This window comes from Peromyscus eremicus, chromosome 7 (genome assembly GCF_949786415.1).
Source record: "Peromyscus eremicus chromosome 7, PerEre_H2_v1, whole genome shotgun sequence".
Lineage (NCBI taxonomy): Eukaryota > Metazoa > Chordata > Mammalia > Rodentia > Cricetidae > Peromyscus > Peromyscus eremicus.
Genome location: NC_081422.1, coordinates 772,712 through 913,666, shown reverse-complemented (window position 1 = coordinate 913,666; position 140,955 = coordinate 772,712). Strand labels below are relative to the sequence as shown.

The 140,955-nt window shown below is 38.2% G+C and overlaps 1 protein-coding gene across 1 annotated transcript; it reads right to left on the bottom strand.

Moving 5' to 3' along the window:
* Window positions 1-44,881: 44,881 nt before the first annotated feature.
* Window positions 44,882-131,789, bottom strand: Cwf19l2 (CWF19 like cell cycle control factor 2). The gene is made up of 18 exons (XM_059267261.1): window positions 131,677-131,789; window positions 129,012-129,122; window positions 127,501-127,623; window positions 122,786-122,896; window positions 121,994-122,113; window positions 119,763-119,853; window positions 114,175-114,290; window positions 111,791-112,467; window positions 103,723-103,813; window positions 101,781-101,870; window positions 95,522-95,635; window positions 93,547-93,684; window positions 60,706-60,918; window positions 57,941-58,057; window positions 55,979-56,134; window positions 54,911-54,991; window positions 47,337-47,438; window positions 44,882-45,030 (listed from the first exon to the last, which is right to left on the bottom strand). The coding sequence occupies exons 1-18, from the start codon at window positions 131,767-131,769 to the stop codon at window positions 44,887-44,889; spliced, it is 2,688 nt and encodes an 895-aa protein (XP_059123244.1). The 5' UTR covers window positions 131,770-131,789; the 3' UTR covers window positions 44,882-44,886.
* Window positions 131,790-140,955: the final 9,166 nt, after the last annotated feature.

Sequence of the window (140,955 nt, the reverse complement as noted above, 5' to 3'; positions counted from 1 at the left end):
AAATGCTCAGCATATTGAAGAATCAACCAGCCTTTGGAATTCTCCTGTATTTGTTATTAAAAAGAAATCTGGTAAATGGAGTTTGGTAACAGACCTTAGAGCAATTAACAAAGTAATTCAGCCAATGGGCTCTCTACAATCTGGAATTCCTTTGCCTACTCTGGTACCTAAAGAATGGTCTCTTATAGTTATTGATTTAAAAGACTGTTTATTTTCAATATCATTACAAGAAAAAGCCAGAGAAAGATTTGCTTTCATGGTGCCTACTCTATTAATTCTCAACCAGTTAAGAGATATCAATGGAGGGTCCTCCCACAGGGAATGTTGAATAGCTCAACCCTGTGCCAATATTTTGTACAACAGCCATTGGAAGTGATATATAAAATATTTTCTAAATCTATAATTTATCATTATATAGATGATATTTTAGTAGCTGACACAAATGCAGATACTTTAGAAAGAATGTTTGAAGAAGTAAAGGAAATTTTGTCTTGCTGAGGATTACAAATTGCTCCTGAAAAGATACAAAGAGGAGATTCTATTAATTATTTAGGATATAAAATAGGTCTACAAAAAATTAGACCCCAAAAGGTGCAAATTAGGAGAGATCAATTACAGACTCTTAATGACTTTCAAAGATTATTTGGAGACATTTCTCATCTACAAACTATTGTTGGGGTAAAAAATGATGAACTGAATAAATTGTTCAAAACCTTAGAAGGTGACAAGGACTTAAATAGTCTAAGAGAATTATCACCTGAAGCTGAGAAAGAATTGGCCTTGGTAGAAAAGAAAGTGCATGAAGGATACGAGGATCATATCAATCCAAAGCTGGATTGCATTTTGGTTATTTTACCCTCTAAGCATTCTCCTACAGGAATATTAATGCAGAGGGACGATATTATATTGCAATGGATATTTTTACCAAATAAGCCAAATAAAAAATTAAAAACTTATGTGGAAAAAAGTCTCTGACTTGATTTGGAAAGGAAAATTGAGACTTCGTCAATTAGCAGGAATAGACCCAGCAGAAATTGTTGTAACTTTAACTAAAGAGAACACTGAAAAATTATAGACAGAAAGTAAATCTTGGCAAAGAGCTTGCAGTAATTTTTTTGGGAGATAACAGCAAATATCCCAAAATCAATAGAATTGATCTTATAAAGAGAGCTGATTGGATTTTGCCATAAATTTTATGAGAAAAACCCATATCTGGATTTCGTACATTTTATACAGATGCACACAAAGAAGGAAAGGCAGGTTACAAATCAGAAAATTTAAGTAAAGTGGTTGAAAGTCCTTATAATTCAGTTCAAAAATCAGAATTGTATGCTATTCTGTTGGTATTAATGGATTTTTCAGAACCTCTCAACATAGTTACTGACTCTCAGTATGCTGAAAGAGTAGTATTACATATTGAGACTGCAGAATTTATCACCGATGAGTCATAATTAACTTCACGATTTATTCAATTACAAGATACAATCAGGAAAAGGAGTCATCCTTTATATATATAACTCACTTCCAATCCCATATGGGTCTGCCAGGCCCTCTAGCACAAGGTGATGATGAGATTGATAAATTACTGATAGGGAATGTGCTGGAGGCCTCAGAATTTCATAAAAAATATCATGTCAATAGTAAAAGTTTAAAAAAGGATTTTTCCATAGCCTGGCAACAAGCCAAGGAAATTGTAAGGAAATATTCTACTTGTTCCTTTTACAATCAGACACCATTACCAGCAGGATGTAACCCAAAGCGTACACAGAGGAATGAAATTTGGCAGATGGATGTGTTTCACTTTGCAGAATTTGGAAAATTGAAATATGTACACCATATCATTGACTCTTATTCAGGATTTCAATGGGCAACTGCTTTGAGTTCTGAAAAAGCTGATTCTGAAATCACTCATTTGCTAGAAGTTATGGCCATCATGGGTATACCTGCACGTATTAAAACTGACAATGCTCCAGTATATGTCTCTGTGAAAATGAAACAGTTTTTTGCTTATTATAATATAAACCATATAACAGGTATACCACATAATCCTACAGGCCAGGCAGTTATAGAAAGATCAAACAGAAGTCTAAAGAATATGCTAAATAAGCAGAAAGCAGTAACAAAAACCACAGAAATAGATTGCAAAATGCTTTATTAACTTTGAATTTTCTCAATGCTAGTGAGAAAGGAACAACAGCTGCAGAGAGACATTGGATAAGAGAAAAAAAACTACAGAATTAAATCAGCCTATATACTTAAGGATGTGCTGACCTCAGAATGGAAACCAGGATATGTATTATGTTGAGGAGGAGGTTTTGCTTTTGTTTCTACAAGAGAAGATAAGCTGTGGATACCATCAAAATTGATAAAGGTTCGAACTGAACAAGAGAAACCTCTTAATTAGAACATGATCACCCAATTTAAACTAAATTATACCATTAATACATGCCTTTTCATTTAATCAGATATAACTTGCCAAAAAGGAACCTCCCCAAAATTAGTCTTGGGGAAAGGTTTTTGTTTTTGTCTTTTAGGAGAATGAAGACTAAGTAATCTGAAGAATATTGGACACATGAGACACCTGAAGAAAAATGACAAATCATCTAGAAAAAATGTCCCAAGAAAAAGAGTAAAATGGCCTATTCGTATATCATCTATAAAATTTCATGTCTTCCTCAATGTTTGTTTCTGCTCTTCTCTACAGACAGTTAACACTATAGGTCTTCTTGTAGTTCCAGTTCAATTAAAATTTAAAGCTGGCTTTGGAGTTGGAAAATGGCTCTCTCCTTCCTTAAACTCAAGCATGTTGTTAAAAGGAAAATGCAAACTCCCTGTATCATGCCAGAAGAAAGAGCCATCTTCTGATAAGGGACAAGAGAAAAACCAAATCAATTAAGGGACTATTCTATTACTACTAATCTCAATTCTTTGATTGTATTCTGATTCTTTAAACTTTTCTTAAAGTATGAATTTTATATCAAAATTTACAATTTATATATATATTAAACTTTGTTAAGATATTAATGGTCATATAGAGGACTAACTCTAGAAAAAAGGCTTTAATTAGCTGCCTATACATGTCTTTGTGTTCAAGGCTCTTATCAGTTTTCTGCAGGAAATCACAGCCAGGCCTAACATCAACTGAAGTCTTCAGGGAGAAGATGGGGCCCCACAACAACAATAATTCCACGTGGACAATAATAATATCACTAAGCTGACAAACATCATCTACAGATCAGCTTTGGACAACAAACTGCTCAGAGCAATTTTGAGATGGCTAGCTGAGATGATCCAGTTTCAAAGACTACTTGAATAAGGGCCTGAGATAAGCCCTGAACTTTGGCATTATGCTCAGACTGGAACAAAGGATATAGCTACCTTTCCTAGACAATTAACCTAAAATTTTTCCTTTCAGTATAAAGATACCTTCACCCATATCCAGCTGGAAGCAATTTTAAGAATATGACGCCCATATTCCCAAAGAGGTGGTGTGGGTTGGGTGGGATTTATTTATTTATTTATTTATTTATTTATTTATTTATTTATTTATTTATTTATTTATTTATTTAGGTCTTCTAATCGGTTTTGGGTCTAGGATAATTTTCATTGTTTAGGAGGGTTGGTTACAAGTTTTTGTTAAGGGTTAAGAAAAGGGCTAAACAAAGGATATTAGATTTAAGATTCTTGTTTTTTTAAAAAAAAAGATACATAGAAATGATAGAATAGAGGGTAGATTATTGAAACTACTCAGAAAAATAAAGAGAAGATACAGATACGATATAGATAAGAAGATAGAGTATTGAATCTACTTTTAAAAGACAATTACTGGTTTTAAATTACACATTGGATTGGATTTTTGTATATTGTATACAAATTATATATATTGAGATTGATATCATTAGAAAATGCCATACATATATTTCTAATCATGTTCAAGATATTGTACTTATGCCATTCATTTAACAATGTAATGCAATTTGCTGATCCTTGAATGTTATTATTACCAACTATTATGATATAAAGTAATGAAAGTTAGTAGTTAGACATTACAATCAAACTTGTAGTCATATTAGGTGTGTTTTCAAGATTGAGCAGATTTATTTTAGATAGGTCATCTTCAAACCCTTCAGAGATCTACAGAATACGACATTTAAAATGTTTTAATAACTTAGAAAATTTTTCTTTTTTTGTGACTATGAGACATGTCGGCTCCTGGCAGTACCAATCTACTTCAGAGAAAATATGGGCATTGAAGAAACTGCATGTGGAGTTAACTTTCATTGTGGCAAAAGTTAGCTACTGGGCATCAAAATGCCCTTGCATCGACTGCTGACAACAGGACAAAAATAGTCAGACAGGACACGAAATAAAGGACTACCGATTCTTGTCAAGATGAGTGTGGTTGTGGCTTTAGCAACAGGCATCCTCTGAGGCCAGGACAATATGGCACCATCCCTGAAGGGGCCTTTGCAATCCGGGAAAAGGTACTGTGCCTTTTTTCTTCAAAGGCAGCTGAACAGGCACTGGATTGATGGCTTCTGATGTTCAGTGGAACATCAGCTGAAATAGTTACTCTTGGAGAGTAACTAAGCTGACAGGGTATAACCTCTCAATGGTAGACTGGCATTTAATAAAAGAGTTGAAGCCACCCACCAGCTGAGAAGAAAGGGATGTGGAGAAGAATGGGATGCCAAGATGAAGCCACACACACAAGTCAAGAAGAATGGACAGCTGAATTAAAAAAATAAAAAAAAATCAACAATTTCCAGAATTTAAAATCCTGAATCATGACATGACACTAGTGGAATTCAGGTGTTTCTGGTATGTGGACTACTCTCACCAAATGTGAGGTTGAACTGTTGATCTTGTGTACATCCTACTTTACAAATGAGTCTGTCAGATACACTAAGCCTATAGGCTGAAGATGATGCCCCAACACTGCAGAGAAACCTTGGGTGACTGTCCAGGCAGCTGTTTCTGTCAACTCACATTTTTTGGAAGCTGATTGTGTGCACTTCCTGTTTTTATTTTTTATTAGGTAATATTATTTCCTTCTTGGGTCTCTGAGGGAGTTGAAGATTAGATAGTTATAGTTTAATACTAGATAGTTAAATATTAGATAGTTATAATTTTCCTTGTTAAGAATTTCAGAAAAGAAACTCACTAAAGAAGTGTAAGTGTATAAATTTCAAAGCCATTATAAGATAGTTCTGTTAGCAATATAAGTTAGGATAGAAAGTGAATCAGGTATATTTTGGACTTACCAAAATAGGATAGATAATGGAATTATTTTCTCTGAGTTTGTCAAATGCAAATGGACTAGACATTGTTTAGGTATTTATTGCTCGTATATATTGTATATAGTTACTGTACTTTTTGTATATAGTTTTTCTTATATTAGTTAAAACTTTTTATTTTTTTCTTTTTATTAAAATAGAAAGGGGGAATATGGTGATATTTTATTTGTGCTGAAATGTGATTTTATTTGTATGTTGATAAATAAAGTTGCCTGGGGATCAGAGCTAATAGCAAGCCATAGAAGAAGTCGGGCGGTGGTGGTGCACACCTTTAATCCCAGTCACATGACAGACAGATCTCTGTGTGTTCAAGGATACAGCCAGCATGGAGACACATGCCTTTAATCTCAATACCAACCATAGAGACCTAGAGGTCTGTATACACAGGCAGTGACGAGGAGGTCATGTGGTTGGGTTTACAATCAATGAGAAGGCAGAACAGAAAGTCAATAAAAAGACAGATACACAAAAAGTAGTTCTCTTTCTCAGGGGAAGGACAGCAGTGGCAGCAAAGGGTTAGAATGGGTTTTTAGTATCAGCTCTTAGCTACTGCTCTGACCACTTAGGCTTTTAACTCTGCATTTGGTTCTGTGTTTCTCATTTAATAAGACTATTACATCTACACCCAGCTGTCAAATAAAACAGGAATTTAGCTTTTTAACAGTATATTTGTAATAACCATGTAAAACAAACAAAGGAATGGGGGGGAACACACATTTCACCCCTGCTTTCCTATTTAAAGTAACTGAATGTGATCAGAAAATATGTATTCTTCAGAAACAGTATTTGTGTTGACTCTGACAATGACAAATTAGCAATCATACATTCTCACCAAACAATTGCTTTTTTTTTTTTTTTTTTGGTTTTTTCGAGACAGGGTTTCTCTGTGTAGCTTTGCGCCTTTCCTGGAACTCACTTTGGAGACCAGGCTGGCCTCGAACTCACAGAGATCCGCCTGGCTCTGCCTCCCGAGTGCTGGGATTAAAGGCGTGCGCCACCACCGCCCGGCTCCAATTGCTTTTTAATGTGCCTTAAAATCACTGAAGATGCCTATCATTACAACATACCCTCAAGATAGACATATCACTATTTCCAAGAGGACAGGCTACCTTTCATTAGCTAGAATCTAAATTGATGCTTTGCTTTTTGGGAGGGAGTACCACCAACCCCTGACTGGAAGCCAAGAAGCTTCTTAATCCTATCAACAATATTCATCAAACCATTTGTCCCTGAAAAAAATCTCCACACATGGGCAATCTCCTTCATTTATGATTATCTTATTAATTTTAATTTCAAACTTGTCATTTCTTACTTTGTTATCAAGCACTTGGAATTGATATGTTCTGAATGTCTAGGTGAATATAAACTTCTGGAGTCATTTCGAGTGCATATAACTAGAGATAGAGTTTGGGATATAAAAACAAAATAAAGTCTTTGATGTAAATAAATTTATATTCCAGAAATACAGATATTTCCAAAACAATGACAGTAAGGTAAACACTGTCATATATGTAACTGAATGATAAAGAGCTGAACTACTCTGAGAGCTTAGAGAGAAGTCTTTTGAACTTTGTACTCAGGCCCTATAACAGGTTTAATGATGCACCCACGCAAGGACATGGCTATGTCTTACTTTCTAGAACCTCCAAATTTGAGTTTATTTTTGAAAATAAAGTCTGTTCAGAAGTACTTAAGAATCTTGAAATAAGATCATCCTAGGTTCTTAGATTGGCTATAATTTCAGTCAATGACAACCATGCTATTAAGAGACAAAAGAAAAAGACATAGTGAAGACAGAAGTAGATGGAAATTTTATGACACAAGCCAAGGGATGTGTGGAACCATTAAAACCTGTAAAAGGAGGAAAGACAGGTTCTTTCTTGGGGCATTTGGAAGGAGTTCAGCTTTTCTATCACCTTGGTTCCAGACAGACATCTGGTATCTAGGATAATAAAAAATTCTTGTTATGAATCAACAAGTTTGTGGCAATTTGTTATAGTGACTGAGGAAGTTAATAATTAAATAGCATGATAGGTTCTGAATTTCTCTCAATTCCTTGGCTCTCAACTCCAAAGTCATTTTTCTAGAGATTCATCCTCTGATGCCCCATTCTTATCCCACAGTTAAATTTAGGTCTTCTTACACTCTTACAGAGATTCCCATGGCCAGCATCATAAAGCATTTATGCTTGTCTCAGACTATTATGTAACCTCTGTCTTCATACACAAGCTGATGGAAACTCTTCAAACCTGCAAACACTCCTATAAGTCAAAAAAAGTATGTTATTAAGTAAATAATGAGAGATCCACTAGAATCCACATTAATAACCTCTAGAATGACATGCACTCTAGAGTTCTTCATAAGGTTCCTTAAAAAGGAGTATTAAGGAAAAACTATCAAATTACATGTACTGTGGTTTGCTTTCCATAACCAGCATGAACAGTTTTACTAGTTGGGACACAGATATGGTCATGCAATTTTAACTTTCAAATTATTTATTCAAGCATCACCCGGTTATAATCTCTCTTTTCTGAGACTCATCCTCCAAGTAAATATGTAAAAATACAAGGATTCATTCTGCTCAAATGGTCACATGCTCTTCCAGAAGAGCAGTGGAGGTAACTTGTAGTAGAATATTTTAAGGTGTGTTACTTTTGTTTTTGTTGCATTTGTTCAACTCTGTGAAGCTGTATTACTGTGTTTGTCTAACACACCTGATGGTCTAATAAAGAACTAGCCAGTAGCAAGGTGGGAGAAAGGATAGGCAGGGCTGGAAGACAGAGAGAAAATAAAGAAGGAGAAATCTGAAAAGGAAGAAGGAGAAGGAGCCAGACAAGGGGAGGACATCAGGGGCCAGCTCTCCAGCTACACAACCAGCAAGCTATGGATTAAGAGCAAGACTTATGGAAGTAAGAGAATGGGAAAAGCCCAGAGGCAAAAAGACAGACAAGACAATTTAAATTAAGCTTGTTGCCAGCTGCAGAAATATAAATCAAAAATTCAGCTGACTATGGCAAAGCTATTACCTGGAAGAGTCAAGAACTTTTACAAAGGAAGCCAAGACTTAAGGAGTATTGGTGATATTGGCTGACTCCTACTATGAATTTCTTTGCTGTGGGATGTTCTGTATGGCAAATGTGTTGCTAATTAGTCAATAAATAAAACACTGATTGGCCATTGGCTAGGCAGGAAGTGTAGGAGGGACAAGGAGGAGAACAAAGCTGAGAAGTGGAAGGCTGAGTCAGAGACACTGCCAGCCACCACGATGAGAAACAGCATGTGAAGATGCCGGTAATCCACTAGCCATGTGGCAAGGTATAGATTAATGGAAATGGATTAATTTAAGCTGTAAGACAGTTAGCAAGAAGCCTGCCAAGGCCATACAGTTTGTAACCAATATAAGTCTCTGTGTTTACTTGGTCGGGTCTGAGGCTGTGGGACTGGCAGGTGACAAAGATTTTCCCTGACTGTGGGCCAGGCAGGAAAACTCAAGCTACAAATGGCGCCCAACGTGGGGCAAGAGTTTCCATCTAAAAACTGAGAAAAAAGATTCTAAAATGGAGCTAAAAACAGTTCCTAATTGTCTCTCTCAAATGAGCGGCAGCTGCAGGTTTGAGCTACTTGTGGGTTCCTAGCCTGCGTGTTCGACCTGCGGTATGTCGGGAATGAGGCCTCTGCAAGTGGCACATTCAGCTGCATGGTGGATTTAGACTTTGCTAGTACAAATGAAAAAGAGGTTTCTGAGCTACACGCTGCTTGGATAAAAGCATAGACCCATGACAGCTCCCAGAGCTGGTGGTAAACGTACCGCCATGTTGGGAAGCTGAGGTGGGCGGAGCCAGCAGCCACAGCTGCTGTAGTTTAAGGCAATAGATTCACAATAAGACAGATTCAGATGTAATAGTTTACAATGTGTGTAAAAGATACGTAGGCTTGAAAGAGATAAAAAAGGTGATATATACAGTTATAGAAACAAATATAGTTTTAAAAAATAAAGTCTTTAAAGAGACAATAAAAATAATATAAAAAATAAGCCACGTGAAGATGAATATTACACAGAGAACCTGGATTGTGTTGTCTTTGGGATTCTTAACTGCAGAGAGATATTTGATTGTAAAGGAAGCTGAGTTAAACCAATATGTATACTTTAAAGATACTTTGACTTCAAAATTTGGATATAAGGATATGTTACTTTGGAAAGGAGACTCTGCTTTTGTTTTCACAGAAAGCCAGAGGCTAAGGATTTGTTCCAGATTAAGATACATCAGGTTTGACCAGCCAAGACCCCCTGAAAGGTCTCTGATGACAGCATGGCCCAGATGATCCAACATCCAGAATGGTTTGAAGGCAACTGGCTCAGACAATACAGCCTCATGGACTATTCCATAATCCTAAAATTTTCTTTGTGTCCCCATAAGATACAGCGACCACCTCCAGCAGGAAGTAGTAAGAGAAGCTACGTCCAAATTCCCAAATTATATGTAATTTTACTTTAAGGTTAAAACCTTCCTTTTTGAAAAAAAAATTAGGGGAAGTGCTGTGGGATGTTCTGTATGGCAAATGTGTTGTATGCTATTGTAGCTTTCCCATTTGATTGATCATTCATTGGGCACAATTTTCCCCTACTGGGATATTTGGATAACATCCCCAGGCTTTTGTTCTCCTTTTAGCTTCAGACCCAGAAGTCTGCCTTTCTGTAATTATCTCCACCAGCAAGTATCCAGCCAGGTCCATCTCCAGACAAAAGCATTTTATCTGAGATACTTCTCAAGTATTCAAGGACAACTGCAGATAGATAAGCATTGAGACCACATGCTTGCCTCCTAAAATAAGGTAAATATGCATACTGAGACAATCACCAAGGCCAGGTGGATGTTGGGTACAAAGCTCTGTTCTTGTGCAAATTAAGCTTAAACCCTCTTTCTTCCATAGCCCAAGCCGCCCTTTAACAATTAACTCAGAACAAAGGGGCTTTCACATACCTGGTACAGCAAGCTGTGACACAGGCTATGTAGTTACTGAGTTCACTTCCCCTGCCCTGCCAGAAAACCAGCACAGCTGAGATTAGGCTGAGACAGATATAACTCCACAGGAAAAAAAAGGCAGTTTTATTTTATTCATGACTTAAGTGACATAAAACTCCCAACATTTTACCTAACCACTTATAAGAATATAGTTTTGTTGTACCCAGATCGTGACCCCCAGAGAGACCACCAAAGATGAGCATGCCAGAATGTAAAAGCAAGGTTTAATTCTGGGATATCCAAATACAAGCCTAGGCAGGGACTTCGTCCAATACATCCAACACAGTGGAGGCTGGAGGAAGTGCCCACCTGTCTGCAAGCTCAGTTTTTATGCAAGCTCAGTTTTTAAAAGCAAAAGCCACAAGGTTGCATCATTTAGGGGTGTTAGTACAGGTACAATTCTGATTGGCTCGCTTCTAGGGGCTTTCTAGAAATCATTGCTTAATCTTACTTCTAAGGGAGTGGTTACCCGCCACCACTTTTCATTGGCTGCCCTCAGGTGGGGACACTTTTATGGTCAGTTACCCTGGAAACCAGGGTTGGAACATTCTATAGTCCGGCAGTCATTCCCTCGTGACTACCTTGTGACTCTGTACTTCTACACTTCCTGGTTTCTGGAATCTGGACTGACTTGTTTCAGTAACTATTGGCCTATTCCTAGGAGGAGAAATCTTAGTCCTTAGTTTTTTGGGTGAAAGCATTTTGGTCTTATTTCTAAGATGGCTCATTTTGGTCTCACATTTCCCCCTTCTCATGTGCCTAATGGAACCCAATGATGGGTTTTGGGCACTTAGCTCATAAGTATCCCTCTCTAATAATGGCCATGTATAGTTAGCCATCTTGTCTCTATGCCAGGGAGTTTTTTTTTGACCCAGCATTTCAGCCTTTTCTGAACAGGGAACATGAGATGATGTATTCTCTTCTGGAACTGCTTTGAGCTGGCATTGGGGCGCCGTTGTCAGGGCCCCCAAAGCCTAAAAAGCTAGTCAAAGACTGGGCAAGGGGGCATTTGTCAGAAGCATGTAGCTGCCTGACCTCATAGGGACAGGGAAGAATCATGTTAGCTGGGCTGGTCCGCATCAGCTTTTAGCAAGTCCAGAGCTCACAGTCGTCTAGAGCAGTATAGTCAGCAACTGAAGCTTGGAGGTGACTACCAGCCAAGTGGAAATCTGTTGAGACAAATTTAAACTAGGAACAGAAGTTAAAATTTATGAATTTATTTGGAAACCTTAGGTCCATACCCTTAGTAATGGGAAAAGCAGTAGTCCCAAGACCAGGAAAGAGGAAAAATACCATCTTTAGGAATACTTATCTGGGGTTCTTTCAACCTCTGTCAAGTGGGTCTAGGTTTTTATGACTCTTTTGATCCTTTGAGGCCTACTTACAAAATGACATAAAAGTTTTAGATACATTAGTATTACCAATCTGTACTGAAATCCATATTGTAGACAAAGCAGGTAATGGGTATCTGTAAAACAGCAGAAGTGGACTCATACTTTGAGTCCCAACAAGAACTACAGATTTGGGTTAAAAGTGTGTGCATTTTCCTTCTGTCCAGAAAGCGAGGTATAAATTGGACAGAGATTTTTGAGCTGATGAGAAGCACTTTAAGGTTTACATTTAGATATATTTAGATGACATCTAAAATACATCTAAAATGTTGAGCTTGTGGTTGAACAGTAATTAGTCATTGCAGGACTCCTAAATGTTAAGCTCTGAACCATAGAACAGGATAGCAATCTGAAACATATTTTATCTTAAATCATTTTTTTTGAGATCCTCAAAGCTTAGAAGCTTTTCTATCCTCACACCTTTCTTAGACTCATATCTGAACCTTTATGACTTACTTAAACTTTTATATCTTAGAACATTTTTGTAGAAGTGAGCTAACAAGCTAGCTATAGCCTTGCAGAAGGATCTGCTTATGTGATGCTGCCATGCTGACATAGTTAGAGCTAGCCTGGCCATCAGTACTGTCAGAGATCTGAGAAGGATAAACTATATCTGAGTGCACACCAAGAAGCTTCCAATCCTATAAATTACAGGTACCAAACCCTACCCAGGTCTCCATAGCGTTGGAGGCACCAGTCAGAACAGCATCAATCTTCTTTCACCATCCGGCCCATTACGATCCTGTTTCCTGACTTCAGCACAAGCAGCTCCGTCACAAGCTTCCCATCAGCTCCTTCACCAGGCTCTAATGTGACCATCACTTCTCCATCAGGCTGAGGGATGCTTCAGAAGAGACAGTGTTGCTCCCGGATGAACTGTCCAGTCAACTTGATGTCCACATCTACCTGGCCAATACCTGGCCAACCCTGGTGACACCATCTTTGATGTGGTAGAGAAGACATTCAGACATCAAGGGGTCCTCATTCAGACTTACTAGATGGGGAGTCTGTAGGGAAAAGGGGCTGGCTAGAGAAACACACCCTGACCCTGGAGCCCAGAATTAGGGAAGGATGGCTCAGATAAAGCCAGTGAGAGAAACAGTTTAGCTCAGATCAGAGTCATCTCTGCCCCTGTCCAACTGACTTGTGAAATCAACCAACCACAGAGCAGGACAGCAGAATCCTGGCCCTAGGGCCCAGGACCAGGGAAAGAAACACAGCTTGTGTTTGGGACCTGAGCCAGAGAAGTGAACACTTTATCCCCAAATCCAGAACCCAAAAAATATGCCCTGACTCTGAGACCAGTACCAAAATAACACTCTTGGCCCCTAGAATCAGAGTCAGTGAAAGAAATGTGCCCTGGCCTTAGAGGTAGTGTCAAAAAGCCAAGAAAGGCCAGTGAAAGAAACACAGTTTGGCCCTGAAATCAGGGCCATCTCTGCCCCTTGCTCACAAAACTAGCCAATCCCTGGGCAGAAAATAAACTAACCAATCACAGTTGACTCTGCCCCCTAGACATCCTATATAAACCGCCCTGCCCGGTCAGTTGTGAGCTGTTCTCTCCACCTTGATAGAGGCAGTTACTCTCCTGGACTCCTCCTTCCCAAATAAACCTCTTTCTCAAAAGAGTATTGGGTGAAGACCTTCATTGACTGCTGAACAGAAGAGCCTTGCTGGGACGTCCCATAGTGGACTGAGCAAGGGGGAGCTGAACAGAAGAGCCTTGCTGGGATGTCCCATAGTGAGTGGACTGAGGGAGAAAGAGCTGGTAACACTGAGCCAGACATTGTGGCTCTCCAGGAGAGGAGCAGGATTGCTGTGTCCTGTGGGGAAACCATACCCCATCATACCATCATACCAGGTATATCCTGACCTTCCCAAAGAGTCAGGATACCCTTCCTTGCTGAAGCAGTTCCAGGCCTGACTCTCCCGAGAAGTCAGAAAACCTTCCTTTCCAAGGTTGGGCTGTTTCTTTACAGTTTCAGCCATCAGAGCTGTGCTAAACAGCTCCAGGTGTCCGGGACACCTTCAGGGAGGTGTCCGGGATACCTCGCCCTCTAGGGTTGAACTGTCTCCCGTTCAGCCATCACAGCTGTGCTAAACAGCTTCAGGTGTCCGGGACACCTTCAGGTCAGAGCTCTTGTCCTAAGCAGCTCTGAGGTGTCCAGGATACCTCGCCCTCTAGGGCTGAACTATCTCCTCACAGTTTCAGCCATCAATTTACTTACATTTGGTACCGAAACCTGGGACACCAAACCCAGAGCTTTTGCAGTTTACTAACAGAGTCTCTTGTTTTTTTTGGAGAGAAGACACCCACAGTACCACCATCCTCTCAGACAGCCACGCCCATCTCCGCCAGCAATGCTTCTCTCTCCATTCTCAGGGCTTCTGTCTTACATAGCTTCTCCTCCCAAGTCTCATTCAGCTTGGCAATAATCTTCTCCATCTCCTGCAGCCTCTCCATGGCCGCCTCAGGCCCAATTTGGGGCTCAGCACTGGGGGAGGAGGGCTCCAGCTCCCCATTGTGTAGAGGAGGAGATGAGGGTGAAGCTGGGTTGGGAGATGATACAGCTGACAGAGCACCTCCAGGACTGCCCTCTTTTACCTTCAGACCTCCTAGAGCAGAGGCTGAGAATTCCTAAGACATCAGCAGCTCCCGCAAACACACCACCTCCTCCTGCAGCTCCTCCTGTAGCTCTTGGGTAACCCGGGCATTGGGGCATCTTGCCCTGTGGTCAGTGTAGCCATAATCCAGGCAGAGATGTTGTGGTGCCTCGTACATAATCTTCTTTGGAGATCTTGGGTCACTGCTAGGATCTGGAAGCCTGTCTGATATAATAAGCTTTTAGATCAACATTTAAATGTCATATTCTGCAGATCTCTGAAGTATGAGGGCTGTCCAGGTATATCTGAATAGACAAACTTTGTTTCTAATTACTTGTTTCAAGCTCAACCCTGAAAACATATGCAAGGGACTGAGTAAATGAGTAAACTTATCCCTGTAATATTACATCAGTACTTACTTACCCTGACTATAATTAAAAAAACTTGATTACTTATGCCTGACTATGTTCTCTAACAGTCTACAATAAGTAGCCTAAAAACAATTGCTTTTAAGTTGAAGCTCTTCTAGCATCAAATACAGGTTCAGTAAAGAAATCAAAACAAAATATCAATATAAAACATACATGTATCAGTTTATCCAAATAACTAAAGCTTAACAAACTTAGCAAATACAAGGAGGCTAGACAACATTCTTAAGCCTGAATGTACCTTGGGTAAGAAGAAACTTTTTTTTTTTGGTTTTTCGAGACAAGGTTTCTCTGTGTAGCTTCGCGCCATTCCTGGAACTCACTTGGTAGCCCAGGCTGGCCTCGAACTCACAGAGATCCGCCTGGCTCTGCCTCCCAAGTGCTGGGATTAAAGGCGTGCACCACCACCGCCCGGCTAAGAAGAAACATTTTTTAAGTCATTGGTTTTTAACTATAAAAACTGTTCTTAAAAGATTAAGATTTCTCAAATGTCTTCTGTAATATCAACAATAAAGTATCTTCTTTTACTTTAAGGGGGAGAAAACATGGCATCATCATAATCTGTATAAAGTAAAACCAAGCTCCAGAGTACAAACAATCTCCAAGTTCTATATCTGGGATTTATTTATAATCCTTTTGGTTCTTTTACTTAGAGGCTTGGATGATTTCTTTGACCCTACCCTTGGCAGCACATACATAGCCTGCCTGCTCCATTTTATTATGGCTGGTGCTTCTGGTGATCATTACCTGTCACTAGAATTTTTTAAAACTGCTAAGGTCCACCACTGAAACTACACTATTTTGGAACTATAGTCCTGCTATACACTTGCAAACCTCAGCTGTTTCCTATGATTCTTTTATGTTGCAAAGTTTAGCTGCCAGAGCAAGGTATATTCCTGTGTATAAAAGCATTGATGTGCAGCTTTAATATTTATTAAGTATCTTATTTATTAAACATACATTGCCATCTATTTAAATTCTCTAGAAACTTGCTGTTGAATACTTGGTAAAGACATAAGTACTTAGGTGTTAACCCGAGTAGATCTTTATAACCTTAGTAAAAGATGGCTGCCAGCCACATGGCTGCCCATGAGGTCACCAGCCAAGATGGAGGAAGCCATGTGGTTGCTGTTTAAAGCTCGTTTTCCTAAATAATTACTTACACACATACACACAGTTGGATCCAAGTTACACACATACATACGTACAGTTAAAGCTTGCTTACATTTTCAAGTCACATACCTGTATACATACACACATAAGCAGTTTGCAGAATCATTAGCCATTCTTAAGATGAAAACCAACCAGAATTAACTTTTAAATTCAGTATTTGCAGGTATAAGAAAGCATAACAAACAGTTTACATCACATCCCCTCTGACTTTCTACAACCTTCCATGTACCCTCAATCCATTCCTTTGATCCCTCAGACATTTACTCTAGACAAATTCCGCCTTTTCTTTTCTTTTAAAACAGAAACTCTTACCAAAGTCTTGCTGTGAGATGGTCTGTATGTCAAATGTGTTGCTGATTGGTCAATAAATAAATCACTGATTGGCCAGTGGCCAGGCAGGAAGTATAAGCGGGACTAACAGAGAGGAGAATTGAGAGAACAGGAAGCTGAGTCAGAGAGACACTGCCAGCCGCCATCAGGACAAGGAAGATGTAAAGTAAGCCACAAGCCACGTGGCAAGGTATAGATTTATAGAAATGGATTAATTTAAGCTGTAAGAACAGTTAGCAAGAAGCCTGCCACGGCCATACAGTTTGTAACCAATATAAGTCTCTGTGTTTCCTTGGTTGGGTCTGAGTGGCTGTGGGACTGGCGGGTGTCAGAGATTTGTCCTGACTGTGGGCCAGTCAGGAAAACTCTAGCTACAAATGGCGTCCAACGTGGTGGCAAGAGTTTCCACCTAAAAACTGAGAAAAAAAGATTCTAAAACGGAGCTAAAAACAGCTTCCTAATTGTCTCTCTCAAATGAGCAGCAGCTGCTGGTTTGAGCTACTGGCTGGTTCCTAGTGTGCGTGCTTGACCTGCAGTATGGTGGGAATGAGGCCTCTGCAAGTGGCACATTAAGCTGTGTGGTGGATTTAGCCTTTGCTAGTACAAAACAAAACAAAAAAGAGGTTTCTGGGCTACACGCTGCTTTGATACAAGCATAGACCCACTATTTCTGAGAGTTGATGGCTCCCAGAGCTGGCGGAAAATGTATCACCGCCATGTTGGGAAGCTGAAGTGGGCGGAGCCAGCAGCGCCAGCACCCTTTCAGGCTTAGAAGGCTGCAATTTAAAGCAATAGGCTCAAGCTAATATAAAAAAATAAGCCACATAAAGATGGCTACCACATAGAGAATCTGGATTGTGTTCTCTTTGATATTCGTAACTGAAGAAAAACATTTGATTACAAAAGCTGTTGAGTTATGCCAAAATGTATATTTTAAAGGTACCTTGACTTCAAAATCTGGATGTAAGGATATGTTGCTTTGGAAAGGAGGCTCTGCTTTTGTTTCCACAGAAAGCCAGAGGCTATGGATTTGTTCCAGATTAAGATACATCAGGTTTGACCAGCCAAGACCACCTGAAAGGTCTCCGATGACACCATGGCCCAGATGATCCAACATCCAGAACCGTTTCAAGGCAACTGGCTCAGATGATACACCCTCATGGACTACTCTATAATCCTAAAATATTCTTTGTGTCCCCATAAGATACAGCGCCCCCCTCCAGCAGGAAGTAGTAAGAGAAGCTACGCCCAAATTCCCAAATATACCAAACTGACTTTGGAGATGTGTAAAGGTTAAAGCCTTCCTTTTTAAGAAAAGAAAAGGGGAAGTGCTGTGGGATGGTCTGTATGTCAAATGTGTTGCTGATTGGTCAATAAATAAATCACTGATTGGCCAGTGGCCAGGCAGGAAGTATAGGCAGGACTAACAGAGAGGAGAATTGAGAAAACAGGAAGCTGAGTCAGAGAGACACTGCCAGCCGCCATCAGGACAAGGAAGATGTAAAGTACCTGTAAGCCACAAGCCACGTGGCAAGGTATAGATTTATAGAAATGGATTAATTTAAGTTTCCTTGGTTGGGTCTGAGTGGCTGTGGGACTGGCGGGTGTCAGAGATTTGTCCTGACTGTGGACCAGTCAGGAAAACTCTAGCTACAAAGTCTTTCTTGTGATTTCCCTCAGTAATCTAGAATACATTGTAAAGTTACAATATTTTAAACAAGAACAGAAATACATGCATATACCATAACAAGAATAACTCTCAATTTGCATCAGCTCTGTACCACAGACAAAAAACTGTTGGTGACATTCCATTCTTGGAGCCAGACCTTGATCAGGTTTTAGCCCCAGGGCAGGTCTTGAAAGCCCCACCCAAAAGCATGGGAGATGAAGAGGACTGGGAAGGCATGCACCATGGGGACAAAAGACTGCTGTTAACCTCAGACTTTCAAGTACATGAGAATGGCAGACTAAAAGTGACTCCATGTCCTGGCTGGGACCACAGACTTATAGGCCACTTCTCAGCTGTGACCCTGAAGGGGTAGTTAGTTCTCCACCAGCCCCCACACTCTGAACTCCTGGAGACTCCTGCTGGCTCCTGCCAGCTCTGCCCCATGTCTACACGGGAGCCCAGCCAGAACCTGCTGGCCATATCTGGGCCCCACAGTGCTCACAGCCCACCCTAGCACACAGCCATGCCTAGTTCCCATGCAGCCAAGCCTCTACTCCACAGCTTTCTGAGTGAGCTGGGGCCCTGAACATGCTGCATCTAGGCCCTGTGATGCTCACAGGCCGGCTAGCCCTCTCAGCGGTGCCCTGGGTCCCCGAAGTAGCAGCTGTGCAGCTGCTGCCTGCCGGACTTATTGCAGAGCTTTCTGCTGCCTGCTGCCTGCGCTCTGGTCAGAGAGAGAGCAAGGAAGCAATGGGGGAGTTTGGTTAGTTTGTGCCAGTTCAACCACCAAAGGGGCCTCCATCCCTTCCACTGGCAATCCAGCCCACAAGTCCCAACGCATACATAAGCTCAGGCATAAAACACTCACATGTGGTCACAGTTCTGACACATTTATACATTTATATAGGTATAACAAATCACACTGGTGAACAAGATAGGCAGACAAAAAGGAAGAACAAGGGCCCTACAGATGGTCCAGGCAGACGAGAGTCCAGAGAGGGAGCCTCGATTATGCCAAAGACTGTACAGATGGGACAGGGACAATTCAACAGAGTCTCCTGATCCCCAGAGTTCATGAAACAGACAGACCCCTCACAGGCGTCCAAACAGATGGACCCCATAGGCGTCCAAACAGATGGACCCCCTCACAGGTGTCCAAACAGATGGACCCTTCACAGGCATCCACTGACGGGGGACCTGTGAAGACCCACGTCCTGATGAGGGGTTGGGATGTCTCCCAAGTCTTCCAGGGTCACCTTACAGGCACGTCTGCCAAAGTGAGAGCCTGTCAGATTCAATCGCCAGCTTCGGATAAGAAAATGAAAGTAAAAGGAAAGCAAAGACAAGAAAGTGGAGCACTCTTACCGATTGGGTGCAGAGGGACCTCCGGAGCTCTTAGGGGTCCCAGCGGGGGGGTCTCTGGGGATCTCGGTGAGCCCCTAAATGTTGTGCCCAGATTGTGACCCCCAGAGAGACCACCAAAGATGAGCATGCCGGAATGTAAAAGCAAGGTTTAATTCTGGGATATCCAAATACAAGCCTAGGCAGGGACTTCGTCCAATACATCCAACACAGTGGAGTCTGGAGGAAGTGCCCGCCTGTCTGCAAGTTCAGTTTTTATGCAAGCTCAGTTTTTAAAAGCAAAAGCCACAAGGTTACATCATTTAGGAGTGCTAGTATGGGTACAATTCTGATTGGCTTGCTTCTAGGGGCTTTCTAGAAATCATTGCTTAATCTTACTTCTAAGGGAGTGGTTATCCACCACCATGTCTCATTGGCTGCCCTCAGGTGGGGACATTTTTATGGTCAGTTACCCTGGAAACCAGGGTTGGAACATTCTATAGTCCGGCAGTCATTCCCTCGTGACTACCTTGTGACTCTGTACTTCTACACTTCCTGGTTTCTGGAATCTGGACTGACTTGTTTCAGTAACCACTGTCCTATTCCTAGAAGGAGAAATCTTAGGCCTCAGTTTTTGGGTGAAAGCATTTTGGTCTTATTTCTAAGTTGGCTCATTTTGGTCTCACAATTTGAACACATATATTCCCCCTTTTTGATCTATTAACTGATTTTTGCCCTGCATTGACCCCCACCTCCTTTAATCACTCCCCCTTTGGATTACAAACAAAACTGTCAATCACTGCTCTTTTTGTAGATCTTATGACCCAGAAAACCTCACATTGCTTTGTCAAAATATTACTGTTTGTAAGTGTATATATACCAGTACCCCCACAGCACTGGTAGATTTTGACTTAGAAGAATAAAGTGAATAGACTAAAGAGCTCGGGGTGTATTTAGATTCATTCAACATCCCTCAGACTAATTTTTGCCACTGGTAGGATTTCTTCTGGAACCCTGGGAAAAGACTGTAAGGGGCTGGATCCCAATAGTCTGTCATGAGCTGGCAAGAAACTAAGCCAACCTAAGGCCAGACATTCATAACTAAGAATAACCCCCTGTGTGTGATTTATTAGGTAGCTTGGTGGTGCGCACCCCCCAAAAAGAGTCAAAACCCTCAACAACACTTTGGCACCCAAAGTAGGGTGTATTTCCATGTTGAGCTTAAGAAAACTAAAAAAGTAAGGATATGACTCCTTTAAGAGTTTTGGCCACATCCAGGTGGCAGTAGTGCATGTCTTTAATCCCAGCACTCAGGAGGCAAAGCCAGGCGGATCTCTGTGAGTTCGAGGCCAGCCTGGTCTACACAGAGAAACCCTGTCTTGAAAAAACAAAAACAAAACCAAAAAATAATCAAGACAACCTCACACAGGCATGCCCAGAGACCTATCAACTAAGTGATTCTAGATTCCATCAAACTCACAGTTAACTATTACAAGACTGGAACCAAAAGTTATAAGGATTTTTTTAAGAGAAGTTGTTTCTCAAATCCCTAACTTCAGTTCTCTTAAATTTACCAATCTTGAAATTGCTAACACTCTACTGTAGGACAGGAAGCCACTAGTGTTTAGAACTTAACTTTGGTGGCATAGAGCCTTCTCTAAGTGTGCACAATTAAAGTGTCACAGCTGCGCTTGCCATTGCTTCATTACAGCTTTCCTGGGTTCACTAAATAAAAATAGTTCTAAATAAACTTACTTAGAAAAGCACTCACATTACATATCAACTGCTAATGAGCACCTTTTAAAGACTGTTTCCTGAATGTAGAATTTACAACTCATTAGCAATTGTTTCCTTGTGGTTCTACCAGGTTGGGGTGGAGACAGCAAGTGGCTGGCTCTCAGGATCTTCCACTCCCTCTCCCACATCAGAGTAGGAAAAATAAAAAGAAAGAAACAGTGCTGCTTATTCTCACTTGTCTAGTTAAAAAGGCCCACTCCTCCCCAGGAACTCTAGGCTTTAGCTACTGATTGGGAGATGTGAAACTTGGAGGCTCACAATCCCATATTGGGTTTTTTTTTCCCTCACTTCCATGCGGAGGTCAGGCCACACCTGACCTACTTGCTCTCTCTCTATTGACAATACCTCTTCTCTTCTTCCCTTATTGTGGCAACACCAATGCAGGTTAACAGGCCTGGTGTTTGTCCAACCAAGAGACCATTCTTACTTTTTCCACACTCCCTTTGTTCATCTTTACAGTTCATTTAGGACCTGTGTCTTTCACTGAATGCAAGGAGACTCATCATCTTTCATACAGGATATCTTGAGGGTAGAAAATGCAGTCCCATAAGATACACAGCATTACACTTCCCAGCATTACCCTACCTTCTCTTTGGTTTTCCTTTATATTAAGAATAAAGAGGAGGGGAAAGAACTAAGCAATTTCAACAGAAAGGCAATATTAGGTCAATTCTAGGAACTAGGTTCTTAAGACTAAGAACACCAAGAGCGAGACACTGACTTCTCTGGTATCATTTGACAGATTTTTTTTTGTTGTTGTTGTTTTCTAGTAAAGTATGTGGATATAGCTGCTGCCAATTTTGACAGTTTTTTCTGTGTAGACTACTTTGTTGCAAGCTGAATCCTTTTGTTCCTTATTTTGAAATCTGGGGATATATTTTAATATCCTTCAGGATAAGTATTGATGGATCTTTTGAAAAAGGAAGTCACATGTTTACAACCCATGATATCTTTCAAATGTTATATCCTCAAATTTCTTGTCATAATTGTTAGAATTCTGCCCTCACTCCAGCTACATGACTGTACATGCAGTTCAGGAGTTAAGCAACAGGTCTTATGTCTTACATCATCAGTGTGCACTGGTGATCACGTCCGTGCTGTGTGGCCACACAATCTGTGCTTTAAAAAAGCCAGATGCAGACCCCACCCCCTCTCTCTCTGCTCTGCTCCCTCTCCCCCCACCCCACCATCTCTCTTTCCTCCCCAGGCCTGGTCCTTTTATCCCTCTTCCCCTTCCTCCTAATAAAGCTCTCTGCTACTAAGCAACCAGATTCTGTCGTGACCTTTGAAGGGGTAGAGCAGGAGCGCTAGTGGCTGGTGCTAGATATTGTGGTAGCAGAAGAATCACAAGCAATGGTTACCTTTTTGAGCCTTATTAGGAGAAGGAGAGAGAGAGAGAGAGAGAGAGAGAGAGAGAGAGAGAGAGAGAACCAAAGAGATGCAGAGAGAGACAGAGAGACTGCATGGAGGGAAAGTACAGAGAGAGTACAGAGAGAGAGCACGTGGGAGGGCACGTCCGCTTTTTAGGCTGGGACGCCGTTGCAGGCTGATGATGTAATAAGGACGTGGAATCCTTACAACCATGACCTTTTCACCGGTAACCAGCACCACCATCAGAGCTGTTTATCATTCATTTCAATAACGATTTTTTATTTTTACAGATAAATAAATTTGGAGACAACAGAAAAATTCTCCCATGACATCATAGCATAGTTGCTTTCTTATTGTACACAATATATATATACACACACACACACACACACACACACACACACACTAATATATGTTTCAAAATTCCATAATTACCATAAATACTGAGGGATTATACTCTAATATTCTTCTTTTTTTAACTGAGACATTTGGTGTCAGGGAAAGAAATGGTTAGTGAGGCCACAGAGTAAATAAAATGAAGCCAAATAAACACAGGTGTTACATGCATGAATACACACACACACACACACACACACACACACACACACACACATATATATATATATATATATATATATATATATATATATATATATATAAATATGCTTTTGTGTGTACATATCAGATACATCACATGGTGTGAATACTGGGGCCTATATAAAACCTATTTATAAACATTCACAACCATTTCTACTGCCTAACAAAATATAGGAGTCTTTATCTTATTAAAACTTTTAGAGAATACCTTCATTGCTCTCAAATGATATCAGAGAAGTCAGGGTCTCCCTCTTGGGGTTCTTAGTCCTATTAATAAAAGAACTTAAGAAATAAATCAAAACTCAAGTACAAGTTAAGAATTTAAAAGAAAAACCCCAGGGTAGGCAAGTTATAAAACTCAGTAGCTGCCCAGAGGAAAAGACTAGAGAAGGGAGTTGGTGGGGGTGGGGAGACATTCTGATTGAGTTAATCCAGCATGGAGATCAACTAGCCATATGTCAGGCATGCAATCACAAGACAGGAAAGGGGCTTTAGAGAAAGAGTAAGGAAGTCCAAAGTGTTAGGGAAAAGATGCTTAAAGCAGAGGTGGAAAGAAGAAAAAGGAAGTATTATGCTTTTCTGGGTAATTCAAAAAGGCAGCAGACAGGAATCTGGTGGTTATGGGACAGAATTCCTGGAAAGGAAAAGTACATTATCTCATTGATAATTATTCTACGTATCTCTTTAGCATGACTTAAAATGAACCCACCATCCTAGGGGTGGTCATGCCTTCCTAAGCTAGGCAATTGACTCAGCCCAGTTGGAATGTTAGGTCTCCACCTAGGCCAGAAATTTCACCATCTTGAATATAATGAAATAGTTTCCCTCAATGGGCTTTTACTGCTGATCTGTCATTAACAGCATCCCAGTTGTATAGCATCTTTTTCTTTCACTGGAAATCTTTCTCCAGTTTGTATATTTATTTTCTGCTGATATTATTCTCATTCTGTAATTTTACATCATTTTTTCTTCTCTTTGTTTATTCAACATTTATAAAGTGTCAGAATGCCTTTTGACATTTCTATTGTCTTTTACTCAGACTAGGGGTAAATGTTGACTACCTTTCAGCAACTTCTATGCACACCATGCAGAGAAGAGTACAGCATCTCATTTTAGAAAGTACATGTAAATTTCTTTTATCATGCTTGGCATTGTGGCATTGGCTGAAAGTTGAAGGCACTCAGTCGACTGGCTTCATGCTTGCTAAAATCTTTCCAACTCAACTCTGTCTTCAAGCCCTGCAAGGAACAACATCTTATTTCTATTTCTAGAGCTCAGGTGCTCAATGAGGAGGGCAAACACTGCTGATCCAAGTTCATAATGCCTGAGTTAAAAAAGGACCCAGTTTACTTACATTTGGTAGTTAAGCTCATCTTCACAAGAAATCAGGGTATATTTGCATGATTCAATCTTTGTTAGTGAAAATGGATGTTCTGAAGCCAAGAACCTGTGCACTGTCACTTGCATCTCTAAAGAAAACACCAAATAAAATCTGTTTTTTTAATCAAGTGAATGTGGTTTTATGCATGCATGTTGTCCAAGTGATAGAGTATTGCAGCTAAATAATTTGTCACCTGTAGGAATGCAATTTACTTTTTAATCATTCTTGGTCACATCACAAATGAAATCACAGTAGGAGCACACGACCGTCATTGCTCAGAATATTCACATCCAGCCAAAAAAAAAAAAAAAAAAAAAAAAAAAAAACACAGCAAATGAGGCTTAAAATGAAATGTTCCTGTCCACCTTAAGTAGGTTCTGCCCAAGAAGGAAAACCACTCCTCCTTACCTACACTGCCATTTCTGTCATGTACTTTAGCCACTGCATCAACACATAAAGATATATGGTATCTGCTTACAACTATGTCCCCTACACTGGGTGATTCTTTGAATAAATAGCCTTACTTTTGCACTGTTACCTAGCCAATTGCCACCTTCAGGCAGAGGGAGAGTTACCTCTCAGACCTTATTTTATCATTTGTTAATATAGATAATACATGACCTGCTGATCTTCCCCCACTTACTACACCCCCCCCCCCTTTTCTTCACAGTTGAACTCCTAAGTGACCTTCACTGAAACATTCTAAGATCACGGCTGGCAAATAAAACAAGTATTCTTTTTGGCTTTCACTTATTCTTACATAATTCAAATACCACTGTTCTAAACCATTTATAATGGGGCTTGGGCAAGTGGCTCAGCAGTTAAGAAAGCATCCTACTCTTGCAAAAAAACAGAGTACAATTCCCAGGACAGAAGTGGAATGAATAGTCCATAATCCCCTCTGACTATAGCTCCAGAGGATCTGATGCCCTCTTCTGCCCTCTGTGGGTACCTGAACTCAAACACATGTACCCAAAGACCGACACACAGACATCGACAGACAGACAAACACATAGACACACACACAGTAAATCTTTAAAAAGTAAAATATTTACCATGATTGGCATTCATAACAATATAATCTCCCTTTTCTTTCTTGTAGCATTCTTTATGTCTTTGTCCTTCATCCATTTTTTTTTTTTAACATTACCAGAATCTCCTTGGATGATCTCATGCAGGCTCTGACCTCAGTGAGTTTGTACTCAAGGACATGTGCTTCATTGCTGCCTTCCTGATGTCCCATTAGCTATTGGAACCATTTACCTGACTATTTTAGAGATCTTAAAATCCAAAATATCTGAAACTATTTTTTCTACTTATGTTCTTTTCATTCACCCAAAGTTTAGTACTCATTTATGACCATTTTTCATTTTTAATTCTCTATGAACCTACAACACATCTCCAATAAGCAAATCTGGCTCCTTCTCTACCCTGCCTATCAATTCTTAGATCCTCCATCTTTGTCTAGCCTTCTTAAATTAATACTCCAATCAGATGGCCTGCCATGGTTTAATGTGTGTTGACCAAAATCATCATCCTTTGAATTTCTGTCTTCAGTTCCACATTGTGAGTAGGTAACAACGCCTGGTCCCAGGCTCTTAAGACTGCCCACTTGACATGTGGCAATATATCAGAACTTACCTTTGAACCAAGGAGAACAGCAACTCTGCTGACAAGCATGACTGTGCAACTAAAGGGTAAAAGAACCGACATTATGGAGTTGGAGCTTCTATAGAGAAAAAATACCCTCCCCTCAAAAAGAGTAGAAAGTCCATGTGGCAGTGGTGAATGCCTTTAATCTCAGCACTTGGGAGGCAGAGGTAAGCAGATCTCTGAGTTTGAGGTGAGCCTACTCTACAAAACAAGTTCCAGGACAGTCACAGCTGTTACACTGAGAAACTCTGTCTCAAAACTGCAGAGAGAGGAGAGAGAGGCGAGAGAGGAGAGAGGAGAGAGAGGAGAGGGAGAGAGGGAGAGAGAGAGGGAGAGAGAGAGGGAGAGAGGGAGGGAGAGAAGGAGGGAGAGAGAGAGAGGGAGGGAGAGAGGGAGGGAGGGAGGGAGAGAGGGAGAGGGAGAGAGAGAGAGAGAGAGAGAGAGAGAGAGAGAGAGAGAGAGAGAGAGAGAGAGAGAATAGCAAATAGCAAGGGGCAGCCTAAGGTGAGGGACATGAATAAAACTGTTCTCATCCTGCCTTGACTGACATGATACAGTTGAAGTACAGGGATGTCTGAAGTCATATAAAACTCTCATTTATTATTCAGTCTTGCTAGGATGGTATAGAAATACACATGAATGACTAATTAAGCCTTTTATTGTCTACTTTTAGCTTTGAAAGACAATAGATGTTGTTATGGCTTTGTGCAGATGTTTGTTTAATGTGAAAGTTAAAAGGCTAAAAAGGTTGATAACTAACCAAGAAATGTAAAAATAGAATGAATTATAAGAACACACTATTTCTAACTAGATCAAGATTCAACAGTCTCATATCAAATAGCTTGAAGTAGAGTGTATAAACTTAAAATCCTGGCAATTTTGCTTTGTTAAAAATAAACGAAAATGGGAAACTCTCTAAAGTTTGTTCTTAACAATAACATAAAATTAAACATAGCACAGATTTACTGTGGACTCAAAAAGTATTTATTAAAGGAACTCATTACAGTAATTACATCTAGATTACAGTCCTTCTGGATTATAGCTTTGAAGTTTGCTAGAACATGAATACTTACTAACTAGGAACCTATATAAGAATAAAAGGCTGTGATCATTTTTGTGTCCAAATGAGATGATCCTGAACAATATAGTTCTCTTCAGGTTGAGGGTTAAAGGCTGACAGTGTGTGATTCTGGATTCTGTTAAGATCTATGAATGTTCCTCTGAGCTAGGCTCCTATAGCAGGTGTTAAGTATTCATTGTCAACTTGACAGCATCTAGGATCACCTAAGAGATAGGACTTCAGGCACACCTGTGAGGGATTCTTAGACCATGTGAGATTATGCCAATTCCATATTGAAGAATGTCTTAGGGTTTCTATTGCTGTGAAGAGACACCACAATCACAGCAACTCTTATAAAGGACAACATTTAATTGGGGTTTGCTTAAAGTTCAGATGTTTAGTCCATTTGAGAAGCATGATGACATGCAGACAGGCAAGGTGCTGGAAAAGGAGCTGAGAGTTCTACATCTTGATTCACAGGCATAAGTAAAAGAACTTGCTTGAGCTTCTGAGACCTCAAAGCCCACTTCCTCCAACAAAGCCACACCTATTCCAACAAGGCCATACCTCCTAATAGTGCCATTCCCTATTGACCAAGTATTCAAACATATGAGTCACTGGGGGCCATTCCTATTCAAACCGTCATAAGGAGGTAAGACCTATCCTAAAAGTAGGCTGAGACTGGGCATTAAGAAATGGAAAAACTAGCTGAGCACAGGCATTCATGGTTCTCTGCTTCTTCACTGTAGATGCAATGTGACTATCTGCCTCAAACTCCTAATGCTGTGACTTCTCTACCATGATGGACTGAATTGTGAACCAAAATATACTCTTCCTTTCTTAAGTTGTTTTTCTCATAGTTTTTACCACAGCAACAAAAAATTAACTAAGATAGCTTGTTTGTTAAAAGATAGAATTTTGGCTACAAAAGGACAATATTTAAGTATATATGGCAGATAAAATATAAATATGCATTTACATCTTCTAGTATTCTGATAAATAACTCCATTCCTTACCATAATTTTAATGTTCACTCATGAAAGCATGCCTATATTGTGTACTTAATATGTTTGGCTCCTTTTGAGCTCAGACACAGCATAAACCCAAGTGTACTAGGTATGTAAATGACTGTGTGAAAGCTCAAGGATAATGTCTTACTCGTGGAAGTTCTTTGGACTGCAAAGATATTAAGTTATAATAAATGCTTTGTAATTATTTGTCTTTTAATAACACATAATATGCTACCATGAGCATTCAGATTTGTTGGTTATTGACTTGTACAAGGCCTACTTTGATTTCATTTAGATGAAAGTTAACAGATGCCTTGAAAGATTTAAATAAAATCTTAAAAGTAAGCAGGGTATTTCCTACTTACTGGAAGATTAATATTCTGTGAGTACCATGAACACCTCATGTAGTCTCAGTAATCTAATAATTAACACAATGATGCTTTGCTCTTCATTTCTTTGAGCTACACACAAAAGCAAAGCAGATGATAAATGTGATAAATTCAAGAAAGCGGGACATTCTATTAGATGTTTTAAAAACTGGGCCAAGCTCAGTCATAATGCTTGTCTTGAAAGCATGAGTTTGATCCCCAGTTCCACATACAATAGGGCTTGGTGGCATATACCTGTGATCTAAGCACTCAGGAGATAGAGGTATGAGGATCTGAAATTCAAGGTCATCCCCGGTTACGGAATGAGTATGAGGCTAGCCTGGGCTACATGACTGTCTAAAAACCAAACAAATAAATGCTAATATATAAATGCCACTTCTCTATGATAGTGACTCTCAGGATGCAAAGTAAAGGTGATGCATAGAGCAGTTCATCCTCAAATTTTTTTACTTTCATTTTTCTTTATTAAGAATTTTTCTACTCACTCCACATACTATCCACAGATCCCCCTCTTCCTTCCTCCCACCCCCAGCCCTCTTTCCCAAGCCACTCCACATCCCCACATCCCCCAAATCAAGGTCTACCAAGGGGAGTCAGCAGAGCCCAGCACACTGAGCCTAGGCAGGTCCAAGCCCCTTCCCACTGCACCAAAGCTGTGCAAGGTGTCACACCACAGGCACTGGGTTCCAGAAGCCTGCCCATGCACCAGGGACACATCCCGATCCCTCTGCCTGGGTGCCCCCCAAACAGTTTGAGCCAAAAAACCATCTTCCATATCCAGAGGGCCTAGTCCAGTCCCATGGGGGCTCCACAGCTAACAGTCCACAGTTCATGGGCTTCCACTATTGTGGCTGGTCATCTCTGCACATCCTCCCATCATGATCTCGATGTCTCTCACCTGCAATATCTCTCCTCTCTCTCATCAATTGGATTCCCGGAGCTCAGCCTGGTGCCTGGCTGTGGATCTCTGTATCTGCCTCCATCAGTCACTGGACAAAGGCTCTATGATGACAGCTAGGTTATTTGCTAGGCTAGCCACTAGAGTAGACCAGTCCAGGCACCCTCTGGACCACTGCCAGCAGACCAAGGTGGGGTCAACCTTGTGGATTCCTGAGAGCCTCCCCAGCACCCTGCCTCTTCCTATTCTCATGATGTCCTCATCTATCATGGTATCTTCCTCCCTGCCCTCCCTCTCTGTCCCTGTTCCAGCTTGATCCTCCCACTTCTCTATGTTCTCATCCCCCACTCCTCGCCCTCTGCAACACCCCCATGCCCAGTCCACTCATGTAGATCTCATTCACTTCTCCTTCGCAGGGTCATCCATGTGTCCCTCCTAGGGTCTTTCCCTGTTAGCTAGCCTCTCTGGAGTTGTGGGTTGCAGTCTGACCATCCCTTCCCTCACATTTAGTATCCACTTATGAGTGAGTACATACTATGTCCTTCTGAGTCTGGGTTACCTCATTCAAGATGGTATTTTCTAGTTCCACCCATTTGCCTGCAAATTTCATGATATCATTGTTTTTTACTGCTGAGTAGTATTCCATTGTGTATATGTGCCATATTTTCTTTATCCATTCTTCAGTTGAGGGGCATCTAGGTTGTTTCCTGGTTCTTGCTATTATGAATAATGCTGATATGAACATAGTTGAGCATGTGTCCTTGTGGTACGATTGAGCATTCCTTGGGTATATGCCCAAGAGTGGTATAACTGGGTCTTGCATCCTCAAATTCTTGATCTAAGACTTTCTGCTAGGCAAAACTCCACTTACCATGACAGTCTGGAATGTTAGCAAATAATGACCATATGGAAGTAGGTCTCCCAGAACAGAAAGCAAACAGAGAATTTATTAATTACTTGATTGCACACTGAAAAAATTTAACTCACTTGTTCATCTATACACAACATCTAATAACTGGAATCTGACATCAAGCTGCAGTAGTAATCATGATTATAATAAAATATGATTGTTTTGTAAATGATGATCACATTAACACTCAGCACACTGAAGGTGAGTAATATAAAATGGGCATATCTTACCATTTCTCATCAAAACATGTCTTAGTGGAAACTGCCTATTTGAAAAATAAATGATTAAAGGCATTCACTATGTAAAAAACTCCTGGTGCTGCATACTTTATACCAATAAATCTCAGATAATGATTCTATAGTTAGGAAACACCAATGGACAACTGCTGCTCAGGTGCATGCCATACCAACCAGAAGAGGTAAGTGCCCCACCTACAGTGTGAGCCCTCCCACTCCCTTGGTTTGGAGCCAAAGATTCATCCACAGACACCCCTTTCCAAACCTTCACCCCTGTGCCCCTAACCCCAGCTAGGGGTCATATCCCCTGCAATAGGTGCAGGCCAGGACAGCTAGAACAGGTAAGAGCCCCACATGCCATCTGAACCCTTCCAGGCCCTTGGTTTAGAGCCAAAAGACCCAAGATGCTGCCACCACTGCCACCACCACCCACCACAGCTGCTATGCCCCTCCCATATCCTCGGAGGGTACAAATTGTTCAAGTGCAGGCCACACTAACCATAAGAACAGAGATCACCTGCTGGACCAAAGGCCACACTAACTGCCAGAAGTCCAGCCCTCAACTCTGATGGAGATTCCTTGATGGACCAGAGGTCACACTGGCCACCACACATATATACCACAAATATTGAAACCAAGGAACAAAATACCCAGCTAACAAAAACAAACTCAAAAGTAAGTTTCTAGACCTACATTCATTCCAAACCCAGATGCCTAGACACTAGTTCAAGAACACAATCAACAACAGCCAGGTCAATATGGCACCTCCAGAACCCAACTATCTCTCTACAGCAACACTGGAATATTTCAATACAGTGGTAGCCCAAGAAAATGACTATAAAGCCAACTTTATGAAGACTATGGGGTACTTAAAAAGTAAATAAATAAATCCTTTAAAGAATTCTGGGGATACAAACAAACAATTGGAACAATTGGAGGAAATGAATAAATTCCTTAAAGAGGGCCAAGAAGAAGAAGGAAAAAAAAAAAAAAAACAGATGAAGGAAATTAATAAAGCTTTCCAAAACCTGAAAATGGAAATAGAAGAAAACCTAAACTGAGGGAACTCTAGAGATGGTAAACAACAACAACAACAACCATACGTAAGTGGACAGGAACAACAAACACAGCATAACCAATAGAATACAAGACATGGAAGAAAAAGTATAAGGTGTAGAAGATATGATAGAATAAATTGATACATTGGTCAAAGAAAATGTTAAATCTAAAAAGTTCCTGACATAAAACATCCTGGAAATCTGGGATACTATGAAAAGATCAAAACTAAGAATAATAAGAATAGAAGAAGGAGAAGAATCCCAGCTCAAAGGCCCAGAAAATATTTTCAACAAAACTACAGAAAAAAATATTCTTAACCTAAAGAAGGAGATGCCTATAAAAGTACAAGAAGTATACAGAACATCAAATAGACTGGACCAGAAAAAGAAAATCTTCCCTGCCACATAATAATCAATACATTAAACATACAGAACAAAGAAAGAATAATAAAAGATGCAAGGGAAAAAGGCCAACTAACATATAAAGACAGACCTATTAGAATTACACCTGACACCTCTCTCTTTTTTTTCTTTTTCTGCTCTATTTATTGAGCTGCACAGGAAGCATCACACAGGGAAGGAATGGAATACTTTACAGAAATCTTTAACAGAAATTTACAAGGGATAAAGTCACTGGCTTCAAGCTACCCAGATAACAAACAGTATTATGACATCAACCAATATCCAAATGTTGTGTTGAACATTTTAAAAATTATTTTATTTTATTTTATTTTTTTATTATCAGTTGACATCTCAATGAAGATTCTAAAAGACAGAGGGCCTGGACAGATGTCCTGTAGACAGACTCTAAGAGACCACAAAGGCCAGCGCAGACTATTATACCCAACAAAACTTCTAGTCACCCTACATGGAGAAAACAAGACATTCCATGATGAAGTCAAATTTAAACAATATCTATCCACAAATCCAGCCCTACAAAAGGAACTGGAAGAAAAACTCCAATCCAAGGAAATTAACTACACCCACAAAAACACAGGAAATAAACAATCTCAAACCAGTATAACCTAAAGAATGAAAACACACACACACACACACACACACACACACACACACACACGCACACACACACACGTGCACACACAAACACACTACCAATAACAACAAAATAACAGGGATTAACAATCATTGATCATTAATTTCTTTCAATATCAGTGGACTCAGTTCCCCAATGAAAAGACACAGGTAATACAATAGATTCAAACAGGATCCATCCTTCTGCTGCATAAAAGAAACATACCTCAACAATAAAGAGACATGACCTCAGAGTAAAGGGTTAGAAGAAGATTTTATAAACAAATGGGCCCAAGAAGCAAGTGGTGTAGCATTCTAATATCTAGTAAAAGAGACTTAAACCTAAAATTAATCAAGAGAGATGGGAAAGGACACTTCATACTCATCAAAGGAAAAATCCACCAAGATGAGATCTCAATTCTGAACATCTCTGCCCTAAATGCAATGGCACCCACATTTGTAAAAGAAACATTACTAAAACTTAAATCATACATTTTACCCCATACTTTAATACTGAGAGATTTAAATACCTGACTCTCACCAATGGGCAGGTCATTCAGACAAATCTAAACAAAGAAATCCTAGAGCCAAGAGACATTATAACTCAAATGGACATAACCAATAGCTACAGAACATTTCACTCAAACAGAAAAGAATATACCTTCTTCTCCGCAGTCAGGGACCTTTCTCTAAAATTGAACATCTACTCAGTCACAAAGCAAGTTTCAATAGATAGAAGAAAATTGAAATAACCCCTCTATCCTATCAGACAACCACAGATTAAAACTGGATTTCAGCATCAACAGAAACAACAGAAAGCCTACAAACTCATGGAAACTGAACAGCTCTCTACTGAATGACTACTGAGTCAAGGCAGAAATAAAGATAGAAATTAAAGGTTTCCTAGAATTCAATGAAAACGAATGTATAACATACCTAAACTTATGGGACACAATTAAAGTTTCCAAAAGGAAAGTTTATAGCATTAATTACCTTCATAAAGAAATCAGAGAGATCTCATAATACAACTTAACAACACACCTGAAATCTCTAGAATAAAAAGCAGACACACCAAAGAGGAGTAGATAGGCAGGAAATAATCTGAAATCAATAAAAGAGAACAATATAAATAATCAGTGAAGCAAAGTTGGTTCTTTGAGAAAATCAACAAGATAGGAAACCTTATCCCAACTAATTAAAAGACACAGAGAGAATATTCCAATTAACAAAATCAGAAACAAAAAGGGGAATATAACAATAGACACTGAGGAAATACAAAGAATGACAAGGTCATACATCAAAAATCTATTCCACAAAATTGGAAAACCTAAAAGAAATGCCTTTTCTTGATAGATACCACTTACCAAAGTTAAATCAAGATCAGATAAACAATTTAGATAGACCTATCACCCCTTATGAAAAGAAGCAGTCATTAAAAGTCTCCCAACCAAAAGAAAGTCCAGGGCCACAAAATTTTAGTGCAGAATTCTACAATTCTACAACTTTCAAAGAAGAACTAATGTCAATACTACTCAAATTATACTACAAAATAGAAACGTGAAGTAACAATGTCAAATTCTTTTCAGGAGGCCACAGTCACCCTGACACCTAACCACATGAAGATTCAACAAGAAAGATAATTACAGACCAATCTATACCAAATCTCATGAACATTGATGCAAAAGTACTCAATAAAATACTCACAAACCAAATCCAAGAACACATAAAAAAGATCATTCACCATGATGAAGTAGACTCCATCCCAGAGATGCAGAGTTGGTTCATCATATGAGAATCTATCAATGTAATCCACCATATAAACAAACTGAAAGGAAAAAAAAATCACATGACCATCTCAGTAGATGTTAAAAAAGCCTTTGACAAAATCCAATACCATTACATGATAAGAGTCTTCAAAGAGATCAAGGATACAAGGGACATACCTAAGCATAATAAAGGCAATTTACAATAAGCCTATAGCTAACATCAAATTAAATGGAGAGAAACTGAAAACAATTGCACTTACATCAGAAGAAAGACAAGGCTGTCCACTCTCTCCATATTTATTCAACATAGTAATTGAAGTTCTAATTAGAGCAGTAAGACAACAATAGAAAATCCAGGGGATACAAATTAGAAAAAAAGAAATCAAAGTATCATTATTTGCAGTTGATATGGTAGTATACATAAGCAATACCAAAAATTCTACTAGGAAACTCCTATAGTTGATAAACGCCTTCAGCAAAATGTCTGGTTACAAGATTAACTCAAAAGAATCAGTAAGTAGCCTTCCGATATAAAAATGATAAATGGGCGAAGAAAGAAACAAGAGAAACACCTTTCACAATAGTCACAAATAATATAACAGAACATAACAATCATAACATGACATAACTGATCAAAGGGAAGATCTGTATGACAAGAATTATAAGCCTCTGAAGAATGAAATTGAAGAAAATATTAGAAGATGGAAAGATCTCCCATGCTCATGGATTGGTAGGATTAATATAGTAAAAATGGCCATCTTATCAAAAGCTATCTTCAGATTCAATGCAATCTCTATTAAAATCCCAACCCAATTCTTTAGAAACCTTGAAAGAACAGTACTAAAATTCATATGAAAAAACAAAAAACCCAGGATAGCTAAGACAATCCCATATGACAAAAGAACTTCTGGAGGTATCACCTTCCCTGATTTCAAGCTCTACTGCAGAGCTATATTAATAAAATCCACAAGGTATTGGCATAAAAATAGATATGTTGATCATTGGAATTGAATCAAAGAATGAGATGTAAATCCACACACCTATGGACACCTCATTTATGACAAAATAGCCAGAAGTATACAATGGAAAAAAAAAACAAGCATCTTCAACAAATGGTGCTGGTCTATCTGAATGTCTTCATGTAGAAAAATGCAAAAAGATTCATATCTGTCCCCCTGCACAAAGACCAAGTGGATCAAAGACCTTACTATAAAACCAGATACATTGAACCTGATAGAAGAGAAAGTAGGGAATAGCCTTGAACACACTGGCACAACTTTCTAAACAGAACACCAATAGTGCAGCCACTACGATTAACAATTAACAAATGGGACCTCATGAAACTGTAAAGCTTCTGTAAGGACATCATCAATAGAACAAAATGATAGCCTACAGAATGGGAAAAGGCTTTCATCATCTCCACATCTGACAGAGGGCTAATTTCCAAAATATACAAAGAACTCAACTAAATATCAACAAACCAAACAATCCAATTAAAAAATGGGGTAAATATCTAGACAGAGAATTCTCAAGAGAGGAATCTCAAATGGCCAAGAAACATTTAAGGAGATGTTCAACATCTTTAGCCATCAGGGAAATGCAAATTAAAACAACTATGAGATTCTGTCTTTACAACTGTCAGAATGGCTAAGATCAAAAACACAAGTGACAGCTCACGTTGGTGAGGATGTGGAGCAAGAGGAACACTATTCCATTGCTAGTGGGAGTGCAAACTTGCACAACTACTTTGGAAATCAATATGGCAGTTCCTCAGAAAATTGGGAATTGATCTACCTCAAGACCTAGCTATATCATTCCTGAGCATATACGTAAGAGATGCTTCACTCTTCTCAAGGACAGTTGTTCAATTATGTTCATAGCAGCTTTATTTTTAATAGCCAGAAACTGGAAAGAAGCTAGATGTCTCCCAACTGAAGAATGAATAAAGAAAATGTGGTACTTTTACACAAGGGAGTATTACTTGGCTGTTAGAAAAATGGCTGGAAGTAGAAAAAAATAGACAAACATGGTATGTACTCACTTATAAGTGTATATTAGTTGTAAAGTATAGGATAACCATGCTGCAATCCACAGACCCAGATTCTAAGTAACAAGGAGGGCTTAAGGGAGGACTCAAAAATGTCCCTGGGAGGCATAAATAGAATACATATCACAGGTGGACTAGGAGTGGATGGGGACCAGAACAGGAGGGAACAGGTTGGGGGGGGGATATGGAGCAAGGGAGTACTTGGAGGGACAATTGGAATTGGGAGGCATTACAGAAGCAAGGTAGACACCTAGAGCAATGAAACCTCCTAGCAATCTATGAGGGTGGCCCTAGTTAAGACTCCTAGTAAAGGGGGCACTGAGCCTGAACTGGTCATCCCCTGTAAATAGGCAAGACTTCCAGTGGAGGGACTGGGACACCACCCCAGCCTCAAAAACTTCAACCTACAATTTGTCCTGCCTACAAGATATACTGTAGTAAAGGTGGTGTAGACATTAGGGTAGTGGCCAACCAATGATGAGTTCAGCTTGAGACACATGCCATGAGAGGGAACCTACCTCTGACACTGCCTGGAGGACCAGGAACCAGAGACTGAATAGCCCAGGTAACTAGAATAGAATGAAACACAACCAGCAACAACCACCACCACAAAAATGTCAATGAAATGATGCCTAATGATGTTCTGCTATACTCATAGAAAGGAGCCTAGCATAACTGTCATCAGAGATGCTTCATCCAGAAACTGATGGAAACAGATGCAGAGATGCAGAGTCAAACATTAAGTGGAGCTAGCGAAATCCTGTGGAAGACAGGGAGGCATAATTGTAAGAGCCAGAGGGAACAAGTACACCACAAGAAAACCCACAGAATCAACTAACCTGGGCCCATAGGGGTTCAAAGAGACTGAATTGACAATCAGAGAGCCTGCATGGGTCTGACCTAGGCCCTCTGCATATATGTTATGGTTGTATAGCTTGGTCTTGTTGTGGGACTCCTAACAGTGGGAACAAGGTCTATGTCTGACTCTTTTGGCTGCTTTTAGAATCATTTTCCTCTCACTGGGTTGCCTCATCCAGCCTTAATATGAGGGGAGGTGCCTAGTCTTATTGCAACTTAATATGCCATGTTTGATTGATATCTCTAGGAGGCCTGTCCTTTTATGAAGGGAAATGGACAGGAGTGGATACAAGGGGTGAGGGTGAGGAACTAGGAGGAGAGGAGGGAGGGGAAACTGTGTTTGGGATGTAATATATAAATAATAAATGAATAAAAATAAACCAATGAATCATGAATAAAAATAATTTAGTATAGATTATGACATTTGGAAATTACTGAAAGTTTCTAAAGTTTTTAGATTTTTTATCAAGAGGCCCAAAGAGATGGCCCAGTTGGTAACAGCACATTCTAAGTAAGTAGAAAGACTTGAGCTTGAATCATCAGAATCCATGGGCATGCCTCTGTGTACACGTAATACCAGCATTGGAAGGCAGAGAAGGGTGATCACAAAAAGGCCAAGGCAGGCCAGCCAGCCTAGTGGAAGTGGCGGGCTTATAGATTAGTGAGACTTTGTCTGAAAGAAAGAAGACAGGCAGAGACAGAGAAAGACATCTGACTTGTGATCTGGCCTTTACATGCAGATGTACCCACATATTTAAGTATGCATATATACAAGGATATTTAAGAAGCTTAGAGCTTCTGGGACTTCTTAACTCAGGTAGGAAAACATGCATATACAATTCTACAGTTATGATGTGATTAGTTATTCATGGATCTTCCCTCTAGTATTATCTAACCCATTTCAATGATTTAAAAAACCACAAATAATAAAAATAAAGAGGATAAAAATACCATGGGCCATTTCTATGCCAGGCAGGGAGGTGTACACCTGTAGTCACAATACTGAGGAGACTAATGTACAAAGATAGTGTGTTTAAGTCCAGCCTGAACTAGATAGTAAGATCTTGCCTTAAAATAGTTACATATGTATACACATACATACATACATGAGACCACAATTTCTGCTCCAATTCTGCCTTACCCAGACAGAGAAATATGGCAAGTATCACAGAATATACAAAGGAATCTCTGAAAGGTCTTGGCCTGTTTGGTACTTCTAATAGTGTTGTTTTTTCATTTGTTGTTTGATCAATTTGAAACATCTATGCTAGTCCTTATTTTATTAGAGCAAAGACTGCACAAGCTCCCAAGGACTATTGTCTTAGTTCCTTTTCCTGTTGTCATAAAATATCCTGAAAACAAATAAACAAACAAACAAACACACAAAACGAGGTTTATTTTAGCTCACAACTTGAGGGAACAGTCCACCATTTTTAAAAATTATTTTTATTGAAAATATTCTCTTATATGATACATCCTGACTAGTTTCCCCTCCCTCCACTCCTGACAGCCCTTCCCACCTCACCTTTCCTTAGGTTCCCCCCCCCCCCCCCCCCCCCGTTTCCCATCAGAAAGGAGCAAGCCTCTAAAGAGACAATAACCAAACAGGTCAAAACAAGATACAATAAGACAAGGCCGAAGCCCTCATATCAAGGCTGGAAAAGGCAACCCAATAGAAAAAAGAGTCCCAAGAGCATGCAAAAGAGTCAGAGATACATCTTTTCTCACTGTTAGCAGTCCCACAAAAACACCAAGCTAATAGTCATAACATGCACAGAGGACCTACTGTAAACCCATGCATACCTTGAAGTGGCTGCCTCAGTCTCTGTGAGCCCATAAGCCCCGAGTAGTTGATTCAATGGGCCATGTTCTCCCTTCCCTCTGACTCCTACAATCTTTCCTCCCTCTTTTCTGTGGGGTTCCTCCAGGAAGGAACATGGAAACCTCCAATTTAGACTCTCTACATAATGTCTGGCTGTGGGTCTCTGCACCCACTTTTCTCTGCTGTTGGAAGAAGTCTCTCTGATGACAACTGGACAAGGCACTGACCCATGAATATAGCAGAGTATCATTAGGAATCATTTCATTGATATATATACAAGTGTGTGTGTATGTGTGTTTATGTATGTATGTATGTACATATGTATCTATGTACATATGCCAGTTGTCCTTGGTTCTACCCTTGATCCCTGTGCTTTCCAGTCTCCAGTTCCTGGCCATCAAGGCAGTGTAGGACATGGGCGCCCTCTTGTGGTGCATGTATCAAATTAAACCAAATATTGGTTGGCCACTCCCACAAGTTCTGAGCCACCACTGCCCTAGAACTTCTTGCAGGAAGGACAAATTGTAGGTTGAAGGTTTCATGGTTGGGTTGGTATCCAGGTTTCTGTTTCTGTAGCCTTCAGAGTACATTCTTGTGCCAAAGAGATTAGAACATAGGGGTGAAAGCTCCACGCAGGCACCAGCTCAATGTCTCCCCATTCAATGATCTGTATGGATGTTGAACCTCTCCTACTGTCAGTTTTCGAGAGCAACCTTCTGTCCTAGCATCAGCCTGGGTTGTTTGGGATCTCCACTGGACCCTTTCAGCCAACAATGAGACCAAATGCAAACCCAGTGCACTGGCTGGTTTTCTGTGTCAACTTGACCCAAGTTAGTCATGAGGAAGGAGCCTCAGTTGAGGAAATGCCTTCTTGAGATCCAGCTCTAAGGCATTTTTTTTTTTTTTCAACTAGTGATCAATGGGGGAAAGCCCAGCCCATGGTGGGTGGTGGCATTTCTGGGCTGTTGTTCCTGGGTTCTAAAAGGTTGGCTGAGTAAGTCATAGAAAGCAAGACTATAAGCAGCACCCATCCATGGCTTCTGCATCAGTTCCTACCTCCGGGTTCCTGCCCTGTTTGAATTCCTGTGGTGATATATTGTTTTTAATCTAGGAAATAAAGCTAGCCAGAGTTAGCCATAGATGTCAGGCAGTGGTGGCACATACCTTTAATCTCAGCACTTTTGGAGGCAGAGATCCAGCTGGATTTCTGTGAGTTCAAGGCCACACTGGGCTATGAGATTAGTCCAGTCTAAAATGGAAACTGAGCCAGTTGGTGGTGGCATACACCTTTAATGCCAGCACTGGAAGGTTGAGACAGGAAGTGATATGGCTGGACAGAGAAAGGAATATAAGGAGGGAAGAGACAGGAACTGGTTCTGGCAGGCTAAGGAGTGGTGAGATAAGAGGTGGTGGCTGAGGCTTGCTCTGCTTCTCTGATCCTTCAGCTTTCATCCTGATATCTGGCTCTGGGTTTTTATTATAAGACCAATTAGGATTCATGCAAAAAGTTCCTGGCCTGACTTCCTTCAGTGAGGAAAGCAATGCTGAAATGTAAGCCAACTTAACCCTTTCCTCCCAACTTGCTTTATGGTCATGGTGTTTCATCACAGCAATAGAAACCCCAAGAAAGACACAAAGCCTTTGGGTCTTGAGGTTGCACAAATAATGGGGACCAGACCACCAAAGTTTATTAACCAGAAGCAAACTTTATTCCAAACCCCGTGGGGTTCCAAAATTTCTAGCTAGCCAGGGCCACAAAGTTGGGATTCTGACACTGAAAGGAGGCAACCCTCTGATATTGAATTGACTATGAAGAAGTAACTGGCAATGTTGGTAAACATATGTAGTGAAGAACTGTTAATGCCATACATAGAAGATGGCCAACAGCATGGAAAACACATGAAGCTATCCTTCCTGGCTGAAAGGATATGAATGTAGCAAACAACCATGTAGGTGAGAAAGGAGATCTTTAACCAGTACAGCTTCCCGATGAAGAGCCTGTCCTGTCTGGCAATGATCACAACCTTGACTAAGTGTGCCTGATGTCCTGGCGCAGATGCTATGAAAACAGGTAAAAGAATGTTGCTGTAAGTCTTGTGGAAATTTGCTACACAAAAGGAGGAAGTTATTATTGGTGTGTGAAGGGTAAAAAATGTTTCTTTGTCTCACTTGTACTTTGCTTTTCTAGTCTCCTGATATTTTTATCTTCTTTATTGGCTTTTTCAACTATATTTTTCTCTTAATCTTAAGGTCTTCTTTAGAAATTGTATTCATGTCCTTTTAACTTACCAAAGTCTATATTTAAGTTATTAACACTTCAAGAATAGAGCAACAAACTTCTACTCCTTCCCTTTACATATCTTCACTACTATTTGTGATTTTACTTTTAGATGCTATAAATTCCTCATTATTTTTGTTTAAATAGTACTTATCTTCTAAAGAAAAAAACAAAACATACTTATCCAAGCAGTTGCCATTTTGGTGCTTTGTGTGGCTGTTTTTTGTTTGTTTGTTTTGTTTGTTTTTTTTTTTAATTGGACATTGGGTATTTCAACATGTTCTGACTAATGGAATTTTTTTTTTCTTTTTTTACTTTTGAGCTTTGTTCTACACTGCAATTAAGTTGCTTGGAAACAGTTTCATACCTTTGCCTCTTCTAAGATCTGTTTCTCTAAACTAGATCAGCACTCAGAATTGAAGTAATAATTCTAAACTATCACAACTATTATTCCACACTCTGTGCTAACATTCTGCCTCTCTAATCTCAGTCAATCATACATTTTTACATTCTGGTAGATAAACAATGTTACTGCTAACTCTCAAGTAGGTTAATCTTTAACTAAAGAATGCCTCCTCATATATACACTAAATATGGCTCCCTGTAGATCTCTGTTTAGCAAACTCTCCTTTAGTAACTGCCTTGTGGTCTAGATATCTCTGTACTGAAAACTGTTTTTCTTTAAGTTGAATGATGCAAAAGGCTCTTCCTGGATGCCCGTCCCCCCACCTTGTTGACATACTCAAGGTGAATAATGCAACAGGCTCTTCCTGGATCCCCCACTTTACGGACATACTCAAAGTGATAGGACAGGACTTAGACAAGTTGTCTCACTTGTTCCTGTCTCTCAGAGATCACCAAACTTTGTTCTGATTCTGATTCTGCTTACCTGAAAATTATGGTTTGATTTATGTTGTCTGTTGATGATTTGAGGCAGAAAAGCAACATGGTCATTCTATTTAGTCTACAGGTATAATTCCTGAACAATTTCTTATGCAAAAGGAAGGACAACTTAACTGAATTAAGAGCACCAAAAATAGAGAAAAGAGCTAGACACTTCTCAAGAACAGACTGAGGCTCTAATACAGTAACATATGCCCAATTTAATTTCAGACTCACTAAAGAATATGGACTAAACATTTCTCCTGACTGTCTTCTTTCCTTTTCAATGACAATGCCTACAGCATTAACATAGGCTGTAGATTTTTTTTTTTAAACAGGAAAGAAATATAAATTTGTAGGCAGAGCAAATTGCAATGAAATAAAAGTGGCCATACATTATTTCACATTTCTTCTATCAAAGGCAAGATTACAACACCCACCCACCCACTCACTATTTTGTTTGTTTGTTTGTTTGTTTGTTTGTTTGTTTGGCTTGGTTTTGGTTTTTTCAAGACTAGATCTCCCTAAATAGTCTGACCTGTGACTACATAGACCAGGCTGGCCTTGAATTAACAGAGACATGCCTGCCTGCCTCCCAAGTGTTGGGATTAAAGACTTACACTTTCATGCTCAGCCCCATCCCTCTTCTTAAATGTAGGTAGGCTCTAAGCCATGTTTGACAAACATAATACAGAAATATCAAGTTATACTAGTATCTGGGCTCTGCCTTGGGGACTGGCACATCCTACTTGTTGAAGTTTTCCTTTGAAATAGTTGCTCTGGGGGAGTTTTAAGGAAGAGAAAAAAATCTAACTATTCTAAAGATAGCATGTATAGAGAAAATGATACCAAAAGATTCCCTGCTGCTGTTCCCCAGCCCAGACACTAGGTACATAAGTGACAAAGTCACACAGAACATTAGCATTTGCAGTATAAAGAACAAAAGCCTCAAGAAACAACTCCAGTCATCTCCAGATGTTTGAGCCACTTTAGCAGAGGACCCAGACATCATAAAGGCAAATCATCAAAAGCCCCAAAACCATAAGGTACAAGATAATAGTTATTATTACAAGCCACTGAGGTTTTGACAAATTGTGCATCAAGAAGTAACTGGCCGTGTGGTGGTGGCGCAGGCCTTTAATCCCAGCACTCGGGAGGCAGAGGCAGGAGGAATCTCTGTGAGTTCGAGGCCAGCCTGGGCTACAGAGTGAGTTCTGGGAAAGGAGCAAAGACAGAGAAACCCTGTCTCAAAAAACAAAAAAACAACAACAAAACAAAACAAAAAAAGAAGTAACTGGAACCAGGACAAGAGTACATTGGGATATACCTGCTACAGATTCTGTAGAATGTAAAGCAGGAATATTCATATTTTTTGAACTATCAACATGAATTAGCACTTCATAAACAAATGTTTTAACTCAGTGATTATAAAAATGAAAGTTTTAGATTTGTTTAAGATTTGAGACAAAGCTAATAGTTTGAAAACATACAATACTGTCACACCTGTTTACTATATAAACACACATACACACTTAGATGTAATTTATAAGTATTGAAAATTAAAACCATTAAGTGTTATCATTATTTGTGAAATTTTAAAAGAACAAAAACAGTTGCCTTTTTTAACATACAAGGAACATACACGGGAACAGTGACAGCCTGACTTTAAAATAAATGTATCACAAGTTACTCTGGAACATACTTCACAGTGATTCTAGTCACTAACATTTTATAATAAAATACTACAGTTTGAATTTTTAAAAAAGACATACTATAACACACATTTTATAAATACAAGGTTTTCTCAAGATCAAATGTTGAGAACAATAAAAGTTAAGTACCTTTAATCAAGTAGGAACAAGAGAACATTCCCTGAATACTTACATTATTGAACATTTGTGACAACATTAAGACCCCAACACAGTGATTTGGCTACAGATTTTAACTTTATATGAACCCCAAACAACTGAGAATTGTGCTCTTTAGAAAAATTGCTTTGGAAATTACCAAAATTCAGACTACTTAAAGGTCCCAAAATAAAAACAAGTTTGCATTTATGTATATTCTCATTATCATTTAATTTTTTAATCCTTTTCTTTAACAGAGATAATACAGAGTGATACTATATGCTACTAGTAGAAAAAGAAAAAAAAGAACTCTTGCATAAAACCATGAAAATAAATAAATTCACTTAGTACTGAATACACCTAGTTTTATATAAAAAGCAAAATAGAAGCTAGGCGACAGACTCTACATGGAAGCAGACTCACTTTCCCCTGGAGCCTTGCTAGACCCCTGGAGACAAGTCCTTTTCTAGAGTAACCAAATAATTTGAAATAGCCAGAAGTAGATACAGAAAGGAATGTGAACCAATTATCCTGATACACCTGCTCTTATTCTACAATCAACAAACTAAGTCTCCAGGAGCCATGAGGAAGAAAACAACTTGACCTAACATAGGTGTCAGTGAATAGAGTGGCCAGCTGCTGCTCCCTTCCCTAGGGGTCAAGGCAAAGTTGCTTATAAATACAATAAACATAAACTGAGTGGGCTCAGCAGAGGAAATGACACATGCAGGATACACTTAAGAGCTTTTACTTTTGGTGACATCAAATGGTTTCCACCACTGAGCAAACTGCAACACTTTCTTCCTCTGGTCCTCAAAGCTTTCTCCAATGCCCTTCCTCCACAGCCTGGGCTCTAGATCCAGCATACCACCAATGATTTCCTTTCAAAGAGTAAGAAAAATATGAATATATACATGTATAAACAATGTAATCAAGAAGGAAACTACTCATTTATTTTGCTATTAAATATAATATTAAATAACTCTTTGTGACAATGTATACATACTACATATTAGTTTCAAGTAAAATAAACCTTATTTCCAATCTTAATTTCAAATTCTGTGATCCCCAGAGTTCTTGTGGTATCTCCAGTGAAGCAATTTGTCTGCTTGGTTGCTCATTAGTGTATCTATCTAATGGTAACAAAAGGGAGAAAGAAAGTAAAATTTAATTTCCTTGCTCATAAAGATAACTAATATGTCAACAGAGAGCTCATAAGAGAATATGGAGATGTGATGAGAAGCAGAATAATAAAGTTTCAGCTATACAGTGGGAAAAGAGAGCTGGCAAAGACCATAAGACATTTAAAACAAATAAACAAATGTCCTACTTGTTGGATAAATCAGAAAAGGGAACCACCCGCCATTAAGAAAGTACTCTGTATATGATCTCAGGAGAAATTCAGATTTAGTGCAAGAATTTCCTGGCATCAGCCCATCTACAGTACAGTCCGAGAAAGGGTAGTTTATGTGTCTGTCTTAACTGTCTCTAGACCCCTGAATGCATTATGTGACAGTGCAAAATGGGTTCTCATTCTCTTACTGCACTGAGATCATTTTTCCATTGTTCTCTGAGTAATTTCTTGGGCAGCAAGTCAAAGGAGAATCCAAAGTATTTCCTAAAAAGCATACTCTGAGGCATGGGAAAACCGCTCATTCAATCTTAAAAATGTACTATATAAGAACAATGCATGAGTATTATTTGAAGGGAAGGCAATTCTCCCAATGAAAATTTAATAAGTAAATCAATGGGTTAGTGGTATCCTTTTCTCTAGAAACAAATTTTTAAAACTATGAATCTAGAGCTAAAGATTAGTTAAAAATCTCTAGGGAACAACAACTGGATTTTTCAGAGCAGTGAAAACAAAGGTTTTTTTGTTGTTATTGTCGTTGTTGTTGTTTTCGTTACTTGTTGTTTAATTTTATAGAAAAAAAATTCCGCAAACTTCTCAAACAAGGGATGGGATACAACTCTGTTGGCAGAGTAGTAGAGTGCATCTGACATGCATGAAGCTGTGGGTTTGATCCCCAAGGCTATAAAAAAGCAGGCCTGATGGTACACTTTGGAAACCAACATTAGGAGGTGGAGGCAGGATGATCAGGAGTACAAGCACATATTCAGCTATGAGTTCAGACCAGCCTGAGCTATGTGAGAAACTATAAGCAATAATTCAAAATTCATGTGATTTTGGAATTTGGGTACTCATCATGAAGGACAGCAGCATAGTGAGTTCTGGATCCAAACCATTGGAGCTCTGTTTCCTCTTGGCACATCCCAATTCATTGTAGAAGATGTTCTCATGCAGATGAGAGTAGGGTAGAGGGGCAAGCAGGGTGGGCCATTAGGAACCCTTAGCAGAGTTTATCAAACCTCCTCTCTCTCTCGGTATAGGCACATAGAGGTCATACAAAAAGGCCTGAGCTAGGCCCAGATTCATTTTGCCAATTTCAAATGCTACATTAATTTCATTCCAGTTTCTGACAAGAATTTAGATACTTAGTAAATAGACCCCTAATTTAAGGAATATACTCTTAGGAAGGCATTTTTTTTTTTTTCTTCTTCCCCGAAAGAAACTACTGCCAATCAAATGACTGGGCCTTTCCTATGTGCCCAGAATCTAGCTGTGTGCAATGAGTAATTTATTTTTCCTAAATTATACCTTAACTATAAATGAAGAGCTGAAACATTATCTGCATTAACCATGACCTGTGGTATCTGGGTTCTCTCATTTAGCACAAAACCCTAGACAAGTTACATAACCTCTCTGTCTGCAGTTTAGAGTTCTGTACAACAAATGTTAGAACAAAATGTAGACAACAGAGTTACTGTGAGCACTAGATGACTGCTCTGACAGTAGATGGGCACACTGTAAGCCCTTAATAAACATTAGCAAGTGCCACAATTTTTTCAGGACAAAGCTGCCAGACACCAAAGTCAGGACAACATTACAGTTACTGAGACTGAGCACACTGTCAAAAAGTCTGTTGCACAATGAAGTCTCCTACTCAATCATTAATAATCTGGTACATTTTTATTGTTACATCCTAACCCCAACCCTCTCTCAAACTTGTATAGAGAACAACTCATCAAATTCTTGTATACTGTGTCCAAACTTTTAATTTTCTTTCGCACCCTTGTATTAACCAAACCACTAAACTCCAGGGTTTTATCAAATTTCTGAGTTTACCTTTCCAAAGTAATGAGGAAATTTGTGTTGATTTTCAATGACGTGGGCAAATCCTCCCTGAAGGCCAAAGTCTACAGCAAAGTAAGGCAAGCCTCTGGGCACCTAAGTAAACAAACAAATTGCACATGAAATAAGAAAGCTATGCTTTCTCCAATTCTCTGCCACAAGGGAACCAATCATCCTTCAGGAGAATGTACATGACAAACTTCCAATTACCTAAATTTCCAAGGAAAAGATTTCATTCTGACAGACTTTCAGCCAGACACATCTTCGTCAAGTCTAGCAATTCACAATCAAAACAAATACTTTCCTATTCTTGGAGATAGTAGAAAAAAATTATTCAAATATTTTACAGACTCAAGGAATAATTTTTCTATGATTACACAAATAAAAGTATGTTTTGTTCATACTTCCCTTAGGAAGCGGGAGCTTGATCATATATTTGTGGCTTTGTTTACATATGCATAAAATTTTCACTATAATATTTAGCAAATATAAATAAATTTATAATATTTATTTCTCTCAGTAACTAGTGAGATAAATAAAGCAATATTTAGTTTATCAAGTTAATTTCACAATATCTTGGGATCAGCTCTCTATTACTCTTTTTTCCTTTCCTTTCTGTGCGTGCGCACACACACACACACACACACACACACAGGAGAGGGGGAGAAAGGGACGGAGGGACGTAGAGACAAGGAAGAGTTTTAATCTCCATACTGATTGAAAAGAGCTATAATTTCTTGCTTTCTTATTAGGCAGATTTTGTATCTTTGTAAGTTTTTCCTCTAAGTTCCAACTTTTATCATTAGAAATTATCCATGTCCATCAATATACAGTAAGTTTTCCCTCTAATACCACCACACAATCAGCACTGAGTTATCTGGACATTGACCCACATATTCCTACTTAAGAACACACAATTGGTATTGAGTATTTAGGAAGGCACAATTTTAGAGTATACAGTAATATATAGCAGGAACAGAGAAGTCCTCTTTAATCATTATAAATGCAATAAAATTAGGGACAACAAAATGTTGTCATTTAATAGGAAAAGCAGTAATTTAAAAAAAATCAGTCTACAAATATAAACATAAAATGTTGCTTCATATATTTATATTTTTTCTAAAGTTGTATGTTTTTAAGATAATAGTCATGTATTGACATTCGAGAAAAAATAAAAACAGACAGACAGGGCTTTAAGCACATGTCTGATTCTCATGAGTATGTAATGCCATACAATTCTGTAACATTTGAGTCTCAGGAGAAACACGAAGCATTCTGTGGTTTGCTGGGAATATCCAAGAGAATGACATAAACACAAGTCCTCAGCTCTAATCTAACAGTATAGGAGACTGTTACTTTTTTTATTTAAGAATTTTTTTTATTCATTTTACATACTAGCCACAGATCATACCTCTCATCTCTCCTCCTGCTCCCCCTGCCCCAGCCTTCCCCTCCATTCCCTCCTCCAAAAGGGTAAAGTCTCCTGAGTCAGGAAAGCCTGCTACACTCAGTTGAGGCAGGACCAAGCCCTTCCTGGAGACTGTTACTTTCATTTCTATCTCTACAAGAATGCTTTGTGCAAAGTTGTCCAATGACAATAGAAAAGAAGGCTCCATTGGACACTGTGTCACCTAACTAGGTCACCAGGCATGCAGCATGTGATACTTTGAGAAATAACTTGAAGAAATATATGGTACTGGTACTCTTTCTCTTTCTTTGTATTACACTCTGGTTGGCAGAATAATGGGTCCTGAATATGTCAAAGCCCTGAGTATGCTACTTTACATGTCAAAAAGGACATTAAAGTCGTGAACAAGCTAAGAGTCTTGAAATGAAATGGTGATGCTGGGTTATTCACATGAGATAAATGCAAACACGAGGATAATTAAAAGAAACAGGAGGCCTGAGTACCCAACCAACTCTGAACTTTGAAGGCAAAGGAAGGCCACAAGCCATAGATACAGAAAGCTTCTATCAACTGAGATGATAACAATGTCCTCTCTTCTATAGAACTGATGGCAAAAGCCTATAGTCAAAGCCACTCTGGAGGTTGAAGTAGAAAGGCTTCAAATTCAAGGACTTGGCTACAAACAGAGCTCAAAGCTGGCTTGTGAGACCAGTGATCATGTACTTAAAAAGAAAAAACAAAACTAAGGCTGGGGATATGGCTCAGTGGGAATGCACTCGCTTTACATGCACAGAGGCCCAGGTTCAATCCCAGTCCAATTAAAAAAAAACAAAACAACAACAACAACAAAAAAAAAAACACCTCGGGCTGGAGAGATGGCTCAGTGGTTAAGAGCATCGACTGCTCTTCCAAAGGTCCTGAGTTCAATTCCCAGCAACCACATGGTGGCTCAGAACCACTTGTAATGAGATCTGGTGCCCTCTTCTGGCATGCAGGGACACATGCAGGCAGAATACTGTATACATAATAAATAAATCTTTAAAAAAAAAACAACAAAAAAAAAAACTCTTCTCCAGAGTCTTCAGGAGACAACCAACAGAGTGCATTTCATACTTAGGACATTCCAAACTGGAATGTGAGATTACTGTACAGCATTTTAAGCTACTGCCACTGCTGTACAGAAAACTAATATACTCAGTGCCTCTGGGGTACTTGCCAAGATGGAAAATGGAATCATAGCATTTATATAAATGACAGTTGCTGTCATGGCTTCTCCTTTATTCTGTTTTTCAGGCTCCAGCAGGTGGGGCCTGCAGTCCTGTTGTGTGGGTCAGTAGATATGACAAAGGCACTTGCATATTTGTATTCACTAGCACTCTCCTTTTCCTGGAAAACTGTTGGAACTCCAGTTCCACTCTTTAACAGTGTACACAGAAATAGAGTCTGAATTTCAAGTTCCGGAAGGCAACCAAGGGCAATGGCAACAGCCCAGATTGTTTTACGAGGCTCTTGTATTCCTCCAATCACCAACTTGAGGGGAGGTTTCCCAAGCCTGGCACTGTTTTATAAGCCGTGCTCTATCTAACAGTGTGCTGCTACCTTATATCTTTTTCAAACAACCTTAACGTTATGTATCTCTCCTTCTTCTCCATCCCCCTGTATTATGGTTTGCTTCCTTCCTTATCCTCAGCTAAAAGTCCTCCATTTTTGCAATTACCCCTTTCATAGTACCTGCTTCCTGCTATTCTCTTCTCTAGAGCTTTTTCTCACATTGTGCTCCATGGTCCCTTCTACTTTATTGGCTCCTTCAAATACTTCAGGTTATCTATTCAAATCTAAAGCTAGGACCCATACCTAATAGAGAACAGGAAGCATTCAGGACTTGGAGTAACTGAGCTAGACCTGAACTGAAAGCCTCCTCCCAGAGGACTAGTTTTCATAGTATGGGAAAGGACTATGTAAGGTGCCAAAGGAGAGGTACAATCAGTACTCCTACCAAGCTGTAAGGCCTATGAACACTAACAATGATGAGACTGGCAAAATATTCTCAATGGTTTAAGAGTGGCTCTTCTATCTTGAAGGTAGGCAAAGTTGTCTAATTGGATTTAAGGCCAAGTTAATAGTAGGAAATTCATGCCTGGCTCTATAAATCTAGTCAACTATTTATGGCTAGAGAGGTCATAGACATGAAAGGAGAACCTACCAATGCCATTTTTCTAACCCACTGTAATGTCTGTGTTCAAAATATTTATACTCACAGATAAGTATACCTGTCAGCCCTCCTCAAAGAAACTTCTGACTATTACAGAGATCTACAACGGGTCAAAATGCAGAGAAATAAGGAAGGGTCTGTGGTTGCTCAATTCCAACTGATATATCTGCAATGCAACCCCTACACCTAAGGCTCAGCGAAAAATCACTGGAGAGGGAGTACAAAAAAAAACAAAAACAAAAACTGTTTTGAGAGGCAGAGGTCCAGGATGCCTGTTGCTGTGTAGTGTCTACTAGGCATGACTGAGAAAATGCATGCAAATAATCTCAACAATATGGTTACCTGAACAATGTGGTGATATATTGTTTGTAATCTAAGAAATAAAACTTGCCTGAAGATCAAAGGACAGAGCCAGCCAGAGTTAGCCACAGAGGTCAGGGAGTGGTGGCACACACCTTTAATCCTAGCACTTGGGAGGCAGAGGCAGAGATCCATGTGGATTTTTGTGAGTTCAAGTACACACTGGACTACATGAGATTAATCTAGTCTAAAAGAGAAAGAAAGCCAGGCAGTGGTGGCACACACTTTTAATTCCAGCACTTGGGATCATACACTTTTAAACCAAGCACTAGGAAGGTTGAAACAGGCAGCGATATGGTGGGGCAGAGAAAGAAATATAAGGAGGGAACAGGAACTGGCTCTGGCAGGCTGAGGAGCTGGTGAAGTAAGAGGTGATGGCTGTGGATTGCTCTGCTTTTCTAATCCTTCAGCTTTAACCCTGACATCTGGCTCTGGGTTTTTAATTATAAGACCATTTAGGATTCATGCTACAGAACAAGAACAGCATATTGACAAGACTGGCATGCCAACATAGATGGGGAAAATCTTGCCAGGCCCCAATGGGGATAAAGAGTTACAAATGATCAATGGCTGTTAAGAGTGAAACTTAATTTCCTTCAGGAACAAGCTCTCATGGAGCATGTCAAATCCCAAGTGGTCAGCCCTAAACATACTACATAACAATTAAAGACCACATTATGAACGGGACAGGGGAGGGATGCACACAGAGACTTTACAGTGTTGTGTAGATGGACAGCAAAACTGTGAAAACTGCCTAGCTTTTCAGTCTGAATTTCTCCCTCTGATTTCAACAGTAATGCCTAACTTCCTCTAAGTATCTACACTTCTAGTTAACTCAAATTTCCCTTGAAAAACAGTTTTTTTTTAATTAAAAAGCAATTATCCCCAAAGACTGACTGCTACATTTCCCACAAAATTCACCTTAATTTTTTTAATTCATCAAGAACTTTCCTGAAATTTCAATGCAACAGCTTTTCTTTTTTTTTAAGTGCCCATTTTTTTTTAGACAGATTCTTTGTTATTACATGATTCCTCTACACTCAGCACTCAGATCTGTTTATAACATCTATTTTCTTAACCCTAACCCTAGGCTTGATATCACACTCTAAGTAATCTAAAGACCCTAGAAATGGTATACTTATATTCACATGGCAATATATATACACAAAAGAATCAGAACAAAGTACAAATACATGAATCTCTACCGAAACCTAAGAATGTAGGTGGAGGAAAAAAAAAAAAATGACCCCAACTCCAAAGAGGAAGACAAAAACCTTTTGAAATTATTAAGGCCACAAAACATACAGAAGAATGTTTTAAGTCTTTCTGATATACAATGTTAAAGTGACTTAGTATTTATTCACTTCATGTTCTGAAACACATCATTTTAAAAGGCACTGGAAAGTATGTTACCCTAAAAAATGGCTCTTTTGGAATTCTTCTGGTATAAGTTCTCCTCATTATTCCACATACATGGACATTAAGATGCACCAAGAAGTTATCTGCCTTCTTCTCCATCTACTGTAACTCACAAAGAGCCTCAGGTAAAAAAAATTCTACAAAGCCTTACTGCTTCAAGGATTCCTACCTTCAGATTGTTGATGCTGAAGAATGACTCCTGTTCTTATATGCAGCCAGACCTGCTTCTTGTTTTCCGTATCAGTTAAGTTAGCAAGAGCACCTGGCTACTTAGTTCATGTACTAAGCCTAGGTTTTAGAAAAACAAGCTTAAGCACTAGATGACCCACAAGTTGCACTTACAGTAGTAAATGTGGGATAATACATTTCTTTTGAACTTTCTACTTGGCATACACTGGCTGCATTTACAATTTTATGAAAGAATTTGGTGTACGAAATTATGATTTAAGGAACAAAAACTGTATATTAGACATTGTTTCAATAAGCCAATAGAAAGAAGAGTAAACAAGTAAACAAGACACTGAGGATTGTTTCCCCGCCCCCCCCTTAAAATTCTAGGTGAGTTTTCTAGGGAAGCAACAGAAAAGGACTGTAGACAAAACACTCTCCCTCCGAGTTGAAACTGTACCTTCACTAGTTCTATGAAGTATGCATCTTTGGACTGGCTATCAGTGTGATAGGGAATGCTAGCCATCTATGTGTTTTGAATTAGATGTCTGGCTTTCCAATAGCAGAAATGGAGGGAAAATATTCCAGTGGTATCTAGTATCTAGTTGAACAGCAGTGGCCAGACATTTTCTATAAAAAGGCCTCATGCTGAAATGCTTTATTTATGGTTTGCAGGTCATCCAGTCTCTGGTAGACTATTGAACCCTTAGCAGCATGAAAAGCCTCCATGGGCAAGTAACAGCTGTATTTTTAAAAGCCTCTGTATGGAAGACTGGGTTTTAGCATGGGACTGAATTGACATTAAGTAAGCTCTATAAAGGCAATCATCTTCTCTGTTCTGATCTACTACACACAGAGCATGCCCAGAACAGAGCTAACAGCAGGCAAGCAATGAAGACTTACAGAATGAGTTATTTTTAAAGGTAATTCAAAAGCAATCTACATTTATTAAATCTCTATTCAATTTAATTTTTATTTCTATAAAAGAAAAGAATAGTCACTATAGAAGTAGTTACTAGCCGGGCGGTGGTGGCGCACGCCTTTAATCCCAGCACTCGGGAGGCAGAGCCAGGCGGATCTCTGTGAGTTCAAGGCCAGCCTGGGCTACCAAGTGAGTTCCAGGAAAAGGCGCAAAGCTACACAGAGAAACCCTGTCTCGAAAAACCAAAAAAAAAAAAAAAAAAAGAAGTAGTTACTATATTGTATCTAAAAGTTGACCTAGACGTCAAAAATGAACTATACATCCTTCAGCAAGTGCCCAAGAAAGTGGTAAACACGTAATGTAACCCAACTACTATATTCTAGGAATGCAACACAGAACTTCTATATAAAAAATAAACTTAGGGCCAGGGAAATAGCTCAGCAGGTCCTTGCCACACAAGTGGAAGGACCTGAGTTGGGATCCCCAGAACCCAAAAAAGCTTGATGTGGTACCACACATCCATAACCTCAGGATTCTTGTGCCAAGACTGAATGCAGAGACAAGAGAATCCCTGGAGGCTTGTGTTAGCTGGCCTAAGTGTATGTAGCAGTAAACAAGAGACCCTGTCTAAAACATAGTAGAAGGAGAAGACATGGATGCACACATGCACACACATTTTTGTTTTAATGGAGTGGGAAGAGAAGGGGGAACAGAAAAAGAGGGAGGGTGTTCTAAACACAAAATGGAGCCAATACAAATTGTTTCTTTCATTAAAATACTAATGACAAAATGTCCTCGTGAGACGCTGTCACAGCAGAACACAGAGGCCACCACAGCCAATTATGGTGAGTAAAAGGGGAGGAGGCTGAGCACCAGGAAGAAAGATTTGAGCAAACAAAATCTCCCTACAAACAAATGAGCATTTTATAGACCAGACAGGATGAAATACTTTTTTGTTTAAGTGTACTTTTGCTTCACCTTTACTCACTCAGCCAAATGGCCTAATTCTCAAACAAGAGGTAGACATTCACAAAGATTCTCAATACTATAGTAATTTCTTACAAAAACTTAATACTCACAGACTTTCTAATATCTTTTGAAGATAAATCAATCAACTTCTTATTCATGGACCATTCTTCATCAGATTCCATTATGGCTTTCTAAGAAACAACCATTTGAAAAACGAAAGAAATCAAGAGTAGCAAACACAAAGAGACAAGTTTTTGTGTTGTTTTGTTTTCTAGGTGAATGCAGGTTTCAGTGCATAGGATAGACTGTCATTATGAATGGGTGAAAGCCTTAATTAGAAGATTTAAAACTAGAACTACTTAATGTTTTGAAGCCCAACTTTTAGTCAGAGACAAAATTCTTTTTCTCTTAACTCTATAGTGACTAGCTCAACTTCATGGGACAAAAAGCCATCCTTGAGAAGATTAAGTAATTTAAGATAGAACATGATCTGTGAATGTAAAATTTCACAAATTTCCTTTTGCATTAATAGAAGTCTACTCAAATTCATTTAATTTTACTTTTCTTCTTCCAAACACCAAAGGAGTGTATATTATTTGTGGGTACCAAAAACTATTTCGGACTATAAAACTGGGAGTAAACATGTTGAGAAAAATTACTCTCAAAACTAAAGTATACTTTTTTAAAAGTAGGGATAAAAATACATAGAAAAGGAATTTTAAGACTTTCTAAGTTAAATAGTACAGGTACTATTTACAAAATCATCTTTTTTTTTTTCTACCACTGATGAAACAAATTTTAAGGTGAAACTAACATTCAACTACATCCAATTTACATATACCAGGTAGGCTGTTATTCCCTATACAACTGCATGAGGTCACCTTCCTAGAGTTATTATTTGGAAGTGCCTCATGGTAAAACAATGACTTCACTAAAGACATTAAAATATAAACTTTAAGTCATTATTCATAGCTTATTTATACTTCTTAGCAAGCCCCCTTACACAAAAAGTTCAAAATTATTTATACAAAAATGTATTTTGATTATTTTATGCTTTACTTCATTTTTTATACAAAATTTGGTATGGCTATATTAAAAAATACATTACTACAAATATATTCTCCCTAAAATGAATATAGAAAAAAATAAGAATGTACACAAAAACTACTTATAAATACCTTAAAATAGATGGGAGCCATATCACCCACTTCCCTTGGGAGAGGGATACACTCATAAATCATATGATACTGCTTCTTCATGCCCATATTAGTCTCTAAAAAGATACAATCCAATCCTTTATCTTCAAACATCTTTACCAATGATTTCCTAAACATCTAGAGGAGGGGGGAAAAGATGACAGAAATATATTCAGTACTTCTCCACATTCACAAAAGTTTTTAATCTCAAAACCATTGGTTAGAGGAAATAATATGAGATGGTCAATTGAATTAAGAGCAAAATTTTCTTCAAATTCAACATAAAAAGTACTATATAATTTGGATCTTTCTCATTTGCAATTTGTGGTTGTTCAAGTATGCTTTTATGAAATTATCTTATATTTTCTGCCAAACATAAGATCCAAGGTCCATTACAGTGTTATCAGGTACTTAAAAAGAAAATTATTGAAAAAGAACTCCTGCACTTTCAAACAATATTTTGTGTTAAGTCAAATCACTTTTCAAAGTATATCTAATAAACAGAAGCATAAATAGAAGACTAGTCACCAGAGTATAATTGAGTGTCACATATATTTAGAAGCAAAATCAAAACACTGTGTTTCTTCAGTTCCACTGGTGCAGACATCTCAGCATGCCACTCTCTACTCATCTGTAATATCTAATGATGTTTATCCTTTCATAAGAGCTATAATGACATTATTTGCATATAATTTGGCTTTTCCTCCCTCCCTCAGTTTTCCATAATACCTCTGGCTCCCTGAAGTCTACAAACAAGAATGTAGCCTGTAGTAGAAAACAGTGTACCTTTGGGTACAATTAATGATCTTTAGCTCTTCACTTCTCACAGCACCTGAAATGTCATGTTCATGTGCTCACTTCCTCGTGGACTGAAAAATTGTCTTATCCAACTTGAGTTTTTTTTTTTTTTTTACCACTTATCTTAATTCCTCACAGAAATATATAATATACACACAAGATTCTTGAAATTGAATGCTTTTTGCACTGCATTTTATTCTACGTTAAATCAGTTTTTCGTAAATTTTTAAATGCACCTCAGAAAAGTCCTGCAATAATCCTGAAGGTCAAATTTCCATATTTTTCACCTTAAATTACCTAGTGTTACTAGCACTTCCAAAATTTTTTTTCACATCAAAAATAACCTGTCTGTGTTGCTAATTATGCTTGGTCTTTGACACAACAACATAATTGACCCATGAACTCTGGAAGTACCAACCTTAGAAAAAGTAAAGGCATAAGAGACTGTATTTCATAAAATGCAGGCAAATCTGTCTTTTGACATCGTTTTCCACATTCTGCAAAAACTAGTATATACTGTCATCTCTTTTGAAGTCTTATCCACAGTTTCTAACTTGAGTCCTCTGAAACCTCTACTCAGCTGACAGCACTTAAAATGCTTTCTTTCTTGGTCATTAAGAGGTCTTGAAATAATTCAGCAACAATTTAACCCATGCTGTGCCTTTCAGTCTCTCAAGGTATCAGCCATAAAACCATGTAACTGATTCATATAACTGACTTCAAAGCCAGAGTATGCTATCAAGGGAACCAAGAAGAAATAGAAGCTGGTCTGGCAGCACAATCACCACAGCCAGAGGGCAAACAGTGACTGTTTTCTGTAAATCTCTGACTCCACATATTTTCATTCTTAGAAACTTTTTTTGCTATAATTTAATAAGAATGATCACCTCAAGATGCAAAAAGCATCTAATTAGAAATCTAATTAGAAATCTAATTAATTTTTAAAGTAATTACTTTGTCAGTTCACTTAGTAAACAAAAGATTTCAAAACAAGGAGAATGTGAGGAAAATAAAAGTAGTGAGAGATGACAATCTATAGACACCTACAAACTGTCAAGTAAAGGTATCAAACCAGTTTGAATTTATCATAATAATTTGCAAAACCTCTTCATGAGCCTTGCAGACAATGAGCATGACAGTACTGACCTGAATCTCCTCCCAGATATCTTCATCCAACATGGTAGCTGCTTGAAGGTGCTGCAGAGGGACTATGAGGCAGTGGCCCTCAGTAAGAGATTGGAAGTTGGGTAAACATAAATAAACCTAGGGGCAAATTCCAATGGTGATGTGTTACTTAGTCATGGCTATAACAGAGAAGACTACAGTAGTGAAATCACAAGTATTTAAAAAGGCAGACTTGCTTGTAAGAACTAGTCTTATTTTAATATTCTCAAAGATGCTATTTACATTTAAAATATCATGGAAATGGCTTCTAATAAACTGTAAATTTAGAACACAAGTCTCAGTTTTCATTGATAGGCATCAAAAACAGATTCCCAAGAAAGCACAAGAACAAATGTCACTTGATCTTTTATCTGAGGGATATTTTATCTGAAAACAATACAGTTTTTGAAAAATAAAAAGACAAAATATAAATCTTATGAATGGAAGTTCCTGAAAGAACTGCACCTTGTGCTGTTTAGAGCTAATGAACAAACCAGAGTTCCAGCTGCTGTGGAGTCTGAAGTGCTGCAAGTCAAGAACCAAGTTACTCTGAGCTAATCTTCACCACCTCCACAATAGCCATTTACTGCTCTCCTCTATGTATGACCTAACATAACATCTCTGTGGCAAGTAGGTAAATCTTCCAGAGTGTGTAACAGAACACCACCTTCCACTAACCACAAAGCTAAGAAGCCTCAGAGTGCTGAGATTTCCTGGCTGTTTTACTCATCTGTTGTTTTCACTAATATGTACGAAAAGCATCTTGGTGCAATTTTTTGTTTTTTTTTTTTGTTGTTGTTGTTTTTTTTTTTTTTTTGCCTTGTTCTATTATTCTAAAAACATTAAGAAATTGTTACCACACTGCAACATGGAACTTGGGGTGACCTAAATTGGTGTTCCTGGGCTATGGTCATTCATGTTTGGCTCTAGAATAAACCATCTTTGTTCCTTTGTGAGAAAAGCTGTTTTCTTTTGTTGACAGTCTCAATTATGTGTATCAATTTGGCAATTTCTCTCGTTATGGGAAAAAACTGAATTAACCTAGCTAAGGGAAAGAAAATGAGTCCAGGATAGCTTTACCTCTCTGGTTAGACTCTATTTACATATACGAATCACCTATAAACCAGAGCTATTTTTCTATTACATACAAGGAGGTATTCATAAGTATATGAATAATAAGAAAGACAATATGAACGTTTTCCAAACTATGAATTCTTGAAACCAGAACTTTTTCATTTAGCCTCAGCCACCCATTCTCACTTAATCCATTCCAGCCTTTTTATTTTTAAACAGGGATTTTCTGTGTGCTCCTGGCAGTCCTGGAATTCTCTGTAGACCATGCTGGCCTCCAGCTAGGAGATCTGTTTACCTCAGCCTTCAGAGGGCTGGGATTAAAGGAGAGCCACTCCAGATTTGTTTCTTTTTTCTTTTTTTTTTTTTGTTCCCAGTCAAGGCTTTTCATCACTGCTGCCTCAAAGAGGACTTCTAATACACCTTTTCAAAATAACACTTTCCATTATTTTGTCCCTCACTTTATGATAATATCCTTCTGAACCAAAATATGTTTAATTTGCTTATCACCTATCAACAGAACAAAGCTTCAGAAGTGCTAGAGCACTTGCCTAGGTGGAGCCCTAGATTCAAACCTCAATTACCCACCCCCCAAAAAAACCTTTAAATGAATACATACCTACCTGACTCTTTACTTTTCCACAACAATTAGAATTTGGCACCTATCTGTGGTGATATACTGTGTACCCCAATAAAGCTTACCTGGGGATCAGAGGACAGAGCCAGCCACTAAATTAGTATATGTGCTCCCGAAGTGAGCACTAGCCACTAAATTAGACATAGAGGTCAGGCAGTGGTGGCACACACCTTTATTTAATACTATCACTCAGAAGGCAGAGATCCGTCTGGATCTCTGTGAGTTCAAGGCCACACTGGGCTACATGAGAGAAATAGAACCAGGCAGTGGTGACACATGCCTTTAATTCCAGGAAGTAATATGGCAGGACACAGAAAGGTATATAAGGCATGAGGAGACAGGAACTTACTCTCTTTAGGCTGAGGATTTCGCAGAGGTAAGCTAGTAGCTGGCTGTTCTGCTTCTCTGATTTTTCAGCCACCCACCCCCAATATAGGGCTCTGGGTTTTTTATTATAAGACCTTTTAAGATTCGTGCTACACCTATCACATCCACAAACTAATTGCACAATGTAATATAGTCATCAACACATATTTATTGAATAAGTCACCCTGACACACTATGAAGATAAGATGCTTGGAATACAATGGTGAGCAAAGGTTATTTCTGCATTCCTGAAGCTGAAAGACTTAGGGAAAAACCTAATCAACAAGACAAAGTAACTTCACTAGGTTTTCAAACACTGACACAGTCTACGAGAAATCAAATATAGTCTATGAGGAAGTAAGTAAATAAATGAAAGCTGCTTTAGACTAAGACTCTGAGGGGAGATTTTAATGCTGAATTCAATTCAATCATAGATCAGAAGAGCCAGAATTTGATTCTCAATGGAACAGAATCACCCACAACATGGGGTGGAAACAATGAAACACTGATATATGGTCTATCAAAAAACCCTAAGAACTATGGTAACTTAGAGAACAAAAACATTTGAAAAATTAAAGTAAAAACTTTCAAAAATTTTCTAAAAATCTGAGGTGCTAGAAAAATCTGCATATACTAACTGACCTTTACCTTGTATGAATGTTTTATTTCTTACCTTCACACCGATAGCAACAATAAGGTGCTTGGGGAACCGACAGCTGTCAAAACAGTACAGACACTTGTCCATCTGTGCGGCAAGACTCTGGTGCTCTGCAATTGCTTTCCTCCTCTGGCTCTCTTCCTTTTCACCAAGATGCTCTTTTTCAGCTGCTTTGGAGACAAACATGTCATCCAGAGTATAATGGTCTCCATCTGGTTTTCCCATGAACTGAAAAATCAAAATAGTAATAGCAGAAGACAGAGGTGGTAGTTAATATTTCATTGAATAAAATGGCATCCTAAAGTCCTATCAGTACGCAATATGATACAACCTGTAATTTTTTTTAATGATGAGAATTAAGCTTGAGGTTTTAAAAAAAAAAATCAATCCATCTATCATTACTAAGGCCACCAAAAACATTATCACAGCTAAAGTCAATGAATCTTTGCTAATTCACACCATTTAATTACTTTTCTACTGCTACAATATGGAAACCATTATGTTCACTTAAGCTGAAAGGAAACAAAAATGCAGGTTAAGCTACTTGTAAACTCAGCATATACAATATATAAAAACTAATTATTGTTCTGCTTGTTCTCTGCTTCTCTAACCTTTTCCCAACACTTGGACAGACACAAAACACAAATTTTATGTCCATATGTAAAATCCCTAAAGAGCTCTATATTGTGTACAAGGCCAAATACAAACTCTGCTATAGCCTAGAAAATGCTGACACACACACACAATCTGTAGCAATTAGAAGCTGCCAAAATAACCACAGTAAAATTCTATCTCCTAACTATTTAACCTTGACCTAGCTATGAAGTATTTCTGTACTCTCTCAATTCCTTTTTTTTTTTTTTTTTTTACAATGATCACAATATTATCTGTCTTCTTAGGTTATACTTACAACACATGCTGGTACAAGGTAAAGACTCATACTATAAAGCACCAGTTTTCATAACAAAGCATTTCACTAGCATCAATAACCTCTCCTAACACATCTGGCCACACCTATTCACTCTCTATATTCTAGCAATCATTAGCCTTCCAAGGAACTGCTGCCTTTCAACTTGCACATGCTCTCTGACGAATACTCTCCATTCTGTAGCTTTAGATTCAGTTGTCACCCCCAGAAAGAAATTTCTTCCCATATTCAAGCCCCTCAAAAGTATTACCATCAATCTCACAATGACTACAGTGTTAAGTACTCATTGGCTTGTTTTTCCTTTTCCTAAATTATTTTCTACTCAATCTACTAGCCTCCTCCCACCCCCACTCCTAAAAAAATTACTTGAAAAAACACCAAATACAAGTCAATAACAAGATACTTGGATCTTAGCAGAATTTTAGAAACAATTTAAAGACCGAGTAGTAAGTAAAAGGATATTTCTAATTAAAAATTATAAAAGATAAAAATGCTTGTCACTAATGCTTTAATTCTAGCTCATGGAAAGCAGAGGCAGGTGGATCTCTGAGTTCAAGGATAACCTGGCCAACACAGTGAGTTTCAAGTCAGCCTGGGTTACATGGTGAGAACCAGTCACTAAAAGAAAAAAAAAAAAAGCCACTTCAAAACACAAAATTCCTAAAATTCATGTGCCTAGTAACAGAATTTCAAAATACACAATGCGAAAATTCAATGGTACTGCAGGAGAAATATAATACACAACTCAGAGATTTAAACATCACTTTATAATTGCTGGGATAAGTAAAGAATCAAGAGATACAATGGCCGGGCGGTGGTGGCGCACGCCTTTAATACCAGCACTTGGGAGGCAGAGCCAGGCGGATCTCTGTGAGTTCAAGGCCAACCTGGGCTACCAAGTGAGTTCCAGGAAAGGCGCAAAGCTATACAGAGAAACCCTGTCTCGGGAAAAAAAAAAAAAAAAAAAAAGAGATACAATGGAGACTTTAACAGGCTATGAACCAATATAATCTAATTAACACTGACAGAAGTCTCATTTGGCAAGAGTGAATGGTTTTCCAAATGTGCAGAATGTTCACCAAGACAGATGACATTCTGGGCTATTAAGAATTCTCAATCACTTTAAAGACTCTAGAATGTAATCAGAAATGTCTTTGGAATCACTGCCAAGTTCCAAGACAACAAGGTACACATTTTTCTTGTTTTTGTAAGAGTCACACTGTGTAGCTCAAGCTGTTTTTGAACTCCTGATCCTCTTGTCTGAGCCTTCTGATTACTGAGATTACAGGTGTGGACCAAAACATGTAGCCACATTTGTCTGACAACTGAGCTAAAGAGTGCCTGGCATATATATGAGATTCTTCCCCTCAAGAACCCAATCTCTAAAGTATATCATCAACATATTATAAATATATTTTCAAAACAGAAGAGTTAGAAGAAAACGAAATTTCTTCAAGAATAAATAAACCAAACAGTATGAAGTTATTTTACTAAAAGGAGTAGAGACTTAGTGGGGGTATGTTTTATCTACAGTATACTAAGACAATAGACTACATGTTTCCATATATAAAGTCATGTCCCTATTAAATATAGTACACCGTTCATATATTATTAAATAAGATATTTATTTTCTGTATATGAAAGACAGTACTTCCATGCCTTATGAAAGTTACCTACATGCTGCCAATTTTCTCTAATTTATTTCTAGTTTTTGAACTGCTTCTGGTATAGACTAGAAAGTGAGGATTATTCCCCAACAGAACTGAAACATGTTCCACTTATCTGAGAACAGCATTTACGATGCCCTCCTCCTACACATCGAATCTGGACTTCTTCCTATTATCTTTGGGTGTGCTTGAAAATATTCTTTTCAGTCATATATGCTTCTTCTACAACTTTATGCCTATAATACCGCCATATTTGGCATCAATAAACAACATTTTCAGTGAGTATTCTTTTAACAGTTATAAAATATCTTATACTTAAGAAGGAAAAGCCACTTAAGTATTAGAGAAGTGTAGGTAAAGAAGGAAAATGGTAGGAAAATATAGTTTAGACAAAACATTAAAGGAAGACAACTACATTACAATCTAAAACAGTACACCATACATCTTAAAACTTTGCCACACCAACTCCAGTGTTGTTCATGTGACATGAACAATTATGTCTATAATAGCAGACAGGAGATACGTGTCCCACGGGACTGAGGTCCCTGGCAGAGTGCCCACGTTATGCTTCCTTCTCAAAGAAGATGTACTTCACAGATCATGAGCTCCCTGGGCTATGGGTTCTGTATAACTGCTTTTCTGATAACGTTCTAATTAATCTATGAAGCACAGCCAAAATTAATGAATGCTTGGGTTGTGAACTATGGAGGAAAGGGGGAGCTGGACATGGATCTTAATCAAATATAGCAAAAAGAGCTATTTCTTAAAGACCCCAAGCTGCTAGATAAAGAAAGTATAAAGGTCCAGGCACTTCTAGGGAATGAACACCCACCCACTAAAAATCCTTTAGGAATCCCAACTAAAGTGATTTATGGTAGAAAACGTTATCTCATAGGAGGCAGATGGTGGGCCCCTCTGTTGAGGAAGATCAGCATGGGAAACTTAAGGACTATAGCAGAACCCCTTCCCCTTACAGGCAAAAAAGTACAAGAGTCCATATTCCAGCAGGTAAAAATATTTTATATTAGAAGAGATATGTGGTGAACTAAAGAAAGACTTAGAGAGGGTCTGCAGCATCCAAATTGGCTAAGCAGGTCATGAGAACCAGAAAAATAGAAATGTATAAGAAACTAGAAAGCTGCTGAGATAAGATGAAGGACATAGCTGCAACCGCAAGAAGTCTACACAAGTCTAGGGACTGTACTAAGTTTAGAAATCACAGACTGCTCTTTGGGTCATAAAGTTCTTGTGGGTGAAGGGATATGTCTAGTGCCGATTAATAATTGTGTGCTTGCTGTTTTTAAAGACGATGTAATTGAATTATTGTCAAGCTCTTGTTGTTCCTTGTATGACTTGATAATTTTCTTTTCTGTATATACACTACTAATTTGCAGAAGTAAAATTGCAGCAGATTCAAACCACTTCTGAGTGTGTTGTCTGTCTGTTATTCACCAAATCCTTGCCTTCCTGACTACCCAAGCCCTGGTTCTCTTACGGTCGTGGTACCCCCGATGGGCCAGTCCATGGCAAAACTTGTAGAACCTCTATATGGCAAATATCAGAAAAATGTGCAAAAGTGATCACAAAAATTAAAAGAAAGATTTTCACACTACACAAGGTACCATACAAATACAATGAAGTCTTTATTAAAAATTCAATGACATTTAGGTAAAAGCAGAACACATGGAAAATGAAATCTGCCTTGTTCTGATAACAGACAAAAGAACTCACAGCTTAAGGACTCCCAGACTGGGGTATACATTGAGGCTCTGTGTCAACACAAACAAACAAAAAAAACCAACCAACAACAAATTACCATCCTACAAATCCCATGGATTCTCAATGGACACAAATAGCTAAAGTAATCCTGAAACGCAAAAGTGCAGGTATGGAGATCTTACTTTTGTTGATGCTAAAACTTGCTATGAACTACAGGAATTAAAACACACAGTAATGGCACAAACACAGACACACAGCCCAATGGGGCAGAATATGGAGCCCAGAAATTAAAACACACACACATGGTCAAACACACACACACACACACACACACACACACACACACACACAAGTCAAGTAAACACACACATACATGGTCAATCAAATACATGTATACATGGCCAAATGATTTCGGGTAACAGTATCAAAATTATTCAGTGTGAAAATGATAGTTTTAAATAAATGGTTTTATCAATGAAATTTTATACAGCTGTGAAGAAAAATGAAATCATGACATTTACAAGAAAGTAAATACAACTGAAGATCATGTTAAATGCAATAAGCAAGAGTCAGAAAGACACTGATTGTTTTCTCTCATAAAGAGCACTTGGATTTAAAAGTGTGTGTGTGTATGTGTAAGTCATAAGACTAAAAGGAGACCAGAGAGGAGAGAAATGTTTCTTAAGGGAGAGGAACATATGGAACACATGTAATAAAGTAGAAAGTACAGCTATCTGAGGGGAAAAAAAGGAACAAGCAGAGCAGTACAAAGCAGCAGGGACACAGGAGAAGGCAATAGGGGAAGAGAATGAACACAAAGTATAATGACATACCTGTATGAAAAATGCCATAATGAAACCCTGTATGTCAATTGCAAATGTTAACAAAAAGGAGGGGAAAAAAGAATTCCAATTTTAGATGCAATATTTTTTTAAAATGGTTTTTAGAAGCCCGATATCCACATGTAAAATAAATAAATAAAATTTGGAATTTTATCTTACACCATACACAAAAATGAATTCAAAATTCATCAAAAATATAAGCATAAACTCTAAACCTTGGAGCTGGATAGGTGATTCTGAGCTTAAGAGCATTGGCTGCTCTTGGACATAGGTTGGAATCATAGGTTCTGATTCCAGAATCCACACTGTAAGCTCACAACCATCTGTACCTCACATTCTAGGGTATGCTATACCTTCCTGTGACCTCTGTAGGCATGAGGCACACTACATCCATGTTGGTAAAACACTGCATAAAAGAAATAAATGTAAAAAAAATCTAAAACTTTCAAATTCTTTGTGGGAGCCCACAGTGACTCAGTTTCCCACAGGAACTCAGTTTGAATATGATGTCTACTCTGACCCAAAAAGAGTTCAAAGCTTGCTTTCTCTAGTCTCTTCAGAAGCTGTGAGAAAGCTCTGATAAAGTTCCTAGGAAAAGTACAGCGGCTGGGAGAAAGTCCTGATTAGCTTGTGGGAAAGAATGTTATCTAGCTAATGTTCAGTTCTAGGCAGGCTGCTGATGTCACTAGGTGGCACATGTTTGAGATCATGAAACAGCCTGTTTCTTGATTCAAGGACAGGCTAGACTGCCTGTGTTATGCTTTGTTCTACTTTTGCTTTTCAGTTTGTGTACAATCTGGCTGTGAAATAAACTCAGGGCTTGCTTGGTATTGACCAAAAGCCCTCCCAACACTGATTTTCTGTCTCCGTCTATTCTGTCTCTGTTTTTTCCTCAGCCTCATGCCCTACTCAGCTACCCTAGTCGACTCATTGGCTGGCTCCCACAATTCTTACAGGAAGTATGTAGTTTAAATAAAAATGACCTCCATAAGCGTATAAATGGTAACTCTATTAGGAAGTGTGGCCTTACTGGAGTAGGTGTGGCTTTGTTGGAGGAAACCCATCACTAGGGGCAGGCTTGGAGATCTTAAATGTTCAAGCCAGTTCTAGTGTGACACTCACTTCTGCTATCTGCCGATCTGGACATAGAACTCTCAGCTCCTTCTCTAGCACCATGTCTGTCTGCAAGCTGTCATGTGTCCTGCCAAGACAATAATGGACTAAATCTCTGAAACTAGAAGCCAACGTCAGTTAAATAGTTTCCTTTATGAGAGTTGCCATGGTTGTTGCACCCAAAGGTCTGATGTCTCCAAAGACCACCAAGGGACCAATCCACATGCAAAAGCAAAGACTCTTTAATTCTCAAGTTTAAACTTGGTCCCCTCATCCATCTGTCACAACATTGGAGTGAGAGGGACCCCAAGTAGTAACAGGATAGGATTTTTATAGTGGTTAGGGTTGGGGGTATTAGTATTCTGACCCGCCATTTGGAAACCCGCCCATTGGGGCCACCCTGCATTCTGACGTGAAAGCCTCATTTTAAGGAAAAACCCCTCCCCTTCCTCTCTCTCTCTCCCATGCACCCCCCCTCCATTCCCATGAGGTGTACACACCTCCGCTTTCCCTCCCTTCTGTCTCCCTCTTTCCCATCTTTCTTTTCATTTCTCTATTATAATAAACTCTCTCCACGTGGATGCAGTGCTTGGTGTGAGTGACTGTTCCACACACCTCTGCCTGCCACTGCATCTGCCTGCCATGTTTCCATAGGATACCCTGGTCTGGCTAGCAGGGGTCCCCGCGTGATATATTATAACAGGGGGGTCTAGGGGAATTCCAACTCTATATAGTTACAAGCTCAAGATTGGTGCTTACTTCAGGTTAGAGATGCTTGGTTTGAACAGACTGGAGAGTTGCAGCTGCAAGAAAATTGCCATATCCTCTAGCAAATTATGTTATTGCATCTATGTTACCAGTAGACCCATTTTCTCTGATAGACATTCCATTTATCTGCAGGAAACTCATTCCCTCTGACAGCTATGGTATACAATCTACAACAGCAGTAAACATCCCACAGGATGGTACTTTGTTTATTATACCAGTTATGTTATATCATATCCTTTAGGTTATGGCAGGAAGTATCTGGAACTTGATTTTATGCAGCTCCGAATTGTCTGGGTCTAGGGGCAGAGGGGCAGCACATTCTCTGTTGGGTTTTTTTTTCTTTTTTTAATAATAATTTGTCCAAGGGCCTGCTGCCCTGTCTGACCCTTCTCTAAGTTGGCTACAACCCTATCATCCTCTGAGTGGTCATTGTGTCTCTTCACAGCAACAGAAACCCTAACTAAAACAGAAGTTGGTACCAGGGACTGGGGTATTGCTGTGATAGGCCTGACCATGTTTTTGTTTGGAGGAATTTGAACTTTGGTAATTTGTGTTAGAAAGCAGTAGAATACTTTAAGCACTGCTTAATGGGCCATACCAGTAGGAGGATGATAGACAGTGGTGCTGAAGGTGATTTGAACTGTGAGGTACTGACTCAAGAGGTTTCAAAAAAAAAGAATATCAGTATGTGGCCTCGATACCATTCTTGTGATATTTTGGTTTAGAATGTAGCTGCTTTTTGCCCTTGTCTGAAAAGTCTGCATGAAGGCTAACTTGAAGAGTTCTGGATTAATTGCTTTGGCAGAGGAAATTTCAAAACAGCCTAGTATTGTCTTTGTTCTGAGGTTATTAGTGTTCATACTTATGTGAAATTCAATCGACAATGAAAAGGAGCAAGAGGAACAAGGAAAAATATAAAATATACAGATCAAGGAGAAAAGAGGTACCAGGAAGTAGAATGGAGCTGAATCCTGTGTTCAGACACAAACAGATTAAAGATAAATTGGGGTTAAATGGAATAGAGGGAGTGGTGACCTTAGGGCAAGACCCCACCCAGCTAAGCTTCCAACTTCTACCTAAAAAGGAATTAAAGAAAAGCTTGGAGGTCGGTGTGGTGGTGCATGCCTTTAATCCCAGCACTCCAGAGGCAGAGGCAGGCAGATCTCTGAACCTGAGGCCAGCCTGGCCTGCAGAGCAAGTTTCAAGACAGCCAAGCTTAGGCAGTGAAGGAAACTATAGAAAACAGAAAGCTGGTGAAGATGTAATTGAACATTGGGGCCATGTTCCAGCCCTAGGAAGAAGCATAACTTGGCAGCTTCAGCCACATGTTTCTAGCTTTTGAGTCAAGGATAGAAGAAAGGGTTATGGAATCTGCCTCTGAGGCCAGGCATGTATCAGGCATGTACCTGAATGAAGGCCTAGAGAGGGTGAGGTTGTGAAGGTCAAGCATGGACTGCCTTGGAGACCCCAAGATGTTAAAGAGATGCCAGAGCTGTGGGACACTGTGGGAGCCCACAACTGACTCAGTTTCCCAGTTTGATTCTGAAGTCTATTCTGAGTCAACAGAGTTCATACTTGCTTGCTCCAGGGCTGTGAGAAAGTCCTGATTAGCCCACAGGAAGGAACACACTATCTAGCTAGATGCAAGCTGCTGATGCCAGCTGGAGGTACATCGAGATAGAAAATGACACTCCCTGCTCCTTGACGCAAGGCAGGATACATAGGGGTTGAATGCCTGTGCTGTTCATTGTTCTACTTCTGTCCTTCAAAACTGTATATAAGCTGGCTGTGAAATAAACAAGGGACTGTCCGGTATTGACTGGCAGCCAATCTGTCCTCTTCATTGTCTCTACAATCCACACAGCTCTACCCAGCTACCAGCTGAGTTTCCGACAGGACATCTGCCCACGAGTGCTACTAACAGGGAGTGGAACCCGCCCAAGAGAAAAAAGTTATAGTCAACAAAGATGAAAAAGATGGAGCTCTGAAGAAAGTTTGGACATCAGACATGGAGACGCAGAATTTAGAGTTTGCCCAGCTAGTTTTCAGTTTTGTTTTGGTCCAGCATTTTCTCACTATGCTCCCTTTCCTCCATTTTAGAATGGTAATGCATATCTTGTGCTTTTATATGTTGGATGTATGTGATCTTTTTTCCTTTTGATTTTACAGGGGTTAAAGTTAAGAGATTGCATGAGTCTCAAAAAAGACTTTGAACTTTGGACTTTTAAACAAGTTTGAAGCTGTTACAGACTATGGGGTCTTTTGAAGTTGGACTAAATGAATTTGGCATGATGATATTGTTATGAGCTTATGGGGGTGGAGTGGAATAAAAAAGGCCCCTGTAAACTCATAGGGTGTAGCACTATTAGGAGGTGTGGTCTTGGAATAGGTATGGCTTTGTTGGAAGAAGTGTATCACTTGGGGCCAGGCTTTGAGGTCTGAAATGCTCAAGCCACACCCAGTGAGAAAGACCACTTTCTGCTGCTGCTGCTGCTGCTGCTGCTGATCTTGGTGTAGAACTTTCAGCTCCTTCACCAGTACCATGTCTGCCTGCAGACCACCATGCTCTCCACCATGATGATAATGGACTAAACTTTTGAAACTGTGAGCCAGCCCCATTAAATGTTTTCCATTATAAGAGTTTCTGTGGTCATGGTTTCTCTTCACAGGATTATCAACAGAGGAAAATGAACTGAAGCCCAAAGTCCACAAAAGCATCCAAGCTTATGACTCTGCTCTCAAGGCAAAATGATAATCAAATCTCAGCCAGCAACTATTGCAGGCAATCCTGGACACCCACTGGCCACATCAACCAGGGAATCAACCTTCTTTCACCACTCCACCCCTCAGTCTCAGTCACCAATGACCAAGTCAGACTCTCCCTGGAAACCCACCTGCCACAAGGGCAGTTAATGAGGCAGGGGATCTTTACTCTTCCCTCCTGTTCTTCAATTTCAAGCCCCCAGTCTCATTCCCAGCTTTGTATCAGACCACCTGCTGCAGTATCTCCTTCCACTCTGTCACCATTCCCAGAGGTCTATGCAGATCCTGTTGGCCCACCCAGATTTCCTCCAACTTGTGGAACCTCTCAGCAAACCCCCAACCCACCTACTTCTAAGTCCATCTCCCTTCAAGCTTGTCAGCTCCCAATACCAAAACATATTATACCCAGAAACCCCAGTGGCCATATCTGGCAGGATCTCATCTTTCCCAGGCAACCCACAGCTACCACACTCCCTTCAGAGAAAGAGGGGAACATATGCCTACCCAATCAAAGACAAGGCCATATATCAGTACATAGCATTATAAGGGGTTGGGGATTTAGCTCAGCGGTAGAATTCCAAACCTAGATGACTAGAGGCCAGCGTAAAAACCCAATCAGTAACAGCCAGGACAATAAGTCTCAACCAGAAACTAGCAATCCTACATTCATAGGCCCTGACAAATGCAACACAGCTGAAGCACAAGATGAGGACTTCAAAATAGCTATTCTGACATTGTTCAAGATCCTTAAAGAGACGAGATCATGATGGGAAGATGCACAGAGATGACCAGCCACACGAGTGGAAGCTCATGAACTGTGGACTGGTGGCTGTGGAGCCCCCATGGGACAGGACTAGGCCCTCTGGATACGGAAGACATTTGTTTGGCTCAAACTGTTTGGGGGGCACCAAGGCAGGGGGATCGGGATCTGTCCCTGGTCTATGGGCAGGCTTCTGGAATCCGGTGCCTGTGGTGTGACACCTTGCACAGTCTTGGTGCAGTAGGAAGGGGCTTGGACCTGCCTAGGCTCAGTGTGCTGGGATCTGTTGACTCCCCATGGGAGACCTCGATTTGGGGGATGTGGGGTTGTGGGGTGGCTTGGGAAAGTGGGCTGGGGGGATGGGAGGAGGGAGGTAGGAGGTTTGTGGATAGTATGTGGAGTGACTAGAAAATTTCTTAATAAAGAAAAATTTAAAAAAAGAGTATAGATAAGTCCATTAATGAACTATATGAAAACAGAAATAGTGGAATGAAAAAAAGAAAACAGTTCAAGACATGAAAAAAGAAATGGAATCAATCAAGAAAAACCAAACTAAGGAAAAACTGGAAATGAAAAATTTAGGAACTCAAACAGGATTTCAGAGGCAAAGCTTACCAACAGAATACAAGAGTTGGAAGAGAGAATCTCAGACACTCAAAACAAGATAGAAGATATGGATACCTTGGTCAAAGGAAACAACAGATCTAAAAAAAAATAACAGGCACAAAACATTCAAGAATCTAGGGAACTATGAAAAGACCATATCTATAAATAATAGGAATAAAGGAGAAGAAACCCACGTCAAAAAAAGAGAAAATCTTTTCAACAAAATCATAGAAGACAATTTCCCTAACCTGAAGAAAAAGGTGCCTATTAAGGTACAAGAAGCTTATAGACACCAAATACAGAAGACCAGAAAGAGATTCCCCACAGCACATAATAATCAAAACACTAAAAGTACAGAATAAAGAAAGAATATTAAAAACTGCAAGAGAAAAAGACCAAATAACATATAAATTCTGACCTAGTAGAATTACACCTGGTTTTTCAATGGAGACTCTAAAACATAGAAGGGCTTGAAAAGATGTTCAACAGACTCTAAGAGATCACAGAAGCCAGCTCAGACTATTACACCCAGCAAAACTTTCTATTAGAATAGATGAGAAAAGAAGGACATTCTATAATAAAACTAAATTTAAGCAGTTTCTAACTATAAATCCAGCCTACAGAAGGAGCTAGAGGGGAAACTTGAACCTGAAAAGGTTAACCACATCCAAGAAAACACAAGGAAAAATAATCTTACATCAGCAAATCAAATACAGACTAACAGACTGAATTTGAAAACAGAACCCATTTGTATGCAACATCCAAGAAACCCACCTTAAAATCAAGGACAGACATCACCTCAGGGTAAAAGGATAGAAACAGATATTCCAAGCAAAAGCACCACAGAAGTAAGTCAGTATAGTAGCCATTTTAATACCTGACAAATAAATTTCAAACCAAAACTAATCAGAAGAGATAGAGCAGGACACTACATACTCAAAGAAAAAAATTCACTAAGGAAATATTGTAATTCTAAATATCTATGCACCAAACACAAGGGCACCCAAATTCATTGAGGAAACACTACTACAGCTTAAATTACATAGTGACCCTCACACAGTGATCGTGGATATCTTCAACATCCCACTCATACCAATAGACAGGTCATCCAGACAGACAAGTAAACAGAGAAATGTTGAAGCTAACTGATGTCATAGACCAAATAAACCTAAAAATATTTACAGAACATTTCACCCAAACACAAAAGAAGATATCTTCTTCTCAGCACCTCATGGAACTTTGTCCAAAACTGAGCACATACTCAGCCACAAAGAAAGTTTCAACAGACACAAGAAAATTGAAATAACATCTTGAATCCTATCAGACCACCATGGATAAAAGCTGAATATCAACAACAGAAACAACAGAAATTTTACCAACTCATGGAAAATGGACAACTCTCTACTGAATGAAAAATGGGTCAAGAGAGAAATAAAGAAGAAATTAAAGACTCTAGAATCAAATAAAAATGAAAACACAACATACTCAAACTTTTGAGACACAATTAAGGCTGTTCTCAGAGGCTAATTCACAGGACTAGATGACTACATAAAAAATTGGAGCTATCTCATGCTAATAACTTAACAGCACATCTGAAATCCCTAGAATAAAAAGAAAGAATTACACCAAAAAGATGGCAAGAAGTAATCAAACTCAAACTCAATACTGAAAACAACATAATGGAAAGAAACAACAACAAAACAATACAAAGACTCAAAGAAACAAAGAATTTATTCTCTGAGACAATTGGCTGACAAATTCTTAGCAAAATTAACTAAAAGCCAGACAGAGAATATCCAAATTAACAAAAGTAGAGATGAAAAGGGAAACATTAACAACAACAGGTACCGAGAAAGTCCAGAGAATCATAAGAACATACTTTAATAACCTATATTCCACCAAATTGGAAAATGTAAAAGAAATGTTTTCTTTTTTTTTAATTTAATTAAAGTTAAATTAAGATCAGACAAGCAATTTAAACAGATTTATAATCCCTAGTGAAGCAGAAGAAAGTCATTACAAGTATCCCACCACCCAAAAAACAGGGCTAGATGGTTTTACTGTAGAATTCTACAAGACTTTCAGAGAAGAATTAATGCTCAAATTATTAATTCCTCAAATTATTCCAAAAACAGTAACATAATGTTTGATCTCATTTTATTTTATCATTATTCTTTAGATGCCTCTTTGTTTTCTTTTTTCTTTCTTTTTTTTTTTTTTTTCTTTTTTTTTTTTTGGTTTTTCGAGACAGGGTTTCTCTGTGTAGCTTTGCGCCTTTCCTGGAACTCACTTGGTAGCACAGGCTGGCCTCGAACTCACAGAGATCCGCCTGGCTTTGCCTCCCAAGTGCTGAGATTAAAGGCGTGTGCCACCACCGCTCCGGCTGCCTCTTTGTTTTCTAATGACAGACAGAAAGGGGGTAGATTTGGATGGATGAGAAGTAAGGAGGACCTTGGAGTTTGGGGGAGGGGAAACCATAACCAGAATATAATGTATGAAAAAAAAAATCTATCTTCAAAAAAAGAAAAATAGAAAAAAAATATTTAATCAAAACTGTGAACTTGCCGGGCAGTGGTGGCGCACGCCTTTAATCCCAGCACTTGGGAGGCAGAAACAGGCGGATCTCTGTGAGTTCGAGGCCAGCCTGGGCTACCAAGTGAGTTCCAGGAGAGGCGCAAAGCTACCCTGTCTCGAAAAACCAAAAAAAAAAAACAAAAAACTGTGAACTTATCTTATCTTTCAAATTCTAGGCATTCAAATTCATTAGAAAAAAAAATCTGTTGAAATATAAATTGCAAGTAATCCTGAACTCTCCTTTTCCTTAAAAAAGAAAAATGTATCAACTACTGAACCAGTATACTCAATTCATTAACAATTTAACATTAGACCAGAATCTGCAAGAAATTTTCTATAGTCTTAAAAAGTACTCCTGATTTCAAACTGGACTTGATCACAATAGTAATTCACACACAATACTACTTCTATATTTGTAATATATAGATAATAAAAATTGACGAAAATGTAGAAAAACTGGAACATTTACACTTTCCTAGTGGAAATGTAAAATTTTACAGCTCTTGTGGAAAAATTTGGTGGTTCCTGAAAAAAACATTGAAAGTAGAACTATCGTTTTGACTCAGGAATTCTAGTTTTGGAGATAATTCCTACAAAGTGAAAGCAAAGACTCAGATTCATGGATATCACCATCCACAAAGCATCCTTCATAATGACAAAAAGATGGAAAAAACTGAAAATCTAAAATGCCCATTGACGAGTTAATTAGTAAAAAGCAAAAACATTTTATTATTTAAAAGGAATTTAAAAGTCTTGAAGAGGAATGGGATTCAGATATGTTACATGGATTTGAAAACATTAAGAATGAAGTCAGACCCCAAAGGACAAGTATTAAGTATTACCTAGCAGATGTCAATTCAGAGAGAGAGGTGAAGCTGGAGGACAAGAAAGAAGAGAGAGATTGGGGGCAGGGATCCCATTTAAAAGGTATAGAAAATCTACTTGGATCATAGGATAGTTAAAAGTTCTAGAAATGGATAATGGTGATGGTTTACAATACTGCAAACATACTTGATGCCACTCAATTGTACAATTTAACAGGATTAAACGGCAATACTTATGCTATATGTATTTTATTATTTTAAAAAATGGAACCTTAACTAGATAACATTAACCAAGTATGTTGGTTTTCTGGTGATCCTATCTTCTTGACTCATCATACACTAGATGAAGTTCAGAGAAACCATAACTACTTTTTTAAGCAGCTGATACAGGATGCATGCACAAATCTTTTTCAGTTTTACATAAAAACAAAACAACACTTCTACCATTTTAGAATATAGAATCTCTTTTAGGGGATGTTTCAGGAGCACTGCCTGGTTTCACATTCTTGGATTAGCTCTTCCTACTCTAACTTTCCCTAAGAGAATAGGAATGGCACCATAAGAACAAAAACAATGCAGAGATGACATAAATAAGAGGTCAGCAACTGCACCATCCTTTATCTTATTCTTATCAAAATGTAAACATATGTAGCTCTGCTGGGGATGTCTTTCTGTATGCTATGAATGTGTGTTGCTCTGATTTGGTTGATAAATGAAATGCTGATTGGCCAGTAGCCAGGCAGGAAGTATAGTATAGGCGGGATAAGCAGAGAAGAGAATTCTGGGAAGAGGAAGGCTGAGTCAGGAGTCGCCAGCCAGATACAGAGGAAGCAAGATGTGAAGGCAGAACAGAGAAAAGGTACCAAGCCACATGGCTAAACATAAATAAGAACTATGGGTTAGTTTAAATGTAAGAGCTAGTTAGCGGTAGGCCTGAGCTAATGGCTGAGCAGTTTTACTTGGGTTCAAGTGGCTGCAGCACTGGTGGGTGAGAGAGATTTGTTCTGACCATAGGCCAGGTGGGACACAGGAAAACTTCAGCTACATAGCTTAACCACTTAAGATTTGTTAAAAACACTTGTTCTTTGCAGAGGACTTGCTTTTGGTGCCCATTACAACCATCCATAATTCCAGTTCTAAAGCGACTTGGTGTCTTGGCCCCCATGAACACTGCACACATGTGGGCAAAACACTTATACATATAAAATTAACTTTGTTATTAAGTTTACTAAAAAGAAAAAAATAAGACTACAGTTCCAGTGTATATTGTTAAAGAAATATAGGTAATTTGTACTTAAAAATCAGCTCCATCATGAAATATATAAACCTTTAAAATATATTAAGCCTTAAGTATTACAAACAAAAAATAAACATCTTTTATTAGATGTAAAATTATTGCTTCCTTCTAATTTAAAGTAAAACCCTCATTACTTCTTTCTTTGTCTCCATTATCCATCATCTATTTTTTGTTTTGTCTTTTGTTTTTTGAAACAGGGTTTCACTGTGTAATAGCCTTGGCTATCCTAGAACTAGCTCTGTAGACCAGACTGGCCTCAAACTCACAGTGATCCACCTGCCTCTGCCTCCTGAGTCTGGGATTAAAGGTGTGTGCCACCACTACCCAGCAACCCATCTTCTCTTACATCTACTACTTTTCCTCCCCATTAGCCCATTTTACCTGTCCTATCAGTTGAAAATGAAATTATCACCCACAGTGATAATTAATGAGGAGAGATGTATATAGAGCTCATGGTGATGTGCCAAACAACACTGACATCTTATATTTTAAATGGGAGAGTTTATTGCTGTGGGATATCTTTCTGTATCTGATTATATGTTGCTCTCATTGGTTGATAAAAAACACTGCATAGTCAATGGCAAGACTTCTGTTAGGTTAGGTGGTACATTCAAACTGAAGAGGGAGATGAAAAAAGGTGGAGTCAGGCAGAAGCTTCAAGCCACCACAAAATATAGATTAATAGAAATGGGTTGAATTAAGTTAGAAGAGCTAGTTAATAATGAACCTGTGCCATAGGCCATACAGTTTGTAATTAATATAAGTCTCTGCATATTTACTTTATAAGTGGCTGCAGGACTGCGGGTGGAAGAGATTTGTCTGGAGAAACCTTCAGTAACATTTTTATTTTTGTCCTATTTTATGTATATGGGTATTTTGCCTGTATGCATGTCTGTGTACCACATGTATTTCTTTGAGGCTATGAAAGGACAGCTGATGCCCTTGAGTCTGGAGTTACAGATGGTTTTGAGCTGCTGTGTGGGTGCTGGGAATCAAACCCAGGTCCTCTACAAGAACAGCCAATACTCTTAACTGCTGATCATCTCTCCAGCCTCGAGAGTTTATTTATAAAGAATGCTGGATATAATGCATTTTAAGGAAGATCAAAGCATACAAAACTTATCCCTAAATACCAATAAATGACGCATGCCAACTGGTCAAAGATAATTTAATGTAGGGAGCAATCAACAGTTATTTAATATGAGTCATTTAAAGTGGAGTACTGTTTAATGAAAAAGTTGGCATGGGAGTTAAAAGTTGAAGCTTATGATATTGCAGTCTGCCACTCAAGAACTTCAAGAACTAGGAAAGTCACCAAACATTGCACATGCCATTTAGCTCATTGAGGTTCATTTTTCCCTTTTGTAAACATGGAAGGTTAAATAAGAATAGTATGGTTCAGGTCCGTTCTGTTCTATGATCTCAAAGGAACATAATATACCCATTAGAGTAGAGACCACAATAAGCACATTGGTTTATATACAATAGGAAAACAAGCAGATATTCTTTTTCTAGATTTTTTTCTGCCATTCATCTCCTGTTTTAAGTAATTACATAGAACATCTTTAGAAAAACAAAACATAAAACTAAGAGATATAAAAGGATATATTTTAGAAACAATAATCATGCTCCTCCCCTGTGGCCTCACCAACCATCCCCTATGGTACAAGTGACCACCAGAGCCATACACACCCCAAACCCTCTGCCGATTAGGAAGAGGTACAGCCCTGATCTCTGGACTGGACAGCTCAGCTCATTAGCCCCTAGGCCCTGGGGGCACTCCAGGGATGGGGCAGCAGCTTCGTCCCCTGCCCCTCATGAACCATCTCTTGCAGCACCAGCAACCACCAAAGCCATACACCATCCCTGCACTGATTAAGAAGAGGTAAGGCCCTGATCCTGCACCTCCTGCACCTATTGGGAAGAAGAGCAACCACAGAAGCCACAGGCCCCACCTGCACCAATTGGAACAAGAGCAACCTGGAGCTACACCTGTACAGGTTAAAGGAAGAAATAGGTAGACGGTAGTGTAAGAACACATTAAACAACATAAACAGCAATATGGCACCACCAGAACCTAGTGATCCTACAACAGCAAGATCTGAACTACCCAAAACAGATGATCCAGAAGAAAACAACCTTAAAAATAACTTTATCAATATGACAGAGGTTCTAAAAGAAGAAATGAAAAATCCCCTTAAAGAAATGGAGGAAAGCCGGGCGGTGGTGGCGCACGCCTTTAATCCCAGCACTCGGGAGGCAGAGCCAGGAGGATCTCTGTGAGTTCGAGGCCAGCCTGGGCTACCAAGTGAGTTCCAGGAAAGGCACAAAGCTACACAGAGAAACCCTGTCTCGACAAAACAAAACAAAACAAAACAAAAAAAATGGAGGAAAACACAAACAAAAAATTGGAAGAAATAAAAAAAAAAACCCTTAAAGAAAACCAAAAAACACAAGAAAAAAACAATCAAACAGGTGAAGGAAACAGTTGAAGACTTGAAAATTGAAATTAAAGTAATAAAGAAAACACAAACTGAGGAAATTCAGAAAATGGAAAATCTGAGTAAACAAACAGGAACTACAGATGCAAGCATAACCAACAGAATACAAGAGAAAGAAAACAGAATCTCAATTGTTAAGGACATGGTAGAGGAAATTGATTCATCAGTCAAAGAAAATGTTAAAATCCAGCAAATTTTTAAGACAAAACATCCAGGAAATTTGGAACACCATAAAAAAAACAAACCTAAGAATAATAGGGATGGAAAGAAGAGAAGAATTTCAGCTCAAAGGCACAGAGTATATATTCAACAAAATCATAGAAGAAAACTTTTCCAACATAAAAAAAGACATGCCTAAGAAGGTACAAGAAGCTTACAGAACACCAAATAAACTGAACCACAAATAAAAGTCCCCTTCACACATTATAGTCTAAACGCTAAATATACAAAAGAAAGAAAGAATATTAAGAACAGTAAAGGAAAATTCAAGTAACATACAAAGGCAGACCTGTCAGAATTATACCCGACTTCTCAATGAAAACTCTGAAAGCTTGAAGGTTCTGGACAGACCTTCTGCAGACAATAAGAGACCACAGATGTCAGCCCTGACTACAACACCCAGCAATGCTTTCAATCACCATAGATAGATAACACAAGATATTCCATGACAAAACCAGATTTAAATACTACATATAAACATCCACAAATATAGCCTACAGAAAGTACTAAAAGTAAAACTTCAACCCAAGGAAGTTAGCTGCAACCACTAAAACACAGGCAATAGATAACCTCACACCAGCAAATCCCAAAGAAGAGAAACACACACACACTACCACCACCACCAACAAAACCAAAAATAACAAGAATTAACAATCACTAGTCATTAATATCTGTCAATATCAATAGACTCAACTTGCCTATAAAAAGACACAAGATCGACTGGGAACAGGTAAGGCCTCATCTCCGGACTGGACAGACCAGGTCTCTAGCCCCTAGGCCCAGGGGGGGGACATTCCATGCTCCTCCTTCTGTCTACTGGAGCCCCAAGGACCAGGCAGCTGCCTCTTTCCCCACCCCCTCTCCAAGCCAAACATCCCCTGTGACACCAGTGATCACCGGAGCCATAAGCCCACACTGTACCAATTGGGAATAGCTGCTCCCTGAGACAGAGCCCACCAGTACCTATTGGACTAAGAGCTGCTCCCTGAGACACAGAGTCCATTGGCACCTATTGGACTAAGAGCCCCGATTAAACCAAGAGCTCCCATAGGACCAGAAGAGGCTCCCTCAGACACAGACAAGGCTTGTACTAAGTAGAGGAAGAGATGGGTAGACACCAGTACAGAAATACAGTCAACAAAATAAATACCAGTACAGCATCATCAGAACCTATTGATTCAACATCAACAAGACCTGAAGATCCCAATGCAGAAGAAGAAGAAGAAGAAAAAAAAAAAAAAAGACCTTAAAAATGACTTTAAGAAGATGATAGAGGCCTTTAAAAAGGAAATGAAAAATTCCCTTAAAGAAATTGAGGAAAGGACAAACAAAAACTTGAAAGAAATCAATACATCCCTTAAAGAAAGCCAAGAAAACCAATAAAAAGCAATCAAACAGGTGAAGGAAACAGTTTGTGACTTGAAAACCAAAATAGAGGTAATAAAGAAGACACAAACTGAAGGAATGCTGGAAATGGAAAATCTGAGTAAATGAACAGGAACTACAGATGCAAGCATAACCAACAGAATGCAAGAGATGAAAGAGAGAATCTCTGGCACTGAAAATACGATAGAGGAAATAAGATTCATCAGTCAAAGAAAATACTAAAGCCAACAAAAGTCATAACACAAAATGTCCAGGAAATTTGGGACACCAAGAAAAGGCCAAACCTAAGAATAATAGGGATAAAAGAAGGAAAAGAATACAAACTCAAAGGCACAGAAAATACATTCAATAAAATCATAAAAGAAAACTTCCCAACCTAAAGAAGCAAAAGCCTATAAAGATACAAGAACTTTACAGAACCCCAAATAGATTGGATCCAAAGAAAAGGTCCCCTCGTCACATAATAATCAAACCACTAAACATACAGAATAAAGATAAACTATTAAGAGGTGAAAAGAAAAAGGCCAAGTAACATATAAAGGTAGACCCATAAGAATAACACCTAACTTCTCAATGGAGACTCTAAAAGGCAGAAGGTCCTGGACAGATGTTATGCAGGCACTAAGAGACCATGGATGGCAACCAAGACTATTATACCCAGCAAAATTCTCAATCACCATAGACAGAGTAAACAAAATATTACACAATAAAACCAGATTTAAACAATACCTATCCACAAATGCAGCCCTACAGAAAGCACTAGAAGGAAAAATCCAACCTAAGGAAGTTAGATACATCCATGAAAACACAGGCAATAGATAATCCCACAACAACAAATACCAAAGAAGGGAAACACACAATACTACCACCAAAAAAAAAAAAAAAAAAAAAAAATAACAGGGATTAACAATCACTGGTCATTAATATCCATTAATATCAATGGTTTCAATCCACCTATAAAAAGACACAGGTTAAGAGAATGGATATGAAAATAGGATCCATCCTTCTGCTGCATACAAGATACACCTCAACTTCAAAGACAGACACTACCTCAGAGGAGAAGGCTGGGGAAAGACTTTCCAATCAAATGGACTTTAAGAAGCAAGCTGGTGTAGCTATCCTAATATCTAATAAAATAGACTTCAAACTAAAATCAATCGAAAGAGATCAGGAAGGACATTACATATTTATCATAGGGAAAATCCACCAAGATGAAGTCTCAATTCTGAACACTTATGCCCCAAATACAAGGGCACTGACACTCGTAAAATAAACATTACTATAGCTTAAATTGCATATCAAATCCACACACAAATTGGAAGATTTCAATACCCCTCTCTCACCAATGGACAGGTCTGGCAGATAGAAACTTAACAGAGAAATAAGGGAACTAACAGACATTATGACTCAAATGGACTTAATAGTTATCTACAGAACACTCCACCCTAACAAAAAAGAATATACCTTCTTAACAGCACCCCATGGAACCTTCTCTAAAATCATGCTCGGTCACAAAGCAAATGTCAACAGACACAAAAAATTGGAATAAACTCTTGTATTTTATCAGACCACGATGGCTTACAGTTAGATTTCAACAACGAAAATTACAGAAAGCCTACAACCTCATGGAAACTGAATAATGCCAAACTGAATCACCAATGGGTCTAGGAAGAAATAAAGAAAGAAATTAAAGATTTCCTTGAATTCAATGAAAATGAATGAACAACATACCCAAACTTATGGGACATTATGAAAGCAGTGCCAAGAGGAAAATTCATAGCACTAAATGCCCACATAAAGAAGATGGAGAAATCTCACAATAGTTCCGTAACAGTACATCTGAAAACTCTAAAAAAAAAAAAAAAAAAAAAATCCAACAACAAACAAAAAAAAAGAAGCAAACTCACCCAGGAGAAATAGACACTAGAAAATAATAAAATTGAGGGATGAAAAATAGAAACAAAGAGAATACAAAGAATCAATGAAACAAAGAGTTGGTTCTTTGAGAAAAATCAACAAGATAGACAAGCCCTTATCCAAATTAACCAAAAGGCAGAGAGAGAGCGAGCTAACAAAATCAAAAATGAAAAGGGAGATATAACAACAGACAATGAGGAAATCCAGAGAGTCATCAGTTCATACTTCAAAATCTTGTACTCCACAAAATTGGAAAATATAAAAGAAATGGACAATTTTCTGGATAGGTACCACATACCAAAGTTAAATCAAGATCAGATAAACAATTTAAATAGACCAATAACCCCTAAAAAAAATAAAAACAGTCATTAAAAGTTTTCCAACCAAAAAAAGCCAAGGACCAGATGGTTTCAATGCAGAATACTACCATATTTTCAAAGAAGAGCTAATACCAATACTCCTGAAATTGTTCCACACAATAGAAACAGAAGGAATGTTACCAAATCCCTTTTGAGTCTACAGTTGCTCTCATTCCCAAACCACACACAGATGCAACCAAAAAGAGAATTACAGACCAGTCTTCCTCATGAACATGGATGCAAAAATACTCAATAAAATATTTGCAAACTGAATCCAAGAACATAAAAAGATCATCCACCAAGATCAAGTAAGCTTCATCCCAGAGATGCAGGAATGGTTCAACATACGAAAATCTGTCAATGTAATACACCATATAAACAAACTGAAAGGAAAAAAAGCACAAGATCACCTCAGATGCTGACAAGGCCTTTGACAAAATCCAACAGCCCTTCATGATAAAGGTCTTGGAGAGATCAGGAATACAAGGAACATACCTAATCATAATAAAGGCAACTTACAGCAAGCCAACAGCCAACATCAAATTAAAGGGAGAGAAACTCAAAATCCACTAAACTCAGGAACAAGACAAGGCTGTCCACTCTCCCCATATTTATTCAATATAGTGCTTGAAGCTCTAGATAGAGCAATAAGACAACAAAAGGAGGTCAAAGGGATAGAAATTGGAAAGGAAGAAGTCAAACTTTCACTATTTGCAGATCATATGATAGTATACATAAGTGACCCCAAAAATTCTACAAGGGAACCCCTACAGATGATAAACTCCTTCAGTACTGTGGCAGGATACAAGATTAACTCAAAAAAATCAGTAGCCCTTCTATATACAAATGATATATGGTCTGAGAAAGAAATCAGAGAAACAACACCCTTTACAACAGGCACAAATAATACTAAATACCTTGGGGTAACTCTAACTAAACAAGTGAAGGACCTGTATGATAACAACTTTAAGTCTCTGAAGAAAGAAATTGAAGAAGATATAAGAAAATGGAAAGATCTCCCATACACATGGATAAGAAGGATTAACATAGAAAAAATGGCAATCTTTACCAAAAGCAATCTACAGATTCAATGCAATTCCCATCAAAATCCCAACACAATTCTTCACAGACCTGGAAAGAACAATACTCAACTTCATATGGAAAAACAAAAAACCAAGGATAGCCAAAACAATCTTGTACAATAAAGCAACCTCTAGAGGCACCATGATCCCTGACTTCAAGGTTTACTAATAAAAACAGCTTGGTACTGGCATAAAAACCGACATGTGGACGAATGGAATAGAACTGAAGACCTTGACATTAATTCACACACCTATGAACACCTGAATTTTGATAAAGAAGCCAAAACTGTACAATAGAAAAAAGAAAGCACCTTCAACAAATGGTGCTGGCATAACTGGATGTCAACATGTAGAAGACTGCAAATAGATCCATATGTGTCACCATGCACAAAACTCAAGTCTAAATGGATCAAAGACCTCAACATAAATCAGTTACTCTGAAGAAGAAGTAACTTCTTCAAATTGATAGAAGTTGATAGAAGAGAAAGTAAGAAGTAGTCTGGAACACATTGGCACAGAAAATCACTTCCTAAATATAACACCAGTAGCACAGACACTGAGAACAAAGATTCATAAATGGGACCTCCTAAAATGGAGAAGCTTTGGTAGGGCAAAGGACACAGTCAATAAAACAAAACGATAGCCTACAGAATGGGAAAAGATCTTTATCAACCCCACATCTGACAAAGGGCTGATCTCTCAAACATTAATTCTTTAAAGAATTAAAGAAACTAGATATCAAAATACTGAACAATCCAATTACAAAATGGGCTACAGAGCTAAACGAATTCTCAACAGAAGAATCTCAAATGGCTGAAAGATATTTAAGGAATTGCTCAACATCCTTAGTCATCAGGGAAATGCAAATCAAAACAACTCTGAGATACCATCTTACACCTACCAGAATGGCTAAGATAAAAAACACTGAAGATAGCTTATGTTGGACAGGATATAGAGCAAGGGCGATACTCCTCCATTGTTGGTGTTTGTACAATGCAAACTTGTACAGCCTCTTTGGAAATCAGTATGGCAGTTTCTCAGAAAATTGGAAATCAATCTTCCTCAAGATCCAGCTATACCACTCTTGGGCATATACCCAAGGAATGCTAAATCATATCACAAGGACACATGCTCAACTATGTTCATAGCAGCATTATTTGTAATAGCCAGAACCTGGAAACAACCTAGATGTCCCTCAACCTAAGAATGGATAAAGAAAATGTGGCACATATACACAGTGGAATACTACTCAGCAGTAAAAAAACAATGATATCATGAAATTTGCAGGCAAATGAATGGAACTAGAAAATATCATCCTGAGTGAGGTAACCCAGACTCAGAAGGACAAACATGGTATGTACTCACTCATAAGTGGATACCAGATGTAAAGCAAAGGATAAGCAGACTGCAACCCACAGCTTCAGGGAGGCTAGCTAGTCGGAAAGAACCTAGGAAGGACACATGGATCGCTCAGCAAAGGAGAAGTAGATGAGATCTACATGAACAAAATGGGGGTGAAAGAGGGTAATGGAGGGCAAGGGATGAGGGATGAGAACATAGGGGAACTGGAGATTCAAGCTGGAACAGGGACAGAGTGGGAGAGCAAGGAAAGAGATACCATGATAAATGAAGACATCGTGGAAATAGGGAGAAACAGAGTACTAGGGAAGTTCCCAGGAATCCACAAGAATGACCCTACTGGCAATAGACGAGAGGGTGCCTGAATTGGTCTACTCTGATGATCAGATAGGTAAATACCCTAACTATCATCATAGAGCCTTCATCCAGTGATGGATGGAAGCAGATGCAGAGAACCACAACCAGGCACCATGCCGAGCTTCAGTAGTTCAACTGATGAGAGGAGGGATTGTATGAGCAAAGGACACTGAGATCATGATGGGAAAAAGTACAAGAGAAGGCTAGTCAAACTAGTGAAAATGCAAGAACTGTGGACCAATAGCTGTGGAGCCCTCATGGTACTGGACTAGTCCCTCTGGATAGGCAAGACAGGTTTTCAGCTTGAACTGTTTAGGGGGCCCAAAGGCAGTAAGGATCTGTCCCTGGTGCATGAGCTGGCTTTTTGGAACTTAGTGCCTATGGTGGGACACCTTGTGCAGCCTTGGTGCAGGGAGGAGAGTCTTGGACCTGCCTCAATTGAAGGTACCAGGCTCTGCTGACTCCCCATGGGAGACCTTGCCCTGGAGGTGGGAATGGGGGGGTGGGTGGAGTTGAGGGCGAAGTCTGGGGTTCAGGAGGAGGGAGGAGAGGGGGATCTGTGGTTGGTATGTAAAATGAATAGAAAATTTCTTAATAATAATAAAAAAAAGACAGAGGCTAACAGAATGGATATGAAAACAGGATCCATCCTTCTGCTGCATACAAAAAACATACCTCAATTTCAAAGGCAGACACTACCTCAGAGTTACGGGTTAGGAAAAGATTTTCCAACCAAGTGGACCTAAGGAACAAGCTGGTGTAGCTATCCTAATATCTAACAAAATAAACTTCAAACTAAAAGTAAGCAAAAGAGATGGAGAATGACATTTCATATTCATCACAGAAAAAAATCCATCAAGATGAAGTCTCAATTCTGAACATTTATACCCCCAATACATCTACATTTGTAAAGGAAACATTACTAAAGCATAAATCACATATCAAACTGCACACATTAATAGTGAGAGACTTTAACACCGCACTCTCACAACTGGACAGGTCTGCCAGACAGAAAATTAACAGAGAAATAAGGAAACTAACAGATGCTATGACTCAAACGGACCTAACAGACATCTGTAGAACATTTCACCCAAACACTAAAGAATATACATTCTTCTCAGCACCTCACGGAACCTTCTCCAAAATTGATCACATACTCAGTAACAAAACAAATCTCAACAGATACAAAAAAAAAATTGGAATAATCCCCTGTACCTTATAGGACCACCATGGCTTAAATTTAGAATTCAACAACAACACAAATTGCAGGAAGAATACAAACTCATGGAAACTGAACAATGATCAACTGAATCATCACTGGGTCAAGGAAGAAATAAAGAAAGAAATTAAAAACTTCTTAGAATTCAATGAAAATGAATGCACAACATACCCAAACTTACGGGACATTATAAAAGCAGTGCTAAGAGGAAAGTTCATAGCACTAAGTGCCTACATAAACAAGCTGGAGAAATCTCAGACTAGTGACTTAACAGCGCATATGAAATTTGTAGAACAAAAAGAAGCAAATTCATCTAGGAGTAGATGACAGGAAATCATCAAATTGAGAGCTGTAAACAATAAAATAGAAACAAAGAGAACAATACAAAGAATCAATCAAACAACGAGTTGGTTCTTTGAGAAAATCAACTAGACAAGCCCTTATCCAAATTAACCAAAAAGCAAAGAGAAAATATCCAAATTAACAAAATCAGAAATGAAAAGCGGGACATAATAACAGACACTGAGGAAATCCAAAGAATCATTAGGTCACACTTTGAAAACCTGTACTCCACAAAATTGGAAAATATAAAAGAAAAGGACAACTTTCTCAATAGGTACCACATGCCAAAATTAAATCCAGATCAGATAAACAATTTAAATAGACCTATAAGCCCTCAGGAAACAAAAGCAGTCATCAAAAGTCTTCCACCCAAAAAAAAGCCCAGGACCAGATGTTTTCACTGCAGAATTTTATCAAAACTTCAAAGAAGAGCTAATACCAATACTCCTGAAATTGTTCCAAACAATAGAAACGGAGGAACATTGCCAAAGTCTTCTTACGAGGCTATAGTTACTCTTATTATACCCAAACCACATAAAGATGCAACTAGTAAAGAGAATTACAGTCCAATCTCCCTCATGAACATGGATGCAAAAATACTCAATAAATATTAGCAAACTGAATCCAAGAACACATCAAAGAAATTATCCACCATGATCAAGTAGGCTTCATCCCAGAGATGCAGGGATGGTTCAACATATGAAAATCTGCCAATGTAATACACACTATAAACAAACTGAAAGAAAAAAAATGATCACATGATCATCTCATTAGATGCTAAAAAAGCCTTTGACAAAACCCAACACCCCTTCATGATAAAGGTCTTGGAGAAATCAGGGATACAAGGAACATACCTAAACATAATAAAGGCAATTTATAGCAAGCCAACAGCCAACATCAAACTAAATGGTGAGAAACTCAAAGCCATTCCACCAAACTCAGGAACAAGACAAGGCTGTCCACTCTCTCCATACCTATTCAATATAGTACTCCAAGTTCTAGCTAGAGCAATAAGACGACAAAAGGCAATAAAGGGGATACAAATTAGAAATGAAGAAGCAAACTTTTGCTATATGCAGCCAAATGTAGTATACATAAGTGACCCCAAAAATTCTGCCAGGGAAGTACTACAGCTGATAAACATCTTCATTAATATGGCAGGATAAAAGATTAACTAAAAAAAAAATCAGTAGCCCTCCAACATACAAATGATAAACAGGCTGAGAAAGAAATTAGAGAACCAACACCCTTTATAATAGCAACAAATGACATAAAATATCCTAGGGTAATTCTAACCAAACAAGTGAGACTAGTATGACAAGAACTTTACGTCTTTGAAGAAAGAAACTGAAGAAGATATCAGAAAATGGAAAGTTCTTCATGCTCTTGCATAGGTAGGATCAACACAGTAAAAATGGCAATCTTACCAAAAGCAATCTACAGATGCAACACCATCCCCATCAAAATCCCAACACAATTCTTCACATACCTGGAAAAAACAATACTCAACTTCATATGGAAAAACAAAAAACCAGGATAGCCAAAAGAATCATGTACAATAAAACAACCTCTGGAGGCATCACGATCCCTGACTTCAAGCTCTACTATAGAGCTACAGTAATAAAAACAGCTTGGTGCTGGCATAAAAACAGACATGTTGATCAATGGAATCAAATTGAAGACCCTGACATTAATCTGCACACTTATGAACGCCTGATTTTTGATAAATAAGCCAAAATTATAAAATGGGAAAAAAGATAGCATCTTCAACAAATGGTGCTGGCATAACTGGATGTCTAGATGTAGAAGAATGCAAATATATCTATATCTATCGCCATGCACAAAACTCAAATCCAAGTGGATCAAAGACCTCACTATAAAACTAGTTACACTGAACATGACAGAAGACAAAGTAGGAAGTAGTCTCGGACACACTGTCACAGGAGATTACTTCCTAAATATAACACCAGAAGCACAGACACCAAGAGCAACAATTAATAAATGAGATCTCCTGAAACTGAGAAGCTTCTGTAAGGTGAAGGACACTGTCAATAATACAAAATGGCAGCCTACAGAATGGGAAAAGATCTTTATCAACCCCACATCTGATAGAGAGCTGATCTCCAAAATATATAAAGAACACAAGAAACTAGACATCAAAATATCAAATAATCCAATTCAAAAATGGAGTGCATGTCTAAACAGAGAATTCTCAACAGAAGAATCTTAGATGGCTGAAAGATACTTAAGGAAGTGTTCAATATCCTTAACCAGCAGCAAAATACAAATTAAAATGACTCTGAGATACCATCTTATGCCTGTCAGAATGGCTAAGATCAAACACACTGATGACAGCTGATGTTGGAGAGGATGTGGAGAAAGGGGAACACACCCCCACTGCTGGTGGGAATACAATCTTGTACTGCCACTTACTCTGGAAATCAGTATGGTGGTTATCTCAGAAAATTGGGAATCAACCTACCTCAAGACCCAGGAATATCACTCTTTGTCATACATCCAAAAGATGCTCGACCATACCACAAGGATACTTGCTTAACTATGTTCACAGCAGCATTTTCGTAAGCCAGAACCTGGAAACAACCTAGATGCCCCTCAACTGAAGAATGGACAAAGAAAATGTGATACATTTACACAATGGAGTATTACGCAGCAGTGAAAAACAATGTCATCATGAAATCTGTAGGCAAATGGATGGAACTAGAAAAAAATCATCCTCAGGGAGTTAACCCAGACCCAGAAAGACAAACACAGTATGTACTCACTCCTAAGTGAATATTAGATGCAAAGTAAAGGATAACCAGGCTACAATCCACAACTCCAGAGAAGCTTGGTAAAGAGGAGGACCCTAAGAGGGACAGGCATGGATCACCTCACGAATGGGAAAGGGTTAAGACCTCCTGGGTAAACTGGGAGGAGGGAGGAGGGTGGAGGAGACGGAAAGTGGCAACATGAGGATTCGAGATGGCTGATGGATGATGGCCAAGTTGGGGGAAGGACAGAGAGGGAGAGCAATGAAAGAGGTATCTTGACAGAGTGAACCATTAAGGGGTTAGGGAGCTCACCAACTCTGGACTGGCAGCTGGGGAGCCTGTATGGGACAGCACTAGGACCTCTGAATGTGAGTGAAAGTTGTGTGGCTTGATGTGTTTGTGGGTCCCTTGGCAATGGGACCAGAATTTATCCCGGGTACAAGAACTGGTTTTTTATAGCCCATTCCCTATGGTACCATGCCTTACTCAGCAGTGATGTAGGGGGGAGGGGCTTGGTCCTGTCCCAATTTGATATGCCAGCCTGTGTTGACTATCCAAGGGAGGCCTTACCCGGTATGAGGAGGAGATGGGGGTGGGATGGAGGAGGGTGATGAGGGAGAAGGGGAGAGAAGGGGAACAAGGGTTTGGTATGTAAAATGAAAAAATAATTTTAAAATAAAAAAAAATTTAAAAAAGAAATAATAATCATGATCCCCTATGCAAACAAAATCAGGCTTTATAAGACAGAGATATTTGTAAAGATGCAATGACAAAACACAATTGAAAAGAAGTGAATACAGCCTATACAGCAAGAAAAGACAGTAAAAATTAGATGAATCAACGTAAAAAGAGAGCAACAAAAAGTAAAATATGTATCAAGAATAAGATTAGGCACTCCGGGTATTGGTTCCAAATGATTTTACTTGTCATTCGCAGCAATTTACATATACATACACAATTACTGAGGTCACTTTTCATGGTTTAATTTCATGTATTTAATACCTCTTTTTCCACCAGCCCATGAGCTACCTAAACAAAAGTCATAATCCCAGCAGTGCCAATGTGACTTCTGCAAGACATCTCATAGGACGGCATTACGACCTGAGCAATTACAAGGATTTCTGACTGCCTGCTTCTCTCCAGGCCCAAGACCCCTTTTCAAGAAAACTATTAAGAGCAGCCTATCAAAGCCTATTAATTAATCAGCCAGTATCTAGGGGTAATAAACTATGGCTCAAAGGCCACATAGGGCTAGCCATGTCTCCTCTCACCAATGATGATGATAATATTATTATTAATAATTACTGAAATACAGCCACACGTTCATTCACATACTGCACATGGTTGTTTCTGTGCCATAACAAGAGAGCTGAATATAATATAGAAAACCAAAGCTGTTTACCATCTGGTCCTTTATAGAAAAGTTTGGTGACTTCTGTCCTGGATTAACACCTTTCAACTAATAACAAGAAGGAACACAGGCTAGTGAGTTTTTGCAGTCTCTTTATGAAAATATCTAGTACTAATAGTACAACAAGGATAATAATATTTTTAAGAATGTAGTAACTCAGCTATTTAGTTCATAAAGTTTGAATAATAAAAAGATTAAGAATGGTATTTATAGAAATGGCTGTAAATGCCAAATCTCTTACTTTATATACATGTAGTATATACATCAAATTTTTGCCAAATTTAATTTTGATTAATAAAAGTGCAAAAAAAATTATTCCTATGCTGAGGCTAATTACTAAACAGGATGAACTAAAAGTCACCATGCTAAATCACTTCCATAGCAACCTGTTTCTCCCTAGCTTTGGCCCAAATTGGAACCATTGCTTTACCCACATCTGTTGTTTTATGAGAAGTTGCCTACCTTCTTACTGCTACTATCAAACACAAATGAATCTTCATCCCACACTCCCATAAGTAAAAACTGGTTACAAGAAAAAAGGGTTGGCACTGTTTCCATCTTCCTTTGCAGCTCCAATATAATTAACATCTCCATTAACACAAGAAACAAGAACAGAGCAATACTTGTGCCAAAATGCTAACAGAATACTACTACAAATTCAAGAATGTAACTTAGTTAACCAGCAATTATAGAGAAAGTCCAGGTTGAATATGTTTCAGTTGTACACAAATTTGTCTAGTGTGTAGTTTAAATAAATGGTATCAGAACCAGTTTATTTCTACTTAAAATTATTAGGAAATACCCAAATCACATAAACACAAACACATGGGGGGTGGGGTGAGTAGAAACATTATGTATCCTAGGAAGCATTCTCATATATAAATATAATAAAGATAGGACAGGCTGGGAACTTGACAATACATTCCCAATCACTAAATTCTGACACAGAGCCAAGCATGATGGTGCACACCTCCATTACATTTGAGGGTACTACAGCAGGAGAGTCACACATCTGAAGCTTATACAGGCAACATAACACAATTCTATCCAACCCAAAACTAAGCAAACCAGAATCTACACTTAAAAACTGACAAAAAGACACTGGAATGGGAATCAGATCCATTTCTCACTCAGCAACCATCAAGCCTACAACACATGGGAACTAACACAGAGACCCACAACTAGACAGTGTTCTGAAAGTGAGAGACCTCAGACCACTCAGTACTAAATGTGATGTCTTCATCCAAGACTCAGGGAGCTATGCAGAAGAGCTAGAAAGACTGTAAGAGCCAGCAGGGATGGAAGACACAAAGGAAACTGCCTTCCTGACACAACAGGACTAACATACATAGGAACTCACAGAGACTGTGTTAGCATTCACAGGGTCTTAGATCTAAACCATAGAGAGTTCCAGCACTAAGAGGGGAAGTGGTTATGAGCATCCAATCCTAACTCAGAAGCTATCTTCAAGTGTCAATTGCTATTAAGGAAAAATTAGTTTTCTCCAATGGAGACTCACTGCATATAAACCATACTTAAAGGAGGCCCCACATCCAGTAGTAGATGGACAACACAAAACCAATTCAATGGTATTTTTGGAGACTTTTTGTCTCATAATGTTTTATTTGGGTATTAACCTTACTGGTCTTTACTTGTCTATCAGAGCTTTTGATTTTGTGTTTCTATGGAGGATGGGTGTATATGTGTGGGGGTGGGCATGTTTCTCGTGTTTCTTTTTTCTGTTTGTTTTATTTTACTCTGGTTTGTCTGATTTTTAGAAAGAAAGAGACAGGGCATGGAGTTGAACGGATGGGATAGGGAAGATCTGGGAGAAGATGAAGGAGGGAAACTTTTATCAGAATATATTTTATGAAAAGAATTTTTTCAATTAAAATACTGGGAAAAAACACATACAATATTTGCCTTAATATTTTCCTGATGTACCATATACAAAGTTCAATTTAATGAAATAAACTAAGATTAGAGATGATCAGATCTCTTCAATGTGTACATCACTGTTAGATCAATGAATTAGTTTCTCAAAATGCAAAGGTTTGCTGGGACTCTCTTACCTTAGATGCCATTCTCATGAAAAGTCTGTTTTGATCAATATTTGTTCCCATTTTCTCATTCTTGACTAAATCATTGAGACTCAGATGATCATCATCAGGAAAGTATCGGATCTTTTCTTTATCCTCATGGGTTGAAACCTACAGCAAAGTGAACACAATGAAGTCTCTGCAGATGTTTTGAATGAATTATCCATAAATTTGGTAATAAAATAAAAAAAAAAAATCCCACATATCACAACTGTCCCTTCCAGGTGAAAGAAAGTCCATCAGAATTACACTTTCTACTTCTTCCCCTTTCCTTTCTTCCTTCCCAGGAGGGAGCATCCCATTAGCTCATTGTCAAGTTTGGCCAAAGATTACAACTATTACAACTAACTGTCCTAGCTCCTCTCTTTTCTTCTCTTCATGTACTTAAAACTCCTTACCACAGTGGAAGGAAGATTGCCATTATTCATTATTCAAGCAGGAAATAAGTATTAAAAAAAAAAAGAAAATAAAAAAAGGTAAACATCCACTATTATGCACCTAATGTTTGTATCTCTCCCCTAATTCATGTGTTACTGGGAGTCAGGACTTTGGAGAGGTAATCAGGTAAAAAGCCCCTGTAAGATTAGTATCCGATAAAGACAGGACAACACCTGTTCTGTTTCTGCTCTCTACTATGTGAGAATAAGATGAGAAAGTATCACCGTAAACTGAGGTGTTAAACCTATCAGTCATTTGGACTTCTCAGTCTCCAGCACTGTAAGAATACATTTGTTGGCCAGGCCACCAATTTGAAATGTTCTTCTGGTTGCCAGACTGATAAAATACTCATTCTTAACCAGTAGTTTATTCTACAAACAGCTTTATTAAAAGCAAAGCTGGTATTCTTAAGCCATATAATTCAGCCCTAGGTTTTCTTCACAGTTGGTTCCATATCCACATAGGAATCACAAGGTGCTATTTATTGTCTCCCTAGTCCAACCACTCATTACAGAATCAAATAAAATACATCCCCTAACTTCTTTGAGATTCCTAAAACCAGTGTCCTATCATCTGTTCTAACATTGCTATTATTTCTTCACTAACCTGAACCTCATTTGACATGATTTCCTTGGCTCTACAGACTTAATATTTGGCCTATGCTCAAAATGCAAATCCCAAATAAATGACTCTGTCTCTGACTTTAATCACTTGTTTAGATTGTTCAGTAGTGTGCAACTTAAAAGGGCTTCCATGGCATCTGACAATGTGTTTATGGATTCCTTCCTAGTCAGTTCTGCCATTTTAAATATTCAAATCTTATTTTTCTCCATCTCTCTCCAGCTTCGCCAAAACTCCCATTATATTAGGAGATTCAATCTCATTTCTATTTATTGAAAGAATTAATTAGTATCTATAGAGTGACAGGCATTCAACAGGCAAACCACCAATATTTGACAGAAAATTCCCAAATAATTATTTGTGTATTCAGTTATCTTCTACATGATCTCCAAATTTAAAACAAAAACCTAACTTAGAAGAAGTGAAAGTGTTGGTTTTGCCAGCTTTCCATGCTCAAGGCAGAGCTGAAAGATGGAAAAGAAAATATGGTGCTCAAACGCTCATAGCCTCTATGTAATTAAGACATTACTGTGTGTGAACACCCTATCATCAGACCTCAAACTAGGTGTCTACAAAGATAACAGGTCTAGCAGGTCAAGCTTTTCTATGTGCAATATGGTAAATATGCAAAGAAACTGAATACAATGTCAAAGACAAGTACATTAAAATGAAAATTGCAGTAAGCCTTCCATGTTTAGTCACTTGAAAAGAAACAGTTCAATTTTTTTGCCATTTGTAAAAGGTAAAAAGATACAATTAAGAATAAAAGTGAAAATTTGTTATTTTCTAATGTTTTCATTTAAAAAAAAAATCTAGTCTAATGCAAAAGGAACTCAAAAGAGAATAAGATAACTGTGAATTACTAATTGAAAGGATATGCTACACATACTCTTTGTCTCTTCCTTCTTTTTGCTTTCATATCCAGGGTCTCTCCGGGAGTGTTCACAGGCCACATTCGTCCAGACTCATCTGTTCTAATAAGGATCACTTCTTCATCTTCATGCTATGAAAAGGTTTAGTTAATATTTGAAATACTTATAATATTAAATATCCACACATAACAATAACAAATTACAGAAAAGATTCTAGTTTTCATACATAATTATGAGCTTTTTAAATCTCGTGGATTTTTATCACCCAATGTAAAGTGACTGTAACAAAAAAAGACAAGAAGGGGAGAAACCAAAGGTTCATTTCAGTATTTTAATAATTCAACTACTGAGGCAACCTTCAAATAGTTCTGATACTGTTTTAAATTGGGCTTAGTGGGGATTGAACCTAAGGCCTCATACGTAATACTAAGCAGCCCACCAATGGGCTATATCCCAGCCCTCTTATTTCCTTTTTTTAAAGATTCTGAGATACGGTCTTACTAAATTGTCCAAGGTGGCCTTGATCTCTCTCTATATCCCAAGATGACTTTGCACTTGCCATATCCCCACCTTCTTCTCCCACATGGCTAAGATTCCAGGCCTCTGTCTTGGTCCCAGTTCAAAAAGTTTCATCCAAATACTATTAAAGGATGATAAAGAAGAGAACAAAGATGGTGGTGCTGCCACAGCAGGCCATATTGGTGTTTGTGGTCCATGTTGCCTCCAGAGGCCAAGTGGAGGTATGTGATCCCTGATGCAACCTGGGACATTTGTTTCCTGCTGTAGCAGAGGCTGTGTATATGTTTGTTGTCTAGTCCCACTGGAGGCAAGGTTGACTGCCCGAAGCAATGTTGATGTCCATGGGCCTTGCTTCTGCAAAGGGCTTGTATTGCCCCAGAGGCCATGTTGATATGTTGCCTGTGCTGCCGCCAAGGGCCACGTTGGTGTTTGTGGTCCATGCTGGGGCCAAGGGCCATAATGATGTCTGTGCTGCTGCCAGAGGCCATGTGGATGTGGCATACTATGCTGTCTGTCACCAGAAACCATGTGGAAGTCTATGAATGTAAACAGTGAGGAAACTACCTTTGCAGTGGTATAGATGACTGCAGACTCACAGTTGAGAATGACAGACATTGAGGGATTCTGTGAAACACTCCTCCCCCCAAAAAAAGTCTAGACAGGAAGCCACTGAATAGAAAATTGTAAAATATATGATGAAGTGTAGCTCTTCACAGTTGATGGCCTCTGGTAGGGGTGGAGGGTGAGGAAGGACTCAGTTTTCTTTAAGGGGCTGGCCACTGGTACTAGTTGACCAAGCTCCAATGAGTATATGGGCAACACAAATTAAACCTGATGTATTTCTTTCTTTCCCTCCCCCTGCATCCTAGGGTGGGCACAAAGGTGGGGGAGGTAGACCTAGGAAAACTGAGAAGCGAGTGTGATCGGGGTACATTATGTGAAATTTCCAAATAATCAATAAAAACTCATTGGGAAAAAAAAAGGATGATAAAGTGTAACAGGAATCTCAATGGTCTTATTAACAGAAAACTTAGAGCTAGATATTGAGGTGAAAGCTAAAAGATCAGAAAAACAGAACAACCCACAGCCAACTTCACCTCGACAACTCCTCAGCCAATTCTGTTTCCACAAATCCTCAGACTGAAAGCCTCCGAGTCCTCACTCCTGAGGATCTCAGTTGAATTGCTGCTTAGTTCCTGTCTCCTCATGCCTTATATACCACTCTCCACCCAGCCGTGTCACTTCCTGGGATTAAAGGCATGTGTGCTTCCCAAGCAAAGGCATGAGATCTCAAGTGCTGGGATTAAAGATGTGCCACCATGCCTGGCTCTGTTCCCAATGTGGCCTTAAACTTACAAAGATCCAGACAAATCTCTGCCTCCCGAGTGACAGGATTAAGGGCTAAAGGCATGTGTGCCACCACTGTCTGGCCTCTATGTCTAATCTAGTGGCTGGCTCTCTCCTCTGATCACCAGATAAGTTTTATTTGTTAGAGCACAAATAAAATATCTCTACAATAAAGTACCAATAGTCTACCAGGGATTGTCTGAGAAGGCCCATCTCTGATATGGTAGACAGAATATTTAACTGGTGTTTCAGAAACTTATACCTTGAACTTGATTGTAACAAGACAATCAACTGCTCTATTATAACCAAAAGTCGATTTTTCAATTTAACTTTTGCAACGATATCAGCGTTTCCTTTGTCTAACACCTTTCAAATGTCTCTCATGCATCTGGTTCTTCAAAGGTTATTACATTTCACATGGTTTAAAGATACTATCTTTTCTAAAAAAAAAATTGTAGCCAAATATATTCCCGATATAACACAAAATAAAAGTTTTCTATGATGAAAGTGGTATGTCATTGTTAATAATAAGGGGCATTAGGTGATAAACTCATTAAAGATCAATTTAAAACAAGGCCAATCAAATTATTCACATTTCAATTTTCTTCTCAAATCAGATTTAAATATAAAAATCAATTTCAATTATATTTAGCAGCTCCTATGTTGAAGAAATAAAATATATACTTATTACTGTTCTTATAAGAATTTATTTTTCTCCAAATATTTAATGGGAACTGTCACTATTCTCCCTCAATTACTTCATGAAATGCTACGTTTTAAGCCTTTCTTTTTGTTCCCTTGCTAGAACATAAAGATGGTAAAACATAGTAATGTGACTTCTAACTTCATCACACTGTGAAAGCTGCTCTCTAGTCTAATACTAAAGACTTTCAAATTACTAAACCCAACAACTGTTAATTGTATAATCACATTCTTTGATTTGAAAGTATTTTTTATTATGTTTATCACATTCTCTAGCCTGAATTCTTTTGAGTTTTGCATGCGAGGTGCACACTGGCGTGTATGTGTACACATGCATATGTAGACCAGAAGATGACCTTGGATGTGCTTCCTTGACCACCATCTATCTGGTTTGTTTTGCTTGTTTGCTTTTTCACTGGATTTCTTACTGGTCTAGGATCTGCCATATAGGCTAGGCTGCCTAGGTAACAAGCCCAGAGATCTGCCTGTCTCCTGCTCCAGCACTGGGATTACCAGGTTTTATTAGATGGATTCTGGGGATCCATCTCAAGTATTTTAGTGACTGAGCCATCTCCCATGTCCTTGAAACTTTTTCTGCCTTTCTTTCTTTAACCAGCAAATACTAAAGTATCTGCATTAGCAAATAACTAAGTGCCTATATTTCTAAGAAATAAAGTCCCTGACCTCAAGTTTATAGCTTCATTTGAGAATTACTCCCCATAAGAATTATTACTATAACGAAAGCCAGATTCACTTTCTGCTACATTTTAGAGCTACCTGTCGAATGTTGGTGATTCCAAGGTTCATTGATTTCCCAGAAATCCAACCTCATTGCCACTAATACTGCTGCAAACTCTACTGTTAAACATAAACTTAATTGTGCTAGTCTTTACTTGAGAGACCACATATCACAAACCAGGGTGATGCTCAGAATGAACAGATGTGAAATATGTCATCAATGCAATAAAAGATCTAGAAACTGAGCGTTCATAGATCTTTGAAGCCAGCACACATGAATTTTATGTTGCTTCAACCTAAATTAAAAATTGAGACATTTTATATTTTCTTGTATTTTTATTTTACATGCATGAATGCTTAGCCTGCATACATTTGTACCACATGTGAACCTAGTCCCTGAAGAGGGTTGAAGAGAGATACAGACGCCATGGATTCGGAGTTACAAATGTTTGTGAACTGCCAGGCACATGCTGGGAACCAAACCTATAGTAATTAACCATCAAGCCATCTCTCCAGCCCCATTTCCTATATTTTTTATTTCATTTTCCCATAATGTGAATCACATTTTATGACACTTTCAGTCTAAGGCGAACACAACATACACACATACATACACACACACACACACACACACACACACACACAAACACACACTATACATCTATAAACAACCTTAATTGTGCACAGAAGGTTAAGAGGCACTGTACTAAACATGGTGGTGATATTTTATTTGTGCTGAAATGTGGTAATATTTTATTGGTATGTTAATAAATAAAGTTTGCCTATAGATCAGAGGAAATAGCAAGCCATTTTAAGTAAACACAAAAGTCAGGCAGTGGTAGCACACACCTTTAATCCGATCAATCAGCAGGCAGGGTCTCTGTGTGTTCAAGGCCAAACTAGGGAAGAGAGCCAAGTGTAGTAACATATGCCTTTAATCCCAGTACCAACCATAGAGATCTGGAGGTCTGTACAGACAGGCAGTGACAAGGAAGTGTGGTAGCTGGGCTAAGAGCCAATGAGAGAGCAGAACAGCAAGGCAATAAAGATGCTGGTAGACAGGAAGTAGCTCAGTTTGGATGCTGCAGGCGTGGTGAGGTAAGGTTAGCTGGTGGCTATTTCTATCTCCCTGATCTCCAAAGCTTTCACCCCTATATTTGGCTCTGTGTTTTTTGTTTAATAAGACCGCTTAGATATTCGTCTACAGCCAGGCACCTGCAAGGCCTTCAACTTCTGGCCCTGTATTTCTTTTCTAACTCTTTATAATTCTCATAAATTAACTGTATACACTTTACTTCCATTTCACAGAAAAAGTTACTTTCTTCTTCAACAAGAAAACTAAGAATGTAATCATAGCTAACACTCATTCCCAAGCAATTTTAAGAATATTCACATTGCTAAATCACGTCATTAAAAAAATTACTTTTAGACTACTTGCAATTTTCTGTCTAAGCCACCTTTTCAGTCGAAGAAAAAGTAAGCATTTTAAATATATATATAAGACTTAGTACACTGTCAAACAACACAGAGTCCTCAATAAATGCTTGATGAATGGAATTAACAAGCCAGGGCCTCAAACTGATTGATATGCTCTCAAAATTAACCCACTTCCTCCCCTTGGGTGTCACTTTGTCTACTTTCATTTCCATGATGCTGTCAGTCCATAAGACCTGAAACCAATTTACTTTATGAAACAACAGAGAGGTCCATTCTACAGAGAAAACAGAGGGGGAAAGAAAAACCTGGCATGGTGGCAAACATTTTTAATTCTAGCACTTGAGAGGCAGAAGCAGGTAGATCTCTGCTGAATTCGAAGCTGATCTAGTGAGTTCCAGGACCAGACTTACAGAGTAGAAAGACTTTGTCTCAAGAAATTGAAAGGGAAAATAGTCAAATCATTCTTATCACCCATGTAATTTACTATTGTTTTCTCCAAAGAAAGCAAACACATTTTCTGGTATAAATAGAAAGGATTTATAAAAGCTTTTCATTTCCTAAGAATGCCAAATATTCCAGAGTTTTAAATTATTCCCAATAATCACAGTTCAATCTGCACAGCTTTTGATTTTATAAACACTGAAACCAAATGTTTCATTACAAATATTTTATGTGAATATTCTTATAAACAAATCTCAAAATGCTTTAGTTCTATCCATTCATTATCTATAAAACAGCCTTATAGCTGGCAAAAATTATGAATTCTTATTTTAAGGAAGGAGAAAATAAAACACTTTTTATTAAGTTATAAAGTCAACATGATGATATAGCCAGGGATGAACATTCCCCACTGGAATATAAAATCGAGAAGCAAATACCATTATCTCAAAAATGTATTATCAATTTTACAGTAAGAAAGGTCAGTATTTCCCAAAAGAAAAAAAAAATGCACCTCTTAATTTAAGTATCAGTCACCCAACAGGTACTTAACTGTTTCCCATTCTACTAGCATAGGATGTATGACCTTCTGATATGCACCATCACTTGGTTTCCATTGTCCCTCCATCTCTACTCAAATGAAAGTTCTATATAGGTTAAGTATTCTTATCTGTTTCATTCAATACTAAATAGGTGAGCAAACCATAGACAAAATCATTTGTCTTATCTGTAGATGAACAGTCTTATTAAATAAACACAGAGCCAATTGCAGAGTTAAAAGCCCAAGAGATCAGAGCAGTAGCTGAGAGCTGAGACTTAAATCTGCAATTGGCTCTGTGTTTCTTATTTAATAAGACTGTTCATCTACACTTACCTGAAATGAATGTCTAATTCAAGTCTCTTATTCTTCTATAGGAAAAGAATTTAAGAATTAAATTAAAGAATTAAAGAATTTAGAATAAAAGCAGATTTCCTTGGCCTGAGGATGAGGCTTTCATCAGGGAATGTTAGTGAAATTTACACATAGCCATCTAGAATTATACAATATCACTACTGCAGTAATAATATGCATTCAAACAAACTTTTACTACTTACCTCTACTCTGAATCTTTTTGCTGGTATCTCTATGGTTTCTTTAAATTTATTTGCCTCTTTAAGTTGGGCTTTAAGTTGTTCAGCTAATTCCTACAAAGGGAAAAGTTAAATAGGTGAGCTATGATGTTAAATTCCTCATTACAGAATATTTCAAAGTTATAAAACAGAAAACAGCTTAAAAAAAAGCCCTACAGCCAACAGCTAACTTCAATACACAACCGACATTAATTTTAATGAGCATTCTTCAGTTATAAATATCTCAAGTACTGAGATAATTTCTTTATGATTTTTAGTCAAATAATTTCAAGAAACTATAAGTTGAGACAGGCAGGAAAATGAAAAAAGTACATAGCATCAAGAATTATACTACTGCAATTTCTTAGATATTACAAACTTACAATACTAAAATCTTCAGTTATTTACCATAGGAAGCAATTACAAGACAAAAAATTGCATTTTCTTCATTTCTGATGAGAAATTTGCACAAAAACTCTGAATATATTTCACCATTCTAAGAACTCTGTGAATTTATATAAAACAAGCAATAAACCACAAAATGATAAGTTATATATGTGACAAAAAATAACATGCTAATCATCCATGTTTCCATGAAAAACAAAACATTTTTTTTAATGTAAGTTAATCTACTAGGCAACCACTCCACTATTTTCACTGATTCCTCTGTACTTTCAAATATTAAATTTCACTTTTTTATTATAATTATTAGTTAATTTATCTCTCTTACTGATTTCTAGGTTGAGATATATTTCACTGATTAGCAAAACTATGTTCAAAGAAATGGAGGGCATATACACAGTCTATAACACGATAAGAACAAAATGGTCTTCCTTAGCTGCCTCTTGTACTCTAGAGCACTGATAGTACACCACAACAGAATATTTAAACAACACTTAAATTTAAAACAAGCCCACACATAGTTCAGCTAATTAATTTACTATACTGGCACACAGAAGGATTTATGTCTTTGCTATCTGCCATATCAATATTAACACAAATTAGTATAATGGTATATTATATATATATATATAAAATTATATATATATATATAGTAAATGATAAAAGAATATATGGATGAGGTCATACCAAATTATTCCTATTTCTATTTAATTTTAGGCAAATTGGTCTTAACTCATAAACATTTTTAGTGTCTTTTTAAAACAGTTTAAATTTATTATTGAGATGCACCACAACATATGTGTGGAGGTCAGAGAACAACTTGAAGTAATAGGTTCTACTATATGGGTTGCATAGATCAAACTCAGGTCATTGGTCTTTGTGACAAACTCTTTTACCTACTGAGCCATCGCACTTAACCACAAGGTTTTAGGTTCTTAAGTTTCATTTTAAGAAAGCAATAAACACTGTTGGGCTGCAGATATCTCAGTGGTTAAGAGTGTTTGCTATTCTTATAAAGGACCAGACTTCAATACCCAGCACACAACCACCTCTAACTCCATCGCTCCAGAGGAGCCAACACCTTTTTCTGGCCTTAGTGGGCATCCTAGTATACATGAACACAAACACACACACACACACACAAAATTAAAGAGAATCAAATCTTTACAAAAAGATATTAAAAAGCATTCTTATTAAGTTAAAATGGAAATGAAACAAAGACATCTTTAACTCATCCAATTATGTACCAGGTGTTAGAAATGCAAGAATAAAATAGAAAAGTGCTTAAAAATAAATTTTTTTCATAAATTTCAGAAATCTAATAAAGGAGAGATAATATATATTTCTCCAGTAGAGAAACCACAAGAGTACTGTCTCTAGAAATTCTCAAGAATTTCTTTAAGGAATTAATAAGCAGTAAGTATTTTCAAAGGATACCACATCTAAATGGCTGAAGCTTCTCAAAATATCTGTGAAGGTTAAATATTTCATTCTTTTCCAAGTGAACAACACACAGGGGTCTTACCATATTCCCCATCATCTCTGCCTTGATAATCTTGGCACCCAACTTGTTCTTTTCATCAATATTCAAGATACAGGTGGACTCTGCCTCTGAACTGCTGGTGAAATAGGACAGGAGAAGAGCATATGTCATAAATAAAAATAATGCATTATCTTAACTGACCTCAGAAAAGCAGTCAGCACCAATAGGAGATCACAATTCTAACACATAAGAATTAAGTTCAGCATTCTAGGGTGAATTATATTTCAAGATTCTGTTACAAAGATAAGGATGGCCTATTACAGTTACAATAATAACTGAAGAGAGTACTGTTAACTTTAAGATAAATAATATACAAATTAACATCTTCATTTTTTTAAATACTCAGCCAATGTACTGGTGCACACCTGTAATCCCAACACTCAGTGGACCAAAGTTGGAAGCTGTCATGAGTTAAAAGCCAGCTTGAGCATGATGAATTTTAGGCCAGTCTGGGCTACATTGAGAGACCTTGTCTCAGAAACAAAATATACTCATTTCAAAAAGGAAACAAACAAAAGTACTAATGTCAGATCACAATTTTCTATATCTTAAGAAATTTTGTATTCAATATGATGAATTATTGGTCACCTTAGAACTACAATCTTGGGATGATATTTAGCCACATTCATGTGTTCTTTTGTAAAGTTGGTCCATAATTAAGTAGAAACAAAAATAATTTAAAATTGAGATCATGTGCCAAAGTCAGAGAAGCCTCACATAAGAGAAAATTTCAGCCAATGTCAGATAACCCTAGCTTAACTACCTTAAAAGTCTTAGGAGTCAAGACTACAGAACAAGAGCCTGAAGGAGTCCTGAGCAAAGAATAGTAACAGTTTCACAAGCCTAAAGTAGTCCTAGTTCATGGTACAGACTGCCAAGAGAAAGCTATACTATGAGAGAATTCTCTCAGGGCTGCCCCAGAGTATTCAGCGAAGAAATACCTGTAGTCAGGGAAACAATTCTCCCACATGGTTAAAGAAATGTTATGAGGAATACTGGTAATAATGTCTGGTTCCATTAGCAACGTTGCATAAGTGAGAAAATACTGGGTAGAATGCTTAGGAAATAATATGTTATATACACTAAAATGCTACTTGGAACCTAGATTTAAAAAAAAAAAATGTTAAAATTAAGAGTCAAAAGTAGCAATTGGCTTCCCATTAATTACATTCCAAAACAAAATGCAAGAATACTTAAATACATGATACATTTGAATGAAAATATTCTTATGAAACTGATCAATTCATATGATAAATACATGCCAATAAAAATTAGGAGAAATGTAGCATTCAACAAGTAAATATCATTATATCTAGTATTCAAATATTATCAGATATGTAAGTAGAACAGTATAACTCATATTTAGAAGAAAATTCTATCAATAAAAAACCATCCAGAATTGACACAGACGTAAGAAATAAATGAGCATATTCAGTTATTAGGATAAATGTATCCCATCCGTTCAAAAAGAAATAATAAAGCTAATGAAAAGTTACTTTAGCCAGGCTTAGTGGTGCACACCTAAAGTCAGAAGGATAAGGTAAGATGACAGAGTGTTCAAGGCCAGCTTAGCCTGTGTCTACGACCTTATCCCTAAAGACACAACAACAAAAAAAAGATGTAAATTGAACTTCTACTCAAGAAAACCACAACTCAGAGATTAAAAACACCACATTGAATAAGATTTTTAAAAAATCAGATTACTAAAGGATCAGTGCACTAAACAAAATGAAACGAAAAAAAAAATTAAAAAGAGCATCAGAAGGCTGCAGGGTAACCTCAAGTTCTCTATCATATGGGGAGTCTTTCAAAGAAGGGAAGGGAAATAAACAATAAAGGCTCAAATTCCCCAACTTTATTGAAAATGAAGAAGTAGCTCAAGGAAGTTGAAGTATGCAGATAAATGGGACAACAGAAAAAAAAAAAGAAAAATAGAAGATTTTTTTAATGTAATCCAGCATCCCACTCACCAAAGCATATGAAATTTGAAAATGACTTGAAAAAGATCTGAAGATTTTTAGCATTAATATCATACTTGATCTCATAACATAATCATACTCAAAATACAGGTTTATTTAAAGTATATAAATACTTTCAAGATACACACACACACACACACACACAAACGTATGTATCAAGTACTTCTGGGACAAAATATATTTCATGTACAGACATGGATTTCCCAAGGTATTTTATGATACACATGAAGGTGTAAATACTTCAAAGTAAAATAAATAAAAATCCAAAACACTAAAAAAGGCTCCAAACATTTGAGATAAGGGATACTCAGCCTATATACCATTAACATTATCTAAATACTTGTATTAAAAATCAGATGTTACCTATGGATTTTTTTAATTAACAAAAAAAGTTCTGTAAATATAAAGATATAAATGTGTTAGACGTAAAAGGAGGAAAGATACACTGTGTCAACAATATTCAAAGGAAAGTTGAAGTATCTATGTTAATATGAGACAAATTACTATACAACACAAAGATGCTATACTATCATGAACACACCAGGAAACTTGCAGAAGCTATATTTCACAAGATACACATATTCCAAAATTTATAAGTTGTGTACAGCAGTTTATCACACGTCAATTACACCTCACAATGCTTTTAAATATTCCCCAAGGGGAGCAACCAAGAAAAGGTAAAGCAAAGCATATCTTCAGAACCATCAGAATCCCAAGTAGAAAGGATCTATCTAGTGAACATGGGCAGATCCAGATTTATGAAAATGTCACAGTGAAATCTATCTTTTTTGCACAATGGATACATGCTAATTAAAAAAAGCCTGTATCTTTCATATACTAGTTTCCTGGATTCCAAGGTTTTATCATACTTCATTGAAATTAAGCTATTATTTTGTTTACATAGCTTCTGAGCAAAGAATAACAAAACACAAACAACCTCTGAGAGAGACAGACAGAGAGACAGAGACAGAGACAGCATAAGCTAATGACCATATACGGAATTAAAAAATATATCAAATTTCTCTGTCATAAAAAAGACATTTTAACAGACACCATTTGAGTTTTGTTTTTAAAGACATTACATTATCTTTTACTATAGAAACCATTTTGTTTTATACTAGGTGAACACAAAGAGTAAAATTCTAGAGCTTAAATTAATAAGTATAAACATTAGAAGTAAAGCAATCAATCATTAGGAAGGAATTTTTCCTTCCCTGTATGTTCTTTTGAGTCTATATTTTAAAAGGCAATTAAAACAAACAGTGGGGCACAGTATTCATATGATTAGGAGAATATCATAACTGCTTACTTATTTGTGGGTTGGTACTGTTATGTATACATGTAATCTCATGATTGCATCTCAATCTTGGGCACAATTTTCCCTATACATTTGGGGTAATTGGATAACTGTCCCCAGCTGTGTTTATTTTTCATTAACATAAATCTGGCCAGGGTCAGACCAAAGTATTTCAGCTAAGATACCTTTTTATCCAAGGACAAATGCAGATAAACATTAGCTCATCTCACCCATAGATAGAGAAAATAACCACTAGCAATTAAATCCTCAACCCTGGGTTATTTATATAAGATCCTAACTTAAGAGATTTACTGCTCACATTCCTGGGATAATATTTTAGTCACTTTCTAGTTACTGAGTTAAGATAGTCATTTCCCAATGACCAAAGAAGATTTCTGACAAGGCCAGGCAGGTGATAGGTACCAAGCTTCGCTTCAATTCCTCCTCAGCCAGGTGCTATTCCTAGATTTTCTCCTCAGCACTTACTCCTGGGGGGGTGGGGAGAGGGGTTGTGTGTGTGTGCCGCTAAAGACAATTTTGCTTTCCTAGTGACTTACTGACCACTAACATTCTACCTAGCCACTTCTAGGTGATAGTTTGATCACATAAATTACTTTTTAGCATTCCCTAATTGATCTTAGCCTTTAGTTAACCCTACCAGAAAACTCCGCTTTAGTCACTCCTCTTTTTTGCATTGTAATTGGAAGCTGACAATTATTGCTTTATGTGTGGATCCTTATCACCTCTCACTGCAACCCTGAAAACTTCAAGCCTAGCATTGCTTTGCCAAAGAATTACTGCTTGTGTATATATACTGGTTCCCCCACAACACTTGGGGGGAATTGATTTAGAAAAACAAAGATGAGGACGGAGATGGTAAGAACTAGAGAGAATGATGAGGAAGCAGAAAAAGGGACAGAGAGGAGCTCTATGTGAGAACAGAAAAGAAACTGTGTAGACAGAATTGAATTTAGAAGAATAAAGTGAATGAACTAAAGAATTCAGTGTGCTTAGATTCATTTGCTATCCCTCAGATTAGAATCCTCAGCTGGTTGTTAGACTCTTCCATGGACCCTGGGAGAAAACAATAAAGGCTGGACCTACTATTGTTTTCAGTACCCTTCCTCTAAGGAAAGAGATAACTACATCTCAAATGTCAATGTAGAATAGGCTCATGCTCATTTCAATAAATAAAAGGAACAACTGAAAACAACCAATCAATCCTGACTTTCTACTATAAACAATTCATGCACTAGCAGTCACATCTTTATAATGTTAACTTGCTTCTTCCTTTCTTGAAAAGAATGAAAGTCCTAAGTGTTTTGAGAAAAGGGATTTCCCAGTCATACTGACATGGGTCCAAATCTACACTGCCATTAGCCAGACTAGAAAAAAGGAGAGCGGGGATAGATGGCTCAGTAGTTAATGTCACTGAGCTCTTCATTCCTTGCACAATAACTAAATTCAGTTCCCAGAACCCGCATGGTGGCTCACAAAGGCCTGTAACTCCAGATCCAGGGCATCTGACACCCTCTTCTGACTTCTGCAGGCACCTGTACATACATGGTGCACATACATACGATCAGGTGCACATACATAAACTCTTCAGGAATACAGACACATACATACAATAAAAAAGTACAGATCTTAATTAAAAAGAAAGGGATTAATATCAAGGCTCACACTGCCAGAATAAAATGCAGAAATGTATAAAATTACAGCAGTTGCAGGAATGCAATATTCCAAGCAAAGTACCTACCCCAGTGCTTTATAATTACACATGCCTTTGTCACTGACAGCTAATTACTAAATCCCAGAATTTTCCAACCAGTCCTACATTCCTAGTGCTTAAAGTCTAATGATAAAATCTCTTCAAAAAAGGTTAAGAGAAACATCCAGAGCAATGCATAGACAAGTTTACAAATCCTTCTAAGGAACCAAAGAAATAACTTCATCAAGTTATAAATTATATAAATTATATATATATAATTTATATATATATATTATGAATCCCAAACTCTCAATCAAATGCTACCTTTCTTCTACACCCACTTCTCTAGGACAAGACTTCTTGTCTCTCAGCACAGCATCCTGACCAGCACATTTACCTTTAATCTATTTCATTTTCCAATCTAACCTTCATACTTACAGAATGTTTTGAAATGTAAAATCAGTCCTTAAAGAACCCTTGCAATATTTCCTTCTTACTATTTATAAAATGCAGTCCAATTGAAATATGACTTTTGAAGCTACTTGCAAGGTGCAGTGGTTTTAAGACCTCTTCCCATAGCCCTTTCACTTAAGTATATTCATCTAATTACTAAAAGGATACTATATGCTAAGTACTCTTAAGGTTCAGAGACACAAAGACTAGAAAGATAGAGCCTTCTCTTGAGAGCTACTGTAGCATTCTCTGGAAAATGCTTTGTGTAAACACTAAGTTATATCATGCTATCTCCTAATTTCAGTTTTCTCCTCAGCAGCAGTTGCCTTTTCTCACCAACTAATAGACTTACTTTCAGAAGGACTTTATACCTTCCCTGGACCCTACAGCCCTAATATTGTGTATCGATTGCAACTGTAAGTATCTATACTTATTCTTGTAAGTGTTATGGTACCATATTGGTATAGGTACCTACTTAACTGCCTTTCCTATGCAAATTCTCAAAGACATCCTACGATGCAATTATTTTCATACTACCTTATCTAGGAAGTAAAACCATCCAGTGAATCTAAGATAATTGGCAGAATGCATAAAAGTTACCTAACAAGCATCAAGAGACACCTCCCATGCAAATGTAACATTTCTTATTGTTAATCTATTCCATACAACACAAATCCAGACATTATTTCCCAAATTTGAGTCAGTGAAATAATTAGTCTGTTCCTAATCTTTTAGTATCCAAGGTTCATTTTTGTGTGATAAAATGTGCCTATGGCCTAATCAATTTTTGGAGTAAGTTTGTTTCAGAGTTTCACCAAAATTGAAGGGCAAAAACAAGTTAGAACCAGTAACAGAGTTCTAACAAATCGAGAGGATGCATCAATATTTTCATGTGCATGACTACTAAATTATTGGATCATTATTAATATTATTGAAGCTACCAAACTCTTTGTTCGCCCTTATACAGGCTGAGAGAGACACCATGTTCTAGGGAATCATATATTAAAAAGCACTGAACTGGGCTGCTCCATTTGCTGGCCAGCAGGAAGAACTCTGCGGGCAGGCTCCCCCACCAAAACACCCCAAAGGACCCTGCAATCTACAAGACCCACGCCCTACTCCAAACTCACCCAACTCCCCTGCAACCCAGTGCCTTCCTCAGACACAGAATCCAACCAGCTCTCATTGGACCAAGAGCTCTCAATGAACCAAGAATGGCTCCCTGAGACACAGAACCAGACAGCCTGGATTGGACCAAAAGCAGCCCCGAGACACAGAATCCACCAGCTCTAATTAGACCAAGAGCTAAGATTGGACCCAGATTGGCCCCCTGAGACACAGACACAGCAAGCACAGATTGGACCAAGAGCAGCTCGCTCAGACACAGGTACCTCTTGGAAAAAGAGATGAGTAGATGCCAGTGTAAAAATACAACAACATAAAGAGCAATACGGCATCACCAGAATCTAGTGGTTCTACAACAGCAAGACCTGAACATCACAACATAGAAGAAACAGAAGAAAGCGACCTTAAAAATAACTTTATGAAGATGACAGACCTTTAAAAGAGGAAATGAAAATTCCCTTAAGGAAATTGAAGAAAAGACAAAAACTGGAACAAATCAACAAATCCCTTAAAGCCAAAACAAACAAACAAACAAACAAAAAAAACATGAAAAAGCAACTAAACATGTGAAGGAAATAGTTCAAGACCTGAAAATTGAAATAGAAACAATGAAGAACACCCCGAGGGAATGCTGTAAATAGAAAACCTGAGTAAATGAACAGGAACTACAGATGCAAGCATAATCAACAGAAAAAAAGATGGAAGAGAGAATCTCAGGCATAGAGGTTACAATAGTGGAAATAGATTCATCAGGCAAAGAAAACACCAAAGCCAAAAAAGTCATAACACAAAACATCCAGGAAATCTGGAACAACCAGAAAGAATAGCAACAACATATGGAAGCTTTGCACACATGGCTCATCTACATTCACAGGAAACAAGACCACTACATTGTGCACAAATGCTAAGCCAATATTAATGATATCAATAATTAATGCCATCATCCATTGGCAATTGGGGACTAGAAATGACAAGGCACCTGGAATAAAGCCCAGGTAGTTTGACTTCTAATCCCTGCCATGGTTATTCAGTCAATATTAATTTCCCTTCAGTGGCACATAGCAAGAATGTGGAGGTCAGAGGGCCACCTTTAGTGTTGGTGCTGCCTTCCAGGTTGTTTGAAACAGGGTCTCTCCTTTTTGTTACTGTACATATTGACTTTTTCTAATCCCTGCCATGGTTATCCAGTCATTATAACAAAATTTCTGCTTCGGTTTCCAAAGACTATCTGGCTTCTAGGGGTTTCTGCTGTTTTACCTCCCATCTATCTGCTGGAGCACTGGATACACAACACTGCTACTCCAGCAATTTGAATAATCTCCCTAGATCTTTAATCTATTTAAATGATCGCTTAAGTAGAAATTAGTCCTTACATTTTGGACACATTTTTTTCCTACTTCCAAGAGGGCCACCCCTATGACAAAATCAAGTTTTCTGATCCCACTCAAGAACTTAACTGAAAAAATACATATATACATAAAATACCCAGCAAATGTTGACTTTGTGTCCTGCAGATGTCCTCTTCTTGGTAGGTCACCCCTCAAGTTCTCAGCCTGCAACTGTTCTCTCCTGTCTCCTGGAGAGTGCTGATCAGCACTCCAGCTCCAGGTTTCCAGTGGCTTTTGATCTGAATGTTTTTGGTTTCCTTCTCTCCCACCAGACAGGATCCAGGAAGTCAAATTTTCTTCACTGTCCTCTGTGAGTTTTTGAAAATCACAATGTAAAGAAGCCGGAGCCACTAATGTAGATGAAGTAGATGGTTCAAAATTTCTCCTCTTGCTATGAAATGATAGTTCATCCTCATCAGAGGGTCTTAAGAATTTAGGTCTCAAATTTCCAGAAGATTCTTGCCTTTGTTTTAGGGCAGAGTCTCTTGTACATTTTTCTAAAGACCCAGATTTCTTCCTTAAGTCAGGACCACTAAACTTATAGTCGCTCCTGCTGCTGCTGCTGCTGCTGCTGCTACTGTTTGCAACCTCTTTTGCAAAGTGTCTGTCCTCTGAGTGCTTCTTACATTTCACTAAGTCTGAAGTGCCACTTGCTTGACTACACTGTGCTCTATCTGAATATGCAGGCTTCCTCCGCTGTTCCCGTCCACAGTCTTCTCTTTTGCATGCAATTTTTTCAGCTTCTTTTAATTTTGACTGAAATATTTCCATTGACTGTAAGAGAGAATAATATATCTACAATTAAGAAAGTTTCAGTGTTTTGTCTCCCACATGACACTGTGTCATGATGCACTGTTAAATAGTACAGTAAAAATACCCCCACCAAAGTAGGCAGAAACACAAAAATCACCACAACAGTAATACTTTAAAAAGCATAAGTAAATAAAAAAATCGAATCAAATTAAAAATTTCAAAAAGGGATGCACTAAGAACAAATGTCCCATACAACAGAGTTTCACACAGACACCATAGATACAACTTTTAAAAAGTTATAATTAATTCATACTATTAAGATTCAAGAGGTTACTATGCTGCTAAAACTACATATCCTTGTAAAAAAAAAAAGTGCTTAAAAATAAGACTAAAAAATGCAGGAAAAATGTTCAGGTACATTGAATGAAATAAATTCTTAAAAATCAAATAGACCGGGGGCTGGAGAGATGGCTCAGAGGTTAAGAGCACTGACTGTTCTTCCAGAGGTCCTGAGTTCAATTCCCAGCACCCACATGGTGGCTAACAACCATCTGTAATGAGATCTGGCGCCCTCTTCTGTGTACATAATAAATATAAATAAATCTAAAAAAAAAAAAATCAAATAGACTAATAAGTTTTCTACAGTTTGAGAAACAATAGTAAAGAGATGCATGTTTTAAGACCAAAAAAAAAAAAAAAAATACACATGGACATTAGATTCTAGAGAACCTCATAACTACGTTTTAGTACTTCCAGATAAAAGGATGATGAGAGAAAAGCATGAAAAAATAATTAGAGGATTCAACACAACTGTTTTTCTTGAACAGAAGGTCCTTTGGGATGGAGACAAAAAGAGAAAGGTATCTAATTCTACTCAAAATAAAAATCTTTGCAAAAACTGGACAGGGAATGCAGTTAACATATTACCTGAAAACAAAAGACATCAAAATGGCTTAAAAATATATGATGAAGCATAGTCACACTGCCAAAATGCTACAAAATATGAAGCTTTAGAGTTGACCAGAATGTCAGCAGTGCTTATCTCTAAAGGTGTACTACAGAGACTCCCCTGTATTATTTAAATTTTCTTCCAATGAGAAAAAATTCTACTTTTATATTAAACATACACACATTTTAAGTTTTACAGACTTGGGTTTTACGTTCATTATGTTCATCTTAAAAAGATGTAGGATGGGCTGGCAAGATGGCTCAGTAGCTAAAGGTACTTGCTACCAAGTCTGATGACTTGAGTTCAATACCTGGAACTCACATGTAGAAGACAACAACAAGATGGAAGGAGAGAATTGACTCCCTTAAGCTGTGCCCTTGACTTCCACATGGGCCCTGTGGCATGAGTACTTCCTGAGTACGGGCACATAAATAAATTCACAAATGTAAAAATTTTTTTTTTTTTTTTTTTTTTTTGGTTTTTCAAGACAGGATTTCTCTGTATAGTTTTGGTGCCTTTTCTGGAACTCACTCTGTAGCCTGGGCTGGCCTCGAACTCACAGAGATCCACCTACCTGCCTCTGCCTCCAGAATGCTGGGATTAAAGGCGTGCACCACCGCTGCCTGGCTATAAAAACATTTTTAAGCAATATTCTTACATAAGAAGCAGGAAATTACTTAAAAGAATGAAGATAAATCTAATATTAATTTAACTCAAAATGTTGCATTATTCAAAACAAAGACATTTAGTTTTTCAAATAACTATGAAACAATACTTACCCCATATTTTTCCACTACAATATCCTCAAAATTTCTGTTTTCTTTTTGAGCTTGTTCCTTCATTCTTTGATAAGACTTTCTTAGCCAGCTTAATCCTCCATCTTCTACTCCGGAAGCTAAATTCCAATAATAAGCATCAGTTGTGTTTCTTAGGTGGTTATTACACAATTAATATTTACTGTTTCTATCACTTTTAAAGTATAAATTCAAATGCTTTCCTTGATTAATTAAAAGTTAATTAACCACAATTAATATTCACCATGTATTTAAATACCCACCCATGCAAGCTACAAAGGCTTGTCATGATAAAATAGGAAAGCGAAACAAAATTACTTATAAGTTTAAAAACAAGCATAAAATTATATAATACAAGAAAGTTATAGAAAATCAAAGAAGTTAAGAATTATGTATTTAATGCAGGGTCTTATTACGCAGTCTAGATGGCCTAGAAATCAATATGGAGACCAGACTGGCCTTGAACTCACAGAGACATGCTTCCCTCTATCTCCTAAATCCTGGGATTAAAAGCATGTGTCATCATGCTCAGCCTAAGCATTATTCTATGGAATTTTCTCTGACCTTCCAGTTGGATTTACTTTAAAATATATAGGGGATGGTCACTTCCAGAAGTAAGAAATAAATATGCATAGAAGAGAAAGCAACACAAATAATAAATAAGAAAGTTATAGAAGATAATGTCATTAAGCTAAACTTTAGTTGTGATTAGCAACTATGAATATATGAATGCCTTCAATGAAGTCTGTGTGTGTGTGTGTGTTATGTCTTATTTTCAATCTGCACAAAGAAATTACTTAAATTAAAACTTTGTTCCTGATTTTCCTTGCTCCAATGAAGACTGCCTTTAGAACCCTTAGCTCTAGAGCCAAGAAACACACACAGGCTCTTGGAGACATGCACAAGAATCTTCATAACAGAACAGCCTACCAATAGCTCAAGCATGGAAAAGTCCATCACCAGAGAGGGACATGGGGATCCTGATCCATTCTTAAATACAACAAAGAGAATAAATGAACTACAGTTATTGACAACAATATGGAGGAACTTCAAATGTGGACAAAAGAATAAAAAAGATGAAGTGTAGAACTCATCTTTGGTGCTAGAAAACAGGATAGTGATTAACCCTCCAGTGACAGAGTTACTAGCAGGGGACAAAAATATTTTTGAGTTGTTAAGACTATTGTTTCTCCAACTGTGTGCTGCCTTTCCACAACACACTATTGTGGTGATATTTTATTTGTGCTGAAATATGGTGATATTTTATTTGTGCTTTAATAAATAAAGCTTGCCTGGAGATCAGAGGAAAAAGGCCAGCCATTGTAAGTAAACAAAGAAGTCAGGCAGTGGTAGCACACACCCTTAATCCTATCACTTAGCAGGCAGGATCTCTGTGTGTTCAAGGCCACACTGGAAACAGAACCAGGTGTGGTGGCACACGCCTTAATTCTAACACTAGTTAACCATGAAGTTCTGGAGGTCTGTACAGACAGAAAGTAACAGAGCTGAGCAGGAAGAGGAAGTGAAGTAGCTGGGTGGAGAGAGCAAATCAGATGGCAGAACAGCAAGGCATATAGGTGTGGGTAAACAGGAAGTTGCTGAGGTAAGGTTGGCTAGTGTCTTTCCTTATTTCCCTGATCTAAGGCTTTTACCCCTACATTTGGCTCCGTGTTTTTTGTTTTTGTTTTTTTATTTATTTATTTAATAAGACCATTTAGAAATTCATCTACACTCTATGACAATCTTCACTCTGTTTCATCTGTGGTTTAGGTACTTTTTCTATGTATGTCAGACTTTGATAAGAGGCTTAAAAATGAACAGAGTAATGGCTCAGAGGTTAAGAGCATGTGCTGCTCTATCAGATGACTCAAGAATTCAGTTTCCACACTCACATCAGTTGGCTCACAACTGTCTATAACTCTAGTTCCAGAATGACATATCTGGCCTGCATGGGCACCTACATTCCCATTCACATAACACTCCACCTCCACATGTGTGCATAAATAAAAGTAATAAAAATAATTTTTTTAAGTTCAGAGACAGAACCAAAAGCAAAAGAGATTTTTTTCTAAAAAAATATATTCAAATTAATTGTACTGTTTTACTCAAATCTCAACATTTTCTAAGCAATACTATTAATACAACATGGCCTTCCTTTAAAGATCTAAAAACACTTTGTGATTCAAGCCTAGATCTCTCATGATGCCACTTTTCATTCAAAAGTTTATTTCACTTGTTCTTTTCTACTTACATAGTGTAAATTACAGACTGTAAGCACCCAAGGATTAATCCAAATCTGCAGTCAGCATGGTGATAAGTAAAAAATCCACAGTAATTTATGTCTTTATTAATGTTCCAACTACATTAGATCACCGAGTCCACAGAATCATCTAGAAAACTAATCAAGTAACAACTGGGCATCATGAAAATCTCTCCTCAACTGTCACTAAGATATTAGCAGTCTAGAGAGAAATTCAGGAGAACAAAAATAAGACTGCTTCCCATATGCTACTGTGTATGAAGGAAACCTAATAGGAATAAAAACCGAACAAATTCAGTCACAACTTGAATCCTAACTTTAGGAATATCTGTGCATCAACTGTGGTTGATAAAATAAACTTAACAGTCTTATTAGTGTTATCACTAGGAATGATACTAATATACTACTGAGAAATCACCCAATTTAATATTTTAAAGGAAACAGAACCACTCCCTTGCAACAGCATTCTCAGATTCAATCAACAAGACTTTAATGAATATTTAGCACTCATGAAAACTGTTAAACACACTATAATTCACACCATGAAAATAGCAAGGTTTTTTTTCAGCCTTCTGTGCTGAAAAAATGGTCTGTCAATAATTACAGTAAATTCAAGAGTATGCACATTTAATAACTGTATTCCAAACCTATTTTTTTCCAAGTAAGTCTAGAATTAAGTTTTAATTTCATGGCTTTAATAAGTTATGCTGTAATAAACCACTACCAAACAAACACTAGAAATCTCTTCCATTTCTCTCAGAAGACAAGTTAATACATAAAAAACAATAAGTTGAGCATCAGGAAAACTAGACTTCAGTCTTGCTGCTGTGAGATGCTCACTCTATTCTCTAAGATGAAGGAGGCTTAGACAAAGATATTTTAATATAGATAGACCCAGGCCAGTTTCAAGCTCCCAGAAATGACGGCACCAGCCCCAGGAACTTAAAAGTACAGCCATCTGGTAGCAACCAATTAACAAAAGAGTGCCCCAAATGCCGGACAAAAGCCAGGCCATTTGGTGGTGACTGATTAACCAGCGCCGGAGATGGCACTTCTCAACTCCTAGGACGGGCTCTAAAAGTTCTAACAGAGCAAACGAACAAACTAAAATAAGATAACATGGAGGCCTGGGAAGATTTAGCCAATTAGAATTGTACCTGTACTAACTCCCCCACAACCTGAAGGGACTTGTGGTTTTTGCCTTTAAAAAGCCAGCCTCACAATGAAAGAGCAACTTCTCCCTGCCTCACTGCACTGTGATGAGTGAGCGCTTGAGACAGGTTCCCCGTCTCAACTAGAAACGAAAATAAACCTTGCTTCTGCATTCTGGGTCTTTGGTGGTCTCTCTGGGGGTGTTTTGGGCATAATACTGCTAGTACTATATATTTTTAACATCAAAAAACAAATCATTTCTTTGAACTTTTGCATCTTCATGTTAAATAATGCAGCTAATTAAAGCCACCTTTAACAATCCTTTCAACTTAAAGATTCTGACAGAAAAGTCCAAAAAGAGAAGAGGAGGAAGAATCAACAAGAGTTCACTGAAAAAGCCCATAAACAGTGTCTACCAAGCACATGAAGAAATCAGTCTTCTCAATAATCTTCAGCAACGAGTGCTCCAATGTGAATCTGAGGCCTGGTCCCTTACTACTCACATTAGTACAGACAAATCACCCGATCACTGTATGCCTCAGGCTGAGCTAACTCATTGTTCCCTACCTGTTAACTTTCTAGAAAGCTTTGTATGACTACTATTACTAATAATCTGGTAGAGACATTTCTGCCAATGCTAAAAGCAGAATAAAAATGTGCTGCAGCGGAATAATCCTTTTGTACACTGTGAAGATTTGTCACTTGAATTGGTTTAATAAAAAGCCAATTGTATGGTGGCAAGACAGGAAGTATATGTGGGACATTCAAACTAAGAACACTGGAAAGGAGGGCTGAGTCAGAGGAGTTGCCAGTCAGATGTAGAGGGAGCAGGAGATGAATGCGCCATGTTAAAAAAGGTACCACCATGTATATGGCAGAGTATAAATAAGGAATATGGGTTAATTTAAAATGTAAGAGTGAGTTAGTAATAAGCCTGAGCTATTGGTTGAGCACTTAAATTAATATTAAGACTCTGAGTGGTTATTTGGGAGTAGGATGTCGGGACAGGAAAACTCTGCCTACAATGTACAGTCACTAATAACTAAGTAAAAATTCTAAAGATGTCTTTGAGTGGATTTGGTGGCTTCATGCTCACAGACAATAAAGAATCTTATGAAGGAGCCAAATAGAAATGATCTATAAATAAAAATCTGCTGTGGAACAATCCTTTTCTACAGTATGAATATGTATTACGCTCATTTGCTAATAAAAAGCTGATTGGCCAATAGCTGGGCAGGAAGAGACTGAGCTTAAGAGCCAGACTAGGAGAATTCTAGGAAGAGGAAGGGAGGAGTCAGAGAGTTACCAGCAGATGCAGAGAGAGCAAGATGGGCACACCATACTGAGAAAAGGTACCAAGCCATGTGGCAAAGCATATGGGTTAATTTAAGTTTAAGAGTTAGCTAGTAACAAGCCTGAGCTACTGGCTGAGCATTTATAATTAATATAAGCCTTTGTGCATTTATTTGGGACCAGCATAAATAGAATATTACTGATAAATAACTAAGACAAAAAGATATTATTATTTACAATTTTATTTTATTCTGGCTAAATTGTAATTGGACTTATCATTGAATTGGCAATACAACATACAGAGCATTATGTGATGCTCAAATATTTTATCTCCATCAACTGGAAAACACCTCCTAAGAACACCACAAATTTTATGAATGCTGACAAATGAAGAACTTCTAAAAGCAATAAAATTGCATCTTTAATGTTCATACATTTGCATAAATGTTACACTAAACATATTTTTGTATTTTGCTATAGAATTTAACAAACAAATGCAATATAGTTTCACATGATCATGCTTTGTCTTAAACTTTGACCATTTAAGCTAAAAACTTGCAAATGATGGTTATTATGCACAATATATACTGAATCATCTTGCTCCAAAATACATTAACAGTAAACTTTCTAAATAATAATAATGTAAATAAGAGTTCAAAAGACTGCAGGTATTTCATAAATATTTTGTTATATATAAACTCAAGTCATTCTCTTAGGAACACTAAACTTAAAGAATTTATATGCTTTTATTAGTGCATATTAAACTACAAAAATTAGTGGGTTTCATTATGATATTATCACACAGACATATAACAAATTTTAATCATATTTACCCTTCTCCTACAAGACCACAAAAATATAAAAATACCTTTAGTAACTGCCGGTATACAATTTTCTGATGGGAGACCTGTCCCACCGTCCTTCCAATACGGATTCAACTCTCTTTCTTGTAGTTTGGACTAGAATAAGACATTTTGAAAGTTTAGAGTGTAAAAGTCAATCCATCATGGAAATGATTACTAACTAATTTGAGGCTAACAGTCGAATACACAAGCCTCAACAAACCATTTAAAATTCTTTAGACATGTTGTTTAACTTGCAGGTAACAATGTCTAACTAATGTTCATGTGTCTTTATTAAGCACCTACAATTTCTCAAAACTTTGACATCTAACTTAGAGTCTTACACAAGACATTCCAAAGTTTAGGTAAGACAGTCAAAAAAATCCTGTTCTCCCATGCTCCACAAGGGTAGCAGCTTGATTACAAACCAACACAATTACCATACTTACTGTAGCTTGAATGTCAAAAAGTCTTTTAATAAAACATCTGGTGCCAGATATTGGGGTAAATGCTGAAAGATCAGAGAGACAAAAGAACAAGCCACTGCCACGTCTTACCTCTAGGACACCTCAGCCTGAAAAGGCCAGTTCCTGTCTCATCACGCCTTATATACCTTTCTCCGCCCAGCCATCATTTCCTTGTTAGTGCTGGGATTAAAGGCATGTGTGCTTCTCAAACAAAGGCATGAGATCTCAAGTGCTGGGATTCAAGGTATCTGACTCCCAAATACTGGGATTGAAGGTGTGTGCCACCACTGCCTGGCTCTGTTTCTCTTCTAGACTTAATCAATCTCATGTAATCCAGGGTGGCTTTGAACTCACAGAAATCCAGATGGATTAAAGGTGTGTGCCACCACTCCCTGGCATCTATGTTTAATCTAGTGGCTTGTTCTGTTCTCTGATATTCAGGCAAATTTTATTAAGTTATACAATATATCACCATAACTTTTAAAATTAGACTGGGAGAAAAAAAACAAAAAACAACACTGACCACAGAACTCTCAAAATCAGTTGGCTATATTTTTCACTTGTTGATCTATATTACATTAAAGGTAAATTTTAAGACAATCTCTGAAAGCCACAAGCTTCAGCATTTCTATATTTTGTGGTCTCTAAGGATTCCCCATTATTTTCTTGACATCAAAGTGAAAATAAAAAACATGCTTGCTTAATATTTCTTATGGCACTCTAGGCATCTTGAAAGCATTCTTATGATAACTTATTTGTGTACACAAAGAAGGCTCAGTTGATGGTTCAACTGTAATTCAAGAGTCATATAACAATAATTGCTCAACCTCATTTACCTAGATTTACACATCTAGTATGTCTTTTACAAGATATATTTTATGTGCCTGTGTCTCGGTGTGAATATGTGAACATGTGTGCAGGTGCCTGCCCAGACCAGAAGTACTGGCTCTCCTGAAGTTGGGATTATACCCAGCCCTGAATCACCCACTGTGGGTTCTGGGAATTGAACCTGGGTCCCCTGGAAGAGCAGTCATGCTCTTAACCACTGACCCACCTTTCCAGGCAGAATCTAGTATATTTCTCTAAAAAATACATATTTATTTTTATTTTATGTGTATGAGTGCTTTTTAAAAAGTTATCAAACATCATTAAAAAAACATACTTCACAAATAAAATGCTATTACAAATAAGGCATTTACTTTACAGCTGTAGCAGGAATCTTAAATGGTCTTATTAATAAAATCAAACCTGAGGCCAGTTATTGTAGGGTGAAAGCTGGAAGACCAGAGAAGCAGAACAAACCACAGCTACCTCACCTTCCTCAGCTGATCCTCTTTCCTCAGACTGGAAGCCTTGAGTCCTCATTCAGAATGGGTCTCAGCTGAACTGTAGCTCAAAAGCCTAAAAGCTTAACCAGCCAAATGCTTAACCAGCCAAATGCTTAACCAGCCAAATGCTTCTAGTTTCTGGTCTCCACGCCTTATATATCTTTCTGTTTCTGCCATCACTCCCTGGGATTAAAGGCTTACTTCTTGGGATTAAAGGTGTGTGTCACCATGCCTGACTGTTTCCAATGTGGCCCTGAACTCACAGAGATCCAGAGGGATTTCTGTCTCTGGAATGCTGGAATTAAAGATGTGTGCTACCACTGCCTATCCTGTATGTTTAATATTGTGGCTGTCCTGTTCTCTGACCCCAGATAAGTTTACTAGAGTGCACAATATTTTGGGGAACACAATACCACCACATACGGCAAACTAAAAAATTAAAGCATTGAAACTATTCCTTACCTGTTCTAGCGCTTGGGCTTTCTCCCGCTCTATTTTTCTTAGAGCTTCCTTTTCAGCTTTGAGTGATGATAAGGACACAGTTTTGACAGACATAAAATCAACAGTCATCCACTCATCCCGCTGTTTAAAAAAAATGAGACCACTTCAGTCTGTACTTAAGACCTTCTCAGTATCAGAAACTGCAGGCACCAGCCAGAAGCAAACACTATGTGGTTAGCCACTCTCAACATGCTTCTCATTTTGCTGCCCCTTAGTCTCTCCCTTATGAAAGTGGAGTAAAGAACTCACCTTTCAAGTTTGTTTTAAGGAGTAAACAAAATGCGTATAAAAGGCAGCCAACATAGGGTCTGGTACACATAATGAATTGTTAGCTCCTGTTCACCTTTCTTCCTGTATCTGTGGCTAAGTGGGTAAACTATATTCTTTCTTAGGTATGTATATGAATCAGAACTCAAAACTATAAGCATTGCTAAGCAAACTGTGACATAAGGGGAAGAGGAAAAAAGCTGCAACTGAACTAGACAGGAGATTCAGATTTCTAGTATTAGGTAAATCTAACAGAAGAGGAAAATGCCAACAACCACAGCTGAGAGAGCTCTGAAGGGCTGCAGCACAGATGAGCATCTACCTTCCACAGCAGGACAAGGCCAGTCTGAACACCAGCATTCAGCATTTCTGTGGAGAGGGTTCATGAACTACTACTAAAGTATAATTCTCCTGAAGTTATTACCATCAGTTTAATACTCATCTGCTTTTAGAAGCCATTTCACTCTAAATCAGGTGGGTACTCACCTGCATAATGTGGCTGTCACATGCTTTCTCTGGCCTTTTGTCTTTCACTTTCCAGGTCTTTTCTTTAACAGGTATCTGGGAAGGGACGGCCTCAACCCACTCATCAGAGCTCTAGAAACATTTAGCATATACATGACATTTATAATTTGCATACTTATATATAAAAATACTGACATTAAGTGGAAATAATTCAGCTTCTTAGAAGAGATTCTTTCATTGTTTTCCCCTTTTAAAATAATACTGGAAAATCTCAAGAAATAACATGAAAATCCTACTTTGGTTTGAGCCCAAAAGACATAGCCAAATTCATTCTTCCTCTCATAAGTTATATCAAAAAATAAAATTAAAAGCTAGGAAGGAAAACACCATAGCAAGGCTCAATTTCTACCAACGTCCAAATGAACTCATAAGTTTGTTTCAATAGTACCAGGGAAATAACACCCATGTAAAGGAGTTTGACAGATATATTTGTGTCTTAAAGGCTAGAGAGCTAGCTCAGCAGTTAAGAGCATTTGCTGCTCTTTCAGAGGACTGAAGTCTAGTAGTTCTTAGCACTCACACTGGTAACTCACAACAGGCAGACATAGCTCCAGATCCAGGACATCAAGACCATGTGTTTCAGATACATACACATGCATGCATACACACAAACACACACACACACACACACACACACACACACACACACAAACACACACAAATTGTTTTAATTAGGGTGTCTATTTGCTGTGACGAAACACCATGACCAAAGAGTAAATTGTGGGGAAAAGGGTTTATTTGGCTTACACTTCAGCATTGCTTTTCATCACTGAAGGAAGTCAGGATAGGAACTCCAAAAATGGTAGGATCCTGGAAGCAGGATCTGATGCACAGGCCATAAAGGAGAGCTGCTTAGTGGCTTACTTCCACTGGCTTTGAAGGTATGAAGGGGTCATACAGAGCAGCTGAGGCTTGGCACTATGAGAGGCCAGGAAAGACCACTGGTGAACGTATAGCCTCAATGAACGTATAGCAACTGAAGGCCCAGGACTGAAGTGGTGATGAAAAGCTGAGGCTTGACACCATGAATAGAGCCTATTAGAGGTGGCTATTGGTGAAAGTACAGCCCAGTTGCAGAGAGGAACCCCAGCATTTTGGAGATGACAGTACCATAGGATAACCACAAAGAACAGGAGAAGCAATGGAGTGGAGCCAGTTGGAGAACAGAAGACAAATTGTGTATGTTGCAGAAGGCAGAGCCAGAAAAGTGACCCAAGCCCTTTGAAGGAGTCTAGAAGATTGTGAATGGATCCCAAATATTGGATAGTTGGAATTTTGTTTTGCTTTGATTGGGACTCTGCCCTGATTTTTTCCTCTTAAAGTAAGAACATATTTTACTGGAGACCACAGTTGAGAGACTTTGAATTCTGAAAGACCTTGGATTTTAAAAAATTGGTTACTAAAATTTTAATGTGTTCAAATTTGTAAAGACAGTGGGACTTTTAAAGTTATTTATGTTCTTAATGTGAATCTTAGGAATGAATGAGAAAGGAAGGGTTATGGCTTAATAGTGATGTTTGTCAAGTTGACAAGGGGTCAGTTGTACTGGGTAGTTTTTGTGTCAACTTGACACAAGTTAGAGTCATCAAAGGAAGGAGCCTCAGTTGAGGAAATGCCTCCTTGCATTTTCTCATTTAGTGATCGATGGGGGAGGGCCATCCCTGGACTGCTGCTAAGAACTACTAGACTTCTGTCCTCTGAAAGAGCAGCAAATGCTCTTAACTGCTGAACTATCTCTCTAGCCCTTAAGACACAAGTATATCTGTCAAATGATATATTAAACATGTAAAACATATTTATACTCTGCCACATCAACTGCCAACTGTTTCCCAAAGCAAAGCAGATTCTATTCATTCATTCACTCATTCATTCATTCATTCCTTAATTTGGATTGAAATGCCAGAGCTTATTCATATTTACATACTTTTTTTAAAAGGTCATTACATATGTATTTCTATCCTAACTCAAGTTTATATTGTCAAATCAATTTAGTGCCTCAATCACAATTCTTTATGCCATACATTAAAATTGGAATTTACAGCCTGAAACAAACAGTACTTTTTTCAGAAGATGGCCAATTTGCTACAATTAAGTAAAATAACAAAGAAGTTTGAGTTCCAGGGAGTTATGTCACAGGAATTCTATAGTGAGGGTTTTCTCTGACTTACCATATGCTGACCAGTGACTTTTCATTAGTTTGAGCCACTGGGAACTTTATCGCCACAGTTCCAACCAGGACAAAAGTCATCATCACCACCTGCAACTTCAGTTAACTAGACACTAATGAAACTAGAGTTCACCTTACTGATCCTTAATTGGTTAGGTTGTAAGTTCTATGACCACAGAAACCATAATCATGCTTGCCTACTTTGTACCTACTCTAATAACCAGACCACTGTTATCTTCTTCACACCTTCCTGGAGTTTTCTACCAATTTACATTTCCTATACTTACAACAAATGATCTCTCCTCTTACTTTAGCAAAATAGATCACTTTGCTTCTTACCTAGTACCCCCAAACCCCTGGCAAAAATTATTTACAGTTATGCTTGGTCTAATCTCCTGTCAACTCCTCCTGCTGCAGGCAGGTCCTCCTCCAAGGATTTTGGTCTCACTCCAGCCACCTTGCTCTCTTTCTGGTTTGCTTCAAAGAAAGGGCTTTGATGGCTTAGAGATTTGTATGCTGAAGCATTTCAAATCCCCATCTTTTTTGAGGGGAGGCATTTTCTTGCCTTATGTACACTTGTAGCAGCAATTCATCTTCCAACTCCATTCCTAAGACAATATTACTCAAAGAGTACTTGCCCCGTCAAACATTTCTCTAAACTCATAACTATCATACACATTAATCTAGTGCCAACTCTGCAAACTTGATAAATGGCTTAGATATTTCCAAGCTCAACAAAATATTCCAGTCTTTATCTCCAAAACTTCAACTCTGTTGATGACTCATGTTCAAGATTTTCAAGATAGTCTCCAGTCCAACCCCCAATGTTTATTCTGCATTTTCTTCCTATATTCCTCCTCCTTTACTCTGTTTTTAAGCAGTCATGTTGTTTGAGGCTCCATCTTCTCACTACTATATTTCTTATTCTTTACATTGGGACTATTATATTTATCCTCATGGTTTTAATTACCTTTTTTCTTCTTTTTTGTCCAACCAAAGCTTCAGTGACTTAATTACCATCTTGAGTGTTATGCTGAACTCAAGGATAAATAAACCCCTCATCTTCCACAAAGCCTGTTTCTTCTGCTGAATTACTGAGTTACCCAATATCTCAAGTTAGAAATCACAGGATCATCTTGCCCACTTATCCAAGCTGATTTTCAACTCCAAAACACTAGTCAAATATACCATGTAACAAACACCACATCACTGCCCTAGGAGCATATGTCCAACCCTAGCCCCAACTCCAGTTCTAGCCACAACAGATTGGTTCAGAGGCAGACACAGACCAAATTAATTTCAACTAAGTCAAATGGGCTGATGTAAAAATCAAGGAGAATTGAAAAAACATTGTTAGAGTCCACCTGCGTGTTGAAAAGTAGAATTCAGGAAGAAAAAAAAAAGAAACACTGGACCTGGTAAGATTGTAAAGCATGTACAACTCAATTCTAATTCTATGTGTTATTGAGCTAAAGCTGACTCCTAGACCTAAATGTTGTCACCTTCACAACTGAATAACCAAATACAGCTCTAGAATCCCCATCTTTCTTGCTCCCCTTCCTTCTCCAGTCTCTATCCATCATACATTTGGAGTGCTACAGGGAAACCTGATCATAGTACTTATCTTGCATGGTTCCTGTCACTAAGACTATGTAATCTCTCTCTCTCTCTTTTTTTTTTCTTTTTTTTTTTTTTTGTTTGTTTTTTGAGACAGGGTTTCTCTATGTAGTTTTGGTGCCTGTCCTGGATCTTGCTCTGTAGACCTGGCTCGCCTTGAACTCACAGAGATCCGCCTGGCTCTGTCTCCCAAGCGCTGGAATTAAAGGCATGCACCACAAACGCCCAGCATGTAATATCTCTTCCTTGCTGCTGACAGAACCCAATTTTGTCTGAAGAAGTAATTAACCCTAAATATTTCTATGCCATCACTATCTACACATACCCCTTTCTTCTTGAAAATAAGTATGAAAGGTTTGGCTTTCTTTCTTTTCCTCCGAGTCCACACAGACTAAACTGGCTACCCAACATTCTCTTCTTTTTGGCCAAAAGATAAATAAACAAATTGTATTTTGAAGACTTAGATGTTACTTTCTATGAAGAAAACAGAAATACAAAGAAAACTATACTCCAGTGTTTTAAAACTCTTCTCCCTTATTTTTGTAAAACATTCTTTGTTGCTCTGCCTTATAAATTTCCATCCACTTTTGTACAAGTGCTCTCCTCTCCTTTGCATGTGACTCTTCAGTGTTCCTAGTCACCTTTTAGTTTCCCTGCACATTTCATTATCATCACATCTCCAACAAAGATTAACAAATGGTATCCCGCTTTCTTTCTGGAACCAATAATTTACATTGCCAGCATTTCCCCAGGAAACTTCAAGTAGATGTCTTGTAGATATTTTTCTATCATAACCCATAGTATTTGAAGGTTCCATGCACCATCAGTTCCCATACATTATTCCCTCAAGTGCACTACTCTCCAGTGCTGCAGGGCTTAGATGCTCACTTACTGAGGAACTGTCAGTCGACTCACTCTGTTTTTCACATTTCTGTTTCTTGCTCTTCTTTTTCTTCTCTTTCTTCACTTTTTTTGAATGCTTGTCCTTTTTCTTCTTTTTCTTCACAGAGTGTTCCTAATAATTTTGAACAAGTATAAACAGAATTTAATCTTACCTAATTTTAACAGGAAGGCATTTTGAGTGGAAAGAAAAATCCATGCACCAAGAAACTTTACATCTTTTATGAAAAGACACAAAGATCATGACTATATACACAATAAAATTCTCTAAAGAACTTTAACATACTTTCTGTAAGATAAGCACTACTGATCAATGTAGTAGTTCAGACTTCTTACCAGAAAAGATATGAGGAAAGTTTTGGTTAAGTTATTTGTATGTGATAGATATTATTATATATATATATATATATATATATATATGTATATATACATCCACTAAGTTTTAGTGATAGGCAGTGTAGGACCAGGACCACAGTTACTAATACATATTAAACATTTTAAAATTTCTAAAAAAACATATTTTTAATATCCTCATTAGAAAAAAAAATAAGTGGATGAAGGGTACATAACCTCAACTAAATCTTTCTATAATGTGTACATAGATCAAAATATCAGTGTCCTCTGTAAATATAAATAATTAACATTTGTCAATTAAAAATAAAACAAACACCACCACCAACAACAAAAAACCCTTGCATCAATTGTGGGGGTACATGCTAGAAAGCAAACTGCTCAAACTTTGTAAAATGAGAAAAGAAGGCGTGATTTGTAAAAAGAGAAAAGAAGGCATGATAAAAATTAATTAACTAAATAAAAAGACATGAATCTTAAAACATGTACTTTCAGATCTAGAAGATTCCTATAAATAGCCCACAGATTTAGAACTAAATCTACCAGCCAACACAATAACATAACCTTTTCATATCATGATAAACTTGTGGTCAAGACAGACATTTTGTTGCCTGAAGAGATAAATTTCAATAATGCTAACCACCTGACAGTGAACATGTTATTGACAACCTGAGTTCAATACCCAGAACCCATAAGGTAGGTGAGAACTGACTCAGGCAAGTTGTAAGTTGTCCTTTGACCTGCACACATACACCATCACATACATACATACATACACACACACACACACACACACACACACACACACACACACAGAGAGAGAGGAGAGAGAGAGAGAGAGACAGAGAGACAGAGAGACAGAGAGAGAGAGAGAGAATATATAAATACAAAGCAAAATTGTTCCTCAATATTAACCTGAATCATACTTTAAAAAGAAAAGACATAAGCAAGGTATATTGGCACATGCCTTTAATGTCTTTAGTCCCAGCACTGGGTAAGGAGAGGCAGGCAGATCTCTGTGCTTTTGAGGCCAGCCTAGTCTACATAACAAGTTCCAGACCAGCTAGGGCTACATAGAGAGACCCTTCCTAAAAATACAAAATCAAGAAAATAAGTCCTATCATTACATCAAGCACATCTGTTGATATTCACCTGTGAGCACTGTTCAATTCTCTCATTCACATCAGGTAGCATCCATGTGTCCTCACCTCGAAGTTGCTTAAGTTCTTTGCACCTTTGTTCTTTTTCAAAATTACTTTTGGCCTAAAACAAATGAATATGAAAGACAAACTGACAATTGATACAACTGCTTTTCAAATACAAAAAGAAAAATTGGTAATACTTTCATATAAAGATTCCTAGTCAATAAATGGTCTATTCTCGGGCTGGAGAGATGGCTCAGTAGTTAAGAGCACTGGCTGCTATTCTAGGGTCCACATGGCAGCTCACAACTGTCTGTAACTCCAGTTCCAGGAGGGTGTCAGATCTTCTCTCCAGGCGATCTAACACCCTCACACCAATGCACATAAAATAAAAAATAAATTATAAAAAAAAATGGTCTGTTCTTGACAATTTGCCTCTACTAGTATAGGAAAGATTTTTAAAAACCTAACAATAGCTTTTCTTTAGGACTACCAATCTTCAGTAAATCTGGGTACAAATCACACATAGTATCCTGTCCAGTACTAGCTTATGTTTTCCTTTCTCCCTGTCTCAAGTATGACTTGGAATCACTTTAACCACCATCATCCCTGTTGTTATTTATTTTTGCTCTTTTCTGGGGGGCCTGTGGGAGCCCATTTTCAGGTTCCTCATGGCTTTACCCAGCAGGTTCATAGAGAGGATGATTAGGACCACGGGCCTGAGTGCTGGTGTCTGAGATAGACTGCTCTTGGCTGTGCTGGGGGAAGAAGCCTTTTGCTCCACCCCTTGTCAGCTCTATAAATACCCTGAGGTAGAGACAGTCAGAGCTCCTTGGAACAGGTTCCAGGCCCTCTCGAGGCTATCCTTTATTTTCTATATATTTATCTCCACAATCTAAATCCTTCTATCTAATATTTCCTGCTGCTCGCACTCAAGAAAACTCTGGGGAACTGTGGGGTTGGTGGGTAAACGCCCCTCAGAGGCCCACCACCCAGCTCCCAAATAAATCACACACGGAGGCTTATTCTTAATTATCAATGCCTGACCTTAGTTTAGCTTAGTTTCTAGCCAGCTTTTCTTAACTTAAATTATCCTAACTACCTTTTACCTCTGGGCTTTTCCTTTTCTCTAACTTCTGTAAATCTTCTTACTCCGTGGCTTGTTGTGTAGCTGGGTGGCTGGTCCCTAGAGTCCTCCTCCTTCTCTGGCTCCTAGATCTTAGATCACGCTTCCCAGATTTGTCCTATTTATACTCTCTGTCTGCCAGCCCCACCTATCCTTTCTACTGCCTTGCTATTGGCCAGTTCTTTATTACACCATCAGGTGTTTCAGACAGGCACAGTAACACAGCTTCACGGAGTTAAACAAATGCAACATAAACAAAAGTAAAACACCTTAAAATATTCTACACATCCCTGTGGCTAGTTCTTTAGACTTTTGCAAAAGTTATGAAGCTGACTTTTTTCTATGCCTTCAATAGGCAATATCTGCACCCCAATACTTCATCTCAGAAAAAAAAGTTATCTTTTTTAAAAAGAAAGGATCATATTGCTAGTTTCTAGTAGAGGTCAACAACAGCGAAACAATGCATGGTTTTCCCAATAAGTTTCTTCTGCTTTCTCATCCACATCTCAAATGCCAAAGCTGATCTCTATAAAATTCATCACACATTACAAAGAGTATCCTCTCAAAACTGCTGGGAATATCAGACAGACAATAATGAAGAGCATTATCATACCTATTTTGAGACCAATGAATAATCTTAAGTTTACCTGTCCAAGACTAGCTGCTCACAAATTCCCTTAACATGTGACTGAAGTTATTACTCATTCTTCCTGTCTTTTCTATTTCTTTTCTACTCTTTATATGCATTTAAATTTATTTAAAAACTCTTTAATCTTAAAACAAAGCTCCCAAAATTCGTCACCAAACATTCTGTTGTTCTTCAATTACAAATTTGCCCTTTTTGCTGTCACAATTAATCAGGAATATCTTGCCAGATAATTCAATAGTTTGTTTCTTCCATTTTTGTAAATTCCATTCATTTTAATATTAATGAGAATTCTGTTTCCAAAACTTTTGGGGTATGCACATATTCTGAGTCTCTTATCTAAGTGTTTCAACCAGTAAAGGCTGACCTAAGTCTGGAATTGAAAGGAACAGTAAGACAGACGGTGGAGGAATCACCGGTGTATTCAAATGTGTCCTACTTCCAATACAGCCAGAGCAATGACTGGGGCTGCGACATAAGAGTCGTCAGATGTGGTACAGTACATAGAAACTGAGCAATCCAGACGGCATAAATGCCAAGAATAGATGACGTAAATGCTAAGGAAACTGGGAGGAAAACAATCACATCTGTCTGCAAAGAGAATGAGCAAATGGAGCCGGCCAAGAGCATTTACACTGCATTGTATAAAAAAAAAAAAAAAAAAAGACAGCACACCTAGAAAAGGCGAGATATCGAAGTGATGAGAGTTGTTTGTGGGATAACTCCCAGGAGTCTCAATTCCTACAACTCTAAATAACTGTCCGAGATCTAAGACAAAAAACGAAAGCATTTCAAGAACTAAAGACAGATTCTCTCGGAAAGTGCTGGCTTAGCATGCATGAAGCCCTCAGCGCAAGCTCTAGTTTTAAAAGGAAGAAAGAAAACCCTCCAAAGCGGAGGTACCTGGCGTAATACTTCGGCCCGGGCAATTCGGGTCTGTTCTTTTCGCTCTTCGATACTCCTAGCACTTTCAAATCTTCCACTGAACGCCGCCATAGTTGTTGCTGTCGTAAAGCGAGGAAGCCGTCAGGAAACCTCAGTTTACGACTGTCGTAATTCAGAAACCAAGTCTAGATTTCAGAGTAGTAGGGAAGGGGCGTTACTATACCAAGGAGCAGGCGCAGATCAGAAAGTCTGTCCAGTAAAAGGTTTGATCAAAGCCTGGAAGCGTGCTGGAGAGGCTACATTTTAGGTGTACTGGATTCGCTAAACGTTGAGTTAATATCAACATGCGTTATGATGCACCCTGAACTATACTAACTCCTTTCTTACCAAGACTCTTAAAAATACTCCAGTGAGCTAGAGAGTTGTAGAAGTTAAAACCAGATCTCAACGTTTTTGCCTGACTTCCTGTGATAGTGCACCTGGCTAAAGGGAAGCTGATCAGAAAGTCAGGAGTTTGGGGGAAAAAGGGGTGGGGGATTGTTGTAAGATTCAATATTTTTCGTCGATGGGTGTCTTTAAATATATTGAAAACGGAGTTGGAGAGATGGGTCGGCGTTTTGGGACGCTAACTGCTCTTGCAAAGGACCCAAGTTCAGGTCTCGGACCCATATGGAAGTTCAAAGACATCCATAACTCTATTTCCAGAGTTATTTCGCCCTCTTCTGACCTGCACAGGCACTGCACCTCCGTGGTGCAGCCAGACAAAAGAAACATAAAAATATGTATTTTTTATGTCTATGGAGGTTGAGACTTAGTCTTGCACAAGCCTGGGTACAGAAAGAGTTCCCATCACCCTGAGGAAAGATGCATTGGGTGTAAGATTATCTCATAAAGAAAACAGGGACCTCTTTGTTGTGTTTATTGCATCTTGCATAAATAAGTCTCTATCAAAATACTAGTACTTATCTGTGCTTCATTTGATTGGTTCACAGGGACAAGCCATTTCTCTCTTCTTTTAACTCTGGCAATTCAGAATTTTAAATGCCAAACTTTAATAGTTACATACACCTCCCCAACACCCTTCCCCCATCACCACCACCAAAGTGCTATTGTTTGATTTGATTCATTATGTTTGGAAGGCTGTACCCTGCACAGATGTACCTGGGCATCAGAATCGAGAGTAACCAGTCAATGCTGAGCTGATTAGAAGGGCTGCTGCACCTGGCTCACCCAATCCCAAAGGCACCCAGAAGTGCATGCCTTGAAATACTGCTAGCCAGTCTTGTGTTTTTCAGTAACCTGGCTTCTCAGTCAGATGTGCTTTGAAAGTTCATTTTGTTGTTAAGGACCAATACCCATGAGCTTTTGTATTGAAAAATCACAGGAAATGAAAATGTCAGGAAACTAAAAACTAGATTTTGGTATTTCCCCTCAAGTTCCCCATTCCCCATCCCACCATGCACTAGTGATGAGAGGCCAGGCTGATATTGTCACAGCTAAGGTAGAAGCTGCTGTGATGTGACAAGCTGCCTGTATCTCCATTCTCCCCACAGGGTTTGCCCAGCTCCAACTGTGTAAAGAAAACACATGTAAAGACTAAGCCCTGTTAGACCTTGAGATTTTTTAGGACAGTTTAGACTCAGACATATTGAAATCTGGTCTTCTCATCAGTCCTAGAGATGAGCCATGCATAGGAACTGCTCTGTAGCCAAGCTTTCACTGTCTCTTATGCCTGAACTTCCCTTTCTTTCTCACTCTTCACCTTTTCTCTGTCCTCTCCCTTCCCTCCATTGCTGGGCCTGACATAAGGGCCTCCTTCCAGCTCTTACTCCCACCTAAGGCCTTTGTATATCATTCATATCCCAAGTCAAACAAACACTCTGATCACAAAACTAATGTTCCCATCTTCATACTACCCTCCAGATATTTTCACATCATGATTTAATGCTACTATAACTCTCTATCTCTACTTAAAGTAGTCTTGACTGCCCATTTTATTTGTTTCCTGGATAACCCCCAGGATACCTATCACAAGTATTCAAGAATTTGAGTAAATGGTTGAATTTACATAAATAAATTGCATACATCTGCTTATAATTTTAAAAGTCCCTTTTATATTCATACTAATTCTTGCAAGAACTAAAAAGTAATCATATAGAAACTGTACTTTAAAAGAAAGTCTGTGGATGAAGAGATGGCTCAGCAGTTAAGAGGTACCGCTCATGTTGAGGTCCCACGTTGGGTTCCCAGCACCTACATGGCAGGCCACAACCATCTGTAACTCCAGATCCAGGGGATCAGATGCCCTCCTCTGGTCTCTTTGGTCACTGCTGGCATGTGATGTACTTATATAGAGTTAAAACATTCATACACATAAAAGAAAAATTAATCAAAAAAGGTTTTAGTAGATTCATAATCCTTGCCAAATTAGACAACTTGTTTGAAAATGATTATTTATATGAAATGATGTTTTGGAGAGCTTAAATTCTATCATCAAGTGTAAGACAACTGTCAAACACAATCAAGATAATAAACAAAATTGTCCATAAAATAAAGATAAATGGGTGTGTGAAAACAATCCTATACAGTAACATGCATAAATTGACATGCAAGGTAAATAGGGACACTCAATTTCATGGGGGGGGGGGGAGAGAGAGAGAGAGAGAGAGAGAGAGAGAGAGAGAGAGAGAGAGACAGAGAGACAGAGAAAGAGAGAGAGAGAGAGAGTCTTTGAAGCTGAAACAGCTCTTGTGAGGATGACCATATTCCTAGCTCACATAAAGCAACCTAATTTATATTTATTTCCCTAATGGTTATCAACAGTTCCTCATTTAGCTTTTGAAAGGGTCATAGTTTAGATCATATGTTACAAGACCACCCTAATACCAATCCTGTGTTAATTCCTTTCAACATAGTTTGTTGTCTTTAGGCAGTCAAGAGACCAGAAAGACCAAGAATCTTTTCTGACAATATGTTGTAGCCAATAACAGAGATTTGACAATCTATTTCCCAGCCACTAATTCTGTGCCAATTTCTGAGGTATTGGTGAGGTGTTCAGTACACAATTTCTGAAGCCAGATGTGCTAGGTTAAAAAAAACTCTGCCACTTATTTAGTTGTACCACTTAACATAATCTGCTTCTTTTTGTTTCTTAACTGTAAAGTGGTAACAACACTGTATGCCTAACATCTGTGAAAATTGAATGAGCTAAAGCATGTGGAGCTTCCAAACTAAGTGCTAAGGCAATAATATTCAGATTTTGGTATTATCTCTTAGTCAGTGACCTGAGGTCATATGTCCTCGTCACCTTGATCAACTTGGTACAGCCTAGAGTTATCTTAGAGGAAACCCTTGACTGAGGGATTGTCTAGATCAGATTGGCCAGTGGGCATGGGGTAGGAAGAGCTTACTTAGTTGTTAAGTAATGTAGGGGGACCCAGGCCACTATGGGTACCACTATTCCTTGTCCAGGTGGTCTTGGACTATACAAGAAGTATGAACAAGGGAGCTAAAAAGCAAAGAAACAACATTCCTCCATGTTTTCTGCTTCAAGTTCCTGCCCTGACTTCCCTCAATAATGGACTGTGACTTGGGAATATAAATCTTTCCTACCCTAAGTTGCTTTTGGTCATTGTCTTTATCACAGCACTAGACTGAAACTACACTATGCTGAACTACCGTTTTCTCTAATTTTTATGGCATAAGTGCCTTCTATATCCATTGTCTTCTTGTTACAAATCATGTAGGAAACAAGAAAAGCATTTCTCAGTAGGTTCTTCAGCACGGAACAGATCACTGATTCTCTCTGGTTGAGCATCAAAGTAGTTTGTATTAAGATGCTATCTTCTCTACAAATCACCATCACCTTTTGTGGTCCACATTAGGTAAGTAAAGTGTCCAACCGAATTTTAAATTTTAAGGTAGAAATGTCACCACAGTGAATATTTTCATTATCATATATGAGTAGAACCATGGAAAATATTCCCTCACCTTCTGACTCCTGTAAACACTGAACTCCATTGTGTTCAAGTTCATCTAATATGTAAATGAAAGTCTAGACATTCCTATACTACATTGTTTCACATACATAATTTCTAAACATCACAATAGTCTTTGCAGTTATTTAAAGTATTCTATAAATCTCTTGTTTTATCTTTTTTATTCATTGTATAATGAAGGTGTTGTTATCCCCAAGATGAAAAACTATGGTTCAGAGAATATATGAAAGTGTCTTTCCCTAATATCACACTGGTGGTAAAGTTTTTTCCAAGCCTGGATCTCCTGACTCCTATAATAGTGTTTGGGAGTGATCTTTAAAAGAAAACAGAATCAAATTTCCCTTTTCCATTAGAGTACACACAAATCACCTAGGGAGCTCAGCTATCTAGACAGACCTAGAAATGTGGATGTCCATCAGGGAGTGTCAGGTAATCATGCAGATACTGAGCAGCCACTGTAGCTTGAGTTTTCCTGCCTGGCCCACAGTCAGGACAAATCTCTCTCACCTGCCAGCCCCACAGCCCCCCAGACCCAACCAAGTAAACACAGAGACTTATATTGGTTACAAACTGTATGGCCGTGGCAGGCTTCTTGCTAACTGTTCTTACAGCTTAAATTAATCCATTTCCATTAATCTATACCTTGCCACGTGGCTCGAGGCTTACTGGCATCTTCATATGCTGTTTCTCATCATGGCGGCTGGCAGTGTCTCTCTGACTCAGCCTTCCACTTCCCAGCTTTATTCTCCTCCTTGTCCCGCCTATACTTCCTGCCTGGCCACTGGCCAATCAGTGATTTATTTATTGACCAATCAGCAACACATTTGACATACAGACCATCTCACAGCACTTCCCCTTTTCTTTTCTTAAAAAGGAAGGTTTTAACCTTTACACATCTCCAAAGTCAGCTTGTTATATTTGGGAATTTGGGCGTAGCTTCTCTTACTACTTCCTGCTGGAGGGGGGCGCTGTATCTTATGGGGACACAAAGAAAATTTTAGGATCATGGAGTAGTCCATGAGGCTGTATCATCTGAGCCAGTCACGTTGAAATGGTTCTGGATGTTGGATCATCTGGGCCACGGTGTCATCGGAGACCTTTCAGGGGGTCTTGGCTGGTCAAACCTGATGTATCTTAATCTGGAACAAATCCATAGCCTCTGGCTTTCTGTGGAAACAAAAGCAGAGCCTCCTTTCCAAAGCAACATATCCTTACATCCAAATTTTGCAGTCAAGGTACCTTTAAAATATACATTTTGGCATAACTCAACAGCTTTTGTAATCAAATGTTTTTCTTCAGTTACGAATATCAAAGAGAACATAATCCAGATTCTCTGTGTGGTAGCCATCTTTATGTGGCTTATTTTTTTATATTAGCTTGAGCCTATTGCTTTAAACTGAAGCCTTCTAAGCCTCTAAGCTGTGGCTGCTGGCTCCGCCCACTTCAGCTTCCCAACATGGCGGTGTTACATTTTCCGCCAGCTCTGGGAGCCATCAACTCTCAGAAATAGTGGGTCTACACTTTTATCAAAGCAGCGTGTAGCCCAGAAACCTCTTTTTTTTTTTTTTTTTTTGTTTTGTTTTGTACTAGCAAAGGCTAAATTCACCACACAGCTTAATGTGCCACTTGCAGAGGCCTCCTTCCCGCCATACTGCAGGTCGAGCGAAAACGCCAGGAACCCGGCATAGTAGCTCAAACACACAGGCTGCCACTAACTTGAGAGAGACAACTAGGAACTGTTTTTGGCTCCGTTTTAGAATCTTTTTTTCTCAGGTTTTTAGGTGGAAACTCTTGCCACCACGTTGGACGCCATTTGACTAATCAGGAACACATTTGCCACACAAAACATCCCACAGTAAGCCACAGTTGGAGAAACACCACTCAAGGTGATGACACACTATATGGAGATTGTAGGGAATACTCCAAAGGGCTATTTTATCCATGTAATATGGTAATTAAAAATAAGTAGAGGGAAAGATGCTTTTTGGTCAGTAGAGATCAACGTCCTAAACACAAAAACATTTTCTCTGTAATGGTGACAGTTAAGTCTTCAAAGTTATATCTCTTGTTTTCCTGATCAGCAGTAGGATGACCAGATGTCTGCTGTGTCAATTCAAAGCTTTTCCTTCTCAGATGAAACAGGTGTGTTATTTCTCTTGCAGGAAGACAGACATCACTTGCAGCATTTCTCACTTCAGATGGGCTTTGAAGGAACTCATTTAGTTGAGGTATTTCATGCCAAATTTTTGTCATGAGACTGGGCTGACATTTTGTTGACAAGGACAATGTTCTAAGGCCACCTGAAAAAGGTAATTCTATACTCAAGTTAGAAAAGGACCTTATACATGCACCTAAAAAATCTTGGATCTTTTAAATAAGATATTATTTCACAATTTGGAAGTCTGAAGAAGATAACATATTTGTATTCCCATAGTAAACATTCCAATTAGCATACAGTTTTGTCTACAGGCCAAGTGGATTGACAGTATCTTGGATTACTTTTGAACTTTGTGTAGTCAAAGGAAACTGTGCCAGTCTATTTCTTAAGCATATTGTGGTGTTTTAAATAAGTTACTGTCATCATTATGAACTCAGTGTTGTTAATTTTGAGTTTTAGTGATTTATATAAATGTTTTATTTCTCTTAATAGATTTTTCCTGATTAATATTAAACTTCTCAAAGAGCAAATTCATTCGATTTGAACCTCACAGATTGATACATCAGCTCAGGAGTTAGTGTTTTTCCATAAAACACTTTTGAAATTATAAACTAAGTGATCTTAGTGGCATCTGCTCAGCTCTGCTAGTTTATGTTAGTGACTAGAGGGTGCTGAGTGGAGGAGTGAGGTTGACTGAGCTTTTACTTAAATCCCACATATTTAGCTATAGTTTTCTTTATTTTCCCATAAGACAGGGTTTCATGTGTCCATGACTGGCCTTGAACTATATATAAGGATGAAGATGTTCTTCTACTCATGATCCTCTGTCTAGTATCCTCTCCCAAGTGCTGGGATTATAGAAGTCAACACCATGCCCACTTTTATGCTGTGCTGGGAGTAAAACCCATGGCTTCCTGAATGTTAGGCAAGCACTCTACCAACTGAGTTTTCCCAGCCCTGGACAATAGTTTTTATCTGAAGGTACTAATTAATGTCTGTATATATGAGCTATTTGTTACAGAAGTTGTAAAAAATGTGCCTAAGATTAAAAAACTGTGTTCAGTGTATTATGAGATGATCGATATTTCAATTGTAAAAACATTTTTTTTACATCTAGGTAATTTTTACTTTTGTGTTATTGATAAAATGGTGACCACTCTTTAAGTTCTTAAATGAAAGAAGATAGGACTCCATTAGCCTATGAGTGATGATAATTCAATGAAACTTGCTATGAGCACACTTTTCATTCTGTGGCTTAACAGTAAAACTTATGGTTTACCATCTTTATTATAAAGATAGAAAAATTAGGTGGAAATTCTCACAAGTATGCATCTATTTTGTGTGATTAATGTCACAAAATCATGGGGGTAATTCACATTGTTATTTCATTGTCATTTTAAAAAATACATGTTCTGAAAAGATTTTTTTTTCCTTAATGTTACTTGGGCTAGATTACTGTTACTAAACTACTATTTGTCTCTGTATGATATTTATTTCTTTTTAACATCTATCTCTTGTTTGTCTGTAATAAATTTTATGGAAGTTATAGATTGCAGAAAGAATATAAGAGCATTCATTGTGTATAGAATCAAGTCAGTCAACTGTCCTACTGTTATAGCCCCAAAAACAAATGTTGGGAAAAAAAACATAATCAGTGTAATTAGCTTATTAGGTGGAAAGATCCATGATAATGTAAAGATGTTACAAAGAATTTGTTTTTATAAATCTTCAAGGAGGTCTTTGTGTTTTCTTGAATTTTTTTTCCTCCTGATCACTTACACCTTAGCAGGCAGCCAAACATAGTTTAAAAGACTAATTGTTGATAAATGATTAAGACACACATAAACATATTAATATCCACTGTTTACTACCATATTGTTCTAAAGGCAAGTGACCATATATACTGTCTTGCTGGAAGAAGTATTTGACAAAAGAAGCAATATTGCCAGTTTGTAAACTTCCTTGTTCTAAAGAAAGCAGCTCTGTTCTGTAGATAAAATTATGCAAATAAGCTATTTTATATTAAAGATGGTCCCCATAACCTCATATATTTGAATGCTTACTCATCGGAGAGTGGTGCTGTGTGAAAGGACTTGAGGATTAGGAGTAATGACCTTGTTGGGATAGGTTTGGCCTTGTTGGAAGAAGTGTGTCCCTGGGGATGGCCTTTGAGGTCTCTCTCTGTCTGCAGATCAGGATGTACTTCTCAGCTACTACTCCAGTGCCATGCATTATGCCATATTCCCTGTCAAGATGATAATGGACTAACCCTCTGAAACTGTGGGCAGGCCTCCAATGAAATGTCTTCTTTTATAAGAATTGCCTCAGTCATGGTATCTCTTCACAGCACTCTAACAGTGACTAAGGCAATATGTATAAAGGAGGTTGTCATGTAACTGATGGCACACAGATTTTTCATTTAAGGAAATCTGTACTCGCATAAACATTCTGTGAAGAGAGGACCAAACACTACACCATTTAGGGATCTGTGTCTAGTTTAAACTGAAATTTAAAATGGACCATAGTCTCAGTTATCTTTTCCACTGCTACGTTAATTTATTTTCTTGTTTCAAATCCACATCCTTTCATTCTCTATCGAAGCCATCAGTTATAGTTCCAATAACAGCAATAAAGGAATGGGAAATTGTTATTTACACAAGATTTATTGCTAAGAATTAGAAGTTACTCACAGAGTTCAGTTAAAGTGAGAGATCTTTAGGTTTTTATACAACTCACTTGGGCAGCACTGAAGAAAATCAGAGAGGGGTAAGGCTTGAGGCAGAAGGAAAATGACATGAAATGTTTGGGAGCAGCCATCAGAAAAACTTGGTGAACCAAAACATATGAAGCGATAATGAACAATAAAAGATACAATCAATCCATAGCCTGAAATTTTGAGGTGCAGACTATATATGGTACAGCATTTAAAGAAGAAAGTAATCAATAAAGGAGTCTGAAGGAAGACCTTTGAATACCTAGTTATGAGAGCTGGCTCTCTGGGAGGCCTTGATGAGCTATTGTTGATGCTAAGTAAAACATAATGTAGAGATTTGTGCTTTGTATTAAAGTATAGATCAAGAAATTAAAAACCAGGGTTGTCACTAAAAAGAATTAATTATTTTAATCTACTTAAACGATACA

Bases quoted from the DNA above. Each gene is read 5' to 3' on its own strand.
- Cwf19l2 (XM_059267261.1), bottom strand. From the start codon at position 131,769: ATGGCGGCGTTCAGTGGAAGATTTGAAAGTGCTAGGAGTATCGAAGAG. The intron at 60,919-93,546 runs GTAAGAGAGTCC...TTGATTTTTCAG, and splicing joins TCATGAGAATGGCATCTAAG to TTCATGGGAAAACCAGATGG. The intron at 58,058-60,705 runs GTAAGAAATAAA...ATTTGCCCCTAG, and splicing joins TTGTTGCTATCGGTGTGAAG to GTTTATTTATGTTTACCCAA.